The sequence below is a fragment of the Triticum dicoccoides genome, chromosome 1B (assembly GCF_002162155.2).
Source record: "Triticum dicoccoides isolate Atlit2015 ecotype Zavitan chromosome 1B, WEW_v2.0, whole genome shotgun sequence".
In the NCBI taxonomy this organism is placed as follows: domain Eukaryota; kingdom Viridiplantae; phylum Streptophyta; class Magnoliopsida; order Poales; family Poaceae; genus Triticum; species Triticum dicoccoides.
In genome coordinates, this window is record NC_041381.1 from 129,853,090 (window position 1) to 129,997,268 (window position 144,179).

The following is a 144,179-nucleotide window of genomic DNA, read 5'->3' on the forward strand; positions in this document are numbered from 1 at the left end:
GGCTGTGGCCGAGGCCGAAAAGAGGGCAGCCGCAGAGCGGGCTCTTCATGAGAAGCACGAGGCAAGGGTTATTGAAGCTGAGCAAGAGCTTCAAGAGGCCGTGAAGAAATGCGAGTACTTGGAGCAGAGTTTAATGGAGAAGGAATCCGACCTCACCAAGGCTCATCAGGCCGCACGCGATGCATGGGGGGAAACCCAAGGCGCCCTGCAGGAGATCCAAGAGGCGAGGAAGATCGCGGCGGGTAAGGCTTTTTCTATGTAAAGCAAGTATTTGAGGAGAAAATCACATTTCTAATTATGAGTTCGGATTTCCCCGGGGGTATTTGCAGAGCTGCCACGCAGCATATCTGATGCCGCCCAATTTTACCGAGACGAAGAAAGAAACACTGTGGATAAGCTCTTCTGGTTGCAGTATTTGGCGCTGAATTATCCGGTGCCATTTACCGATCAGCTGAAGCAGCTGATTCAAACGTCTCCAACGCATCTATAATTTTTGATTGTTCCATACTATTATATTACCCCCTTTGGATGTTTATGGGCTTTATTTTACACATTTATATCATTTTTGGGACTAACCTACTAACCGGAGGCCCAACCCGTATTGCTGTTTTTTTGCCTATTTCAGTATTTCGAAGAAAAGGAATATCAAACGGAGTCCAAACGGAATGAAACCTTCGGGAGCGTGATTTTTGGAACGAACATGATCTAGAGGACTTGGAGTGCAAGTCAAGAATAAATCGAGGCGGCCAGGAGATAGGAGGGTGCGCCCCCTGTCTCCTGGGCCCCTCGAGCGGCCACCGACATACTTCCTCCTCCTATATATACCTACGTACCCCAAAAACATCTAGAGAGCCACCAAAACACAATTTCCACCACCGTAACCTTTTGTATCCGTGAGATCCCATCTTGGAGCCTTCGCCGGCGCTCCGCCGGAGGGGGAATCGACCATGGAGGGCTTCTACATCAACACCATAACCGAGTTGTGAGTAGTTTACCACAGACCTTTGGGTCCATAGTTATTAGCTAGTTGGCTTCTTCTCTCTTTTTGGATCTCAATACAATGTTCTCCCCCTCTCTTGTGGAGATCTATTCGATGTAACCTCTTTTTGTGGTGTGTTTGTCGAGATCCGATGAATTGTGGGTTTATGATCAAGTTTATCTATGAGAAATATTTGAATCTTCTCTGAATTCTTTTATGTATGATTGAGTTATCTTTGCAAGTCTCTTCGAATTATCAGTTTGGTTTGGCCTACTAGGTTGATCTTTCTTGCCATGGGAGAAGTGCTTAGCTTTGGGTTCAATCTTGCGGTGTCCTTACCCAGTGACAAAAAGGGTTGCAAGGCACGTATTGTATTGTTGCCATCAAGGATAAAAAGATGGGGTTTATATCATATTGCTTGAGTTTATCCCTCTACATCATGTCATCTTTCTTAGTGTGTTACTCTATTCTTATGAACTTAATACTCTCGATGCATGCTGGATAGCAATCGATGTGTGGAGTTATAGTAGTAGATGTAGGCAGGAGTCGGTCTAGTTGTCACGGACGTGATGCTTATATACATGATCATGCCTAGATAATCTCATAATTATTCGCTTTTTTATCAATTGCTCGACAGTAATTTGTTCACCCACCGTAATACTTATGCTATTTTGAGAGAAGCCACTAGTGAAACCTATGCCCCCCGGGGTCTATATTTTATCATATAAGCTTTCAATCTACTTTTATTTGCATCTTTACTTTTTGCATCTATATTATAAAATACCAAAAAAATATTTATCTTATCATACTATCTCTATCAGATCTCACTTTCGCAAGTGGCCGTGAAGGGATTGACAACCCCTTTATTGCGTTGGTTGCGAGTTCTTTGTTTGTTTGTGTAGGTGCGTGGGACTTTCGAGGAGCCTCCTACTGGATTGATACCTTGGTTCTCAAAAACTGAGGGAAATACTTACGCTACTATTGCTGCATCACCCTTTCCTCTTCAAGGAAAACCAACGCAAGATCAAGACGTAGAAAGAAGGATTTCTGGCGCCGTTGCCGAGGAGGTCTTCGCTCAAGTCAAGACATACCAAGTACCCATCACAAACTCATCTCCCTCGCATTTACATTATTTGCCATTTGCCTCTCGTTTTCCTCTCCCCCACTTCACCCTTGCCGTTTTATTTGCCCTCTCTCTCTCTCTCTCTCTCTCTCTCTCTCTCTCTCTCTTTTGCTTGCTTTCTTCTTCCTCGCTTTTGTTTGCCGTTATGTCTGAAATTGGGGATATTATCGTCAATATGGACAATAATGATAACATGGAAAATTCTGAGGCTCCGACTGAAGAACCCCCTATCTTGCATACTAAAAAGTTTCGAATCCGTAGTGGTAAAATTATTGGAAAAGGTGTTATTCAAGATTTCTTTACTTGTGTCTGTGCTTTACCTTCCATGGGTGGTTCTATTCTTCATAGAACTAGTAGTCTTGCGGATGCTATCGCTATGCTTGTAGTTGAACTTGAAAGACAATTTATGCATATGCATCCTTGCATACAAAGAATTTTTCTAGAATATTCTAATATTGAGCATTCTTCTGTTAAGCGCGATGTTACTATCTTCTTGGCTCATGAGTTTAGATTTATAATAAGAGAGGCCAAAGAAATCTTTATGCACTATAGGGTGGACGTCGGTCGTCCTCCCATAGAGGCGGTCCTCTTTGATCAAGAGGAAATTAGGCGTTTCCAATCTTCGAACTATGTTGCTTTCAATGAAAACCTTAGAAAAAAGGTCCCTACCAATGTCTTGCTTGATAGAATTTCCGAAATTAATAATGACTTTGCTCTTCGAAATAATGAGCTAGGATACTCTCTTGAGTATAGGCTCACAAGATTTTGCCAAAAGAATTCTTTTAGTGATGAATTAGTTGTGCATTATGAAGGGCCAAAGGAGGAACCCGTTCCTCCTGAGATTGATCTTTGGGACTTTTGTCCCGCTAAATTTTGCCCTTTTGATTATTTTTGCTTGCCTCAAAGAAAACTTGCTGCCGAACATAGAGAATATGAGATGAGTTTTCAAGATCTATCTTATTACTATGGCACTACTTAGATCTATCTTCGCTTTTATGCCTAGCTAGGGGCATTAAATGATAGCGCTAGTTGGGAGGAAACCCAATTTTCTTTGTGTTTTTTGTTTTTGTTACTTTTTAGTAATAAATTTTGCATCTACTTTCGTTTTGATGTGTTTTCATGTTCTATTTAGTGTTTGTGCCATGTAGAACCTATATGATAACCTATGATGATAGTTGATCTGATTCTTCTGAAAAACAGAAACTTTGCGCTCACGAGAAAAAATTCAATAAATCGCAGAAACGTGATTTTGCATTGATTCTTTTTTTTGCTGATCAATAATTTTTTTTTCCATGACTTCCTATTTTTTAGGATTTTTAGAGTTCCAGAAGTTTGCATTAGTTACAGATTGCTACAGACTGTTCTGTTTTTGACAGATTCTGTTTTTCGTGTGTTGTTTGCTTATTTTGATGCATCTATGGCTAGTATGTAAGGGTATGAACCACAGAGAACTTGGAATACAGTGGGTTTAAAACCAAAATAAATAAAGAATGAGTTCATTACAGTACCTTATGTGGTGGTTTTGTTTTCTTCCACTAACGGAGCTTATGAGATTTCCTGTTGAGTTTTGTGTTGTGAAGTTTTCAAGTTTTGGGTAAAGCTTCGATGGACTATGGAATAAGGAGTGGCAAGAGACTAAGCTTGGGGATGCCCAAGGCACCCCAAGATATTCAAGAATATCCAAAAGCCTAAGCTTGGGGATGCCCCCGGAAGGCATCCCCTCTTTCGTCTTCGTTCATTGGTAACTTTACTTGGAGCTATATTTTTATTCGCCACATGATATGTGTTTTGCTTGGAGCATCGTGTATTATATTAGTCTTTGCTTTTTAGTTTACCACAATCATCCTTGCTGTACACACCTTTTGGGAGAAGCCTCCTTGATTAGAAATTATTAGAATATGCTATGTGCTTCACTTAAATCTTTTGAGCTAGATAGTTTTTGCTCTAGTGCTTCACTTATATCTTTTAGAGCACGGCGGTGGCTTAATTTTATATAAATTTCTAGTCTCCCATGCTTCACTTATATTATTTTGAGAGTCTCTTATAACAACATTGTATTTGCTATGGTTATGAATTTGGTCCTAGAAAGATGAGCATCCAAGTTGGGTATAATAAAAACTATCATAGGAAGTGCATTAAAACACTAGGATCAATTTGATGCTTGATAATTGTTTTGAGATATAAAGGTAGTAATGTTAGAGTCATGCTAGTGGGTAATTATGAAATTTAGAAATACTTTTGTTGAAGTTGGCAAGTCCCGTAGCATGCACGTATGGTAAAAGTTGTGTGACAAATTTGTTGCATGAGGTGCTCTTTTGAGTGTCTTCCTTATGAGTGGCAGTCAAGGACGAGTGATGGTATTTTCCTACCAATCTATCCCTCTAGGGGCATGTGTAGTAGTACTTTGCTTCGAGGGCTAAGTAAACTTTTGCAATAAGTATATGAGTTCTTTATGACTAATGTGAGTCCATGGATATACACATACTCATTCTTCCACTTAGCTAGCTTCTATTATACCGTGCAACTTTCGCCAGTAGCATGCACCCATTATTTACCTTCCTCAAAACAGCCACCATACCTACCTATTATGGCATTTCCATAGCCATTCCGAGATATATTGCCATGCAACTTTCCATCGTTCCTTCTATTATGACACGCTCCATCATTGTCATATTGCTCTTTGCATGATCATGTAGTTGACATCGTATTTGTGGCAAAGCCACCTTCATAATTTTCATACATGTCGCTCTTGATTCATTGCATATCCCGGTACACCGCCGGAGGCATTCATATAGAGTCATATCTTGTTCTAGCTTTGAGTTGTAATTCTTGAGTTGTAAATCAATAAAAGTGTGATGATTTTCATTATTAGAGCATTGTCCCAGTGAGGAAAGGATGATGAAGACTATGATTCCCCCACAAGTCGGGATGAGACTTCGGACTTTACAAAAGAAAAAAAAGAGAGAAAGGCCAAAAAGAAAAAAAAAGGCCAAAGAAAGAAAAAAAAAGAAAAGAAAAAAAAGAAAGAAGAAAGAAAAGAAAAAATAAAATGAGAGAAAAAGAGAGAAGGGACAACTGCTACTATCTATTATCCACACTTGTGCTTCAAAGTAGCACCATGATCTTCATGATAGAGAGTCTCCTATGTTGTCACTTTCATATACTAGTGGCAATATTTCATTATAGAACTTGGCTTGTATATTCCAATGATGGGCTTCCTCAAAATGCCCTAGGTGTTTGTGAGCAAGCAAGTTGGATGCACACCCACTTAGTTTCTTTTGTTGAGCTTTCATACATTTATAGCTCTAGTGCATCCGTTGCATGGCAATCCCTACTCACTCACATTGATATCTATTAATGGGCATATCCATAGCCCGTTGATACGCCTAGTTGATGTGAGACTATCTTCTCCCTTTTTGTCCTTACAACCACCACCATATACCACCATAGTGCTATGTCCATGGCTTGCACTCATGTATTGCGCAAGAGTTGAAAAAAGCTGAAGCGCATTAAAAAGTATGAACCAATTGCTCGGCTCGTCATCGGGGTTGTACATGATGGGAGTATTTTGTGTAATGAAAATTAAGCATAGCCTAACTATATGATTTTGTAGGGAGAAGCTTTCTTTGGCTATGCTATTTTGATAGGACATGATTATTTGTTGTATGCTTCGAAGTATTATTATTTTTATGTTTTATAAGCTTTTATCTTGAATCATTTGGATCTGAACAATCATGCCACAATAAAGAAAATTACATTGAGAATTATGCTAGGTAGCATTCCACATCAAAAATTATGTTTTTATCATTTATCTACTCGAGGACGAGCAGGAATTAAGCTTGGGGATGCTTGATACGTCTCCAACGTATCTATAATTTTTGATTGTTCCATGCTATTATATTACCCCTTTTGGATGTTTATGGGATTTATTTTACACATTTATATCATTTTTGAGACTAACCTACTAACCGGAGGCCCAGCCCATATTGCTGTTTTTTTGCCTATTTCAGTATTTCGAAGAAAAGGAATATCAAACAGAGTCCAAACGGAATGAAACCTTCGGGAGTGTGATTTTATGTATGATTGAGTTATCTTTGCAAGTCTCTTCGAATTATCAGTTTGGTTTGGCCTACTAGATTGATCTTTCTTGCCATGGGATAAGTGCTTAGCTTTGGGTTTAATCTTGCGGTGTCCTTACCCAGTGACATAAAGGGTTGCAAGGCACGTATTGTATTGTTGCCATCGAGGATAAAAAGATGGGGTTTATATCATATTCCTTGAGTTTATCCCTCTACATCATGTCATCTTTCTTAATGCGTTACTCTGTTCCTATGAACTTAATACTCTAGATGCATGCTGGATAGCGGTCGATGTGTGGAGTAATAGTAGTAGATGCAGGCAGGAGTCGGTCTACTTGTCATGGACGTGATGCCTATATACATGATCATGCCTAGATAATCTCATAATTATTCGCTTTTCTATCAATTGCTCGACAGTAATTTGTTCACCCACCTTAATACTTATGCTATTTTGAGAGAAGCCACTAGTGAAACCTATGGCCCCCGGGTCTATCTTTTATCATATAAGCTTTCAATCTACTTTTATTTGCATCTTTACTTTTTGCATCTATATTATAAAATACCAAAAAAACATTTATCTTATCATACAATCTCTATCAGATCTCACTTTCGCAAGTGGCTGTGAAGGGAATTCCAACCCCTTTATTGCGTTGGTTGTGAGTTCTTTGTTTGTTTGTGTAGGTGTGTGGGACTTTTGAGGAGCCTCCTATTGTATTGATATCTTGGTTCTCAAAAACTGAGGGAAATACTTACGCTACTATTGCTGCATCACCCTTTCCTCTTCAAGGAAAACCAACGCAAGCTCAAGACGTAGCACTGATCGAACTGCATAAGGCGGGCGAACTAGCCATGAAGGATTTGATTATCCGGCTATGGCCCGCCGAGCCGATTCCAAGCAGCTACTTCGGGCTCATGAAGCGGCTTGTGAGTGCCTGCCCTCGACTCGAAGTCATCAAGTGGTTGGTCTGTATGGAGGGTGCACGGATGGCCTTCGCCCATGCAAAGGTGCACTGGGGGAAGATGGATGCGGAAAAGTTGATGACCAAGGGACTGTCGTAGGGGAAGGAGCACCGCAAGCCCGAATTATATTATGATAGCATCCTGAAAGGAGCCAGCCTTGCGGCGGAGCGATGTGCTAAGGACATTATATTTCCATGAGTACAGTCATGATGTCCTTTGTAATGTTTGAACAAGGTCATTTCTATTATTTATTGCCTGTTATTTGAAAGTTTTTCCTCATGTGCGGTCGTTTTATATATTAATCCTGAGAGTTGGCTAGTCGTCGGCTTCAGCCCCCACGTAGGAAGTACGGGGGTGTTCGGAATAAACCTGAGCACTCTTTATCCCAGTTTTGGGTCCTTGAAGGAGGTGTTCAGCACAATGAACCAGGCAATAGGACTATAGGGCTTTATCACTCTCACTTAGCCATAGGAGTTTGACAAAAGGAAGGTAGGCGCATCCCCTGGTGTTCGAAAGACTGCACGAGGGACACAAAGCGTGTGATCGGAAGAAAAGCCAATCCATCGCATGCTACATTGGTTATGGTGAAAGTGCAATTATCCCTAGGTGGTTTTGGTAATTCCTAACAACATATACCTCATTGAGCTAACATCATTCCAAGATGAACATTTCAGGAAAAGCTCAATGAATGGCATGGCATGGATAAGGAAAAGTGGATCCCTCAAAATACTAAGGATAAAAGGATTGGCTCAAGCTCAAAAGCTCAAGACTCTACATTTAATATTTTAGTGATCCAAGATCACATTGAGTCTATAGGAAAAGCCAATACTATCAAGGAGGGATGAGGTGTTGCTTAATGAGTTTCTTGCTCCACAATGCTTAGTGATATGCTCCAAAAACCCTCAACTACTTTCTCATATCCACATATGAACCAAACCAAAAGTCAAACACGGCCCCACCGATTCTTTCTACCCGGAGCCACCGAGTTCAGATGTCATAGCCACTGCCACAAACCCTAGGCAAATCAGTCTCACCGGTAGGGATCTCGGTCTCACCGAGATGGGATTGTAATCTCTCTGTTTCCCTTCGCAACGTTTCGGTACCACCGAGATGAGCGATCGGTCCCACCAAGATTGCAATTTAAACTCCCTGTTTCCCTTTCGTAACATTTTGCTCTCACCGAAAGGAGCGAACCGGTCCCACCGAGTTTACCTGACCAACTCTCTGGTTAGTTTATTACCAAAATCGGTCTCACCGAGTTTGTGTAATCGGTCTCACCGAGATTACGTTATGCCCTAACCCTACCCATATCGGTCCTACCGAGTTGCATGTCGGTCCCACCGAAAATCCTAACGGTCACTAGGGTTATTAAATCGGTCTGACCGAGTTTGTTGATTCAGTCCCACCGAGATTGGTAAATTGTGTGTAACGGTTAGATTTTGTGTGGAGCCTATATATACCCCTCCACCTCCTCTTCATTCGTGGAGAGAGCCATCAGAACAAACCTACACTTCCAACTTACCATTTCTGAGAGAGATCCACCTACTCATGTGTTGAGGCCAAGATATTCCATTCCTACCATATGAATCTTGATCTCTAGCCTTCCCAAGTTGCTTTCCACTCAAATCTTCTTTCCACCAAATCCAAATCCCATGAGAGAGAGTTGAGTGTTGGGGAGACTATCATTTGAAGCACAAGAGCAAGGAGTTCATCATCAACACACCATTTGTTACTTCTTGGAGAGTGGTGTCTCCTAGATTGGCTAGGTGTCACTTGGGAGCCTCCGACAAGATTGTGGAGTTGAACCAAGGAGTTTGTAAGGGCAAGGAGATCGCCTACTTCGTGAAGATCTACCGCTAGTGAGGCAAGTCCTTCGTGGGTGATGGCCATGGTGGGATAGACAAGGTTGCTTCTTCGTGGACCCTTCTTGGGTGGAGCCCTCCGTGGACTCGCGCAGCCATTACCCTTTGTGGGTTGAAGTCCCCATCAACGTGGATGTACAATAGCACCACCTACGGGAACCACGACAAAAACATCCGTGTCTCCAATTGCGTTTGAATCCTCCAAACCCTTCCCCTTTACATTCTTGCAAGTTGCACTCTTTACTTTCCGCTGCTCATATACCCTTTGCATGCTTGCTTGAATTGTGTGAAGATTGCTTGACTTGTGCTAAGATAGCTAAAATCTGCCAAAGACTAAAATTGGGAAAAGGTTAAGTTTTTAATTGGTCAAGTAGTCTAATAACCCCCCCTCTAGACATCCTTCCGATCCAACAAGTGGTATCAGAGCTTTGGTCTCCATTTGCTTTGATTTCCATAGCTTTTGGTGGTCATAGCCTTGGTTTCACAACCTAGGAGAGTATGGCGTCTAGCGAGGGAAATTACCACCGTAGATGTCCTTACTTTGATGGTACGAATTTTGCTAGTTGGAAGCATAAGATGAAAATGCATAATCTCGGACATAACCCCGCCGTTTGGGCTATTGTGTGTATTGGCTTGCAAGGTGAATTCTTTGATGGGAGAGAACCGAACCGTGAAGCTAGCACAGATGAGTTGAAGATGTTGCAATACAACGCTCAAGCTTGTGATATCCTCTTCAACGGATTGTGCCTCGAAGAATTCAACAAAATCAGCCGTCTTAAGAATGCAAAGGAAATTTGGGATACTTTGATTGATTTGCGTGAAGGTACCGACTCTGTCAAATAATCCAAATTGGATGTGCTCCAAAGTCAACTTGACAAGTTCAAAATGAAGGATGGTGAAGGTGTTGCTGAAATGTACTCTAGGCTTGGTCTTATCACAAATGAGATTGCGGGCTTAGGAAGTGAAGAGATGACCGACAGATTCATCATAAAGAAGATCCTAAGAGCATTGGATGGAAAATATGATATCGTGTGCACATTGATCCAAATGATGCCCAATTACAAGAATCTCAAGCCAACGGAGGTCATTGGAAGAATTGTTGCTCATGAGATGTCACTCAAGGATAAGGAGGAACTTCACACAAGTCAAGTGGTTCTTACAAAGCCTCATGTGAAGCCCCTACATCATCAAGTGATAAACAAACCTTCAATGAAGAATTGAGCTTAATGGTGAAGAACTTCAACAAATTCTACAAGAGTAGAAGCAAAGAGAAAAGCTCTAAGTCAAGGTCCTACAATTACAAAAGATCTTCTAGTCGAGAGCGCAATTGCTACAATTGTGGGAGACCCGGACACTATTCCAATGTGTGTACGGCACCCTACAAAAGAAGAGAAGATTCTCCCAAGAGAAGAAGTAGAAGAGAAGAATCACCGCCAAGAGAGAGAAGGAGTAGAGATGATCGTTATGAACAAAGAACATCCCGGAGAAGCAAGGATTCAGAAAGGAAGGATAAGTCATCAAGGAGCTACACAAAACGAAGACATCAAGCTCATGTTGGTGAATGGGTATCCGGTTCCGACTCTGAACATCACTCCGAGATAAGCTATCACTCCGACTCCAAACATACTCAAGATGAAGGTGTTCCTGGTCTAGCACTTGTTTCAACCAATTCCTACGACGTATTTGATTCACCAAATGAAGGACTTGGAAGATGCTTCATGGCTACAGGCCCTTAGGTAACACACCCCGAGTATGTTGATTTCAATAGTGATGAAGATGACTTGCTAGGTGATGATGATTTACTTGTTGACAACTCTAGTGATGAATACTATGATGAAACATCAATTAATCATGCTAATCAAGGTAAAACGAATGACAATGATAAGGAGAAGTTTGAGCTTCTAACTAAAGAACTAAATACTCTTAAGTTATCCCATGAAACTATCTGAGAAGATCATCGAGAACTTTTAAGGGCTCATAAGAAGTTACGCTTTGAAAAGCTCAACCTTGAGCAAGAGCATGAGTTCTTAAAGGCAATCCATGATGATCTCCGTAAGAAAAGATCTTCTTACATTGTCAAGCGTTTACTCCTATCTACTTACATGCCTCAAGTCAAGTCCATTAACAAGAACAAGAAAGATTCTTCCGCTAGTAGTAACAATCATCATGTTAAATCCAATATTGTTGCTTCTAGTAGTTCTCTTGATTCCACTAATGATTCTCTTAGCCAAGTTACACTTGAGCAAGAAAATAGCTTATTGAAGGGAATTATAGAGAAGGGTGTTTACAAGAGCCTTGCCGGGAGTAAGCAATTTGAGGAAATTGTACGCAAGCAAGGAAGGCACTGGAAGAACCAAGGTGTTGGTTTTGAACGAAAGTTCAATGCCAATGGAGTTGAGTGGGAAGAAGATCAATATCCCAAGACGAAGTTTGTTCCACAACAAGAGAAGTATGATCCTACTTCCTTCAAGGGAACACAAGCTCAAGATGATCTTCCACCACAAGACCACAAGCAAAAAGGCAAGGACAAGCTTCAAGAGGAGATTGATGCATTTGAAGAAGCTCCTAAGGCCTTGGTCAAGTGGGTTCCCAATACAACGTCAAGTTCTACTTCATCAAGTACGACTACAACTCCAAGGATTCCCATCAAGATGATGTGGATCCCAAAGAAGAAGAACTAGAGAGTTCTTGAGGGTGACTCCGCCAACATACTTCACTCATATCATTTTGGCAACAACAAGTGCAATCAACTTCCACATCTTGCACTAGTTCAAGGAGTCACAAACCCTCTTGTTGGTAAGACAAGGGACAAGGTAACCTAATACTTTCATGGACATCATCTTAAGTGTGCATCACTCTATGTCTATGGATATCCTTGTTTGTTCCTTGTGGGGCTAACCCATGTAGGTATTGAAAGTGCAACTCACTCCAAAGGATTGCTCCAAATGATCTTCATCAACATTGAGCATCCACATCTTCAACACCTGCATGAAGTCATCATCGAAAAAACCCAAGGTTAGTTCATCCCTCTAAGGGGGGATCTCACATCTAGGGGGAGCTTAACTCTAAGAATTGAGTCAAAGCAACTCTAATGGTGTGAACACATCAATGCATTATGTAAAAGTGGTAACCCCACTTGAGCTTAAATGATGAGTATGACCTATGATCAAATGTTCTCATTTGACTCCTAAGTCAATATACTCATATATAGATGACCTAGTCATCGCCAATTGTTTGGTAGATGCTAGAATTGGTTGTGCATGCTTTGTCACATATTTCATTTGCCATTTTATTGTGTGAGCATGTTGGTTGCATATTTAACTCATTCGAGGACATCCACTTGTTGTTTGATTGATTGGTTTCTTTTTCTTTTGCCAAGTGGATGAACAAGAATGCCTAAGAACCTTCTCTAGCTAACTATGCTTTTCTTGTCTCAAACTCTATTCATGCTACATCACAAAATTTGATCAAGTCAGATTCGAACCACTCTGTGTGAGGAGCACTCGGAGTCCCCGATTCTTCATAGACTTAAACTTCCAAAACTTCTTTCTGCGTTTTGGTCTGACCGATTCTTCCATTTCGGTCATACCGAGATCACTAAGTCGATCTAGGTTTTCAATCTCGGTGCAACCGATTTGAACGTTTCGGTCTCACCGAGTTGTAGCAACTGTCAAGAGTTATGCATCTCGGTGCCACCGAGTTGTTCCACTCGGTCACACCGACAGGGTCGGGCTATATATACTTACGGGCAAAAATTTGGAAAACTTTCTCCAAACCCCTTCGCCCGCGCATAGCTCGCTCTGCCTCCAGGGTCTCGGGATCGTCGACTTCGTCGCCAGCCGCCTCCAGTCGATGGTTTCCGCCGCCGTCAACGGAATTCAACTCCGCCGTTGCCGCCGTAGCGAGTTCATCGCCAAGCTAGGGTATGGACTCGATCACAGTGCTATCCCCGTCTGATTCCTAGCACATTGTGTTCATCATGATTCTTGCCACGATTGAAACGATTCTATCGAGTCACAACAATGCTTAGATTAGAAGTGAACTGAAAATTTAGGGTTAGGTTTCCGCCGAAACCATCTCGGATCCACCGTGTTGTAGAACTCGGTTCTACCGATTTGGCTAAGGCCATTGCACAAGTGATTCTCGGTCTGACCGAGAATTGAAAATCGGTGTGACCGAGAATTGAAAATCGGTGTGACCGAGTTTAGGACTTTGTGAAACCCTAGTAGTCTCGGTTCCACCGGACTGTGACTCAGTCTGACCAAGTTCAATAGTTTATGTTCCAAAAGATGCTTCGGTATCACCGAGTTTGCAAATCGGTTGATTCGAAATGCTTTCTGTGGAAAACTAAAACTAAGTTTTTGAATCATTCTTTTGCAAAAACCTCTGCATTTTGTGATGCTCATCCACTCTATCTCATCTATATCTATTCACAGGGTCTGCAGTCAGAATTTTCAATATGTTTGATCAAAGTGACAGCCAGAACCAGTCAGAGGAGCAGATTCACATGAGTGAGGGTACTAGTCCCTCTAGCACCTCAGATGATGGCAGCAGGAGCACCCCAAGCAACTTGCCCAAAGCTGCCACCAGGGCCAGAAAGAAGAAAACCTCAGAATCTGAGGATCAAGACTATGTGGAAGTTGAGGATGAGGCCACTTCCAAGAAGAAAGTGCTCAGAAAGGAATATGGCACAGCTGCAACCACTAAGCCTGGTATGAAGATCAAAGTGCCTGCAAAGAGAACTCCCATGTCTAAAGCCAGAGCCTCTACTCAAGTACCAGAGATATCTGATCCCAAAGAGGCTGCTGCAGAAGGGAAGAAGAGGAAGGAAAGGGTCAAAAAGACTATGGCCTCAGTTGTTGGACAGCCTTCCATGATGGAAGAGGAAGAGGAAGAAGAGGTTGCTGCACCAGCACCCAAGGCTCAAAAGCTTATGGGTGATGCTATTAGGTCAGGGGCTGCATCATCAAATCCCAAAGAAGCACCCAAAGCTACCTCCAAGCCCAAGACTGCACCTAAGAGGAATACTAGAAGCATACCAGCTACTGAGAAGAACAAGGCCCTAGTGCCTAAAGTTGCTGCTGAAGAAGGAGATGAAGGACAAATTCTGAGAAAGCTAAAACCTAAGATTCTAGACCACAATGATGCTCATCCTGTGGCTGAGAACATGAAGCTGAGGAAGGATGCAGGACTTAGACAATGGAGATTTTCTGATCCGTATGCAATCAGGAGAAGGACTACTGTTGACTACAGGTTCCACACTAAGGAACAGCAGGATTTCTATGAGACTGTGCTGCTGCACAAGAAGCCAATTGTGTGTGACATGAGATGGGTGGACTGGAAATACATGAAGGAGAATGAGGAACACTATCCTGGTGTGTATGACAGCTTCAGTGCTTGTGGAGTTGCAGACTTTGTTGGACAGAAGTTCACAAAGTGGAATTATGAGCTCATAATGCAATTATACTCCACAGCACACTTCTATCCAGATGGCAGGATAGTATGGATGTCTGAAGGAACAAGATACTAGTCTACAATTGAAGAATGGGCAAATTTGATTAATGCCCCAAAGGAGAATGAAGATGACTTAGATGTCTATGCCAAGAAAAAGAAGGATCACAATTCTATGGCACACATGTACAAGGAGATCCCAGATAAAGCTCTTGAAACTCATAAGTTTGGGTCTGTACATTTCCTTCTGTCAGCATTGCCAAACATCAACTGGATCCTCAGGCACACACTCTTACCCAAGTCAGGTGACCACAACATGATCAGAGGCCATGCAATCAATCTGCTACACATATTTGATGTGCCTCAAAAGTTCAAGGTCATGAGCCTCATAGTAGATACTATCAAGAGGACAACAGCTGACCAGAAGAGAAGTTGTGGGTATGCCCCACAAATCCAGGAGCTGATTAACTTCAAGATGGGCACATGCACATACTTGTTGGATAAGGAACACTTTGTTATCTATCCAGATTTTGAGGACAACGAGGTGGTTATGGATGAAGATGAACCATCTTCTGTGCATGCTCAAGCAAAGAAGGAGAAGGCAAGGATAGAGAAGGCTACCAAGATGCCAACAATGGAAAAGGCATCTCAGTACTTTTTGAAGAGCAAACAAGATCAACTAGGCTACTTGATTGCATCCACTCTGAGGATTGAGAAAGGGCTGGCCACCTTCACTCAAAACCAGGAGAGCCTGGAGAGGATCATGGAGAAGAAGTTCTATGACTTGGACGTGAAGGTAACTGAGATCCAGTCTGTTGTTGAGCAGCTTCAGGATGATATGCGGGAGAGGAAGGGCAAGACAACCACAGATGCATTTGCCAGAGTGCCTAGAGCTCAGAGATCAGCTGCAGTGCCAGTGACAGACACCAGAGCCACTTCATCTGCACCAGCTATAGGTCCTACAGCTCCAGTGCAACCAGCTTCAGCACCTACACCTCCAGCTCCATCCACATCAACTGAAGTCTTCGTCCAAGGAGTCATCTCTACACCACCACATCAAGATCAAGCATGAGAGTCGATCTAGCACTATGCATTTTCTATGAACTTTTTGGTAACTTGTTGCCAAAGGGGGAGAAAAATGCATAGATCATAGGCTTCGAGAGAGAGTGTTGCTTTTTGTTCTATATTGCTTTGGTGGTTAAACTTTATTTGCTTTTGCTTGCTTGAGATATTACTTTATTGCCTGTGTGATACAATGATGATCATGTGTTTGATCATATACTACATTTATGCTTGTTAGATGACATTATCCCATTTATCTCTATGTGATCATTCACTTTGCTTGGTGATGAGTACATGTATTCAATCTTTATTATTTTGAGCGCTCCACCGAGATGTATGTGACATGGAAGAGTAACCCATGAGCCTAACTTTTGTGCATTTGCAGTCCAAAGCAAATCTTAAAACTATGCACAAATTTAGGGGGAGCTCTTGCTTACCACATACTTCTCAAAGCGACAATGTTTTTCAATCTTATTATCATTTGTCGAAGCTTTGATCTATATGTTGTCATCAATTACCAAAAAGGGGCAGATTGAAAGTGCAACTATCCCTAGGTGGTTTTGGTAATTCCTAACAACATATAGCTCATTGAGCTAACATCATTCCAAGATGAACATTTCAGGAAAAGCTCAATGAATGGCATGGCATGGATAAGGAAAAGTGGATCCCTCAAAATACTAAGGATAAAAGGATTGGATCAAGCTCAAAAGCTCAAGACTCTACATTTTATATTTTAGTGATCCAAGATCACATTGAGTCTATAGGAAAAGCCAATACTATCAAGGAGGGATGAGGTGTTGCTTAATGAGTTTCTTGCTCCACAGTGCTTAGTGATATGCTCCAAAAACCCTCAACTACTTTCTCATATCCACATATGACCCAAACCAAAAGTCAAACTCAGCCCCACCGATTCTTTCTACCCGGAGCCACCGGGTTTAGATGTCATAGCCACTGCCAAAAACCCTAGGCAAATCGGTCTCACGGGTAGGGATCTCGATCTCACTGAGATGGGATTGTAATATCTCTATTTCCCTTCGTAACGTTTTGGTACCACCGAGATGAGCGATCGGTCCCACCGAGATTGCAATGTAAACTCTCTGTTTCCCTTTTATAACATTTCGGTCTCACCGAAATGAGCAAACCGGTCCCACCGAGTTTACCTGACCAACTCTCTGGTTAGCTTATTACCAAAATCGGTCTCACCGAGTTTGTGTAATCGGCCTCACCGAGATTACGTTTTGCCCTAATCCTAACCATATAGGTCCTACCGAGTTGCATGTCGGTCCCACCAAAAATCCTAACGGTCACTAGGTTTACTAAATCGGTCTGACCAGGTTTGTTGATTCGGTCCCACCGAGATTGGTAAATTGTGTGTAATGGTTAGATTTTGTGTGGAGTCTATATATACCCCTCCACCTCCTCTTCATTCGTGGAGAGATCCATCAGAACAAACCTACACTTCCAACTTACCATTTCTGAGAGAGAACCGCGTACTCATGTGTCGAGGCCAAGATATTCCATTCCTACCATATGAATCTTGATCTCTAGCCTTCCCAAGTTGCTTTCCACTCAAATCTTCTTTAAATACAAATCCTGAGAGAGAGAGTTGAGTGTTGGGGAGACTATCATTTGAAGCACAAGAGCAAGGAGTTCATCATCAACACACCATTTGTTACCTCTTGGAGAGTGGTGTCTCCTAGATTGGCTAGGTGTCACTTGGGAGCCTCCGATAAGATTGTGGAGTTGAACCAAGGAGTTTGTAAGGGCAAGGAGATCGCCTACTTCGTGAAGATCTACCGCTAGTGAGGCAAGTCCTTCGTGGGTGATGGCCATGGTGGGATAGACAAGGTTGCTTCTTCGTGGACCCTTCTTGGGTGGAGCCCTCCATGGACTCACGCAACCATTACCCTTCATGGGTTGAAGTCTCCATCAACGTGGATGTACGATAGCACCACCTATCGGAACCACGACAAAAACATCTGTGTCTCCAGTTGTGTTTGAATTCTCCAAACCCTTCCCTTTACATTCTTGCAAGTTGCATGCTTTACTTTCCGCTGCTCATATACTCTTTGCATGCTTGCTTGAATTGTGTGAAGATTGCTTGACTTGTGCTAAGATAGCTAAAATCTGCCAAAGATTAAAATTGGGAAAAGGTTAAGTTTTTAATTGGTCAAGTAGTCTAATCACCCCCCCTCTAGACATACTTCCGACCCTACATATGGCATTATGCGGAAGAAATCCTTAAAGATTTTACAACCTCTTGAACAGCTGACCAGTTGTCGTCGTATCATGATAGTCAGTTTTTTGCTTTCTCTACTGAGGTGCTCCTTTGGAAGAACCGGGACACAATCGCAGTAGTTCTCCCTGTGCTGCTCTAGCCGATATAGCAGAACGTAAGGCAGCAAAACATAGGAGCTGGGCAAACCCAACTATTGACCCAAGACATGATCCGGGGTTGATGCATATAATGCTATAAATTCGGGGTGCCGAACGTCCACGAAGGTGTCCAGACTTTATTGCCGTATTGTGGGTACAGTGAAGCCCCTGGCATCACTACAAAAAAATACGCTTCCGTGATGATACGTGTTTGTCATAGTATGTCGCGTTTTTTGTCATGCATGTACATCCATGACGATTTTATGACAGAATCAAGATAGTCATACATGTGCTGTCGTAAAAGTGTTCCATGACATTACCAAAACTATCATCACGGAAGTGTCCACTTCCATGATGATAAATCACGTGTCACAGAAGTGCTTTCGTCAAGGGTGACCGACACGTGGCATCCACCGTAACGGAACGCCGTTAAGCATCGGGTTGGGTTTTGGATCCGATAACCCGTTAACAGCCCGGACCAATGGGAAATTTCCACGTGTAAAATTCTTATTGGCCGGACGAAACACGTGTCAGCTCGTCAGTGGGTCAGATAGGCGCCTATGATATGTCGACACAAGCCATGGCCCACCACTGGCCCATTTAGCTTACAAAGCCGGCCCCTTTGACTTGGTCAAAAGTTAACGGGCTGGCCCATGAAAAGCCTGTTAACGGTCTCTTTAAAAAAAGCCCATTTTACGGCCTGGTAACTCACGTCCCGTTAGGCCCTAAAGGAAATCGGCCCAACAACATCATGTGGGCAGTCGAATATAACACCAGCCATTTCACTTTCGGCCCATGTATGGCCCACGACGTCTTTTGGCCCATATGAGGCTTTCATATCTTTCGGCCCTTTACAAGCCCACGGGGACTCTAGCCCATAATGAACAGTAAATTTCTTTGTACCCATTAACGGCCCGTGATTTTCATGGGCTGTTTCCAGGCCGTGTTAGCTTTCGGCCTATTGACGGCCCATACGTTCTTGGGCTCCTTCTCGGCCCTCGATTACTTCCGGCCCTTTACTGGCATGTTCCCCTAGTGGGCCAAATTTGGCCCATGGCAAGAGTCAGCCTGTTACTGGCCTGTTCCCCTATTGGGGCAAATTCGGCCCATGGCAAGAGTCGGCCCGTTTCTGGCCTGTTAACCCGTTGCGCTGTTTCCAGCCCGTCCTATATTCTGGCCCATTAACGACCCGTTATGCATGTGATAGAATTAAGCCTTTGCTGTCCTACGACCTGTTAATGATCCGTTACCGTGCTGGGCCGATACCAATTACGCCCGTTTACAGCCCATGTAGACCAATTTATCCGATGGCCCGAGGCCCACCCATTCTACGGCCCGGTTGGAGGCCCATTTATCGACGGCCCGTAGGAGACCCATGGATCCTACGACCCGTATATGCCCCATGGTTGTTGCGGCCACTAGCAAACCAGGGAAAAAGAAGACTAGGAAATAAATAAGGCTGAAACTAACGCTATGCTATTAAGGCGATTGCACATATTACATCCACTCGGCATCAAAGATCGCCACCAGCGCAAATATAGGGACACCCTAGAATATACAAAAATAGCTTGTTGTTTTATTCAGCCGGTGGCTGCATGTTAAGAATAAATTTTGTATCGCACCAACACAAATTACAACTATATAGCAAAAGGAAGGTTGGCATAAAACTTAACAGTCTAGCAGATAAATGCACCACCAGAAGTTCAGAAGCTCAGTTCATTTGACCTGACTGTTACGTTTTCATGTTGTATTGTCCGATGGAGCACCATAACCCACGCCTCCATTTCCCCTAGGCTCCTGAACAACATAGCAAATGTCTGATAGTCTAGTCTCAAAACCATGCATATCTTGACGACATCGAACAATGTGTCTCCTTGTTTCACAAAGGGTCTCTGTTAGGGAATGGACTTGTGTCTGGAGCGTAGATACAACATTGCTTTGAGCTCGCATATCTTGATCATGAGGTAGTTTGGACGATATTGCCTTAACAACCAACCCAATATTACGTAGGAACATTCTTTTGGCACTGTTAGTGGACAGGTACTGACCCACTGCAGCAAGAGCTGACATTGCGGTTATAGTTGCCTCCCCACCTTCAGAAGGTGGCGGTTCCACCATTTTTCCCATAGCTCACTGAAAATTTGAGGTTTTACATTAGTAGTACCAGAACAGAAGATATTAAGGAGGCAGAAAAACAATAAAATAGCTTTGGTCTATATACAGAACTTATTCTGGTGACCCATGTAAAATATTAGTTGTATTTTATTGCAAAGTACATGATAAAACCAGGTTCTGAACATATGACCATGTACCATCGCTAATGTATTGTCTATTTCTTCAAATTGTATTGAGGGCTAAGGATAAAGAGACGAAGTTTATAATATGGTAAGTGTCGGTGTCAAAACCGGCGGATCTCGGGTAGGGGGTCCCGAACTATGCGTCTAGGTGCATGGTAACAGGAGACAAGGGACACGATGTTTTTACCCAGGTTCGGGCCCTCTCGATGGAGGTAAAACCCTACTCCTGCTTGATAAATATTGATGATATGGGTAGTACAAGAGTAGATCTACCACGAGATCAGAGAGGCTAAACCCTAGAAGCTAGCCTATGGTATGATTGTTGTTCGTCCTATGGACTAAAACCCTCCGGTTTATATAGACACCGGAGAGGGCTAGGGTTACACAGAGTCGGTTACAATGGGAGGAGATCTACATATCCGTATCGCCAAGCTTGCCTTCCACGCCAAGGAAAGTCCCATCCGGACACGGGACGAAGTCTTCAATCTTGTATCTTCACAGTCTAGGAGTCCGGCCAAAGGTCATATTCCGGTCATCCGGACACCCCCTAATCCGGGACTCCCTCAGTAGCCCCCGAACCAGGCTTCAATGACGATGAGTCCAGCACGCAGATTTGTCTTCGGCATTGCAAGGCGGGTTCTTCTCCAAACTCCATGTACCTGTGGAATAGTGTCCGGCTTCTGGTGAATTTTGGACTCCTTGGCTTCTGTGCCCAATAATGGCCATCTTCCACGTGTCAAACGAATGTAAAAAGCAAGGGTGTTTCTTTTTTCATTTACCCCCTAGCTGTGCAAATGAGCTGGCTATAAAAGAGACGGGGATTTAGATCTGAATCACACCATCTTTCCTTCGCGAGCTTTCATCAGAGCGCTTTCGACAGAGATCCATTCCATCATGGCCGGTCGACGCAGCTCCTCCTCTCGCCCCCTAGTCCTCAGCCTGGAGATTGGGAGAGATGCTCCATCTCGCACAATGAGCTGGTGGCGCTCCAAGCCAAGGGATTACTCCCCCCGGCCTACATGGTCCCGGTTCGATCCAGGCTCACCACTTATAATGGTGGAGAGCAAGCGGAGAGCGTTCCCAATCCCTCCAAAGGAGAGCGGGTATGCCTTGTCCCTTATTTGATAAGAGGGCTCGGATTTCCAATTCATCCGTTTCTCTGGGGGCTCCTGGAGTTTTGCGGCCTGCAGTTGCACAACCTTACGCCTGCCTCCATATTGCATATCGCGGGCTTCGTAGCCCTTTGCGAGCTATTTTTGGGTATCGAGGCTCATTTTGCACTATGGAAGAAGCTGTTCTGCCTCGTGCCCCATTCTCAGGAGGGGTCGATATATCAAGTGGGCGGAGCCAAACTATGGCGCATCGCCGGGACCAGATATCTATTCGGAACCACAAAGAAGGCGTCCGAGGACTGGCCTTTAGAATGGTTTTATATAGAAGACGTCCCCCTGCCGGACCCTGTACGAATCGGCCTCCCTGAGTTCGGTAATGCTCCTCTGAAGAAGCGCCTAAGCTGGTGTCCACAGAGCCCTCAGAAGGAAAATGACAGGGACGTCCTTTACCCGATGAGCCGAATAAGGTTGTTAGCTCATTCTGGACTAACCATGATCGAGGTCATGGCCACATGCATTACACGGGGGGTGCAGCCGCTTCAGTATACAGGCCACCCCATGTGGGATTTAAACGGGGAGGACGACGCCACCCGGTGCGGCCGTAAGGGGCCGGATTCATCTGCCGCTCTAATAAAGATCTTGTCCGCTTTGTACAAGGGATAAGAGGAGGAATTCCTCTGCGTCAACCCACGGGGCGGATTTTCTATGTACAATCCTCCAAGCAGGGTAAGCGAATACTTTCACTTGTCCATCCGTTTCATATTCCCACAGTTAAGTATTTAGTCTAGCCATTTCAACGCAGGAGCTACGCCAGGCTATAAAGGAGATAAAAAGCCCTCCCCCACAACCCGAGGACCCAGAACGGTCACTCGATCCGGACTCCCAAGAGGACCCGGACTTAGGCGTGGAGCTGATCGATGGGGTGTTTCATAAATTGAGCAAGGACAATGCCTTGGTGGCCATTACGGCCGATTATCCCGGACTACTCCCAGCCTCTCAAGTAACCGGGACCGAAGTCCCAGCATTTTTAAAATGATCCATCTGTGCTTATTTTGGGTCACCGTATACCAATGATGTTTTCGCAGGGGAAGTTCTTGAGGCGGAAGGCCGAGCCTGCGGTGGCTAGCCAACAAGGGGCATCAAGGCCTGGCAGGCTGAAAAGAAGTGCGGTCCGGATTGAGACGCCGGAGCAACGGTATGGTGTGCCTTTTTATTCCTGGGTTTTATTCCCTCGAGGCATACCAACGCTCGTGCTTTCTTTAGGAAAAAGAGTGCTCGCCGGACTATATCCGGAGAGGTTGCCAATCGCGCCTCCACCGGCCAGGCTGAAAGGCCGGGTCCGGAAGCAGAGGCGAGTACGAGGCGCACACCAGACGCTCCTCTGACAGAGGATGCGGACGGGCTGTCTGCAACCAATTCAGAGGTGGAGAGTGCCATGAACCACAGGCGTCGCCCGACAATTCTTCATGACGCTTGTTTCTCCCAAGAGGCATTAGATGCCTTCAATATGGGAGATGCGTATCTCCGTGCGGCTCAAAATGGTCTAGCCAGAGCCACAGAGCAATATGTAAAAGACATACGGGTGAGAAAATTTGATGGTTATATATGTCAGTAGCCCCCGAGACTTGAAACAGTTAGATTAACTGATTTAAGGATCAATTGTTGTGCAAGATCTTACAGAAAAGAATACCCAATTGTCCCAGGAGCTGGAAGAGTGCAAAGCCCAACTTGAGGCCGCACTAGCCGCGGTAGGGGAGGCCAAGGAGACCCCCTTTGGTACTTATATGCTTCGAAAGATAAGTATGTTGCAAAGTGTGGCATGTGTAAAAATCTGACAATAACATTGCAGATGGCGCCAGAGTGAATCCAGACCAACAACAACTCTTACGCCGGTTAAAGGCCGGTGAGAGCGTGCTTACAAGGGTGAGGCAAGAGAAAAATAAGCTCCAAGATGCCAACACCCAACTGGGCAAGGAACTGAAGGATGTTCGTGCTCAGCTGTCGGACTCCGTGAAGGAGAATCGGCGGCTTCGACGCGGCATTTTACAATTGCACGAACTTCGGAAAAAGAGTTCGGCGAGGAAATCGATTGACAGAGTTATGTCTATAGGTATGCTGACAGGTAGGCCTGCGGAGGAAATGCCCGGATCTACGGGTGACCTTCTTCCCGAGCTCTTACAATTGCACGAACGAGTTCGGCAGGTGATGCAAGGCGTCGCCCAGGCTTTGTGGCCATCCGTCTCCATGCCCGAAGGCCTTGGAGAGCTTGCGGAGAAGCTGAAGGGAGCGCGGCAGCGTTTCCGATTATGGAAGATATCGGCACGCCGTCAAGGCGCCAGGGAGGCCTGGGCCATGGTGAAGACACGTTACACGAGGGCTGACCCAAACCACATGGCCGAGGTCGGACCGGTAGGGCCCGATCGGAAGGAGATCCCTGTGAGCTTAGTGTACGACCAGGTAGAGCTGGCCGCCAAATATTCTCAACAGGACTGCCAGCTAGACAGCCTGTTGGATGGTATTGAAGAGGAATATACTCAGTCAAATTGACTATGTAATTTAAGATGACATGTAAAATGCCTTCTAGCCGGATTGTAGATCGTTTGTCATGGCGGACCTTTTCGCTTCAACCTCGGGACCCGATAGTCCGGAGTGTGTCCGAATACCCTCTCGGTTATGTAAGAACCGGGGCATGCGTGGAGACCAGGCGTAGGGGTCATTAGTGTTTGAACATACAAGTGCCCAACTAGTTATGTTATATTACATGGTTAGTAAGAAACATCTTCCAGGGAGAATAGTTCTGTTAGGGGTTCCTTTCCCTGGGAGGCATGCCCTAAAGTGCATGTTCGGACTGCGAAAAAAGCAGAGAAACATCTGGGGGCAGATAAATAAATGAGTGAGAAATCATCTTTTAGTTCACCGACCGAATATTCCCTTAAGAACGCTAGCTTTTGGCTTCACCCAGTCTGAGGTACACATCCGGTTGACCCGGCAGTAACAATCGCAGAGGTGCTCCCTTTACCGCCTAGCCGAATAATCGGGAACGTAGGGGTAAGCACAGGAGCCAGGCAACCTAGCTTGGCCAAAACTTAATTCATATCGATGCATATAATTGTGAATAAAAGGCACATGCGGAAGTGTGACACATGTGTTGGGCATGAGGCCCGTACAAACAAGCTTCTGTTAAAGAAGCCCCAGGTATAATGAGCGCGAATGGCGCGTCAATTGTTTGCGAACAAAACGCGAACGAGCCCTCAAAGGCTACGAGAGAGAAGGAGGGAGAAGGAGTGAAATATAAGACAACTAATATGTAAAAAAAAGACAGAGGAAGGAGACGAACACAGAGTCCGGCGCTTGGCGTAGAATCTTCATAGACGGGCTGCGTTCCGTGGGTTCGGTTCAAGTCGGTTATCCGATGCATCTCGCAGACGGTACACTCCACCAGTCAGGACTTGGTCAATTATGAAGGGACCTTCCCATTTGGGTTTGAGTTTGTCCTTTTTCTGTCCGGCAGGCGTAGAACTAATTCGCCAACATTGTAAGTTTTGGCCCGTACTTCTCTGCTTTGATATCTTCGAGCGTGTTGTTGATAGAATGCGGAACGGGCCTTTGCTACATCGCGCTCCTCCTCCAAGGCGTCCAAACTGTCCTGCCGATCGAGTTCGGCCTTTCTTTCTTCGTACATGCGCACGCGAGGTGAGTCATGAATTATGTCGCAGGGCAAAATTGCCTCGGCGCCGTATACCATAAAGAATGGTGTGAATCCGGTAGTGCGATTCGGCGTGGTCCGCAGCCCCCAGAGTACGGAGTCGAGCTCCTCTACCCAGTGCATATTAGATTCCTTGAGGGATTGCACTAACCTGGGTTTGATGCCGCTCATGATTAGACCATTTGCTCGCTCGACTTGACCGTTAGTTTGTGGGTGGTAGACTGAAGCTTAGTCGAGCTTGATGCCCATGTTTTTGCACCAGAGTTTGACCTCGTCGGCCATAAAGTTCGTGCCGTTATCAGTGATGATGCTGTGGGGGATGCCATAAGAGTGTACGACCCCTGATATGAAGTCTATCACCGGTCCGGATTCGGCCATCTTAACAGGCTTGGCCTCTATACATTTGGTGAATTTGTCCACCATGACCAGTAAGTATTTTTGCTTGTGGGTTCCCCTTTAAGGGGTCCAACCATGTCAAGCCCCCAGACCGCAAAGGGCTAGGTGATGGGTATAGTTTGGAGGGCGGTGGGTGGCATGTGGCTTTGGTTAGCAAAGAGTTGGCAACCGACGCATCATTGGACTAAATCGTGAGCATATGCCCGGGCCATCGGCAAATAAAATCATGTACGAAAGGCCTTGCTTACCAGGGCCCGGGCTGCGGTGTGGTGCCCACCGAGTACGGCATGAATTTCAGCCAGGATATTTCGCCCTTCCTCTTTGGAGATACACCTTTGAAGGACTCCGGTGGTGCTTTTCTTATAAAGCTCTCCCTCATGGACTTTGTAGGGTTTAGATTGCCGCACTATGCAGCGTGCCTTGTTTTGGTCCTGTGGAAGTTCCTGCATGGTCAGGTAGGCTAGGAATGGTTTTGTCCATGGGGCAATGGCTGCCATTATCTCGTGGGCTGAGGATGTTACTTCGTTGGCCAAGCCTTCCGCTGTGTTAGAATGTTCAGTGTCGGGCAGTGCGGTTGGATCCGGGCTGTTATTTCTGGATTCCCCTTCCCATGATACAGATGGCTTGAATAGCCTTTCCAAGAAAATGTTGGGGGGGGGGGACTACATCGCGCTTTGCGCCGATGCATGCCAAGACGTCTGCTGCCTGATTGTTTTCCCGGGCTATATGGTGAAATTCGAGCCCTTCGAACCGAGCTGACATTTTTAGGACGGCGTTGCGATAAGCTGCCATTTTCGGATCCTTGGCATCAAAGTCTCCATTTATTTGGGATATCACGAGGTTCGAATCCCCACGCACCTCTAGGCGTTGAATGCCCATGGAGACTGCCATCCGGAGGCCGTTTAGAAGGGCCTCGTATTCGGCTGCGTTATTGGAGTCTGTATACATTATCTGGAGTACGAATTGAACTTTATCTCCTGTTTGGAACGTCAGAACGATGCCAGCCCCCAGACCTGCTAACATTTTGGAGCCATCGAAGTGCATGATCCAATTGGAATATGTTCCATACTCTTTAGGGAGTTCGGCTTCCGTCCATTCGGCGATGAAGTCGGCCAAGACTTGCGACTTGATAGCTCGCCGTGGCTTGTAGGTTATGTCAAACGGGAGGAGCTCAATGGCCCATTTAACAATCCAGCCCATTGCGTCGCGGTTGTTTATAATGTCATTAAGAGGTACTTTAGAGGCTACTGTTATTGAACACTCTTGAAAGTAGTGTCGCAGCTTCCGGGATGCCATAAACACTGCATACGCTATCTTTTGATAATACGGGTACCATGACTTGCATGGAGTGAGGACAGCGGACACGTAGTAAACTAGTTTTTGAAGGGGAAATTTGTGTCCGTCCGTTTCTCGTTCGACGATGAGCACTGCGCTTACAACTTGATGAGTTACCGCAATTATAATAACATTGGTTTGCCGGTGTTAGGCGTGGACAGGACCGGGTTTGTTGCCAATATGGATTTTATTTCCTCGAGTCCGGCCGTGGCGGCATCCGTCCACTCGAAGTGTTCGGTGCACCGGAGGAGGCGATAAAGGGATAATGCCTTTTCTCCCAAACGGGAGATAAAGCGGCTTAGAGCCGCCACGCATCCCGTCAATTTTTGTATTTGTTTGAGGTCTCTTGGAATATCCAATTGTGACAGAGCTCGGATCTTGGCTGGGTTTGCTTCAATTCCTCTACTGGATATAGTGAAGCCCAAGAGCTTCGCGGCTGGTACGCTGAAAACGCATTTTTCCGGGTTAAGCTTGATGTCATATGTCCGGAGGTTATCGAATGTGAGCCTCAAATCGTCTACTAAAGTTTCGACATGCTTGGTTTTGACGACCACGTCATCTACGTATGCCTCCACTGTTTTGCCAATCTGGTTTGCCAGGCATGTCTGAATCATGCGCTGATATGTTGCGCCGGCGTTTTTGAGCCCGAAGGGCATTGTGTTGAAGCAGAATGGGCCGTATGGGGTGATGAAAGCCGTTGCGGCTTGGTCTGGCTCTGCCATCTTAATTTGATGGTAGCTGGAGTATGCGTCGAGGAAAGACAATGAATCGTGTCCTGCGGTAGCATCGATAATTTGATCGATGCGGGGGAGGGGGAAGGGATCCTTTGGGCAAGCCTTGTTGAGGTCCTTGAAATTGACGCATAGGCGCCAGGATTTGTCCTTCTTTGGTACCATCACTAGGTTCGCTAGCCAGTCTGGATGTTTTATGTCTCTGATGAATCTGGCCTCCAGTAGTTTGGCTAGCTCTTCTCCCATGGCTTGTCTCTTTGGTTCGGAGAATCGCCGAAGAGCCTGTTTAACAGGCTTGAATCCTTTTAGGATGTTCAGGCTGTGTTCGGCCAGCTTGCGTGGGATTCTTGGCATGTCTGAAGGGTGCCAGGCAAAAATGTCCCAATTTTCGCGTAGGAATTCTCGTAGTGCGGCGTCTAAATCGGGGTTTAATTGCGCCCTGATTGAGGCCGTTTTTGTAGGGTCCATTGGGTGGACCTGGAATTTAACTATTTCGTCCGCCGGTTTAAAGGAGGTGGACTTGGATCTTTTATCAAGTATCACATCGTCCATGTTCACCGTGGAGCACAGTGCAGTTAGTTCTTCGGCCGCTAGGGCTTCGGAAAGTGCCTCAAGGGCCAGTGCGGCTGTTTTGTTTTCGGTGCAGAGTGCTATGTCCGGGTCACTAGCAAGAGTGATGATCCCGTTGGGTCCGGGCATTTTGAGCTTCATGTACCCGTAATGGGGTATAGCTTGAAAAATTGTGAAAGCCTCTCGCCCTAATAGAGCATGGTATCCGCTGCTAAATGGGGCCACTTGAAACGTGACCTCCTCGGATCTGTAATTATCCGGCGTGCCAAACACCACGTCCAGTGTGATTTTTCCTGTACAACACGCTTCCCGACTGGGGATGATTCCTCTAAAGGTTGTGCTGCTTTGCTCAATGTGGCTCTAGTCTATTTCCATTTTTCGAAGTGTTTCCTCATAAATGAGGTTCAATCCGCTGCCACCGTCCATGAGTACCTTGGTAAGTCGAAAGCCATCCACTATTGGACTAAGGACCAATGCGGCTGGTGCTCGGGCTGTTCGGAATTTAGGTTCGTCACTGGCATTAAAGGTAATAGCCGTGTCACTCCATGGGTTTATTGTTGCTACTTGGTAGACTTCGGCAAGGTTGCGGAGTGTCCATTTCCGCATATTGTTTGATGCGAAGGTCTCGAAGACCATTAATACCGTACTGGTATCCCTGGGGTGGTGCTTTGTGAATTCTGGAGTTAAAAGCTCCTCACCACTTCTGGCCACCTGCCGGAGTATCCAACATGCTCTAAGGCTATGAGTTGGTGTGACGCCCTCTGTAATATGAATTTTACAGGGTCCATTGAGCCATCCCTCCAGTACGGTTCCATGCCCTGTAAAGGGTTTTTGCTTCTTGGTGTTTAACCCAGGTGCCTGGCGATGACGCATCGTTTTATTTCGGACTGGGGTTGTATTCAGGGCCGGATTGTCCCAAAATTTTCTTTCGGTTTTCCATGCACTTTCCATCGCACAGTACTTTCATACTATGGATGCCAAGTCGGCGAAGCGTGTAATTTCTCGGCGACTTATGGCGTTGAGGATCCCGTTGTCTGTGCAATTATTGCAGAAGGATGAAATTGCATCCTCCTCGCGGCAGTCCTCTATTCTGTTCATGACCAGGAGGAATCTGGCCCAGTAATGGTGTACTGTTTCTACGGGCTCTTGCTGAATTTGGGATAAATCCCTTATATTTGGGTGGGTGGGTGGAATTAAATCCGAAACCTTGCCCCATCTGAGGCTCAAGGGCCAAGGAGTTTCCGGACTCAGAAGCTTGTATTCTTGGATATCGTCCAATGAATCTAGCCCGCTGCCTAACTTTAGGTTCGGGGCTTGAATGAAGTCCTGCCCTTCGCGGGTATCCGGCTTGGAGGGATTGGGAATCCAGACATAACTAGTCTTCAAGATAGATGAAGGCTTGCCGCATTGTTCCTCCACCACTGCAACGTGGTGGGTGACCTAGGGAGAGTTAATCTCTCTCAGATCGGGTTTAAGCCCAATCTGATCGTGGTCTGTAGCGACCCCCAGGGCGGCGATGCGATCCAAGAGCTTGTTTAAGGAGGAGAGCTCCATCGGATCTAGCTGCTCGGCGAGTTCCAAGTTGATGTGAAGATTGTTTTCGATGACCCGAGAAGTCATCGTCGGCGCGGAGGCCGAACAGGCGGTCATAAGGAATCCGCCTAGCCGGAGAGTTTGGCCGATAGCCAAAGCTCCTTTAACAACAGTGCCGTCTTTAAAGAAGGGATGAGGCATCCTTCCTAATGGCGACGACACAGCAGAACTCTCAATGAAAGCACCAATGTCGGTGTCAAAACCGGCGGATCTCGGGTAGGGGGTCCCGAACTGTGCGTCTAGGCAGATGGTAACAGGAGACAAGGGACACGATGTTTTTACCCAGGTTTGGGCCCTCTCGATGGAGGTAAAACCCTACTCCTGCTTGATTAATATTGATGATATGGGTAGTACAAGAGTAGATCTACCACGAGATCAGAGAGGCTAAACCCTAGAAGCTAGCCTATGGTATGATTGTTGTTCGTCCTATGGACTAAAACCCTCCGGTTTATATAGACACCGGAGAGGGCTAGGGTTACACAGAGTCGGTTACAATGGGAGGAGATCTACATATCCGTATCGCCAAGCTTGCCTTCCACGCCAAGGAAAGTCCCATCCGGACACGGGACGAAGTCGTCAATCCTGTATCTTCATAGTCCAGGAGTCTGGCCAAAGGTCATAGTCCGGTCATCCGGACACCCCCTAATCCGGGACTCACTCAGTAAGCATAGTATGACATCATTCATATCACAAAACAACTGAGAACAGACAAAAAGGCAATTGTAACATTGTGTGGGCAAGTCCAGCACGGAACTAGATTATGGGTCAAGATCAAAGGAACATCACTCCTCTCTTTTAAACCTTGTAAGGCATAATGATACGCTAAGACAATTGTGTATAAAATTGAAAAGAGTAATAGACATTGGCTGCAAACCATGCAGTTCAAGGCACAAGTTAGAGTAAGTAGTAGTTAAAAGGCATGAAGATTAAGGTCTTACAATAGCGGCTTTGACTGGTGTAGTCATGCCCTTCTTCTTGCTGGCGTGACAGTCCTTGAAGTTTTCCACAACATTTGGTTCAGGTACTTTTTGGTCCTTGTGGGCTTTCCTCTGCATTGCGAACAAGTCAATATAGATCTGATAATATGGTACACCAAAAATAGTGAAACAACAACTAGTTACAAGAGCCTCGCAGTGTGCAATATAGCTACGAGATCCTGTCGTCTATTGGAATTTTACTTTCGTAAGGTTGGCCTTGATCTTTGAACAGTTCACCTACAAGAAGATAGATTTGTGTGGCACATGCGTAAATAGGACTTCAACATGTGATCTGATCACATATATATAATGTACCTGATACTTCGGATCAGACCAGTGTTTAACAAGGCCCCTCCAATCTTCATCCGATATATTTTACACTGGAGATGTTTGGGAAAGTTCACTGTTAGCCTTGCCTTCAAAGTGAGTTTTCCTCAAGTTATACCGATACTGCCGCAGAGCAGACTTGAAAACATGGGTGCAAGCTTGTCTGGTTGCATCATCTTGGCTATCCAACTTGAACCTCATATGTTGAAAATTATGGGAGTCTCATTATCAGCAACCTAGAAAGTATGGGACAGAGCAAGACGATATTACTAGTTTCCATACATAACCATACTTACAGATAAATGGTCGAGGAAGTTGTTGAACTGGGTTTCGTCTTTTTCATTCCTGTACTGAATCCATGTTGGGAGGATACGTACATGACACCTAACGGCAACCGATGCATCTGGTACTAACTTGGCTGACTCTGTAGCATCACGTGGCCTTTTTAAACCTGCCTCAAAACGGATCTCCATTCTTCCTCCGCTAGATTCAGTTAACCTATCGAGCATTATCCCTGATGTTTGTTTCCTCTTGCGCCTAGGTGCTAGTCCAACAACGAACATAGGAAGTGTTAGTGTACATCAAACTATGAGACTACATATAAAGAAGCATGCAGCTGTAACTTGACTCCAGCAACTACCTTCTTGCTATTGAAGCTCACAAGGTTCATCTGATATTGCCAACTCGTCTTGTGTCAAGAGTGCTTGGGAAGTAGTGTCAGGTGGCAAGGGAGCTTGGGAACGTGTTGCTAGCTCAGTTGACGCACGAGTAACTCGTGCAGCTGGTAGTATTGTGGTAGGTGTTGCAAGAACTAGGGATGTCTCTGCTTGTTTGGTGGCAGCTATTTGTTTCTGCTTGGCTTTTTTTGCAGCTCATGTAGCACGGGATGCCGTTTTTGTAGAATTTTCCGCTGGACTTTGACCTTCTATTGCACCATCAATACCAGCAGAATCTGCAGGATTCATCCGCTTCTCATTCCCTGCCATTCTGTGTTTCTTCCTCTTTCTCTGTGCCATGTTAAGTCAAGCCGACAAGAAAAATGAATAACAATTTAGTTCTTCAGAACAGATTGATGCGTGATGCAGACGAACTAAACTTTGATGTTAGACAACCACATGATAGGAGGATGTAATATGTATGAAAAACAGGACGGAAGAGATAACCAGAACTATGATGTGGAAACTAAGAAGAAGACATTTCACAAAATTAGAGGTAATGCAATGGGAGGTATACATCATATGAAAGATGCTACAAATATCGCTCTGCCAAGTTAACAGTGTCTCATCATAAATGGTGTTTAAACAAATGTGAAGCAGTATAAGAAACAAATCATATGCAAGATGCGAACAACATCACACTACCATGTTAGAGGTCTCTCGTCATTAGTGCCATTGCATATTCACATCATTGCATATTCACAGCTTATGATGTGTAAACTGAGGAGAAGGAATTTCAACAAATTAGAAGCAATGAAAGCTAGACACCATATGAAAGATGCAATGAATATCACTCTACCAAGTTAAAACTGTCTCGTCATAAGTGTCATTTCAACAAATTAGTAGTACAAGCTAGAAAAGAATGCGAGATGTAACCTATATCACACTCCAAAGTCAAACATGTCTTATGATAAGTGATTGTTGCAGGTTACACAACAGTAGTAATTTGATGTAAGAATATGGTGTGACAGACAGATATTGTATATTCTAGAAACAGGAACACGTTTCTTATTCAAGTATAATGTGTAAAGTAAGCAGATGGAATTCAACAAAATTAAAAGCAATACAAGCTAGACATCACACATAACATGCAACCACATATAACAGTGCCAAATTAGAGGGAGCACCGGTGATGGTGCACTAGGGGAGACGTGCTCATCATAAACATAGCTTTGTTGAGTGTCTATGCATGTGTTGTCTTGGAAATCATCTTGGGGTGTGGAGGAGTAGAAACTGTAGAGGCCCTCTGTTCGGAAGGAGCACCTTTATCCGCTGCCTTGCTAACTTCCTTTCGCTTTATTGATTTTGAATTGTCAAGTAAAACCGACAAGAAAAAGTAATAAAATTCTCTCTTAAGAACTCATTCATGCATGATACTGACAATCACTACTTTGATGTAAGGCAAACACATGATACCAGGATGGAATATGTACGAAAAGCAGGACGACATGGCATGTTCACAACTGTTTGTGTAAACTAAGCAGAAACCACTCCAATAAATAAGAAGCAATGCAAGCTAGACACCACATGAAAGATGCAACCAATATGACTCTGCCAAGTTAAAAGCGTCCCATCATAAATGGAATTTCAACAAATTAGAAGCAGCGCATGCTATAAATCATATGAAAGATGCAACTAATGTCGCACTGCATATACTAAAGGTGTCTCATCATATTGATTGATGCGGGATAAAAAACAATAGTTTTATGTAAGGACATGCTTAATAGACAGATGTACTATGTACTAAATACAGGAAGGCATGTCACATTAATAGGTATAATGTATAAGCTAAGCAGACTAGCACATGTAGTTTAACCAGATTGGAAGAATTACAATCTAGACACCATATGCAACATGCAACCACATATCACGCTGCCAAGTTAGAGCAAGCACCTGCGATGCTAGTGTAGGGGAAATGCTGTAATCAACTACAGAGCTACGTTCACTATCTTCATCTAGCATTTCTGTTTCTTGAGAATCATGTCGAGAGGCTGACGCTGCATTCTTTAAATGAGGAGTAGTCCCCTTGCCTGCCTGCCTCATCATAAGTGATTGATGAGGGATACACAAGAACATTAGTTTGATGTAAGAACATGGTTAATACACAGATGTACTAGTATGTACCAAAAACAGAAAGGCATGTCATATTCAAAGGTACAATGTGTAAGCTAAGCAGATGCAATTTAACCAAATTGGAAGCAATACAAGATAGACATCCGGCTGGAGTGGTGAGCATGATCATCTAGGACCTGAGAGCCTGGTGGGAGGCGGGCTGCTTCGCCACCATCGCAGCTTTTTAGTTGGCTTCCAGGTGATGCCTATCTTTGCTGGGCTTGTCACTGGCTCGGCTAGTGCCCTGACTAGCTATTTGTCTTCTGGTGCTCACGGGATGGTGGTTCATGTAAAAAAATATCTTTCCTTATTGGCTGTTTGGTTTGTGACTAACTTTGCCATATGTTGCCACACCTTTAAAGCTAGGCAAGTTCGACTAACTTAGGTGAGTGTTTAGTTCAAGCCATACCTTAGGCAAGCCACACTTGGACCCCACATGGCATACACACACAAAATGTGGCAAGATTCCCTTAGGCTTGCCAACTTGTGGCTTTCATTTTGATGAACTAACCTTAGGCAAGCTTGGCAAAAATATGTGGCAAAGTGTGGCAATGCTAGGCCTAGAACCAAACAACCCCTTTGACTGAATTCGGCCTTTCGAATACAAGCTAGACACCATATGGAACATGCAACCACATATGACACCGCGAAGTTAAAGCAAGCACCTGGGATGGTGGTTCATTGCGAGCGAGGTCATCAACTCCAGAGCTATGTTTACCGTCTCCATCTGCTGATACTGCACCCTTTATAGCGCTGTAACGTGTTGTGCCTAACCGCGAAGAAAGCTGGGTCAACTTCTCTCTTATCTTTTTTGCTTCTCTTGAGGCAGACTCTGAAATACCCTTGCATAAAAACACAATAGTGAGAGTATGGGTGAAGTGTGTGCAGAACTAGTGCACTATAAAAGTAGCAGATAGCAGGTGGCTGAAAAATAAATGACAGGAGACATATGATAGCTCTACAACATTGCATGTCAAACAAAATTAGATTCTACTCCGTATGATTTTGTAATATATGCGCACAGGAAAAGCAGGTACTCCTCCAGCACACCACCACATGTGGTCATATCTAAGATAACAGTCGGCTGAAAATAAATAGGTCAGTCGATTTTTTTAATGAACCGTCCGATCTATAAGGAATGGGCAGATGGCCTTCATCTACCTCACACCGGTCACTGTTTACGATCTTTCTCGAACCGCCAGTGACCACCGACCCAGACCCCTGCCTCTGTCGCCCCACCCTCCCCTCAACCTCACACCACCGCCGTGCTTGGTAGGGCCCCCAGGCCATCCCTTTAATCCCGGCCGACCTCCAAATCAGGCGCCAGTAGCTCTAGGCCACACACGCCCCTAAGATAAACACCAAGGCACTACTTCCCTGGCGTAATAGGCGTACTAGCACCTGTTACGCCAGGGAATGCTTCCGTTATTCAGGAATCAACTTGCCAGAAATTGAAATTCAGGGGGGCGATGGACCTCTAGCTAAGGTGAAATAGTATATGAGGAGAAACCTTGTGCATCATGAGTTACTAGTAACATCTAGTATGAAGAAGAAGCGGTCAACTTGTCGGGGGGATGAACCCCGGGCAGGCAACGGAACCCGGATCTATTTCAAAAACAGCGGAGCCCGCATCACCCCGCAAACCGAAGTGCACCAGACCGGGTCGCTCAACTCGGCAATCCGTCCAAGACCCTCGACTCGGCAAGGTACGTCGACCCGGCCGCAGCGGCTGGCGCAAGGCAACTCAGCCCGGCGCAACCTAGGCTTCCCCAGCAAGCCAACTCACCCGTGGCATCCACGGCAACCCAGCCATGGGTCAGCTCCCGTCCCATTCAGGCCGTACGATGGGACGAGACCTCAATCACCAATGACCAAGGCTACAGTGCGCCCGCCCATGCCCGTGGTCAGCCGGAGCGTGGCAACAGTGCCCCTTACCTACCCGCTGACGACGGCTGGCACGGCAACAGTGTTCCCGCCCTCACCGCTGACGACAGCAAGCGGCGTCCTGACGGAGAACACTGTGTGTGGCTCGACTCGGCCACACCATGACGATCGACAAGACGGCGCACAGTCCCCCTAGTCATGCGGGGCCCGCACCTAGGGGAACCCGGCGAACCACAAGCCCCCCAGCGGGACCCAGCCCGGTACCCCGGACACCGACAATACGGACCCACCGACTCGACATATTACCATTGTAACCCTGGGTGGGTTGATCTATAAAACTCCCCAGGAGTCCACGCCTACAAGGGCATGACATGTAAGATCCCCGGCATGCAAAGCCACACGAGATAGAGCAAGAAAGCGAGATAGGACTAGCCACTACATATCAACACCAGAGAGAAGGAGCAACCCGAGCCTTGGCCAGCCTCCTTCCTCCTCCATATAGCTCCAGGAGTAAAATTGTACTATCGACCATCCAACTAAACTCGGCAGGACTAGGGGTGTTATCTCTCCGGAGAGCCCCGAACCTGGGTATGTCCGGCGTCCCGCGCCCGCGCATATCAACCTCGCCTCCGAAGCCCACCAGCGCCCTCGAGCCTCCTCCTCTCTTTAGCCATCCCTTGGCATCTACCGTGCACCCACCACGACAGTTGGCGCCCACCGTGGGGCAGCTCGAGGAGCTGGCCAGAAGCATGCTTCAGACAGGGCCCGTCTCCTACTCCGATGAGTCCGTCGCTCTGGCGGACGACGTCATCGGTGTGCTCGCCTCCTCCTTCACCGTGCTGCGCATCTCCGACATGCTCATGGCCAATGAGTACCCCAGCGAGGTGCTCAGATACTCCGACTCCCCGCTCTCTCTCAGCGGCGGATTCACTGCCGGGGCGATGGACGCCCACGTGGAGGTCTTCGTCACCGGCGATGGCGCCTCTTCCTCGTCGAGCAAGGTGAGAAGAGCCGCCGAAGCCGCGGGCGCCACGGCACGGACGGAGCCGTCTGACCCGCTGCGTGCCGCGGTGCAGAGCCTCCGCATCCCCATTGGCACCGACGTCAATGCCACCAATGTCGCTGAAGCCCGAACCCTGCTCGAGGACAGGCGCCAGCAAATGCTGGACCTGCCCGAGATGCTGGCCGTCACCAGGCGCCGCCTGGAAGCTGCTCAGATGGAGCATGACACCGCCCATGGATTCTCGCCCGCCACGGCCGAGCCAAGTCGGGTCACCGATACTCGCGCCCGGGAGGAGCGATCGGCCTAGCCTTCGGCGTCGTCCGAACCATTTATGAGACCCTAGTCAAGAACATGCGCGCTGCGGAGGCAGCCGCAGTCGGCCTCGACCAACTCGCGGGTGAGGAGCTCAAGGAGTGCATCGGGCGGATGCGCGAGCTCCTCCACGCCGCCAACACCCAGCAGGATCGCCTCAACCAGCTCGCCAAGCCGGCGGGGTCTGGCTTCGCCCGCCTTGGAGGACCCGGCGAACTACTGCACACGGCCTCTTCGCCGCCCGGTGAAGAGCACTCCGGCCAAGCCCGGACCCGGCGCAACCCGTCCGGCACCGCCGCCGATGCTCTGGGCAGCGAGCCCGCCCCAAAGACCCAACGCGGACCCGGCCAGCCTTGCCGGCATCCGACTCCGGCCGACCCGGCCCCTCGGGGCTGGCCGCGAGTCGACTCGGCCCGCACGTCATTAACGACGCCGACGCGCGCCACCGCCTCGATCAGCTCGCTCGCTCCCTGGAGGTGGAGGAGAGCGGCACTATCGGGCCGGCGTGTTTCGGCCCTCGCATCCGGGAGGAGCCCTTCCCCAAGGGGTTCGTGCTTCCCCGCGACACCCCCAAGTACAATGGGACTGTCAAGCCAGAAGACTGGCTCACCGACTACACCACGGCCATTGGCATCACCAGTGCCAATCGTCATCTCGCCGTGCGCTACGCACCGCTCATGCTCCAAGGATCGGCTCGCACATGGTTGAACAGACTGCCGATGGGCAGCATCAACGCATGGGTTGACTTCGAGGAAGCGTTTGTCTGCAACTTCACGGGGACATACAAGAGGCCCGGTCGCCCCAACCAGCTCGCCATGTGCGTGCAGGGGCCGACGGAGACCGTCCGTGGATACCTCGCACGCTAGACCGAGCTCCGGAACAGCTGTGAGGGCGTCCATGAAGTCCAGGTGATCCAATACTTCGTCAGCAGGTGCCGAGACGGCACCCTCCTCAAGCACAAGCTTCTACGCCCCGAGCCGGCCACCATGGCCGCGCTCATGGTGACAGCAGACAAGTACGCCAACACCGACTCCGCCATGAAAATCTAGGTGGCACTGAATGAGGCCGGCAAGGCGAAGCCGGTCCCTCCACAGAAGCCGGCCGGCGAAAGCAGCCGGCAGCAGCACCACCAGAACAACAAGCGCAAGGCCGAGCAGTCGGTGCAACGTCACGACAACCGGCTCGTCGCGGCAGCCGAGCCCGCGACGGACCCGACGGCGAAGCGCCTACGGACCGGCAAGATTTAGGTATGATTTACAAATGTCATGATATCAAATTCAAATAATTGAATGGACTTCATGTTGAATTCAATTTTTTTAAACCACTTTAAGTTGAATTCAAACGTATGCTAGTTCAAAGGTAGCTATTTATAATGTTCATTGTGTAAGTTTCGTATGTATAATGTGCTTTACACACACAACATGAACTATACTCACATTTATATTCGATTGCTAAAGCGATGCATTGTCTGGAGTTCAAAATACTAACTATGTGGATCAATTGTGTCGAATAATAACATAGACATGCTCAAATTCGATAGAATCTAGATGTCTGATGGATCAATGACCGCTCCTTACGCGAATTGCAAATATCAGGATCCCATCCTAATATTTGGATACAATTTATATCTTTAATCAATGTGTACGTCAGTCTTTTACGTGTAGTTTCACTCTCCATCTGTGGTATCTCACACATGCTCACACACTCTCCCGAGGTGTCTTTCTCGCACACATGCTCTAGATATAACCCTCCCTCCCTCTCGTAACCATTTACAATTGTTTTCACTAACCTTTATCGCAAGCACTCTTCCTCTCGCAAGCATACACACGCACAATCCCCATCGACCCTTTCTATATACATGGACCTGCCTACGTGTCTCATGTATGCACATTATCTTTAGGCCTGTCTCTCATGCATTGTCTCACACCTCTCTTCCTATTCGACGAGTATGATTCTAGCAGAGCATTATGTAGGATGCCCCTTAAAGTTAGGTTGGATGAATAGTAATATCAGAGATAAAGGGGTTACCTTAGTCTGAGAACCTAGGGCTACAAATCATAGCTGGCTTTGTCAGTGGACACAGAGTCCTTCACAATTCTTCTATCCTTGTCTTGTACGACTAGTCATCCATGGGTCTCCCTAAATGCGTCACGGGCCGACCAATGTGGCGCAGGACGGAACCGAATGAAGGGCCTCACCTCGACCCACCGGACCTCACGCGGTGACACACCCTCTGCCCCCACGTCTCATTATCTTCTCACACCCACACATACCAACACAAACACCACACACACACAAAAGTTTCTCCGGGTGCCTCTATTCCCTCCCCCCTTGCATATACACACTCAAGGGAATGGAATCTCTCATCGTGACGTCATATTCGTCTCTCTCTCTCTAGACAACTCTCATTTCTCGTGCTATCTCTCCCACGCCCCCCCGTCGGCCCCTCTATCCATGCCTCTCTCGAATACGTAATACAAACACATACCTCTCTAGGCCCCGCCAAATGCATCAACTACACATTCACACATGTTACATCACATACCCCATTGATCTAAAAAGCCCTCCCTTCACGTTTATTTTGCATACAACATTCCTTTTGAATAAAGTGTGGCCAAAAAAATATTTTAGAGTTTCTACATATATACAACATTACAAAGTTATATGGAGGAGTACGAACGCTAATTTGCATTGCATGGTGCCCACAATGATATTTATTCCGCACTATGAATTTGTATATTTTTATACTATATACATAGTTAGTCATAATAAAGAGAAACGAAGAGCATGTCTCTCTCCATCGCATACCCCCCTGTACGCCCCTTTCACGTATGCACACAAAACTATCTCCAGGTCCTCTAAAAGTAAGCTCCCAGGAAAATTCACACATGTTTCATCTTTCTATCGCGATATATGCAATGACGATCATTGTATTTGAAGCGAAATCACGATACGTACATTGGACTTCAGAATCCACTCATTACGGTCACCATTTACATTTAGTGGTTATTATACAGTCACGAGCTCACCTTAGAACTCTGTATTTGCTCATGACATGACTAGTTGACCAGTTAAACGCTCCAGGTGGCACCTCTAGTGTTGCATCACATTATCTCACTACCATGATGCCCACCTGTCGGCTTGTATCTACTCTACATCTACACTCTTATAAAATAAATAAAATATACTCTTATAAAAAACAGATTTGGTGATGATGGTGTGCCTGCCATCCTGCAATATAGGCCGTCCGATTTATATCTGGTGGATAGGAAAGAAACTATGCCAATTTTGCAAAAAGGTACCCACACACCTCTCCACATTTGCAAATAAGGCCTTCCCTCGTTCATCCTTTTCTCTCACAAGATAAACTAGTCATACAAATGCATCTTGATGTTAGGTGCAACGCACGGGCATCTTGCTGTCTCAAGAATGAAAACAAACGACAAAAAAATATTTGGACGGTGGTTCGAAGTCATTACCGCGGGCACAACGGACGAGGTGGCCTTGTATTGGTATGCTGAGCCGTCTGTTTTAACACACATCAGCTGGTGTGGTGATTATACACACACGCATGCATGCACACGAACTACATGCACGCAACACTCACACAAACACATGCACCCACGCACGCACGCAACACTCACACGTACACACGCAGCCACGCATGCATGCAATACTCACACGCACACATGCACGCATGCATGCACACACCAGTACACTACATGACCAACACACACTCTCATGCTCAAGTGCTCAACCTACACGTGCATGCACATACATCAGGACCTGACAGACACATACACAACCAGGTGATTCCCGCGCACGGGTTGGAGTCTTGTCGTGCATGCGTAAATTTGTGTTTATCTGACCTTTTCCCTATGCAAACTGACAGGTGGGACCCACAAGGAACGTGGTCAATTTAACTAGTCAACATGGCGCCATGCAGACTATTTGGCCGGTCAACAGAGTGCAATCCGATGCTGAACCGTGAGCAAGTGACCGTATAATCACCGCAAAACGTATATAGTGACCGTAATCAGCTTATTCTGAAGTTCGGTGATCGTATTACGCTTTTCTCTCAGTAGGCCCTCCAAAACTACATCTCTACACATTCTCACATGTTACATCTAACAACTATTCATTACAGCACTACTACTACACTCTAACACAATAAATCATATGTGTTTTTAGTTTTACTAGATATCATATTGTTACTTAGACCTCTCCCAATGCATTGGTGCTAAAGTGAGGTGCTAAGTGCATTAAAATGCTTAGCAACTAATCTCCCCAATGCATCGGTGCTTAGGTTTTGTAGCTAGGCCTTCTCTATTTAATTTTTTAGTAATAAAACTCCTTCATGTATTGGTTGGTAGTCTTTTTGTCTAGGTTCACGTGCTTAGCATTGGTTCTTGTTGGGGTCACCATAATCCTCTCTCTCCTCTTTAATTGCTTTGCCACATCATTTTTGTGCCTATGTGGCATCCTTAGCACCTGTACACCGTGTAGCACTGGGAAAGGCCTTAATTATTCACTTTGCATACATTAAAATTGCCTTTGAAATCTATGGCCAGTATCATCTACCGCGCGGGAAAAATCCTGCCCTTTCCTGTTTAATCGGGTTTGTATCGATGGATTGTGCGAAACAGCAAAACTATAGTACTATACAGTACAAGTGACAGTTCCACTGGGCCATCGTGTCGTGTACTCCTCCATCGTAAGAGTGGAGCGCTCGCTTTCACAATCTTCTAGTCCCTTTTGCCGACATGTGGGACATCAAGCTACCGGGTCCACGTGCCATACCGGAATACAGTGCAGAGCAGCCGGGGTGAAACACCCCAGTCATGGCGCTGGCGTAGTAATGAGCAATGAGGCGTCAAATCACAAATCTGCACCTTTCCCACAGTTAAGTTGGAGGGACGAAGTAATAATGCTAAAAAAGAAGTTGGAGGGACGAAGCAACCATCATTTCACACGTTGCTGAATCCGCTTCTCTCTCATCTTCTTCAACTTAACCACGTGTTGCTTCTGCCGTTGTTCTGCCTCATGTGGGACACGGATCATCTTGGTAAAGCACTGACACGTGGGACTGCATGTTAGCAAACCGCCAGGGCAATGTCCTCTGAAAATAAGAAACCTCCCCCGCCATCCGCGCGGCAAAATCACCTCCTTTTTACTAATCTTGATTCTATAATTTTTTAGATCAATATAATTGAGATTTGTATAGATAGCACACAGGAGCAAAGCCAAGTGGTATGGTTAAGGGCATCCACAATGTGTAGCCAAATGTGAAAATAGCTTTTGGCGTCGTGGAAACCATTGTGGACGGTGTTGCCAAAGCCAAAAAGATGGAACCAAAGCTCCCTGATTGATTGATTGAAGGAATAGAAAAATGCAACATCTCTCCTCTTTCTCCCATGCTTGGACGCATGTAGTACAGTATAGAGCACAGAGTCTACTCCCCTGTCCCTTCTATCACAAATCACAAAGCAGTGAGGCATCAAATCACAAAGGCACGGACGAAGCAACCATCATTTCACTCTTCGCTGACTCCGCTTCTCCATCGTCTTCTTCGAGAAACCATCTCACCGCACTAAGCTGGACGGACGACGCTATTGTGTACTCCTAGTAGTACTAGTCCTTTGGTTCAACGGACTTCCTGGATGCAAATAAGGCGGTTGTCTCGGCTTGTAGGCGGCACTTGCGAACGACTTACCATGGTCTCCCTCAATGGTGTTCTCCGTCGAACGCACTTTGCCAAACCACAAAAAAAGATATCGTCCACGTCACTGCAATGGGGAAGGAAGTCAAATATAGTTACTACCTCGATTTTTTGTACACAAGGCCAGTATTATCAAAATTACAATTTGCAAAAGGCCACTAAAACTAATCAAGGCAAAATTGATGGGGTTTGCCTCGTACTAGCAACCAAGGACATTAATATCCCCTGCATGCATGCAGAAGTGAGAAGGTTGGTTTGCATGGCGCTGCATTAATCAAGCGATGAGGAGTGAGATGGTTAGCTCTTTGGTCTTTGGAGAAAAAAATACGCATTAATTGACACATGAAACGAGGATTTGTATCGATTAAATCCCGTGAAGGAAAACCCCGCCTTTCTTTTTTAACACTAGTACTCCTAGTATGTACGTACTTATCCTATTTGGGTCTAGGCCTTGCATTGCCAAACTTCGCCACACATTTTTGCCAACCTTGCCTAAAGTTTTCAAAATTGGAAGGAGGTACACTTGTGCACGGCTGTCGCGGTCACACCGCACCCTCACACTGTCGCTCCTGCACGCCGCGGTCGCACCGCACCCTCACACAATCGCTCCTACACGCTGCAAACCCAACCAAGGGAACGCACCCTCACTGACACGTGTTGTCACATGTGAAAAAACCAAACTCTGCCATCCTATCGCTGACACATAATTTTTGTTCATAGAGTATTTTTATCCAACCGCATGTTGGGGAGTATCCGTACGGCCCGTGTGGTGGTCTGTTGGGGAAGAAGAAGAGGTGAGAAAGAAGGAAAGAAGGGTTAGGAGACGTATGATATTCATCCAACTACCTGAAATGGTAGACTGATCCAAGTCAGGCGACTTGCATAACAAATATATGTTTTTACACAACAAAAGATCCATAAAAACAAAAACATAAAGAAAAACTATCACTGCTCGCGAAAACAGACGGCCTCGTCGTCTTTGGCTGCCGGGGCGAAACAGCCGTAGCTGCCGACGTATGTCTCCGCACCGTGGTTGTCCTCGGCCTCCAGCTACTCGTTCACGCGGAGCATGCAGGTGCTCTGCACGGACGAGAGCACAACCCGGTTCAAGTCGAGGACATCCAGTTCCGCCTGCAGGAGGGCTTTGATGGCAGCGGCATCTGCGCGCTCCGCGCCGAGTCGAGCCTCCGCTGCCCGGTTCAAGTCCAAGACATCCGGTTCTGCCTTCAGGAGGGCATCGATGAGAGCAGCATTTGCGCGCTCTGCGTCAAGTCGAGCCTTTGCTGCCCAGTTCAAGTCTAGGACGTCCGGTTCCGCCTGCAGGAGGGCCTCGATGGCAGCAACATCTGCGCACTCCGCCTCAAGTTGAGCCTCCACCGCCCGATTCACATCCACGACATCTGGTTCCGCCTGCAGGAGAGCCTCGATGGCAGCAGCATGCGCGCGCTCCGCGTCGAGTTGAGCCTTTGCCTCTCGGTGCTCCTTTAGTATCGCCATGTTGAACCGATGGTCCGCCTGCACCATGGGTGACTCGGACGCTGGCACGAAGTCGACATCCATTGTCTCATACCCATCGGGAGCCTTCTATGCCGCGACCTCTGCCACGAACATTGGATCGGCTTCCTCCTCCTCGTAGCTTGGCTCCAGAGAACTCGGGGATTGGCCCGCCGCAAAGCGAGCTTGGGAATGGAGGTCTGTGGCGCCGACCGCTGCCGCGATTTCTGCACGGCGCTCCGGCATCAGCATCTTGTAGTAAGTGATCTTGCGGGGCACCATGGCTTTCCGGTGAACTAGGCTACGCTTGATGCGGGCTAGGGGATTGAAAGGTGGGGGAATGGGCTGGAGATTAGGTGTGGTTTTAGGGCAGTGGCTGGTGTAGGCCGAGCAGCGAAGGTTCTGGTGTGAATAGTGGTTCCGGTGACAACCGGTCAATCGGTTTTGACTGTACATCGCTCTTATCGCGTTAGCGTTGCAGCCCGGCATGCTGGACCCTCCACGTCGCTCACCGAATGGAACGCGCTTCGTCTTGCATTTTCGCTCGTTTGTGGGACCGCAGTTGAGAGCAAACCGGTGTCCCTCCCCCTCCCCCGCCCGCATCATTTATTATACTACCACTCTCTCTATTTTATGCGGAGTAAATAAAAACAGAGGGAGTATACTACGAATGAGGATCCCCGGACGTGGCCGAACCCATTGAGTAACTGACATGCGGGGCCTAGCAAGCATGGGGTCCGCCAGTAAGTGACCGAAAGGGAGGGTAAGGCAGGGATGCCTAGTCAGAGGATCCACTTCCACTACTACTCCCTCCTTCCATTTACTATACAGGGCCTAATGCATTTTTTGAGGCTAACTTTGACCAAATGTTAGAGTAATAATATATGACATGCAACTTACACAAAGCATACAGTCAAATTCGTATGTGAAAGGAGTTTCCAATGATATAATTTTCACATTATACATCTCATGTACTATTAATCTTGTCAATAGTCAAATGCGGTTTTCAAAACGCATTAGAGCATAGATAATAATATAGCCATTCGATGGCTATGAGGTACTGCCATGTCATCTATAGGCATCATCTATTATATGCACTGATATGGTAGTGTGGGCTATAAGGTTGGCTATGTCCCGCAAAAAAAATATAAGGTTGGCTATTGTATTAGTACTTTTTACCATCTCCTCTCTATCTCTTTCTTCATATTTATTGTAGTACTATTTAACTAGGAATCTGTATATAGCTAAGGCTCTTGCATGAGATCTCACTCCCCTTACTTTTTCACATCTCTCTCCTCCACATAGGCCCTATGTAAATGGAAGGAGGGAGTACAGATGTTGTCAATACTCCACATGTACTATTGGACAGGGAGCTTAAAAAGTTACTATTGGACTGACTATACGTGGCGAAATCCTAGTAGGAAGAGCATGCGCGAGAACAAGCAAATTCACGTGGTTGAAAACAAATTGGAAACCATCTCGAGTACAAATCTAGGAGTATGCACGAATCTAACAATATTGATTGGGCGTTGTTGAATGTTGATACCTTTTTGATCAAAGCAGAGATACTTTGACTACACATAAAACTTATATGTAAACTAGAAAGGATAGGAGGGAGTATATTGTACGTTCAAAAACGAAACGAACATTGAATACCCTTTATATATGATTTGTGGATGCTATGATCACCGGTTCAAAATTTTGAATCCGCCTTAGGTATCACATGCCCCCACTCATTCTCTCTCGATTTCATCTCGGGGTCCGGAGATCGATTGAAATAGGACTAGGGTGGGTACATGCGAATGATACTCGGCGGAATGTTCAAATGAGGCATGCGGGAGGATGGACTCGACCGGAGGGCGACATGATCGATGGAGAAGAGGGTTGGAGAGGAATGAGAAATGAGCAAACGCCACATGATTATACTTGAACGGCTCAAATAAACAATAAGTAGCCTTGCTTGGCCTAAATAGTGAAATACCTAATGCGCAACATGGAGCACTAACGCTCGAATATGGCCGGGAAAACAGGGAAACCGACATGTGGGGCACACCCGTCGGGATGACGTAGCGCAGACTAGTCCAATGGATGAGCTATAAGTGCATCTAGTGCCCCTTAGTGATTTTGGTGTATTGAAGACTTATAGGTTAAGGGACTAATGCGTCTGTGAGTGTACACAGGTCTATAAGTCTATGAGGAGTTTGATATTTACAGGGAAAGTCGACCCCTAAAAAGGAATATCTTCGACTGAAGATTTTTGTATTTCTGAAGACTTTCATGAAGACTTTGAAAGTGAAGAAATTTGTGTATCTGTGAAGACTTGATATTCATGCGAGGAATATGAAGCTTGAAGACTTTCATTTTCATAGTTTTGTTTTTCTCTTTCTTGAGTCATAGGAAACACCGTACTGTTAAAGGGGGTCGAGGAAATACTAAGGAAAAATTTCCAAGTGATGCTCAACTCAAAATCCTACACCTACCAAACCCTTCGAGTGAAGCCTTTGGAAATCTCATACAGTTAAGTCAATTTCTTCAGTGGCAGAGATGAAGTTCTTCTGGTCGCTGAGGAATTTGTTTTGACTGAGGAGTTAGGAAGTCGCCAGTGCGGATTGCCTACACAGTGAGGATCATGATAGCCTTGAGGAATTTGATAGTCAAATTTCCAACCGTTGCTGTGCTACGCGCCAGCTGTCCCAAAATATCTTATCCACCTAACGGTCATATCAGACAAGGGCATTTATGTCTTATCATGTTGGGCTACTCCCTTGGCTATAAATAGCCGCCCCCTACAACCACTAGCTGGTTGGCTGCTCCGAGAGAAACTGACACTTGTCATTTGAGAGCAACCCATCCTCCGGGGACTTTGAGCGAAAATCATCGGGTGAGGAAAATCCCAAACCCAAACACCTACAAACCCCAAAGTGATTGAGCATCACTGAAGAGATTGATCCTGCGTGGATCCGACGCTTGTTACCTTTGAAGACTGTGCTTCTTCCAGACGGTTAGGCGTCATGGTCTAGTGCATCCGAGAGGAATTGTGGATTGCCGAGTGACCGAGTCTGTGAAGGTTTGGAAGTTGCCTGAAGACTTACCACGAGTGATTGGACGAGATCTGTGTGATATTAGTTCAAGGATAATATGGTGAGGACTTGGTGTCCTGAGCTACGTGCTCAGCGACTGGGTGTCCGGGACTGCGTGTCCTCAAGTTTAAATACTCAGCCGCTCCAACCAGACGTACAACTGAGACAGCAGTTGGAACTGGTTGAACAAATCATTATCTTCACCAACCTTACTGGTTCTATTTCCTCAACTCTTTCATTTCCTCATTACTATGTTGAGTGATTGTTCATATCTGTGTTTGAAGACTTTGACTGAAGACTTTCTCAATTTCCTCAGTTCAATTTCTTCAGTCTGTTTGTCTTCATCTTGTGTTATCCTGTGTTTACGCTTTCTATACTCTGTGCTTGTCTTCATTTCATCATGATGACTATGTCTGTATCCTGTTATGCTTACTTCTGATTACTTATTCCGCTGCTAGTAGGTCTTCGCTAAGGAATTTCCTCACCGGCAAATTCCTCAGTGAAGAATTCATAAAAATCGCCTATTCACCCCCCCTCTAGTCGATATAACGCACTTTCAATTGGTATCAGAGCGAGGTACTCCCTTATTCTGTGTGATTTTGGTTTAACCACTTGGAGTTTTAGTTATGTCGACTGCAGGATTGAGGAACGTTTCCTGCCCCATCTTTGACGGTCATGTGTATCCTCGGTGGAAGGCCATGATGAAGAAGCGACTCATGGCTATGGACAACGAACTATGGATCGTCACCGAGATCGGCCTTACCGATCTATGCAAGATGGCTGAAGCTGATGACATTCGCAAGTACACTCTCCTCAACTTCACAGCAAAGGATGTCATCTGCACAAGTCTGTCCCAAAATCAATTCAGGAACGTCATGCATCTCAATCACGCGAAGCTAATCAGGGACCGTCTCTCTGAGGTCTATGATGGACATCTAAATCGTAATGATCCCTGGCTTGATGATTACAAGGAATCTCTCAAAGAGATTACATTCGAACCAGAATCATCATCGTCCAACCCCTGCCTCATGGCAAAAAGTGCTAAGGTAAACGAATGCTACCTATCCGAGTCCAGTGATGATGAATCTGGCGATGAATTTGGACCTAGCTATGATAAACTTGCTTCCCTTGCCACTAAACAACAAAGAGCTTTGGAAAAAGTTCATTACATGCTAAATAAGAGCAATGATATGTTGGGTGAAGAAATGGATCAGTCAAAAGCCTTGGCTGAAAGTCTTCAGGGACTCCATTCCAAGTTTGACGATCTTCAAGGTCATCATAACGCTCTCTTATCTGATCACAAGAAACTTTCTCTTGAACTCCTTCGAAGAAAGCAAGATCTTGAGAAGCTAAGAGTGAGTCATGAAGATCTTCTGAAGGATCGCGATTCATTACTTGCTCAACAAATCAGCGCTACTCAAGAAGAATTTGTTCCTCCATGCTTAAAGTGCATTGAACGTGAATCTGCTAATTCTTCACCTGAATGTTCCAATGCTTCAACTGTTACCAATTCTTCACCTGCCTCTGCTATCACTAATTCCTCATCTCAGGACATTGCTAGTATCACTAACGATGCAGGGCTGAAGGAATTGTACACGACAGGCATGTACAAAAGCCTCAAAGGGCATCAGATTCTTTGTGATGTGCTCAAAAAGCAGATCCTCAACAAAAACACTAGGAAAGAGGGTATTTCCTTTGAGAGGAAACTCAATGCTGATGGAACATACTAGAAGCCCGAGCAGTACCCCAAAACCTCATGGGTTGCTGCAAAGGGGCCTCCAGTTGATCATTTAACTTATCTGGCTTTACATGTGAATCTTCTCATTCTTCTGATGAGTCATTTGACTCCCACTATAAACTGTTCAAAAATCAAAATGGTGAAGAATTTGCTAGATATGTTGGCACTAACTGCAGGAACGGTTCCCTTATGAAGAAAATCTGGGTTCCCAAAAGTTATGTTGAAAGTCTTCAGGTGAATGTCCTCATGACACCACCTGTGAAGAACAGGAACCCCAGATCCAATTCTTCATATGGACCAAATTCTTCACATGGATCAAATTCCTCAAATGGATCAAAGTCCTCATATGATCATCATCGTGCTAACCCCTCTGTTTCGCAGGGTAGAGCTAAGGGCTATGAATATGCGCATTATTCTTCAAATCATTATGTTCATAAGTCCTCGAAGAACTTCTCTGCTTATTCATATGCTTACCCTAACCCCTCTTATGTGAAACAAAATGGATTGGCCTCAATGCCACCTTTCTCATATGGTGCTCGCAAAGTGATGAACTCTTTGCCACCCCTTCAGATGTGGGTGGTGAATAAAAAGAACTAATCTCTTATGCAGGGTCAGGTCTCCAGACGTGTTTTAAACGTCTGAAGAATTTGTTGGAGGCCTGACAAAAATGCCTGAAAGGACGCAGGTGAATCATGATGAAATGAACTTTGATTTCACACATCCTCATACTGAAATATCTGTTTTTCTGATTGATGAAATTCATCTGATGAACTTGATATCATATTCTTCATTGATGAAGTATATGAGATCGTAAGTTGCACAAATTCATCTGCAGGATGATCAGCCCAAAGCCAACGAGTGGGTTCTAGATAGTGGATGTACAAATCACATGACAGGTGACAAGAGTCTATTGATGGATGCTCCTTTATCACCGTCACATCTGAAGCACATCATCTTCGCTGACAAAAGCAAAAGTCAGGTATTGGGTCTAGGTAAGGTTGCAATCTCAAAGGATCGACACATGGACAAAGTCATGCTTGTCGAGTCCTTAGGATACAACCCATGTCTGTCTCAATGCTTTGTGATCTTGATATGGTTGTTTTCTTTAGAAGATATCGATGTGTTGTGATCATGGAAGCTGGCTATTCCAAAGTCTTCGAAGGCTTTAGGAGAGGAGATCTGTATATTGTTGATTTCTCTACAGGACCACAACCAGCAATGTGCTTTCTTGCAAAAGCTTTAGAAGGCTGGCTATGGCATCGACGACTTGGTCATACTGGCATGAGGAATCTGAACACGCTTGCAAAGAAGAAGCATGTTATTGGCATTGAGAACGTTAAATTCCTCAAGGATCACTTATGCGGAGCTTGTGAAGCTGGAAAGATGACAAAGGCCGAGCATCCAACGAAGACTATCATGACCACTACTCGTCCATTTGAATTGCTTCACATGGATCTTTTTGGTCCTAATCATTATTTTGCTGTTTCAAATGATGCATCTCTATATGGCTTTGTTATTGTTGATGACTATTCTCGTTACACATGGGTACACATTGTCACTTACAAACATGAAGTGCAGGAAATCTTTAAACGATTTTCATCGAGGGCTTCAACCAACTTTGGTGTGAAGATCAAGCACATCAGAACTGACAATGGAACCGAGTTCAAGAATTCTGGTCTTGATGGCTATCTTGATGAACTTGGTATTACTCATGAGTTATCTGCTCCTTATACTCCTCAACAGAATGGCGTCGTGGAGCGCAAGAACAGAACCCTCGCTGAAATGGCTCGCACTATGCTTGATGAATACAAAACGCCTCGTCGTTTTTGGATTGATGCAATTGATACTGCGTGCCACATCATCAATCGGGTATATCTTCACAAATTCTTCAAGAAGACTGCCTATGAACTCCTCACTGACAAGAAACCCAATGTGAGTTATTTCAAAGTCTTCGGTGCTAAATGTTGGATTAGAGATCCTCATCACAATGCTAAATTTGCACCGAAAGCACATGAGGGTTTTATGCTTGGTTACGGAAAGGACTCGCACACCTACAGAGTCTTCAACAATGTTCTTCACAAGGTTGTTGAAACTGTAGATGTGCGGTTCGATGAAACTAATGGCTCGCAAAGAGAGCACCTACCTTCTGTGATAGATGAACCAGAACCTGAGGATTCTATCAAGTTCAAGGTTACTGAGGATGTTATTCCTACCGAAGAATCTGCTGAAGAATTCATTCCGGAACATGAAGAAAACCGAGCTGGTGCACCTGATGAAAATGCTGAAGAAAATGCTGACCAAATTCCTCAACAAAAACCAGCTCATCCTCGCATTGCAAAAGAAGTGCAAGTGGAAAAGATGATCGATGACATTCGAGCACCAGGTCCTCTCACACGCTCAAAAGCTTCACATTTATCTAACTTTTGTGGGCACTATGCTTTTGTCTTTATTACAGAGCCCACTAAGGTAGATGAAGCATTTCTGGAGCCTGAGTGGATTCAAGCCATGCAAGAAGAATTACATCAGTTCGAGCTCAACAATGTCTATGAACTGGTCAAACATCCAGATCCTCGCAAGCATAATATCATCAGCACAAAGTGGATCTACCGCAACAAGCAAGATGAAAATCGCCTTGTGGTGAGGAATAAGGCCCGACTTGTAGCTCAAGGCTACACACAGGTTGAAGGAATTGATTTCGATGAAACTTTTGCACATGTTGCTAGACTTGAGGCTATTTGCATATTGCTTGCTTATGCTAACCATCATAATATTGTCTTACAACAAATGGACGTGAAAAGTGCATTCCTCAATGGTAAGCTTGAGGAAGAAGTATATGTTGCTCAACCCCCAGGTTTTGAAGATCCAAAGAATCCTGACAAAGTCTTCAGACTCAACAAGGCTCTGTATGGCCTCAAACAAGCCCCTCGGGCATGGTATGACACTTTGAAGGAATTCTTCATGAAGAATGGGTTCACACCCGGTTCACTCGACCCTACTCTCTTTACTAAATCTTATGATGGTGAACTGTTTGTGTGCCAAATATACGTTGATGATATTATCTTTGGCTGTACTGACCAATGTTATAGAAATGAATTTGCCTATATGATGAGTGAAGAATATCAAATGCCTATGATGGGAGAGTTGAAATTCTTTTTAGGTCTTCAAATTCGTCAACAACACAATGGCATATTCATATCTCAGGAGAAATACCTCAAGGAAGTTCTGAGGAAATTCGGCATGCAAGACTGCAAAGGCGTCAAAATTCCTATGCCCACGAATGGCCATCTATGCATTGATGAAAATGGTATTGACTTTGATCACAAGGTATACCGCTCCATGATTGGTTCGTTATTATACTTATGTGCATCTAGGCCAAATATAATGCTTAGTGTTTGCATGTGTGCCCGATTTCAAGCTGCACCGAAGGAATCACACCATAAGGTTGTGAAGCATATTCTTCGATATCTAGCTCACACACCAACACTAGGATTATGGTACCCCAAGGGCTCTACTTTTGATCTCATTGGATATTCTGACTCTGACTATGCTGGTGATCATGTGGACCGCAAGTCAACATCTGGTACTTGTCATTTCCTGGACGATCTTTGGTCTGTTGGTCCTCGAAGAAACAGAACTACGTATCACTATCTACTGCAGAGGCTGAGTACATTGCTGCTGGTTCATGCTGTGCTCAACTACTATGGATGAAGCAAACCCTTAAGGACTACGGCATCAACATGAAGAATGTGCATCTCCTCTATGACAATGAGGGTGCAATCAAGATTGCTCACAACCCAGTTCAGCACTCAAAGACAAAGCACATTCAGATTCGTCATCATTTTCTTTGAGATCATGTGTTGAAGGGCGACATCTCCATCGAGCACGTGAAGACTGAAGAACAGCTAGCCGATATCTTCACAAAGCCCTTGGATGAGAAGAGATTTAGCAAGTTGCGGTGTGAGCTAAATATCTTAGAATCTTCAAATGTTCTCTGAAAAGGACACACATCCTCACACTTATGCAAAATTGATGACTTAGATGTGCAACACATGAAGAAATGTTTTTCTTCAATCAATGAAGAATAACACTCTAAGTGGGAAGAAATTAATGAAGAATTTGATTCTCAGAACCCTACGACAATTGTACGCGGTGTCTGAAATCATCATTCTTATACGGTGGGACACGCCACCACCAAAGTTGAAAATCTTCATTTTTGAAATTCTTCAGTTTTTTCAAATTCTTCAACTTTGCAAAATCTTCAATGTTTCTGTTGTTTTTCTTCATTGGCGATATATATATATATATATATATATATATATATATATATATATGAGTTTAAGTCCTATACAGCATTCACTTATGGCTAATTCTTCAAGTTGCATTTTTCTGCTAAGTGAATGTTTTCGAACCCTTCCCCCTCTATGCTATACTCAACCAAGTCTATTCACAAATTCTTCATGTGCATTCTATTTGACACTCGTTGAAAATCTTCACTGTGTCTTTGACAACTGAAGAATTTGTCAACGGAACTTTAAAACTAATCTTATCCAAATTTTCGGTTTTTACCGCTCAAACCGTTCCGAATCCCATGATAGACTTATCTATTCACCCACGATCTAACACAGTCTCCACTACTCAGTACGTGGGTGACACATGTCAAGCGAAGGATAAGGGTCAGGGGAAGGTTCGTCCTAAATCTTTGGGCGAACAGTTTTTCACTGCGACTATAAATACCCCCTCATCCCTTCCTCACTTCCTTTACTCCGCTCGACCGCTCTCTCGCTCGCTCCAGCACCTCAAACCCTAGCGCCTCCGCTACTCCATTGTCGCCGGTGAGGAAGAGCTTCACTGCCTCGACCTCGTCGCTGTCATACTCGTGCCGACCGCGGAAATCTTCACTCCGCCGCCGCCGTAGCTGTCTTCCTCCACCAAGTTATGGCGTGGAAGATCTACACTGACGAGCTTCACTGTTCTGCCTCTTAGTTCGTCGTGTTCTTCATCCAGGGTAAATTAAAAGTTACTTTTACTACCCTTTTGATTCGAAATTTCACAACAAAATCTTCAAAGGTGTTTTATTCTTCAAATCCTCACACAAAAAACACCTCACTAGTCATCTGTTCTTGACTCGTTTCTCTAAGCATCATTTTTCTTCAAAATTCCTCAATTGTGTGGATCCTCGATCTATACAACTCTGGAACCTAAGACAAAGAACGCTTAGTGAAATTCTTCAAGGCTAATCTGGTCAAATTCCTCAAACTTGTTCATTTTGAAAAAAACCTTCTGAGAATGCATATGACCTCTCCAAATTCCTCGCAACTATACTCTGTTCACAGGTACTCATGTCCGCTGTTGAATCACTAGGTTCTCATCAACTTAACTCATTTGCAGCGTTCCTCGAAGAAAAGTTGCATACTTCTTCAGAAAATTCGATTTTTCAAATTCCTCATCTGAAGAATATGACTGATGGTAAGAAGTCACAGAAGGGAGGAAAGAAACCTGAGGTCATGACTGCATTTGAAATACCTAAGGAAATTTATGTTGATTACTGCACACCTGATGAGGCTAAGTTCGGAAAAGAAAATAAAAATCAGCGCAAGGTGTGCATTCAAAAAATTGAACGGAGATGGGCTACAGAATGGAGGGAGTACAGATATGTAACTCCAAAGTATATGAAGAAATTCGCACTTAATCCTCCATGCCCAAGAGCTCCATTGGCACCTGGCCAAGTGGCTGACCCCACCAGCATCAAGCGTGGTGAGGACTTTCCTGAAGAATGGGCCAAGCGCCAAGCTAAGTTGGCAAGACAAGCCAAAGAAGCAGTGAGGAAATTCAATGAAGACTCTGCTGCTGCTACTGCCACTCAGGCCTCTGTCAAGCCAAGAAAATCAATGGCAAAGAAGCCTGCTCACAAGCCAAGTGCTTCACCAACTATGCCCTCACGGTCAAGTTCCTCAGCAATGCCCTCACGGCCAGAATCTTCAAAGCCCTCACGGCAAGTACCAACTACTGCTCCTCCTCCAAAGTCCTCAGCTGCTCCGGCAAAGTCCTCAACACATGTACATCTGGCCACATGCCAAAGGACAACAGGCATCTCTATTGCCTTTGGTGCCTCAGCAAGTTCCTCAGCTACACCAAAATCTTCATCAGGCCCCACTCTGTTGAAGACTAAGGCAACGGCTGGTCGAGGTCCTTGGCCAAGTCCGAAGAAGAAACAGGTTGCCTTCCACGTGCCATCTGACGATGAAGCTGATGATGATGAACTTGCAGAAATCATCAGAGACCGACAAGAAAGGGCCGCTAGAGCCAAAGGCACAATGTTCCACTGGTTTTGGATCCAAGGGTGATCCTTGATTACATTGATCTCTGTCACAAGGATCCAAATACTCCAATGCCTGATTTCAAGTTGACTCCTGGTCAAAGTCACATGCTAACCCATTTCATCACTGAAGAGAAATGGAAGTTTGAGAAGGCCAGGCAGGTCAAGAAAACTCAGTTCAGAAAAGCAAAATTCCTGAAGAACAACATTGTCAATATGACACCTGATGAACTCCTCAAGATTCAAGCTGAAATCAAATCCCTCGGTGATGATTTCAATGCTTACTATGCTGATTGGCAAGGAGCCAAAGTCAGGTTTGTGAAACTGACTAAGAAATTCACAAATGTTGCCGCCCCATTGCAACAAGAAATTCCTCAAGCTGCAGCGTCTGCTCAGCCGACTGAAGAACATGCCAGCACCGCTGATGACATTCAGGCTGCTGAAGAAAATGCTAGTTCCAGGGCTGATGACTCCATTCCAGCCGCTGAAGAAATTGCCAGGGCATCCACTAGTGGTGCGCCTGAAGAAACTAAAGGAGTCAGGGAAACTGCATCAGTTGCGCCTGAGGAAATTCAACCAGAAACCTCAGTTCCATCTGCGCCTACCCCAATTCCAATTCTTCCATGTGCATTCGATGTGAAGAAGACCAAGGCTGCAGAGTGAGCTGCAGTGAAGAAAAGGAAAGCATCCAGTGCTTCAGAATCTTCCGCTCCAAAGAAGATGAAGCCTCTGACAAGCTCTATTGAAAATCCAATTGATGTTGTTCCAATTTCCACCCTGTCATCAAAGGACCTTGTTCCTTTTGGTGAGGAATATGTGATCCCAAGCGGATCCAATGAAGAACCTCAATCTGCTGCTTCGTCAGAGCAGGTTGATGAAGAAATTGAAGTGGATGCCATCCCTTCAACACCTGTTGCTTCCTCGCCAATGCCTCAGTTCACAGCTGAAGAGGCTGGCGTTGAAGAAATTGAAGATGAAGACGTCGACATTGGCTGCACAACGCCAGTGATGAATGATGACTTTTGGGAAAGTCAGCACCCCAATACTCCACTCTTTACCCCACTTCAACAGATACCTCAGTCCCCTGCACCAACAGTTCAGATGGGATCTGAAAAAACTCATCCCACCTCGTCTATGCATGAAGACATTCCAGCCGCTAGTGCTGGAGAAGCTGTTGTTGTTGAACCCTTGAACATGCAGCCTGCTACTGAAGAAGAACCAGAAATTCCTCAGCCTAAAGAACCTGAGATTGCGATTCCTGAGGTTGTGATGCAACTCACTGACACTCCTGTGCCCAAGCCAACGGATCCATTCTCAAAGAAGCAAAAGTTCAAGGATGAAGATTTCTTCAGCGAGCATGTGTTCTTCACTAACTATAACCCCTATGACTCTGCTCGCATAAGGAAGAGACGCTTCTGGATTGCTAGTCAAGCTAACTTCTATTCCCCAGTACTGTTCAACAAAGATAAAGTCTTCGATCATGAGCATATTCCTCATGTAGACATGGAGTCTCTGTCGTGCTTCGAGCCAGTCCTCAGTGTTCTTCACGATGCTGGACTATTAAATTTCTACACTGACATCTGTGACTGGAATGAAGAACTTATTCTTCAATTCTATGCAACGCTGCACATCACAGGAAACTCTGAAGATGTGAATTCATGGGTGCTGGACTGGATGTCTGAAAATACTCACTACAAGGCACCAGCAACTGAATTGCTTCGTGCCCTTCCACTCAGTCCTCCCCTTGACGGTGCTCGTTGTGTCTACAATGAACCTGAACTTTCAAATCATTTCATGCAAGTGCTGATGAAGCCTTTGAAGCCAGGGCAGGCTCCTCGAACCAAATTCCTCGTCAAGGAATTACTATATGTGCCCCGGACTATATATCGCATTCTGTCGAAGACCATGAGTCCTATCAAAGGCCATGACTCAAATGATGAAGAGGTCGTTGGCATCATGAAGAACATGCTTTTCAATATCATTCATGGCGTTCCCGTCAACTTCCATGATTTCTTCATGAGGACTCTGGTGAATATTGCTATGTCACCATTTGAGCTGAAGCCTTATGCACCATGGATTATGAGGTTCATCAGGACAAGGGCTTCACTAAATTACAAAGTGACACTTTGAACCATGGCAGCTACTTGCCCCCGATTGAAGTCCTCAAACGGACATATTCCTCAGTTGATGACAAAGGCAAGGCAACTGCTGTGATAGATGAAGGCATTCGTCCATTGGATGGTCAATTTCGCAAGGCTGCATCCTACTCCACCAATGATGACTCTGCCACACATGACTCTGCCGTCAAGCAAAATCCTCATGCCACAGCTCCCAGGGTGATGACTGATCGTGAGTTACTCCTCAGTCTTCATCAGAAGGTTGATCGCAATCATAAATGGGTCAAGCGTCAGTTTGGTTCAATTCTTCACAACATGACCTCAACACACAATGCAGTGAAGAAAAACCAATACTACCTCCATGAAAAACCGTACCTGGGCTGTTCTATCTCATGTCTACAGCGCTGTAGATCTGAAGAATATGGGTCTCAAGGAAGAATTTGACTGATCTGCACCTCCACCGAAGAAATTCAAGAAGGTCAAAGTTCCTTCCTTGGTGGCCAGCTCCTATTCTTCATCACGCGAGACTAATGAAAATGAAGACTTGGACGACACTACGGCAGGCCCTACTACAATAACCGACCCCAACAACGCTGGCGCTCCTCCATCAACTTGATATTCTTCAGGGGCGTTAGTCCTCAGTTTCGATCCTTTTGGTCATTCGATGACAAAGGGGGAGAAATTTGAGTTAGTCTTCAAGCGGGTCTATTATATGGGCATTTTTTTGCTAAGTTACAACTCTCGTTCTTCTGAAACTTTATTGGATTGATTTGTAATCTTAAACCCGATGGTGCCCTGATACTTTTGATGCACTGTGCTTTGATACTCTCGATATGTTATTCTGCATGCTTGTTCCTCATTAATATTATTGCACGCATGCTGAATCTCATCAGGCACCATACTTCATCATGCATTTTAAATTCTTCATATTATATGTCAAATGCGTGTATGAATTACAAGATATAGGGGGAGATCTCCATGATTCAACTCTTCAAGTGTGCATTGCTTCAAAAGCAAATTCCTCACTATGCACATCTTCAGGGGGAGTTCTTCTATATCTTGCAATCAAATTCCACAATATCAGTACTTACACTTCACATGTTTATCCCCGTTGAAAACTTAACCTATATTGTCATCAATCACCCAAAAGGGCGAGATTGTAAGTGCATCTAGTGCCCCTTAGTGATTTTGGTGTATTGAAGACTTATAGTTAAGGGACTAAAGCGTTTGTGAGTGTACACAGGTCTATAAGTCTATGAGGAGTTTGATATTTACAGGGAAAGTCGACCCCTAAAAATGAATATCTTCGACTGAAGATTTTGGTATTTCTGAAGACTTTCATGAAGACTTTGAAAGTGAAGAAATTGGTGTATCCGTGAAGACTTGATATTCATGCGAGGAATATGAAGCTTGAAGACTTTCGTTTTCATAGTTTTGTTTTTCTCTTTCTTGAGTCATAGGAAACACCGTACTGTTAAAGGGGGTCGAGGAAATACTAAGGAAAAATTTCCAAGTGATGCTCAACTCAAAATCCTACACCTACCAAACCCTTCGAGTGAAGCCTTTGGAAATTCATACAGTTCAGTCAATTTCTTCAGTGACAGAGACGAAGTTCTTATGGTCGCTGAGGAATTTGTTCTGACTGAGGAGTTAGGAATTCGCCAGTGCAGATTGCCTACACGGTGAGGATCATGATAGCCCTGAGGAATTTGATAGTCAAATTTCCGACCGTTGCTGTGCTACGCGCCAGCTGTCCCAAAATATCTTATCCACCTAACGGTCATATCAAACAAGGGCATTTATGTCTTATCATGTTGGGCTTCTCCCTTGGCTATAAATAGCCGCCCCCTACAACCACTAGCTGGTTGGCTGCTCCGAGAGAAACTGGCACTTGTCATTTGAGAGCAACCCATCCTCCGGGGACTTTGAGCGAAAATCATCGAGTGAGGAAAATCCCAAACCCAAACACCTACAAACCCCAAAGTGATTGAGCATCACTGAAGAGATTGATCCTGCGTGGATCCGATGCTCATTACCTTTGAAGACTGTGCTTCTTCCAGACGGTTAGGCGTCATGGTCTAGTGCATCCAAGAGGAATTGTGGATTGCCGAGTGACCGAGTGTGTGAAGGTTTGGAAGTCGCCTGAAGACTTACCACGAGTGATTGGACGAGATCTGTGTGATATTAGTTCAAGGATAATACGGTGAGGACTTGGTGTCCTGAGCTGCGTGCTCAGCGACTGGGTGTCCGGGACTGTGTGTCCTCAAGTTTAAATACTCAGCCGCTCCAACCAGACGTACAACTGAGACAGCAGTTGGAACTGGTTGAACAAATCATTATCTTCACCAACCTTACTGGTTCTATTTCCTCAACTCTTTCATTTCCTCATTACTATGTTGAGTGATTGTTCATATCTGTGTTTGAAGACTTTGACTGAAGACTTTCTCAATTTCCTCAGTTCAATTTCTTCAGTCTGTTTGTCTTCATCTTGTGTTATCCTGTGTTTACGCTTTCTATACTCTGTGCTTGTCTTCATTTCATCATGATGACTATGTCTGTATCCTGTTATGCTTACTTCTGATTACTTATTCCGCTGCTAGTAGTTCTTCGCTAAGGAATTTCCTCACCGGCAAATTCCACAGTGAAGAATTCATAAAAATCGCCTATTCACCCCCCCTCTAGTCGATATAACGCACTTTCAATTGGTACCAGAGCGAGGTACTCCCTTTTTCTGTGTGATTTTGGTTTAACCACTTGGAGTTTTAGTTATGTCGACTGCAGGATTGAGGAACGTTTCCTGCCCCATCTTTGACGGTCATGTGTATCCTCGGTGGAAGGCCATGATGAAGAAGCGACTCATGGCTATGGACAACGAACTATGGATCGTCACCGAGATCGGCCTTACCGATCTATGCAAGATGGCTGAAGCTGATGACATTCGCAAGTACACTCTCCTCAACTTCACAGCAAAGGATGTCATCTGCACAAGTCTGTCCCGAAATCAATTCAGGAACGTCATGCATCTCAATCATGCGAAGCTAATCAGGGACCGTCTCTCTGAGGTCTATGATGGACATCTAAATCGTAATGATCCCTGGCTTGATGATTACAAGGAATCTCTCAAAGAGATGACATTCGAACCAGAATCATCATTGTCCAACCCCTGCCTCATGGCAAAAAGTGCTAAGGTAAACGAATGCTACCTATCCGAGTCCAGTGATGATGAATCTGGCGATGAATTTGGACCTAGCTATGATAAACTTGCTTCCCTTGCCACTAAACAACAAAGAGCTTTGGAAAAAGTTCATTACATGCTAAATAAGAGCAATGATATGTTGGGTGAAGAAATGGATAAGTCAAAAGCCTTGGCTGAAAGTCTTCAGGGACTCCATTCCAAGTTTGACGATCTTCAAGGTCATCATAACGCTCTCTTATCTGATCACAAGAAACTTTCTCTTGAACTCCTTCAAAGAAAGCAAGATCTTGAGAAGCTAAGAGTGAGTCATGAAGATCTTCTGAAGGATCACGATTCATTACTTGCTCAACAAATCAGCGCTACTCAAGAAGAATTTGTTCCTCCATGCTTAAAGTGCATTGAACGTGAATCTGCTAATTCTTCACCTGAATGTTCCAATGCTTCAACTGTTACCAATTCTTCACCTGCCTCTGCTATCACTAATTCCTCATCTGAGGACATTGCTAGTATCACTAACGATGCAGGGCTGAAGGAATTGTACACGACAGGCATGTACAAAAGCCTCAAAGGGCATCAGATTCTTTGTGATGTGCTCAAAAAGCAGATCCTCAACAAAAACCCTAGGAAAGAGGGTATTGCCTTTGAGAGGAAACTCAATGCTGATGGAACATACTAGAAGCCCGAGCAGTACCCCAAAACCTCATGGGTTGCTGCAAAGGGGCTCCAGTTGATCATTTAACTTATCTGGCTTTACATGTGAATCTTCTCATTCTTCTGATGAGTCATTTGACTCCCACTATAAACTGTTCAAAAATCAGAATGGTGAAGAATTTGCTAGATATGTTGGCACTAACTGCAGGAATGGTTCCCTTATGAAGAAAATCTGGGTTCCCAAAAGTTATGTTGAAAGTCTTCAGGTGAATGTCCTCATGACACCACCTGTGAAGAACAGGAACCCCAGATCCAATTCTTCATATGGACCAAATTCTTCACATGGATCAAATTCCTCAAATGGATCAAAGTCCTCATATGATCATCATCGTGCCAAAGCCGCCCTCCCTGCCACACTGATACGTCAGTGCTGCGGTTCGTCGAGGGGACGCACGGCGATCCTCTCGCTCCCACAGTACGCTCTCATAGACTGCCGTCCTCTAGCCATGCCGCCACCGCTGGCTATGTTCTTGTGGAGGTGCACGCGGTCAGCGCCGCCACTGCTGGCAGTGTTCGTGTGGAGATGCACGGCGGTCAGCTTCTCCCACGGTAAGCGCATTCTAGACTGAGGCCCCGTTCATGTCGGTGTAGCACTGAATGTTAGCTGATAGACGTTGTTAATCTCACTGTTTGCCGAAGTAGTTTACAGTCAATATGATCTGCTTAAGAAGCTTCCTTGCCCTGTTCTGCACTCAATCTGCTTAGCTGAGATGGCATGCCAAGGCTGATTAGTTGCTAAAATATCCTGCCATATATTTATTGTGACGTAGATTGCCATGGTCTAGTAGCCAATCTGTTAGGTGAAATAGCTCTACACCGTTTTATACTCGATCTTTGTTGCTGCGATGACCTTCGATAGTTCAATTGCTGTGTGCTCGGCCTCATTGACTGCTGAAACAGCCTGCCATAATTTAGCACTCAAATATGTTTGTTGAATTAGCTTTACATATATTTCATTACTTAGATCTGCTCGTCCAAATATCTTGCCATAGCTTTAGACATCGACCTAGCTATTTTTTTCTGGACTTCATAAAAAAGCATATAAGTTTTTCCTGTAATATCTAGTAGAAGAACTAATTTGTATGTCTAACAGATTGATAGGACTTGGATAACTTCTGCTCGAAGAGTCTCCACTGCATATGCCGAGGGGGTTGAAAACTTCATGAACTTTATCAGAGCTGAGTATGGTGGTCCGAAATCAGATGTGCTCTTCCCGTGTAGCAGTTGTATGAATTCAGTTACAAGACCCCAGTCAACTGTGCAAAATCATCTACACTTGTATGGGATGTCGGTCACATATTCTAGGTGGGTTCATCATGGTGAAACTGTGAACGCCAATGTTATTGACTATGTGGAAGAAGCAGATCACCATCTTGATCTGCCTGATGCTCAGGTGGAAGAGGAGGAGGATGTGGTGGTGGCGGAGCCAGTGAGTTTGACCAACATTGAAACAATGCTACGAAATGCTTGTGCATTCCGTGAACTTTCACCTACAGAAGAAAAACGATGGGCCCGCATGTTGGAACAATGCAACATGGCTATCACCCCAGGAAATAAGTTGTCAGTATTCTCATCTATTGTCACCTTTCTTCAGGTGAATACATCTGAGTGGATGACCAACAAATCATTCGATGCGATGTTGGCTGCTTTCCGCAAATCTTTCCCAGATGCGTCTGAGCTGCCACACACCTACAGTAAAATGAAGAATTTCCTTCGTGCAGTTCGAATTGGATATGATATGATCCATGTTTGTAAGAATAATTGTGTTCTGTTCCAGAAGGATTATGCCAACTTAAGTGAATGCCTGAAATGCAAATCATCAAGATGGAAAGATGGCAATGCTGTGAAGAGGATTCCTCATAATGTTCTGAGACATTTTCCAATTACACCAAGATTGCAGAGGTTGTTTCATGATGCTGATACAAGAGAAGATGTATTGTGGCATTCTAGGAACTAGGAGTCCAGAGATCAGAATGTAATGAGCCATCCATCTCATGGTAGTGAGTGGAAAAGCTTCAATGATAAACCCAAAAAGTTTGTTGCTGACCCGAGAAACATTAGACTTGGCTTAGCTTCAGATGGATTTAACCCATTTGGCCACCAGAGCACCACATATAGCATGTGGATAGTGCTTGTTATCCCTTACAACATGCCTCCAAATGTCTGCACCAAAGAATCAAACTACATGATGGCCTTGCTCATCCCAGGTCCAAAAAGTCCTGGAAAGGATTTTGATTTGTTCATGGAGCCTCTTGTGGAGGAACTTCAACAGCTATGGAGGGGTGTTCTCACTCGAGACCTATATAACATCCCACCAGCTGATTTCTTTCTGCGTGTTGTTATAATTTGGTGCATCCATGATTATCCGGCTTTGGGCACTCTGTCAGGGCGAACGACACATGGTTACAATGCATGTGTTCGCTGTGACAGGAATCCGCTGTCATACGCAATACTTAGCAAGATCTGTTACATTGGACACCGTCGTTTCCTTGCCAAGGACAAGTCGCATCCTAGAAAATACCGAAGACATGTGTTAATGCAAAGCATGAAAACCATGATGCGCCAAAGAGGCTCACCGCCGATGAGTTGCAAGTGGAACTAGAGAAGGTCAGGCATATTACACCAGGAAACCATCCTGGTAATGGTAGTGGGAAAAGGAAGAATGGTAGGGCAGAAGAGAGATTATTGTTTACTCGCAGGTCCACTTTGTGGGACTTGGAGTATTGGAAAGATTTGGATCTGCAGCATAATCTTGATGTGATGCACATCGAGAAAAATATATGTGACAGCATTATCGGCACACTTCTTAATATTGAAGGCAAGATGAAAGATACCTTAAAATCTAGGATTGATTTGACACACCTGGGTATCAGAAAGGATTTGCAGGTGCAAGATGAAGGTAAACCACGGGATATGGCACCAGCTGTGTATGTCTTGGACAAGGCAAAAAGAAAAGAATTCTACGAGGTCCTGTCACGTGTGAGATTCCCACATGGATTTGCTTCCAACCCTGAAAGGAGAGTCAGTGTAGATGGAAACAAGGTACAAGGGTTGAAAACTCATGACTGCCACGTCCTACTTCAAAGGGTTTTACCAGTTATTCTTAGAGGATTGGGCCGCCCTGACTTATACAGAGCAGTTGCAGAGTTAGGACAATTCTTCAGGGAACTCTGCAGTAGAAATATCAGGATAGATGCTTTGGAGCATCTTAGAGACAAGATACCAACTATCCTATGCGACCTTGAGAAGATATATCCTCCAGCCTTCTTTGATGTGATTGTGCATTTGGCTGTTCATCTACCTGATGAGGCACTACTTAGAGGTCCAGTACAGTATGGCTAGATGTACCCTATTGAAAGGTGGCTAGGCACTTTCAAGGGCTATGTTAGGAACAGAGCTAGACCTGAGGGTTCCATTGCAGAGGCCCACATTGCTACACAAGCATTGACATTCTGCTCAAAATACATTGAAACAGCTGATCATCTTAGCAAAGAGGTGGGTGAAGACAATCCCGGGATCAATGTTTTCGATTATTCTGTTCGATTTACAGGGAAGATTCGAAAAGAGGACAAACCTAAAGATTTGGACAAAATGGTTTGGTATGTGTTGAATAACTGTCCTAAGATACTACCTTATATGAAGTAAGTGAAGTACTGCAGCTTATACATCGTAATCTACTAAACTTGCAGCACATTCTTATATATTTAGATGTTTGACGCGATCACTATGTTGTGCAGCATCTACAAAAAGGTGTTACTGCCACAAAATCCAAGAAACATTGACAAACTGGTTATGGCAGGATTTGCGAAATGGTTCAAGAGCCATGTAAGCTTTTGAATTGCACTGTCAGTTTTTTTAATATGTTGAGTACATAAGATGATCAGCATGTCTATTTTCTAACCATAGGTTAAGAAGATGCGGGAGGATGGGCAGGCAGTTGATGATGCCCTTTACTCACTAGCAAAGGGTCTTGATACTCAGGTAAGACATTATGAATCTTGCGTTGTTGGAGATGTGCGCTACAACACCCTTGCATGAGACGAAGGCAGGAAGACACAAAACAGTGCCATCATGAGCATGGATACGTATAACAAAGAGACAACCGAAATGTATGCTAACATAACAGACATTGTTCAGTTGCACTATATCTCCAGTTTCGAGGATCATCAGTCTGTGGTTCTGTTGTGTCGTCGTTGGTATAACCTGTTTTCCAGGATCGCAAAACCCAGAGCTGATGATTATTTCAAATCCATCAATGTCAAGGCGGCGTACCAGATCAACGAGCCTTTTATTTTGGCAAATCAAGCAACATAGATATTTTTCTTGAAGACACATTTGCATGTAGCGATGACTGGAGAGTATTGCAAAGGTTTGAGCAGAGGAATTCGTTTAATGAAGTTGCACAACAAGATGATGCTTACACTGCTCCTGATGTACAAGATAACACAGATGTTCCTAATATCTTTGAGAACCATCACGTCAATGAAGCTGGCAAAAAGATTGCCTGTCGTGTTATGGACATACAAGAGTTGATCAAGAAGAAGCAAACGTTCGAGGACGTTGAGGACGAAGAAGAACATGACACCGTGGGGAATTACAATTCCGACTGATACACATGGCGAAGATGTTGACGATGCTGCTGCAGATGATGATTACATTGCTTTTGTCGTATTTGCCTGTGAGAAGATGTTTTTTATCTACTATGTGAAATTGTGTTTGCTTTGACAACTGAAACCTGATGACTATGTTGTTTAGTATTTTGCTGTGAGAACGTCACTTGTTATGTATGCTGATTTGTGTTTGGTGATTGTATGACAACTAAAACATGATGACATTGTTGTTTAGTTGTTCTCATATTTGGCTGTCAAACTTGAATTTGATGACATAGTTTGTTGTTGGACTGCAATTTGCTCGACGTCTTCGAATGAGAACAAAGCTGACCCGATAGGGCCTCTTCTATTTATTTATTTATGAGCAAAAGGGGATACCCCCTGATTTCCGTTAATAGAAATCATTAGATGTTCACAACACTATGTCTAGCCTGCTACATAGGTTTCATTCATTACTAGTTTCCGCAAAGTGCTCATGTCATAGCCAGTGAATACATCACGAGTGCTACATACACTGCAAATAAAGAGACAATCATCCTACAGAGCACATCGATTTTGCCCATTATCTTCACAAGCTCTTTCATCTCCTCATTGTTGTCAAGGCCGTTCAGCAGCTGTTACTTGGCCATGATCAGAGGAACTGCATCTTTAACCTTCTGCTCTGCATCTTCCTCTTCTGTCGTTCCTTCAGTTACTTGTCCAACACCCCAACCTGCTGGTATTGGGATTCCTCGGCTAACCAAATAATCAGCGTAATTGCATTACCCCACATCAGCAACTTCCCAAAAATACAAATCAAACGAATCTTCCCTTTTCTGCACGAATCAAATTGGAAGATCATCAACCAAACTATTAAAAAATCAGCAACTGAAAGCAGCAGAACAACACTTAAACATATTATTACCCCATGATTCAGGCATTTGTAGAAGACTCGGCCAGGGTTGAGGATTGTGGTTGAGACGCGACGGATGACTCTGCATGATTTGCAGCAGTGGCACCACAGCAACGGTAGCGGGTTGCGATGAGCAATTGGCTATGGTGCACGTGCCGACGAGGGTGTGATCAGACCCACAGGAAATTGTACGGGTGGTGACTTGGCGCATATCTGATTGTTGCCTGCTGAAGAGCAGGTGGATGAGCAGCCAGCAGACATGGTTGCTGCGGCTAGATCTTCTGATGCTAGGCAGAGTAAGTAGAGAAGAGGAGACGCGAATGTTGGATATGTCAGTTTCATTACTTGCAAAGTAGCATAGCGGTCTAGGTTTGGATTCAAACCAGCTACTGGAGCACGTCTCTCTTTTTTCAAAAACTCGGCAACGTTTCTTTACTGGTACATTAGCTTGTTCTGTACGCCTTCCCAAGTCTTTGATTTTCTTTCCCTTTTTTGCGAGGAAGGAAGGAGGACAAAATTGAGAGTTCCTGGGACTCGAACCCAAGACCTCTCGGTTGAAAACCAAGGGTGCTAGTCACTTATGTGGCGAACGTTCCTTGTGAGGAGGACGGTAGACGAACGCATTTTCCTCGCAGTTTTAGTTGCAACACAAGATCGAACGGTCGCAGTTTTGGGAATGTTATCAGGCTAACGAGCCCAGTTTTTCTTTTCTTCCTATATATAGAAAAGTATGCTACTTGGTGTCCGCTTAGTCAACAAACGATTGTGCCAACCTTGACCGTTGGATTGACATTCAACGTTTGTCGTGTTTCTTCAATCTCTTCTTCCTCAAGCCGCCAAAGCCATACCAGCGCCGGCGGGACTGCCTGCTCCCGCCTCCCACGGCTGGCTGTGCTGCCGCGCACGCATCGTGGCCACATCGCACCCTAAAACTCTGGGCATCTTCCTCGGCTCCTGTTCGTTCCCGTCTGAGGCCTCACCATCGTCCTCTGCCTTGCTTCGCTTGCCGCGGCTCCGCCCTCCGGTGTTGTCAACATGGTCAACAACCGAGAGGAATAAGGAGATGACTATACATGGTGAGGATGACAATAGGGACCCAGCAGCGCCCGCAGTAATTTTGTTTTTTCGGGACGGAGAAGGGTATCAACTGGGTTGTGCGGGACCTGTGGCACGTCTAGCCCGGGCTTTTATTTCATATGTTTAGCACATGACCAGCCCAGTTTATTTTTTTCCTTTCTGAAAATGGCTAGCCAGCTATTTTGTTTTTTGCAGAATAACCAACATAGGCCTACTTGCTTTTCTATGCCCTGCTGGGCCAGAAATCTTTCAAGACAAGGAGGGGTGCATTTTCCCCAGAAAATGGGCTATAAGCAATAAGAAATGGGCTATAAGTAATAATAAATGGGCTGTAAAATGAAAAAATATAGCAAACAGGCAATTAGTTCCAAAATACTATTTTCTTTCGGATTTTGATATTTGAAATTTCATTGTTTTTGTGCGGGTAAAATTTCATTGAATTTAAATTAAGGTATATTTAGATTTAAAATTAATTTGAATGTGGCTAGAAATTTCGGGCTGTATGCTGTTTGGGATAGATTTGGAGGCTGACTTGTGGGTCTACTAGGTTGACGTGTACTTTGGCTTTGTCAACTTAGTCCACAAACGATTCTAGCAGCAGTGACTATTGGATGTTAATCCAACAGCCATGCTGCTTCTTCAATATCTGATCTTCTTGCTCCAGCCGCCCAAACCAGCTCCGGTGGGACTGCCTGCTCCCGCCTCCCATGGCCGGCTGTGCTGCCGCACAGGCCGCACCGCCCCACCCTACTTCATTGCTGGCCAAGCCATTCCTCTACTCACCCACACCTCCTGTTATTTGCCGGCGATGGCAGCCGAACCAGTAAACCCTCGTACTCCCCATCGTGTGGGCAACCATTCCCGAGTCTTCCCCAGCTCCGTGTTGTTCCCTTCCTAGGCCTCGTCGTTGTCCACCGCCATGGTGCTCTCGGTGCGGCCTGGTCAACATGGTCAGCGAATGACATCCATCCGACGTGGACTATACGTGGAGAGGCTGACAACTGGGTCCACGGCCGCACACAAGGAAATGCCTCCTTATTACACGCAAAATAATGATTCCTCCACCTGATAGCTGGGACCCACTGGAAGGGCCTCTGTATTTTGTGAAAAATACGTTCCCCCGCTGACATGTCGGACCCACTAGCTATATCTTCGCACGTAGGGAAGTGCCTCCTTATTACGCACAAAAAAATGAATACCCCCTGCTAGCTGGGACCCACCATAGTAGGAGGATGACTTGTGGGCCAACTAAGTTGATAGGGATGGAGGGCTTTGTCAACTTAGTCAATATGAACGATTCTAGCTCCAGTGACCGTACGATGTCCATCCAACGGTCGTAGTGCATCTTCAACCTCTGGTCTTCTTGCTCCAGCCGACCAAACCAGCGCCGGTCGTGCCGCATGCTCCTGCCTCCCGTGGTCGGCTGTGATGCCACGGAGGACTCACCACCCCCTACTACTCCCACCGCTGGCTAGACCATCCCTCTACTCACCCACACCCCCTGTTATTCTGCGGCGATGGCAGCCTCACACCACAACCGAACCAGTGAACCCTCGTACTCCTCTCTACGTGGCCTTCCACTGCCGCGTCTTCGCCAGCTTCGCGTCGTCCCCTTCCTAGGCCTCACCGTCGTCCACTGCCATGGTGCTCTTGGCGCGGCGTGGTCAACATGGTCAAGGAATGACTTACATCGGAAGAGTACTGTACGTGGATAGACTGACAGCTGGGTCCATGGCGGTTGCAAGGAAGTGCCTCCTTATTACGCGCAAAATAATTACCCTCCACCTGATAGCAGGGACCCACCGAACGGGCTACCGCATTTCTCAGAAAAAATGTTTCCCCCCTGACTGCTGGGACCCACCAGCTACATCTTTGCACGCAAGGAAGTGCGTCCGGGCAAAAAAACAATTCGCCCCCCTGACTGTTGGGACCCACCAGCTACATCTTCGCATGCAAGGAAGTGCGTCCAAAAAAAAACGATTCGCCCCCTGACTGTTGGGACCCACCAGCGACATCTTCGCATGCAAGGAAGTGCCTGATAGTCAGGACCCACCTGGTCGAAGTGTACGTAGCGTTGTCATTCTGGTCGCGAATGTGTACGTACATATATACTGGTCGTTGTAGAGGCGCGCACGTGTCGTAGTAGAGGCGCGCACGTAGCATGTCCATGTACGTATAGCTGCCAGTGTGCAAGAAATAAAATACGGCCATGTATGTGTACATATGGGCGGGGTCTCAAACGCCTACTCGCGCATACGTACGGCCAGGGCTCGTGTACATGGCTGGGTCGGAACGGAGAAAGAGCGTCGTCGTCGTGTTCATGGGGAGCCAACCGGCTGGGTCGGAACGGGATGCATCGTCGTGTTCATCGGGAGAGCTTGGACAAAATAGGCGATGCAAACGAGGCCTGGCGTACCGCAGAATAGAGGAAACGACCTTGTGTTCGACCGGCCACGTCCGAAACGGGATCCTGTTCATTGGGAGGGGTCTGGCGTACCGCAAAACGGAGGAAACGGACCTCCTACAGTTGAAATAGGGGTCATGTTGATCGGGAGGGGTGTGGCGTACCGCAAAACGGACGAAGCGGACTTGTGTTGGAGCGCTACGGTTGAAATAGGGGTCCTGTTCATCGGGAGGGGTGTGGCGTACCACAAAACAGGACTGCACGGGATACTGTTCATCTCCACCGTCGACCTCCTCCAGCCTCCATGGGCTACCGTCGACCTCCTCCAGCCTCCACGGGCTCCTTTTCATCCATCCTCCACCGCGCGCTACTACACCAGCTACTGTTCAACCACCACTCCACAGGAACCCCTCCACCGTCTACTGTTCATCCAGCCCTACACGGGGTCCTGTTCATCTAGCCCCAACTGGCTCGATCAATCAGGGTCCTGTTCATCCAGAGGCAACGCCACGGGGTCCTGTTCATCCACCCCCACCGCTCACTGTTCATCCAACCCCCCACCCCACCCCCGCAACACTCACTGTTCATCCAGAGGCGGCGTCGATCGGCTTCAGTTAGCAGCAGCAGCGAAGGAATTGCTCGATCGGGTTCAGTTAACAGCCATCGATCGATCGCTCAAGTTTAGTAACGCATAGCCTGCAGTGCAATCGCTCGGGTTCAGTTAGAGCCCAACGCCTCGCTCGGATTCAGTTAGAGACAACTCCTCGCACACACGCGCATACGTGTATGAGAGAAACGTGCATCGCTCGGCCCCCGACCTCCCACCGTAACTGGGAACTCGCCGAAATTTTCCTCGCCCTCGCTTCTACCACGGTTTTTTCCATCATGGACGATCCAAAGAATGTCATGCAGCCGCGTCTCCGGCCCGCCTAGGACGAAAAGCCCATTTTCTGTCATGATTTTTGTCATAGAAGTAGGAGCCCACCACATCTATGATGATACCGGGTTTTGTCACAATTATCGTCATAGAAGTGTCATAAGTATGACAGGAAAAAAATTGTTCGGCCCAAAATGTCACGGATGTGACTTTTTTTGTAGTGCATATTAAGGCATATCACGATGTACGGATGTTGTTTTGACGAAGGGTGTCATTAAGAAACAATAGCAGATAAGCGTCATATAAATCTACATGTTGTATTTGAGTAATATGTCGATGCATATGGGTACAGATAATGTGGTAAAAAGAAATATGACTGCGGAACCTGCTGGGTCCGGGCGGGAAGAGGTTGTGTGCAGATCCGGAGTGTATTCGGATGGTCGTCAGGGGCCATCTCTAAGGATTCCCTTACGTGTTCGAGCTACTTTCATGCTGCCAGTCCTAGCCTACACAAAAGTGAGTCTGCAAAAATAGTGTAAAAAAGATATATATGTGCTACGTGCGGTTAAGCCGCACTGTGTGGCTTATCCTAGCTATGCCTCCGTTTACTGCCGGAGTGGTTTAATTGAGCTCCGGACGAGCCGGGCTATCCTGCCACAGAGTAGTTCGGACTCCCTTGACGGTGTCCGGGAGCTTGGCTATCGACCCGAGGTTCGATTGAAAGACGGCTTTTGTTGCTTCTACTGTCAAGGCGGCTGTACACTCTTTGGCGCAGAGATGGAGTTCGGCCTTGCCATTAACCGTTATGACTCCACGCAGACCGGGCATCTTGAGCTTACGGTAGGCGTAGTGTGGCACCGCGTTGAATCAAGCAAATGTCGTTCGTCCAAGCAGTGCACGATAATTACTGCGGAAGGGGATGATGTCGAAGGCTAACTCTTCGGTACGGTAATTGTTCGGTGATCCAAAGACTACCTCCAGAGTGATGGAGCCTGTACAACGGGCTTCCACACCTGGTATAATACCTTTAAAGGTAGTTTTAGTGGGCTTGCTCATCGAATGATCGATACCCATCTTGCGCACTGTGTCCTGATACAGCAGGTTTAGACTACTGCCTCCATCCATAAAGACTCGTGTGAGGTGGAATCCGTCAATTATTGCGTCCAGGACGAGTGTGGCTGAATTTCTCTGATTGGTATTGGCCGGTCGATCCATATGATCGAAAGTGATCGGCCATAGCTTATATTGTGGGGCGACTAGCTTCGTTAAGTCGACATCCCTAAGAGTGCACATCTGTTACCATTTGGGGATGTGGATGGCGTTTATCATATTCACCGTTTTGATTTGCGGGGGAAATCTCTTTTGCCCTCCTTTGTTCGGTGATCAGGGCTCTTCGTCATCGTCATTGCTTTGAGACCCCTTCTCCTTGTTTTTGGCACCTGACCTGCTGGCTTGTTTGAAGACCCAACATTCTCTGTTGGTATGATTAGCTGGTGTTCCTACGGTGCCATGAATTTTGCATTGACGATCGAGGATGTGGTCCAGACTGGACGGGCCTGAATTGTTCTTTTGGAATGGCTTCTCCGCTGACCGGACTTAGAGCCACTAAATTCGGCGTTGACTGTCGTGTCTTCGGCGTTGTCGCCATTGTTGCGACGCTTGTGTTTGTTGTGTTGGGGCTTGCCGTTGCTATCCCTGGCCTCTAATGCGCCAGGATTGCTTGCTGTGTTGTTGCTACGAGCCAACCAACTATCCTCGCCCGCGCAGAAGTGGGTCATGAGTGTCGTGAGGGCTGCCATGGACTTCGGTTTTTCTTGGCCGATATGTCGGGCAAGCTACTCGCACGGATATTGTGCTTAAAGGCCGCTAGGGCTTCGGCATCCGGACAGTTGACAATTTGGTTCTTTTTAGATAGGAATCGAGTCCAGAATTTCCTAGCGGACTCTCTCGGCTGTTGGGTTATGTGACTTAAATCATCAGCATCCTGTGGTCGCACATAAGTGCCCTGGAAATTATCCAGGAATGTGTCCGCCAGGTTCTCCCAACTTCCGATGGAGTTTGCCGCCAAGCTATTCAGCCAATGCCGAGCCGGTCCCTTGAGTTTTAGTGGGAGGTACTTGATGGCGTGTAAATCATCCCCGCGGGCCATGTGAATATGGAGGAAGAAATCTTCTATGCATACCGCGGGGTCTGTAGTACCATCATATGATTCAATGTTCACGGGTTTAAACCCTTCTGGGAATTCATGATCCATTACTTCATCAGTGAAGCATAGGGGGTCTGCGGCGCCTCTATGCCGGACTACATCACAACGCAGTTCAGATGAGTCTGGTCTGTTGTATTCGGCCCGGCCGGATTTGTTTTTAGTATATCTGGCGTGACGGTCATCGTCACGTGTTGGGGCGCATCCCCGTGATCCATAGATCGATCTTGACTGTCCTGCTTTGTTTTTCAATTTGTCTTGCAGGTCATTCACGGAGCCCCGGGCCTTCGTGTTTTTGCTTTTTTGGCGGCAGGGTGCGGGCTGGACTTCGGGTTGATACGCCGCTTTGTCTCAGCCACTAGGTGGCCTGTCAGCCACATCATGCGCTGGCAGTGTAGGCTTTGATGCCTCCTCCTCGAGTTGAGGTAGCAACCTGCGCTTTGGGTAACTTTTGGTTGTGCGCTCGAGTCCGTATTCCTCGGCGGCCAGGACCTATGTCCATCTGTATTAGCAGGTCTTGATCAGCTTGAAGCTGCTGCTGCTGCTTCTTTAGGCTTTTTGTAGTGGCTATAAGCCGGCGCTTGAAGCGCTCCTGCTCGACGGGATCCTCAGGCACGATGAATTCTTTGTCGCCAAGGCTCACTTCGTCTTTGGAGAGGGGCATGTAATTGTCATCCTCTGATTCTCCATGTGTTGCCTGTTCCTTAGGGCTAGCTTGCCCATCTTCCCGCTCGGCATGTTCGAAGCCTGGCTGGGCGGGAATTTTTTCGTCTTCGGCACCATCCGGATTAATATCATCTCTTGTGCCAGTATCGCTATTTTTGCTATGGCGGGGATTAGAGGGGCGCTGATGATGTTGGTGCTTAGATTGCTTTTCACGGGGATGATCCTCCATTGCCTCATCGTCATTGCTTTCTTTGGGGTGTCCACCATATATATATCATATGATGAGGTGGTTGTCCAGCGCCCTGTGGGTGGTGGTTCCTGTTCTTCTCCTGCATCGTCGTCCATACCGTCGATGTCTTCGGAGTCAAAGTCAAGCACGTTGGTTAAGTCATCGACAGTGCCTATTAGGTGGGTGGTGGGTGGGGAACGAATTTCTTCATCGTCCGCTTCCCACTCAAGCCGGACATAGTTCGGCCAAGAGTCTCCTGATAGAGAGAGAGACCTCAATGAATTTAGCACATCGTCCAAGGGTGAGTGCTGAAAGATATTCATGAAGGTAAACTCCATGATCGGTGCCCAATCAGATTCGATAGGCACGGATGCACGCGGTTCGGAACCTATGGCCGGAGATGAGTCCGAGGGTCCGATGACACAGATCTCTTTGGAGGTGAAGTCTGTGTTTGGCTCCTGTAGGACCTTGAAGTATGTCTAGAGGGGGGGTGATTAGACTACTTGACCAATTAAAAACTTTACCTTTTCCCAATTTTAGACTTTGGCAGATTTTAGCTATCTTTGCACAAGTCAAGCAATCTTCACACAATTCAAGCAAGCATGCAAAGAGTATATGAGCAGCGGAAATTAAAGCATGCAACTTGCAAGAATGTAAAGGGAAGGGTTTGGAGGATTCAAACGCAATTGGAGACACGGATGTTTCTGTCGTGGTTCCGATAGGTGATGCTATCGTATATTCACGTTGATGGAGACTTCAACCCACGTAGGGTAACGGTTGCGCGAGTCCACGGAGGGCTCCACCCACGAAGGGTCCACGAAGAAGCAACCTTGTCTATCCCACCATGGCCGTCGCCCATGAAGGACTTGCCTCACTAGCGGTAGATCTTCACGAAGTAGGCGATCTCCTTGCCCTTACAAACTCCTTGGTTCAACTCCACAATCTTGTCGGAGGCTCCCAAGTGACACCTAGCCAATCTAGGAGACACCACTCTCCAAGAAGTAACAAATGATGTGTTGATGATGAACTCCTTGCTCTTGTGCTTCAAATGATAGTCTCCCCAACACTCAACTCTCTACCATAGGATTTGGATCTGGTAGAAAGAAGATTTGAGTGGAAAGCAACTTGCGGAAGTCTAGAGATCAAGATTCATATGGTAGGAATGGAATATCTTGGCCTCAACACATGAGTAGGTGGTTCTCTCTCAAAACTGGTAAGTTGGAAGTGTAGGTTTGTTCTGATGGCTCTCTCCACGAATGAAGAGGAGGTGGAGAGGTATATATAGCCTCCACACAAAATCTAACCGTTACATACAATTTACCAAACTCGGTGGGACCGAAGCAACAAACTCGGTCGGACCAATTCAGTAAACCTAGTGAACATTAGTGATTTCGGTGGGACCGACATGCAACTCGGTAGGACCGATATGGTTAGGGTTAGGGCATAACGTAATCTTGGTGAGACCGATTACACAAACTCGGTGAGACCGATTTTGGTAATTAGCTAACCAGAGAGTTGGTCAGGTAAACTTGGTGGGACCGATCCGCTCTTTTTGGTGAGACCGAAATGTTACGAAAGGGAAACAGAGAGTTTACATTTGCCTAGGGTTTGTGGCAGTGGCTATGGCATTTGAACTCGGTGGCGTCGGATAGAAAGAATCGCTAGGACCGATTTTGACTTTGGGTTTAGGTCATATGTGGATGTGAGAAAGTAGTTGAGGGTTTTTGGAGCATATCACTAAGCACTTGAAGCAAGAGGCTCATTAAGCAACACCTGATCCCTCCATCATAGTATTGGCTTTTCCTATAGACTCAATGTGATCTTGGATCACTAAAATGTAAAATGTAGAGTCTTGAGCTTTTGAGCTTGAGCCAATCCTTTGTCCTTAATATTTTGAGGGATCCACTTTCATCATCCATGCCATGCCATTCATTGAGCTTTCCTGAAATATTTGTCTTGGAATAGCATTAGCTCAATGAGCTATATGTTGTTATGAATTACCAAAACCAACTAGGGATAGTTGCACTTTCAATCTCCCCCTTTTTGGTAATTTATGACAACATATAGATCAAAGCTTCGACAAATGATAATAAGATCAAGTAACCAAGCTGGTCCTGCTTGTTCTTCAAAAAGTACTCAGATGCCTCCTCTTGAGTTGGCATCTTGACAACCTTCTCTTTCTTTGCTTTCTCCTTCTTCTCTTGAGCTTGTACTGATGATGGTTCATTCTCATTCATCACAACTTGATTGTCCTCAAAGTCTGGATAGAGTACAAGGTGTTCCTTATCCAACAGATATTTTCCTGTGCCCATCTTTGAGTTAATCAACTCCTGAATTTGTGGGGCATATCCACAACTTCTCTTTTGGTCTGCTGCTGTCCTCTTGATAGTCTCAACCATGAGGCTCATGACCTTGAATTTCTGTGGCACATCAAATATGTGTAGCAAGTTAATTGCATGCCCTCTGATCATGTTGTGGTCACCTGACTTGGGCAAAAGAGTGTGCCTTAGGATCCAGTTGATCGTTGGCAGCCCTGACAGAAGAAAATGGACTGACCCAAACTTGAAAGTCTCAAGAGCATTGTCTGGGATCTCCTTGTACATATGCGACATAGAACTGTGATCCATCTTTTTCTTGGCATAAACGTCCAAGTCATCTTCACTCTCCTTTGGGGCATTGATCAGATTGGCCCATTCCTCAATAGTTGATTGGTATCTTGTACCTTTAGACATCCAAACTATCCTGCCATATGGATAGAAATGTGATGTGGAGTAGAATGGCATAATGAGCTCATCATTCCAGTTTGTGAGCTTCTGCCCAACAAAGTCTGCAACTCCACACGCACTGAAGCTGTCATACACTCCGGGATAATGTTCTTCATTGTCCTTTATGTAGGTCCAGTCGACCCACCTCATATCACACACTATAGGCTTCTTGCCCAACAAGATTGTCTCATAGAAATCATGTTGTTCCTTTGTGTGGAACATGTAATCAACAGCAGTCCTTCTCCTGGTGGCATATGGATCTAACTCTCTCCATAGCCTCAACCCTGAGTCTCTCCTGATATTCATGTTCTCAGCCACAGGAAGAGCATCATTGTGGTCTGGAATCTTGGGTTTGAGCTTCCTCAGGACTTGTCCTTCATCATCTTCCTCAGCAGCAACTTCAGGCACTGGGGCCTTGTTCTTCTCAGCAGCTGGTACACTCCTGGTATTCCTCTTAGGTGCACTCTTGGGCTTGGAGGCAGCTTTGGGTGCTTCTTTGGGCTTTGATGTTGCAGCCTCTGACTTTATAGCATCACCCATCAGCTTTTGTGCCTTGGGTGCTGGTGCAGCAACCTCTTCTTCCTCCTCCTCTTCCATCATGGAAGGTTGTCCAACAACTCTGGCCATGGTCTTTCTGACCCTTTCCTTCCTCTTCTTTCCTTCTGCAGCTGGCTCTATGGGATCATGTTTTTCAGGTACTTGTGTTGATCCTCTGACCTTCAGCATAGGTGTCCTCTTGGCAGGGACCTTCCTATTAAGTCCAGGCTTTGTGGTCTTTGCTGAGCCATACTCCTTTTTGAGCACTACCTTCTTGGAAGTAGCCTCATCTTCAGATGCCACATAGTCCTCATCCTCACAGTCTGAGGTTCTCTTCCTTCTGGTTCTTGTGGCTGCTTTAGGCAAATTGCTAGGAGTGCTTCTGCTGCCATCATATGAAGTGCTAGAGGGACTAGTGCCCTCACTCATGTGAATCTGCTCTTCTTCCCTGTTCTGGCTGTCACTTTGGTCTGACATGTTGAATACACTGACTGCTGACCCTGTGAATAGTAATAGATGAGATAGAATGGATGAGCATCGCAAAATGCAGAGATTTTTGCAAAAGAATGATTCAAAAACTTAGTTTCAGTTTTCCACATAAAGCATCTCGGATCAACCGATTTTCAAACTCAGTGATACCGAAGCAGTTTTGGAACCTAAACTAGTGAACTCGTTCAGACCGAGTCACATCTCGGTGGCACCAAGACTGCTAGGGTTTCACAAGGTTCTAAAATTGGTCACACCGATCAGCAATTCTTGGTCAGACCGAGAGTTACTAGTGCAATGGCGTTAGCCGAATCGGTGGGACCGAGTTTTTCAACTCGGTGGGTTCGAGATGGTTTTGGCGGAAACCTAACCCTAAATTTTCAAATCGCATCTATTCTAAGGATTGTTTTGACTGGATAGAGGTGTTTCAATCGTGGCAAGAATCATAATGAACACAATGTGCTGAGAATTAGACGAGGATAGCACTATGATCGAGCTCATACCCTAGTTCGGTGATGAACTCGCTACGGCGGCAACGGCGGAGATGAAATCCGTTGACGGCGGCGGAGACCAGCGACAAGAGGCGGCTGGCGACGAAGTCGACGATCCGGAGACCTAGAAGGCAGAGCGAGCTATGCGCGGGCGAAGAGATTTGGAGAAAGTTTTCCAAACTTTTGCCCGTCTGAATATATAGCCCGACACTATCGGTGTGACCGAGTGGAACGACTCGGTGGCACCGAGATGCATTACTGTTGACAGTTACAGCAACTCGGTGTGACCGAAAAGTTCAAATCAATTGCACCGAGATTGAAAACCTAGATTGACTTAGTGATCTCGGTATGACCGAAATGGAAGAATCGGTCAGACCGAAAAGCACAAAGAAGTTTTGGAAGTTTAAGTCTATGACGAATCGGGGACTCTGAGTGCTCCTCACACAGAGTGGTTCGAATCTGACTTGATCAAATTTTGTGATGTAGCATGAATAGAGTTTGAGACGAGAAAAGCATAGATAGCTAGAGAAGGTTCTTAGGCATTCTTGTCCATCCACTTGGCCAAAGAAAAATAAACCAATCAATCAAATCAACAAGTGGATGTCCTCGAATGAGTAAAATATGCAACCAACATGCTCACACAATAAAATGGCAAATGAAATATGTGGCAAAGCATGCACAACCAATTCTAGCATCTATCAAACAATTGGCGATGACTAGGTCATCTATATATGAGTATATTGACTTAGGAGTCAAATGAGAACATTTGATCATAGGTCATACTCATCGTTTAAGCTCAAGTGGGGTTACCACTTTTACATAATGCATTGATGTGTTCACATCATTAGAGTTGCTTTGACTAAATTCTTAGAGTTAAGCTCCCCCTATATGTGAGATCCCCCCTTTAGATGGATGAACTAACCTTGGGTTTTGTCGATGATGACTTCATGTAGGTGTTGAAGATGTGGATGCTCAATGTTGATGTAGATCATTTGGAGCAATCCTTTGGAGTGAGTTGCACTTTCAATACCTACATGGGTTAGTCCCACAAAGAACAAACAAGAATATCCATAGACATAGAGTGATGCACACACAAGATGATGTCCATGAAAACATTAGGTTACCTTGTCCCTTGCCTTACCAACATGAGGGTTTGTGACTCCTTGAACTAGTGCAAGATATGGAAGTTGATTGCACTTGTCCATGCCATAATGATATCAGTGAAGAATGTTGGCGGAGTCACCCTCAAGAACACTCAAGTTCTTCTTCTTCGGGATCCACATCATCTTGATGGGAATCCTTGGAGTTGTAGTTGTACTTGATGAAGTAGAACTTGACGTAGTCTTGGGAACCCATTTGACCAAGGCCTTAGGTGCTTCTTCAAATGCATCAATCTCCTCTTGAAGCTTGTCCTTGCCTTTGTTCTTGTGGTCTTGTGGTGGAAGATCATCTTGTGCTTGTGTTCCCTTGACAGAAGTAGGATCATACTTCTCTTGTTGAGGAACAAACTTCGTGTTGGGGTATTGATCTTCTTCCCACTCAACTCCATTGGCATTGAACTCTCATTCAAAACCAACACCTTGATTCTTCCGGTGCCTTCCTTGCTTGCGTACAATTTCCTCGGATTTCTTACTCCCAGCAAGGCTCTTGTATACACCTTTCTCTATAATCCCTTCAATAAGCTATTTTCTTGCTCAAGTGTAACTTGGCTAAGAGAATCATTAGTGGAATCAAGAGAACTACTAGAAGCAACAATATTGGATTTAGCATTATTATTGTCACTACTAGAGGAAGAATCTTTCTTGTTCTTGTTACTAGACTTGACTTGAGGCATGTAAGTAGATAAGAGTAAACGCTTGGCAATGTAAGAAGAACTTTTCTTACGGAGATCATCATTGATTGCCTTTAAGAACTCATGCTCCTGCTCAAGATTGAGCTTTTCAAAGCGTAACTTCTCATGAGCCCTTAAAAGTTCTCGATGATCTTCGAAGATAGTTTCATGAGCTAACTTAAGAGTGTTTAGTTCTTTAGTTAGAAGCTCAATCTTCTCCTTATCATTGTCATTCGTTTTATCTTGATTAGCATGATTAATTGACATTTCATCATAGTATTCATTACTAGAGTTGTCAATAAGTAAATCATCATCACCTAACAAGTCATCTTCATCACTATTAAAATCAACATACTCGGGGTGTGTTACCTTAGGACCTTTAGCCATGAATCATCTTCCAATTCCTTCATTTGGTGCATCAAATATGTCGTAGGAGTTGGTTGACACAAGTGCTAGACCGGCAACACCTTCATCTTGAGTATATTCGGAGTCGGAGTGATAGCTTCTCTCAGAGTGATTGTCGGAGTCAGAGCCGGATACCCATTCACCAACATGAGCTTGATGTCTTCGTTTTGTGTAGCTCTTTGAAGACTAGTCCTTCCTTTCCGAATCCTTGCTTCTCCGTGAGGGTCTTCGTTCATAATGATCATCTCTACTCCTTCTCTCTCTTGGTGGTGATGAAGGAAATATGCCCTAGAGGCAATAATAAAGTTATTATTTATTTCCTTATTTCATGATAAATGTTTATTATTCATGCTAGAATTGTATTAACCGGAAACATAATACATGTGTGAATACATAGACAAACATAGTGTCACTAGTATGCCTCTACTTGACTAGCTCGTGAATCAAAGATGGTTAAGTTTCCTAGCCATGGACAAAAGAGTTGTCATTTGATTAACGGGATCACATCATTAGGAGAATGATGTGATTGACTTGACCCATTCCGTTAGCATAGCACCCGATCGTTTAGTATATTGCTATTGCTTTCTTCATGACTTATACATGTTCCTATGACTATGAGATTATGCAACTCCCTTTTACCGGAGGAACACTTTGTGTGCTACCAAACATCACAACGTAACTGGGTGATTATAAAGAAGCTCTACAGGTGTCTCCGAAGGTACATGTTGGGTTGGCGTATTTCGAGATTAGGATTTGTCACTCCGATTGTCGGAGAGGTATCTCTGGGCCCTCTCGGTAATACACATCACTTAAGCCTTGCAAGCATTGCAACTAATGAGTGAGTTGCGGGATGATGTATTATGGAACGAGTAAAGAGACTTGCCAGTAACGAGATTGAACTAGGTATTGAGATACCGACGATCGAATCTCGGGCAAGTAACATACCGATGACAAAGGGAACAATGTAATATTGTTATGCGGTTTGACCGATAAAGATCTTCGTAGAATATGTGGGAGCCAATATGAGCATCCAGGTTCCGCTATTGGTTATTGACCGGAAACGTGTTTCGGTCATGTCTACATTGTTCTTGAACCCATAGGGTCCGCACGCTTAAGGTTTTGATGACAGTTATATTATGATTTTATGAGTTTTGATGTACCGAAGGAGTTAGGAGTCCCGGATGAGATCGGGGACATGACGAGGAGTCTCGAAATGGTCGAGACGTAAAGATCGATATATTGGACGATTATATTCGGAGTTCGGAAAGGTTCCGAGTGATTCGGATATTTTTCGGAGTACCAGAGAGTTACGGGAATTCGCCGGGGAGTATATGGGCCTTCTTGGTCTTTAGGGGAAAGAGAGAGGAGAGGCTGGGCGCCCCCCCAAGGCCTAGTCCGAATTGGACTTGGGGGAGGGGCTGCGCCCCCTCCTTCCTTCTCTTCTCTTCCCCCTTTCCTTGACTCCTACTCCTATTACTTGGAAGGGGGGGAATCCTACTCCCGGTGGGAGTAGGACTCCTCCTTGGCGCGCCCTCCTTGGTCGTCCGCCCCCTCCCCCTTGGCTCCTTTATATACGGGGGCAGGGGGCACCTCTAGTCACACAAGTTGATCTTCGTGATCGTTCCTTAGCCGTGTGCGGTGCCCCCCTCCACTATATTCCACCTCGGTCATATCGTAGCGGTGCTTAGGCGAAGCCCTGCGTCGGTAGAACATCATCATCGTCACTACACCGTCGTGCTGACGAGACTCATCCCCGACACCCTGCTGGATCGGAGTCCGGGGATCATCATCGAGCTGAACATGTGCTGAACTCGGAGGTGTCGTACGTTCGGTACTTGGATCGGTCGGATCATGAATATTTATGACTACATCAGCCGCGTTGTCATAACGCTTCCGCTTTCGGTCTACGAGGGTACGTGGACACACTCTCCCCTCTCGTTGCTATGCATCACCATGATCTTGCGTGTGCGGAGGAATTTTTTTTGAAATTACTACGTTCCCCAACAGTGGCATCCGAGCCTGGTTTTATGCGTAGATGTTATATGCACGAGTAGAACACAAGTGAGTTGTGGGCGATACAAGTCATACTGCTTACCAGCATGTCATACTTTGGTTCGGGCGCATTGTTGGATGAAGCGGCCCGGACCGACATTACGCGTACGCTTATGCGAGACTGGTTCTACCGACGTGCTTTGCACACAGGTGGCTGGCGGGTGTCTGTTTCTCCAACTTTAGTTGAACCGAGTGTGGCTATGCCCGGTCCTTGCGAAGGTTAAAACAACACTAACTTGACGAACTATCGTTGTGGTTTTGATGTATAGGTAAGAACGGTTCTTGCTCAGCCCGTAGCAGCCACGTAAAATTTGCAACAACAAAGTAGAGGACGTCTAACTTGTTTTTGCAGGGCATGTTGTGATATGATATGGTCAAGACGTGATGCTATATTTTATTGTATGAGATGATCATGTTTTGTAACCGAAGTTATCGGCAACTGGCAGGAGCCATATGGTTGTCGCTTTATTGTATGAAATGCAAACGCCCTGTAATTGCTTTACTTTATCACTAAGCGGTAGCGATAGTCATAGAAGCAATAGATGGCGTAACGACAATGATGCTACGATGGAGATCAAGGTGTCGCGCCGGTGACGATGGTGATCACGACGGTGCTTCGGAGATGGAGATCACAAGCACAAGATGATGATGGCCATATCATATCACTTATATTGATTGCATGTGATGTTTATCCTTTATGCATCTTATCTTGCTTTGATTGACGGTAGCATTTTAGGATGATCTCTCACTAATTATCAAGAAGTGTTCTCCCTGAGTATGCACCGTTGCGGAAGTTCTTCGTGCTGAGACACCATGTGATGATCGGGTGTGATAGGCTCTATGTTCAAATACAGCGGGTGCAAAACAGTTGCACACACGGAATACTCAGGTTAAACTTGACGAGCCTAGCATATACAGATATGGCCTCGGAACACGGAGACCGAAAGGTCGAGCGTGAATCGTATAGTAGATATGATCAACATAGTGATGTTCACCATTGAAAACTACTCCATCTCACGTGATGATCGGACATGGTTTAATTGATTTGGATCACGTGATCACTTAGATGACTAGAGAGATGTCTGTCTAAGTGGGAGTTCTTAAGTAATATGATTAATTGAACTTAAATTTATCATGAACTTAGTCCTGGTAGTATTTTGCGAATTATGTTGTAGATCAACAGCTTGCGTTGTTGTTTTCATATGTTTATTTTGATATGTTCCTAGAGAAAATTGTGTTGAAAGATGTTAGTAGCAATGATGCGGATTGGATCCGTGATCTGAGGTTTATCCTCATTACTGCACAGAAGAATTATGTCCTTAATGCACCGCTAGGTGACAGACCTATTACGGGAGCAGATGCAGACGTTATGAACGTTTGGCTAGATCAATATGATGACTACTTGATAGTTTAGTGCACCATGTTTAACGGATTAGAATCGGGACTTCAAAGACGTTTTGAACGTCATGGACCATATGAGATGTTCCAGGAGTTGAAGTTAATATTTCAAGCAAATACCCGAGTTGAGATATATGAAGTCTCCAACAAGTTCTATGGCTAAAAGATGGAGGAGAATCGCTCAACTAGTGAGCATGTGCTTAGATTGTCTGGGTACTACAATCGCTTGAATCAAGTGGGAGTTAATCTTCCAGATAAGATAGTGATTGACAGAATTCTCTAGTCACCATCACCAAGTTAGTAGAACTTTGTGATGAACTATAGTATGCAAGGGATGACAGAAACGATTCCCAAGCTCTTCGTGATGTTGAAATCGACGAAGGTAAAAATAAAGAAAGAGCATCAAGTGTTGATGGTTGACAAGATCACTAGTTTCAAGAAAAGGGCAAAGGGAAAGAAAGGGAACTTCAACTAGAATGACAAGCAAGTTGTCACTCCCACGAAGAAGCCCAAAGCTGAACCAAAGCCTGAAACTGAGTGCTTACACTGCAAAGGAAATGGTCACTGGAAACGGAAATACCCTGAATATTTGGTGGATAAGAAGGATGGCAAACTGAACAAGGGTATATTTGATATACAGGTTATTGATGTGTACCTTACTAGTGTTTATAGTAACCCCTGAGTATTTGATACTTGTTCGGTTGCTAAGATTAGTAACTCGAAACAGGAGTTACAGAATAAACAGAAACTAGTTGAGGATGAAGAGACGATGTGTGTTGGAAGTGGTTCCAAGATTGATATGATCATCATCGCACACTCCCTATACTTTCGGGATTAGTGTTGAACCTAAATAAATGTTATTTGGCGTTTGCATTGAGCATGAAAATGATTTGATCATGTTTATTGCAATACGGTTATTCATTTAAAATCAGAGAATAATTGTTGTTCTGTTTAAATGAATAAAACCTTTGATGGTCATACACCCAATGAAAATAGTTTGTTGGATCTCGATCATAGTGATACACATATTCATAATATTGATGCCAAAAGATGCAAAGTTGATAATGATAGTGCAACTTATTTGTGGCACTGCGGTTTGGGTCATAACGGTGTAAAGCGCATGACGAAACTCCATAAAGATGAATTTTCGGAATCACTTGGTTATGAATCATTTGATGCTTGCGAACCATGCCTTTTGGGCAAGATGACTAAAACTCCGTTCTCCGGAAGAATGGAACGAGCTAGTGACTTATTGGAAACAATACATGCCGATGTATGCGGTCCAATGAGTGTTGATGCTCGTGGCGGGTATCGTTATTTTCTGACCTTCACAACATGAATTGAGCAGATATGAGTATATCTACTTAATGAAGCACAAGTCTGAAACATTTGAAAAGTTTAAAGAATTTCAGAGTGAAGTGGAGAATCATCGTAACAAGAAAATAAAGTTTCTGCAATTTGATCGCGGAGACAAATATTTGAGTTACGAGTTTGGTCTTCAAATAAAACAATGTGGAATAGTTTCACAAACTCATGCCACCTGGAACACCACAGCTTGATGGTGTGTCCGAACGTCATAACAGTACTTTATTGGATATAGTGCAATCTATGATGTCTCTTACCGATTTACCACTATCATTTTGGGGTTATGCATTAGAGACAGCTGCATTCATTTTAAATAGGGCACCATCAAAATCCGTCAAGACGACGCCTTATGAACTGTGGTTTGGCAAGAAACCAAAGTTGTTGTTTCTTAAATTTTGGGGCTGCGATGCTTATGTGAAAAAGTTTCAACCTGATAAGCTCGAACCCAAATTAGAGAAGTGCGTCTTCATAGAATACCCAAAGGTAACTATTGGGTACATCTTCTATCACAGATCCGAAGGCAAGTTATTCGTTGCTAAGATGGATCCTTTCTAGAGAAGAAGTTTCTCTCGAAAGAAGTGAGTGGGAGGAAAGTAGAACTTGATGAGGTAATTGTACCTTCTCCCTTATTGGAAAGTAGTTCATCACAGAAATCAGTTCCAGTGATTCCTACACCAATTAGTGAGGAAGTTAATGATGATGATCATGAAACTTCAGATCAAGTTGCTACCAAACCTCATAGGTCTTCCAGAGTAAGATCCGCACCAGAGTGGTACGGTAATCATGTTCTGGAAGTCATGTTACTAGACCATGATGAACCTACGAACTATGAGGAAGCGATGATGAGCCCAGATTCCGCGAAATGGCTTGAGGCCATGAAATCTGAGATGGGATCCATGTATGAGAACAAAGTGTGGACTTTGGTGGAGTTGCCCGATGATCGGCAAGCCATATTGTATAAATGGATCTTCAAGAGGAAGACAGATGCTGATAGTAGTGTTACTATCTACAAAGCTTGACTTGTCGCAAAAAGGTTTTCGACAAGTTCAAGGTGTTGACTACAATGAGATTTTCTCAAATGTAGCGATGCTTAAGTCTGTCCGAATCATGTTAGCTATTGCCACATTTTATGAAATCTGGCAAATGGATGTCAAAACTGAATTCCTTAATGGATTTATTAAAGAAGAGTTGTATATGATGCAACCAGAAGCTTTTGTCAATCCTAAAGGTGCTAACAAAATGTGCAAGCTCCAGCGATCCATTTATGGACTGGTGCAAGCATCTCGGAGTTGGAATAAACGCTTTGATAGTGTGATCAAAGCATATGGTTTTATATAGACTTTTTGAGAAGCCTGTATTTACAAGAAAGTGAGTGGGAGCTCTATAGCATTTCTAATATTATATGTGGATGACATATTGTTGATTGGAAATGATATAGAAATTCTGGATAGCATGAAAGGATACTTGAATAAGAATTTTTCAAAGCAAGACCTCGTTGAAGCTGCTTACACATTGAGCATCAAAATCTATATAGATATATCAAGACACTTGATAAGATTTTTCAATGAGACATACCTTGATAAAAAAATTCAAAATAGTTCAAAATGGAACAGTCAAAGAAGGAGTTCTTGCCTGTGTTGCAAGGTGTGAAGTTGAGTAAGACTCAAGACCCGACCATGGCAGAAAATAGAAAGAGAATGAAAAGTCGTTCCCTATGCCTCAGTCATAGGTTCTATAAAGTATGCTATGTTGTGAACCAGACCTATTGTATACCTTGCTCTGTGTTTGGCAAAGGAATACAATTTTGATCTAATAGTAGATCACTGGACAGCGGTCAAGAATATCCTTACTGAGGACTAAGGAGATGTTTCTCGATTATGGAGGTGATAAAAGAGTTCATCGTAAAGAGTTAGATCGATGCAAACTTTTACACTAATCCAGATGACTCTAAGTCTCAATATGGATACATATTGAAAGTGGGAGTAATAAGCTAGAGTAGCTCCGTGCAGAGCATTGTAGACATAGAATATTTGAAAAATACATATGGCACTGAATGTGACAGACCCGTTGACTAAACTTCTCTCACGAGTAAAAACATGATCATACCTTAGTACTCTTTGGGTGTTAATCACATAGCGATGTGAACTAGATTATTGACTCTAGTAAACCCTTTGGGTGTTGATCACATGACGATGTGAACTATGGGTGTTAATCACATGCAGATGTGAATATTAGTGTTAAATCACATGGTGATGTGAACTAGATTATTGACTCTAGTGCAAGTGGGAGACTGAAGGAAATATTCCCTAGAGGCAATAATAAAGTTATTATTTATTTCCTTATTTCACGATAAATGTTTATTGTTCATGCTAGAATTGTATTAACCGGAAACATAATACATGTGTGAATACATAGACAAACATAGTGTCACTAGTATGCCTCTACTTGACTAGCTCGTGAATCAAAGATGGTTAAGTTTCCTCGCCATGGACAAAAGAGTTGTCATTTGATTAACGGGATCACATCATTAGGAGAATGATGTGATTGACTTCACCCATTCCGTTAGCATAGCACCCGATCGTTTAGTATATTTCTATTGCTTTCTTCATGACTTATACATGTTCCTATGACTATGATATTATGCAACCCCCGTTTACCGGAGGAACACTTTGTGTGCTACCAACATCACAATGTAACTCGGTGATTATAAAGGAGCTCTACAGGTGTCTCCGAAGGTAAATGTTGGGTTGGCGTATTTCCAGATTAGGATTTGTCACTCCGATTGTCGAAGAGGTATCTTTGGGCCCTCTCAGTAATACACATCACTTAAGCCTTGCAAGCATTGCAACTAATGAGTTAGTTGCGGGATGATGTATTATGGAACGAGTAAAGAGACTTGCCGGTAACGAAATTGAACTAGATATTGAGATACCGACGATCGAATCTTAGGCAAGTAACATACCGATGACAAAGGGAACAATGTATGTTGTTATGCGGTTTGACCGATAAAGATCTTCGTAGAATAGGTGGGAGCCAATATGAGCATCCAGGTTCCGCTATTGGTTATTGACCGGAAACGTGTTTCGGTCATGTCTACATTGTTCTCGAACCCGTAGGGTCCGCACGCTTAAGGTTTTGATGACAGTTATATTATGAGTTTATGATTTTTGATGTACCGAAGGAGTTCGGAGTCCCGGATGAGATCAGGGACATGACTAGGAGTCTCGAAATGGTCGAGACGTAAAGATCGATATATTGGACGACTATATTCGGAGTTTGGAAAGGTTTCGAGTGATTTGGGTATTTTTTGGAGTACCACAGAGTTACGGGAATTCGCCGGGGAGTATATGGGCCCTATTGGGTTTTAGGGGAAAGATAGAGGAGAGGCTGGGCGCCCCCCAAGGCCTAGTCCGAATTGGACTAGGGGGAGGGGCTGCGCCCCCTCCTTCCTTCTCTTCTCTTCCCCCTTTCCTTGACTCCTACTCCTATTACTTGGAAGGGGGGAATCCTACTCCCGATGGGAGTAGGACTCCTCCTTGGCGCGCCCTCCATGCCCGGCCGGCCCCTCCCCCTTGGCTCCTTTATATACGGGGGCAGGGGGGCACCTCTAGACACACAAGTTGATCTTCGTGATCGTTTCTTAGCCGTGTGCGGTGCCCCCCTCCACCATATTCCACCTCGGTCATATCGTAGTGGTGCTTAGGCGAAGCCCTGCGTTGGTAGAACATCATCATCTTCACCAGCCATCGTACTGACAAAACTCATCCCCGACACCCTGCTGGATCGAAGTCCGGGGATCGTCATCGAGCTGAACGTGTGCTGAACTCGGAGGTGCCGTACGTTCGGTACTTGGATCGATCGGATCGTGAAGACGTACGACTACATCAACCGCGTTGTCATAACGCTTCCGCTTTCGGTCTACGAGAGTTCGTGGACACACTCTCCCCTCTCGTTGCTATGCATCACCATGATATTGCGTGTGCGTAGGAATTTTTTTGAAATTACTACGTTCGCCAACAGGCGATTCTTCTCTTCTACTTCTTCTTTTTGGAGAATCTTCTCTTCTTTTGTAGGGTGTCGTACACTCATTGGAATAGTGTCTGGGTCTCACACAATTGTAGTAATTGCGCTCTCGACTAGGAGATCTTTTGTCATTGTAGGACCTTGACTTAGAGCTTCTTTCTTTGCTTCTACCCTTGTAGAATTTGTTGAAGTTCTTCACCATTAAGCTCAATTCTTCATTGAAGGTTTGTTTCTCACTTGATGATGTGGGGGCTTCACATGAGGCTTTGTAAGCACCACTTGACTTGTTGTGAAGTTCCTCCTTATCCTTGAGTGACATCTCATGAGCAACAATTCTTCCAATGACTTCCGTTGGCTTGAGATCTTTGTAATTTGGCATCATTTGGATCAATGTGCACCAGTATCATATTTTCCATCCAATGCTCTTAGGATCTTCTTGATGATGAATCTGTCGGTCATCTCTTCACTTCCTAAGCCGGCAATCTCATTTGTGATAAGAGCAAGCCTAGAGTACATTTCAGAGACACCTTCACCATCCTTCATTTTGAACTTGTCAAGCTGACTTTGGAGCACATCCAACTTGGATTCCTTGACGGAGTCGGTACCTTCATGCATATCAATCAAAGTATCCCAAATTTCCTTTGCATTCTCAAGATGGCTGATTTTTTGTTGAATTCTTCGGGGCACAAGCCATTGAAGAGGATATCACAAGCTTGAGCATTGTATTGCAGCATCTTCAATTCATCTGCACTAGCTTCACGGTTCAGCTCTCTCCCATCAAAGAATTCACCTTGCAAGCCAATACACACAATAGCCCAAATGGCGGGGTTATGTCCGAGAATATACATTTTCATCTTATGCTTCCAACTAGCAAAATTAGTGCCATCAAAATAAGGACCTCTACGGTGATAATTTCCCTCGCTAGACGCCATACTCTCCTAGGTTGTGAAACCATGGCTATGACCACCAAAAGCTATGGAAATCAAAGCAAATGGAGACCAAAGCTCTGATACCACTTGTAGGACCTTGAAGTATGTCTAGAGGGGGGGTGATTAGACTACTTGACCAATTAAAAACTTAAGCTTTTCCCAATTTTAGACTTTGGCAGATTTTAGCTATCTTTGAACAAGTCAAGCAATCTTCACACAATTCAAGCAAGCATGCAAAGAGTATATGAGCAGCGGAAATTAAAGCATGCAACTTGCAAGAATGTAAAGGGAAGAGTTTGGAGGATTCAAACGCAATTGGAGACACGGATGTTTTTGTCGTGGTTCCAATAGGTGGTGCTATCGTACATCCACGTTGATGGAGACTTCAACCCACAAAGGGTAACGGTTGCGCGAGTCCACGGAGGGCTCCACCCACGATGGGTCCATGAATAAGCAACCTTGTCTATCCCACCATGGCCGTCGCCCACGAAGGACTTGCCTCACTAGCGGTAGATCTTCACAAAGTAGGCGATCTCCTTGCCCTTACAAACTCCTTGGTTCAACTCCACAATCTTGTCGGAGGCTCCCAAGTGACACCTAGCCAATCTAGGAGACACCACTCTCCAAGAAGTAACAAATGATGTGTTGATGATGAACTCCTTGCTCTTGTGCTTCAAATGATAGTCTCCCCAACACTCAACTCTCTCCCATAGGATTTGGATCTGGTGGAAAGAAGATTTGAGTGGAAAGCAACTTGGGGAAGGCTAGAGATCAAGATTCATATGGTAGGAATGGAATATCTTGGCCTCAACACATGAGTAGGTGATTCTCTCTCAGCACTGGTAAGTTGGAAGTGTAGGTTTGTTCTGATGGCTCTCTCCACGAATGAATAGGAGGTGGAGGGGTATATATAGCCTCCACACAAAATCTAAGTGTTACACACAATTTACCAAACTCGGTGGTACCGAATCAACAAACTCGGTCGGACCAACTCAGTAAACCTAGTGACCGTTAGTGATTTTGGTGGGACCGACATGCAACTCGGTTTGACCGATATGGTTAGGGTTAGGGCATAACGTAATCTCGGTGAGACCGAGTACACAAACTCGGTGAGACCGATTTTGGTAATTAGCTAACCAGAGAGTTGGTCAGGTAAACTCGATGGGACCGATTCGCTCTTTTGGGTGAGACCGAAATGTTACGAAAGGGAAACACAGAGTTTACATTGCAATCTCGGTGGGACCGATCACTCACTTCGGTTAGACCAAAACGTTACGAAGGGAAAGAGAGAGATTACAATCCCATCTCGGTGAGACCGAGATCCCTATCGGTGAGACCGATTTGCCTAGGGTTTGTGGCAGTGGCTATGACATTTGAACTCGGTGGCGCCGGATAGAAAGAATCGTAGGACCGATTTTGACTTTGGGTTTAGGTCATATGTGGATGTGAGAAAGTAGTTGAGGGTTTTTGGAGCATATCACTAAGCACTTGAAGCAAGAGGCTCATTAAGCAACACCTCATCCCTCCTTGATAGTATTGGCTTTTCCTATAGACTCAATGTGATCTTGGATCACTAAAATGTAAAATGTAGAGTCTTGAGCTTTTGAGCTTGAGCCAATCCTTTGTCCTTAATATTTTGAGGGGTCCACTTTCATCATCCATGCCATGCCATTCATTGAGCTTTCCTGAAATATTTGGCTTGGAATAGCATTAGCTCAATGAGCTATATGTTGTTACGAATTACCAAAACCACCTAGGGATAGTTGCACTTTCAGCTCCAGCGCCGATGAATGTGCGGCCTCCGTGGCGGGGTCTGTCCTCCCGCCTTCGAATAGCGTGATCTGCTCCAAATTAAGGGTCGGGGCAGCCGCAGGTGCGATCTCCCGAACATCGTCCGATGGCAGATCTAAGTCATGCCCGTCGTGACTGATCGGCGCTCCTGACATTGGATTGAATCCGTCGAAGATCAAGTCTCCTGGATGTCGGCAGTGTAGTTCAAGTTTCCAAACCAGACCTGATGGCCAAGGGCGTAGCTGTCGATCTGCTCCAGATGGCCAAGCGAGTTGGCCCACAATACGAAGCCACCGAATATGAAGATCTGTCCGGGGAGGAAAACCTCACCCTGGACCACATTGTTGCAGATGATTGAAGGATCCATCAAGCCTTATCATGACGACATAGTGGGACTCTCAATGAAAGCACCAATGTCGGTGTCATAACTGGCGGATCTCGGGTAGGGGGTCCTGATTTGTTCGTCTAAGGCTACTGGTAACAGGAGGCAGGGGACACAATGTTTACCCAGGTTCGGGCCCTCTCGATGGAGGTAATACCCTACTTTCTGCTTGATTGATCTTGATGATATGAGTATTACAGGAGTTTATCTACCACGAGATCGTAGAGACTAAACCCTAGAAGCTAGCCTATGATTATGATTGTTCTTGTCCTATGGAGTAAACCCTCCGGTTTATATAGACACCGGAGGGGGCTAGGGTTAAATAGAGTCGGTTACAGAGAAGGAAATCTACATATCCAAATTGCCAATCTTGCCTTCCATGCAAAGGAGAGTCCCACCCGCACACGGGACAAAGTCTTGAATCTTGTATCTTCATAGTCCAATAGTACGGCCAAAGTATATAGTCTGGCTGTCCGAGGACCCCTTAATTCAGGACTCCCTCAACGGACCTAGTCCGCATCATTGCTACTATCATCTTTCAACTTAGTTTTCTCAGGAACACATATAAAAACATAGGTAAGCAACAACGCGAGCTATTGATCTACAACATTATTTGCAAAATACTATCAGGACTAAGTTCATGATAAATTAAAGTTCAATTAATCATATTACTTAAGAACTCCCACTTAGATAGACATCCCTCTAATCATCTAAGTGATCACATGATCCAAATCAACTAAACCATGTCCGATCATCATGTGAGATGGAGTAGTTTTCAATGGTGAACGTCACTATGTTGATCATATCTACTATATGATTCATGTTCGGCCTTTCGGTCTCAGTGTTTCGAGGCCATATCTGCATATGCTAGGCTCGCCAAGTTTAACCTGAGTATTCCGTGTGTGCAAAACTGGCTTGCACCCGTTGTATGTGAACGTAGAGCTTATCACACCCGATCATCACGTGGTGTCTTGGCACGAAGAACTTTAGCAATGGTGCATACTCAGGGAGAACACTTATACTTTGAAATTTAGTAAGGGATCATCTTATAATGCTACCGCCGTACTAAGCAAATGCATACAAGATAAACATCACATGCAATCAAAATATGTGACATGATATGGCCATCATCATCTTGTGCTCATGATCTCCATCACCAAATCATCGTCATGATCTCCATCGTCACTGGAGCGACACCTTGATCTCCACGTAGCATCATTGTCGTGTTGCCAACTATTGTTACTACGACTATCGCTACCGCTTAGTGATAAAGTAAAACAATTACATGGTGATTGCATTGCATACAATAAAGCGACAACCATATGGCTCCTGCCAGTTGCCGATAACTTTGTTACAAAACATGATCATATCATACAACAATTTATATCATATCATGTCTTGACCATATCACATCATAGCAAGCCCTGCAAAAACAAGTTAGACGTCCTCTACTTTGTTGTTGCAAGTTTTACGTGGCTGCTACGGGCTTCTACAAGAACCATTCTTACCTACGCATCGAAACCACAACGATTTTTCGTCAAGTGTGTTGTTTTAACCTTCAACAAGGATCGGGCGTAGCCACACTTGATTCAACTAAAGTTGGAGAAACAGACACACACCAGCCACCTATGTGTGAAGCACGTCGGTAGAACCAGTCTCGCGTAAGCGTATGCGTAATGTCGGTCTGAGCCGCTTCATCCAACAATACCGCCAAATCAAAGTATGACATGCTGGTAAGCAGTATGACTATTATCGCCCACAACTCTTTGTGTTCTACTTGTGCATACAACATCTACGCATAAACCTGGCTCCGATGCCACTGTTGGGGAACGTGGTAATTTCAAAAATTTCCTACGATCACGCAAGATCTATCTAGGTGATGCATAGCAATGAGAGGGGAGAGTGTGTCCACGTACCCTCGTAGACTGAAAGCGGAAGCATTATGACGACGCGGTTGATGAAGTCGTACGTCTTCATGATCCGACCGATCAAGTACCGAATGCACGGCACCTCCATGATCTGCACACGTTCAGCTCGGTGATGTCCCGCAAACTCTAGATCCAGCTGAGGCCGAGGGATAGTTCCCTCATCACGACGCCATGGTGACGGTGATGATGAAGTTACCGGCGCAGGGCTTCGCCTAAGCACTACGACGATATGACCGAGGTGTAAAACTGTGAAGGGGGGACCGCTCACGGCTAAGAGATTGTCTGTTGTGTCTTTGGGGTGCCCCCCTGCCCCTGTATATAAAGAAGGGGAGAAGGAGGCCGGCCAACAAGGGGCGTGCCAGGAAGAGGGGAGTCCTACTAGGACTCCAGTCCTAGTAGGATTCGGCCCCACCCTTTTTTTTCCTTCTACCGGAGGGGGGAAAGGGGAAGGAGAGGGAATAGGAAAAGGAAAGGGGGTGGTGAAGGAAATATGCCCTAGAGGCAATAATAAAGTTATTATTTATTTCCTTATTTCATGATAAATGTTTATTATTCATGCTACAATTGTATTTACCGGAAACTTAGTACATGTGTGAATACATAGACAAACAAAGTGTCACTAGTATGCATCTACTTGACTAGCTCTTTGAATCAAAGATGGTTAAGTTTCCTAGCCATAGACATGAGTTGTTATTTGATTAATGGTATCACATCATTAGAGAATGATGTGATTGACTTGACCCATTACGTTAGCTTAGCACTTGATCGTTTAGTATGTTGCTATTGCTTTCTTCATGACTTATACATGTTCCTATGACTGTGAGATTATGCAACTCCCGAATACCGGAGGAACACTTTGTGTTCTTCCAAATGTCACAACGTAACTGGGTGATTCTAAAGGTGCTCTACAGGTGTCTCCGATGGTACTTGTTGAGTTGGCATAGATCAAGATTAGGATTTGTCACTCTGATTGTCGGAGAGGTATCTCTGGGCCCTCTCGGTAATGCACATCACTATAAGCCTTGCAAGCAATGTGACTAATGAGTTAATTGCGGGATGATGTATTACTGAACGACTAAAGAGACTTGCCGTGTCGGATTTCGGGTTCCGGCAGACCCTTGAGGTTCGAACTCTGGGGTGCGCGTGAAGATCTCCCCTCTACCAACCCACGTCCCAATGACTCGCTCGGAATCTAGGATAGCAAGATGAACAACACAAGGGACACAGAGTTTATACTGGTTCAGGCCACCATTGGGGTGTAATACCCTACTCCAGTGTGTGGTGTGTGGATTGCCTCATGGGATGATGATGAACAATACAAAGGAAGAACAGCCTCGCGAGGGGTGTTCTTGTGGTGGTGTGTTTGGAGAGGAATTGCTTCGCCTCTATTGGCTCTGGGTGAGATCTAGATCAGCACCTCCTCCCTACTGCGGTGGCTAGTCCTATATATAGAGGCCTTGGTCCTCTTCCCAAATATTGAGCGGGAAGGGCACCAACAACGGCCATTTTGAAGGGGAACATCTAGTACACTTATCTTGACTAAAGTTGGTCTTTGACTGCCAAAGGCCCTGACGATGACGCCATCTTGGGCTCCACGATGACCTCCATCATGCTGCTCCGCTGGTCTTGGTCTTGTTGCACTGAAATGGCAACCTTTGCCTGATGCCTCGATACTCCGCGTCTGCGCTTGCCCCCTTTGCACCAAAGGGGAAACAAGGACACTCCCTAGGCCGACGCCCGCGTGGCGCCCGCCTAGTCTTGATCGTCATGGCTTGCGTCATGAGCACCTCGAGGTACCCTGCCTCGAGCTCTCCTCCTCCTCGTGAGCCTGCCTGGTGAGGCCGCCTCTGAGGAAGCTTCTTGTCATCCGCACCGTGAGGCTTGGCCCCTCGCGAGGGTCTTGATCTTGAGTTGATGAAGATGGGCCGTACTAGGCCACTGCCCGAGCCACGCCGTAGGATGCAGGCAGGCAAGTCTGGGGACCCCCATTCCCAGAACGCCGACAGTAGCCCCCGGGCCCAAGGCGCGCCCGGACTTGGCTTAGCAGAGAAGCGAAGGGGCAAGTGTGAAGCGCCGCAGGCCCCATCAGCCTGCGGCCTTGGGCGCCGCGTGGCGATTGATTGGACGTGGGCGTCTCCATTTCCCTACGCCCCTCATTACGCGCCCGGCTAGGCGGCCCCGTGGTTGCACACAGTTATCCCTCTTTCGCCGTTCGCGCGCTCCCTGTCCTTTCGTCTTCCTCAAGCTCCAGTCTCCGCCTCCAATTCCAACTCGAGCTTTCCCCCTCTTCCCATCGCCATGGCGCCAACGAAGAAGGGAAAGGGGAAGAAGCCCGCGCCCTCGCCTCGCTCACCTTCGGCAGTTGCTCCCGCCGTCGATCAGTCGATCATACTCAACATCGAAGCCGTGGACAAGGTCCGCTCCACCCTCACTACTATCTTTAATGACTACGGGAGGACGACGGTTTGGCCCGCGTCCCACGCCTCCTTTGATAGGGTCGTCATAGAGGTCCGATTTTTCGCCGATGCCTTGTGGGCGGGTCTGGTTCCCCCTCTTTTCTGCTTTCTTCAATGTGGTGCTCTCCCATTACCAGATCCACATGATGCACCTTGGTCCCGAGTCCATTACTCTCCTTGATGTCTTCGCCTTTGTTTGCGAGGCCATGGTGGGCATTCCTCCCTTTGTTGCCCTTCTGCGTCACTTCTTCTCCTTGCGCTTGAGTGACCCAACTCAATGCTCGGGGTGCGTGAGCTTCCTTGCCGTGCCAGAGACAACTGCCTCAGGGATCGACTTCGGCCTTCCTCCTCCCACGAGCGGGTTCCGAGAGCGGTGGATGTACGTGGATGTCGGGGTGCCCAGCCCCTTGTTGTCGCGCCCAACACTACATGCTATTCCCAACTCAGGTTGGGATCATGAGAAGCTCACGAGCCCCCGTCTTGCCTTCGTCTGGTGCCGCTTCAAGAGCTTGAGGGCGCTCGGTGTAATGGCACCTCAGATGGTGAGGGAGTTCCTTGAATGCCGCATTGCCCCTCTCTAGCGCCACTCCCGTCCGATGTGGACCTTTGCGGGGCACAGAGACCGTACGAGGCTCCAGGAAGAGGATCTGGAGGGCCTTGACTGGCGACCCTTCTCCAGGCAGCATCCGACATGGGGCCGCCCTCTTGTATCTTTGCTCGGGCAGGGCTGACTTTGTGAGGCAGATGCCCAGCATCGATGAATGGGGGCTGCGCCCGGTCGGCCTCATGGGGTCCCGCGAGAACCCAGTTGCTGTGGTCGCTCTTTTGGTTGCTCACGGCAGTCCTGTCTCAGGTGATGGAGCAGGGAGGCGAGAACCGCCGGGAGCCGAGGGGCCTGATGTTGATATTTCAACGCCGCGAGGGGCTCCTGAGGCATCAGCTTTCTAAGTGCATCCTTGAGTGGTGGCGGGCGAGGAGTTGCGACCTGAGGCTCCCGAGGCCAGGGCTCCCGAGCCCCGGACTGATCTTCAAGAGGAGGTGCCACAGTCTGGCGCCCTCGACGCAAATCATCCTGATGTTTCTTCTATGCCACGTGCTGGCCCTCGCGTCGGGGGCTTAGGCCGGTTCCGCATAGACCTCGAGGCCCTCCGCAAGAGGAAGGAGGCCTCAGGAGGCAATGGCCGCCCCTGTCGCCCATTTAAGTGCAGGAAGTATTTTGCCATCGAGGAGTAAGTCCTTTTCTCTCTCAGTTCCTTGTTTTACCATTCCTTCAGCTGATTATGACCTTTCAGGGCCCTTCCTACCAAGTTTGCGGAGACGGCCGAGGAGCCATCCCCCCAAGCCTCATCTTCATCGCTGATCTTGAGCGCCCCGAGCTCGAGCACCACCCTCACTGCGGGGCCGTCCGGAGAGGCGAGTCACCCCGCTGGGTACCTTGAGCCTGCGCGTCTGCTGCCCCTCCTTCGCGAGCTCTCCTGGGGCACAGCCAGCTTGCCCCACACTCCTCCCCTGATCGTGGATGGCGACTGGCTGAGGTCGATCCTGAGCTCCACTTCAGGAGATGGACCGGCGCCGGGCCGGGTCCCTGGCAGGGCCCGTCTAGTGATCGCTGGGGCGCCAGCCCCCAGCCCCCTGCCGAGAGGGGGTGTGCTACCTCGGGGCCCTCCGCCTGCGCCGATGGCAGAGGATGACGTGGAAGACGTGCTCAGGCGCACTCGAGAGCGCAGCGCCCGCTGCCAAGAGTTTCTTCAGAAGGCGGCTGACACAGTGAGCCAGCTCGGTGTGGAGCTTGCTAGTGAGGACGCGCGCCTTGAGGTCGAAGGCCTGCGCCTTGCTGAGGAGAGGTGCAAGCTGATGGTAGCTGTCAGCCTTGCGCGCCATCAGCGCGATCTTGAAAATGCCAAGGCCGAGGCATCGCTGGCGGCCTCGCGGAAGGCCTGCTCCCAAGCCATCGAGGAGGCTCAGGAGGCAGACCGACGACGTGAGGCCGCGAAGGAGTGCGCGTGGGAGCTCCAAGTCTGGAGCAACTCTTTGGAACAACAAGTGGAGCTGCGTAAGGCTGCCCTTGCTTCGCTGAAGGGGGCACCCGTCGAGGAGGCAGAACTCCTGAGGCGCGAGGAGGTGCTGACGCTGGAGGCTGCCAAGCGCAACCTTGACCTAGAGCGGTTGAAGATGAGGGAGCGCCTGGTGACCCAGGCAGAAGATGATGTTGGCGCGCGGGAGGCCTGAGTCCAAGGAGAGATCGACCGCTGCGTGGCGGAAGCTCGCTTGGGTCTTGAGCGCGAGTATGAAGGGAGGTTGGAGTTGGTCAAGGCCGAAGCTGAGGGCAGGACCTCCACCCTCAGGGCCAAGCTGACTGAAGCGACACAGCGTACGGATTCCTCTGCAGCCGCCCTTGGCGTAGCGCAGGCTGAGCTGGTCTCCTCCCGCGCCAAGCTGCTTCTTCTCCGAGAGAGGGTTGATGACACCGAGGCCGTCGCACGGCGAAACGAGGATGAGATCCGTTAGAGGCAGACTCTGGAGCATGTGCATGGACCCATCCTCCGGACGCTCAAGGAAAGGGCCAACGCGGCCCTGGGCAACATCTGCGAGGCGGCCGTTGCGGAGCCTCGTGTAATCAACTATGCTGGAAATCTCCGGTTCTTCACAGATGTGGTGACGCAGCTGGAGAGTCGCTCTGACAGGGCCCGCTGGCTTGTTGAGGAGAGGAGCCGAGTCCTGCTTGGGCGTGCCTTCTCCCGTGTCTTCAGCCATCTTCAGGACAGAGATCCCCACTTTGATTTCGATGCTGCCATCGCACCGGTGCCCATACCCATCCAGGGTGATCTGGCGTAGTGGGTGGAGGACAACGTGGACGCCCTCGTTAGGGCCTTCTCCTCTGACAACGACGGCGTGGTCATGGATGCTGATGAAGGAGGAGTCGTGAATGAGCAGGGTGCTGATGACGACGACTGCGATGATGGCGATGATGGCAGTGACGCCAGCGATGCCTCCGGAGGCGTCCCAGAGGACGTGGTGAGCGATATGTCCGACCGATTGTACGCCACCTCCGTTGCTTACCCTGCGCGAAAAAGTTCGGGCGTGGCCTTGAAGGTTGTGAGAGCATTTTGGGAGGGGGAGCCCCTCATGTAAAGGATTGTAATTGGTATGCTTGTAGACATAACGCCGTATGTGTGCTCGTGCCGGGTTGCCGACCTCGCGATGGGTCAACCAACCTGTTTTACCTTCAACCTGGCTGGCCCCAAGCGAGCTTGCGGGGTCCGCAGTGCTTTAAATGCCTTATGGGTGAATCCTTCGGTCTCGCGATGAGAGCCTCCTGAGAGTGAGCGGCGACAGCGGTCCTGAGTGTTTGCGTGCTTGGCCCGGCCTGGCTCGCTAGAGGCTCGCGAGGGCGAGGCAACAGATGCCAACTTTGGGCACAAAGCCGAAATCAGAACACGAGAAATTGCTCGAACGAGACTAAACGCCCCTCCCCCAAACACACGCAACTCTCAAGCTCAAATCCAACTTAAATTCAAATCAAAGAAACTCGACAACAAAGAAAGAGGCAAAAGGCAAAGGCCGCGTCCGGCACCTCGTCTAGTCTTCGACGTCTTCTCACCAGCGTGGAGCTAAGTGCTGCCACTGGGCGTGGGCGGGAGCCCCCGAGGCCCGATCGAGGGCGGCTCTCCGGAGACTCTGGGGCGTGTACAGCCCCAACTCATTATTACGTGAGAGTGTCACGGGCGGCGAGCTTCACAGGCACTGGGCCTTCTTCACAGGTACCGGCCTTGATTCATATCGCTAGACGAGGGCCCCGCCTTGCACCACACTCTACCACCACCGACGGCGATCGGAAACCAAGGACGACGCCAATGGGGTAGAGCGGTCGCCAGCGGTTCCGCCGACGACCACGGGTCCTCTGCCAGGGGCAGGCCCTGGGGCACCTCCCTGGCAGAGGGCCTACCTCCTGAAAACGCCTTGCTCCGCATGTCGTGGGGAGGAGCCTAGCTCCCGGCCCCTCTCCTGCTGCCTCCACTGCCCTCCTCCCGAGGGGAGGGGGTTGCCGCACTGGGGCAGCCATCCGCTGTCGTGACCTGAACCTCCTGTGACCCATGGTTAGCATAAGCTTGCTCCTGAGGAATTAGCGGTACCCGGTAGTTGCCGCCGCCGGCCCGGCTGTCGAGGCTTCCGTGAGGCTCTGAAAGAGCTCGGCTTCTGGCACCTCTTCGTCCCAGCCTGGCCCGAGGAACGAGCCATGATCTTCTTCCAGCTTGTACCCTTGATCCACCATGCGGGGCACATAGGCCTCCGGGGCCGCCACCCCGAAGGCCTCGGCGTAGTGCTCCGCGCGCCATGCAGTTCAACTTGGGGCTCCATCTTGGGGACGGTAGGGCAGCGGTCCGCTAGGACCATAGACAGCGATGCGCATGCCCTTGCTTACCAGGGGCGGTGCCGGCGCAGCTTGCTGCCCGACGCTGCTGGCCAGGCCGGTGTTGATGAAGCCATGAGGTGCGCCCGGGGGCGCGTGGGCACGGATTGGTCCGCCTCGGGATCCACCCGGAGCCTGGAGTGAAAGCTGGACGCAGAACGGGGGGCCCTGATGCGGCGGCATCCAGGAGCTCGGCGATGCGCTCTAGCAGCACGTCGTGGCCGCTTTCTTGCAGTCTGCACCGCAGTAGTTCTCGCGCCACCGTGAGTGCGGCCTTCATGTTTGCCTTCTCCCGTCGGGTGTGCGGTGCTGTGGCCGCAACATGGTTCGAGGCCCTTGCTGCCGATCGTACCTGCCGCGGAGTGAGGGCAGGCGACGACTGACCGTGTTGCCCGTGCCCCGTACCACTCTGCGAGGCGCGGGCTGCCTGTGGTGCAGGGTTGAGGTCACCTTGGGCAGGCGGCACAGTATGAGCGGGCCATGCCGCACAGCGCTCGGAGTTGGTCGTCGGGTCACCAGACATGGAGGCGGCGAAGCGATGGAGCGCGAGGTGGAAGAAGGAAGATTTTGGCGCACCCCTACCTAGCGCACCAAATGTCGGATTTTGGGTTCCGGCAGACCCTTGAGGTTCGAACTCTGGGGTGCGCACAAAGATCTCTCCTCTACCAACCCACGTCCCAACGCCTCGCTCGGAATCTAGGCTAGCAAGATCAACAACACAAGGGACACAGAGTTTATACTGGTTTAGGCCATCATTGTGGTGTAATACCCTACTCTAGTGTGTGGTGTGTGGATTGCCTCAGGGGCTGATGATGAACAATACAAAGGAAGAATAGCCTCGCGGGGGTGTTCTTGTGGTGGTGTGTTTGGAGAGGAATTGCTCCATCTCTGTTGGCTCTGGGTGAGATCTAGATCAGCTCCTCCTCCCTACTGCGGTGGCTAGTCCTATATATAGAGGCCCCGGTCCTCTTCCCAAATATTGAGCGGGAAGGGCGCCAACAACGGCCATTTTGAAGGGGAACATCTAGTACACTTATCCTGACTAAAGTTGGTCTTCGACTGCCAAAGTCCCTGACGATGACACCGTCTTGGGATCCACGATGACCTCCATCCTACCGCTTTGCTGGTCTTGGTCATGTTGCACCGAAATGGCAACCTTTGCCTGATGCCTCAGTACTCCACGTCTGCGCTTGCCCCCTTTGCACCAAAGGGGAAACAAGGACACTGCCCAGGCCAGCACCCGCCTGGCGCCCGCGTGGTCTCGATCATCATGGCTTGCGTCATGAGCACCTCGCGAGGTACCCTGCCTCGAGCTCTCCGCCTCCTCGCGAGCCTGCCTGGTGAGGCCGCCTCTGAGGAAGCTTCCTATCGTCCACCCCGTGAGGCTTGGCCCCTCGCGAGGGTCTTGAGCTTGAGTTGATGAAGATGGGCCATACTGGGCTACTGCCCATGCCACGCCGCAAGCCGCAGGCAGGCAAGTCTGGGGACCATCGTTCCTAGAACACCGACATGCCGGTAACGAGATTGAGCTAGATATTGAGATTCTGACGATCGAATCTCGGGCCAGTAACATACCGATGACAAAGGAAACAACGTATGTTGTTATGCGGTTTGACCGATAAAGATATTCATAGAATATGTGGGAGCCAATATGAGCATCCAGGTTCCGCTATTGGTTATTGACCGGAGACGTGTCTCGGTCATGTCTACATAATTCTCCAACCCATAGGGTCCGCACGCTTAATGTTCGGTGACGATTTATATTATGAGTTATGTGTTTTGATGTACCGAAGGTAGTTGAGAGTCCCGGATGAGATCGGGGACATGACTAAGAGTCTCGAAATGGTCGAGACGTAAAGATCGATATATTGGATGACTATATTCGGACATCGGAAAGGTTCCGAGTGATTCGGGTATTTTTCGGAGTTCCGGAGAGTTACGGGAATTCATATTGGGCTTAATGGGCCATACGGGAAAGGAGAGAAAGGCCTCAAAGGGTGGCCGCACCCCTCCCCATGGACTGGTCCGAATTGGACTAGGGAGGGAGGGCGCCCCCTTTCTTCCTTCTCCTTCTCCCTTCCCTTTTTCCTATTCCATGTGGGAGGTGGAATACTACTAGGACTAGGGAGTCCTAGTAGGACTCCACACTTGGGCGCGCCCTATGAGGGCCGGCCTCCTCGTCCCTCCATCCTTTATATACGTGGTCAGGGGGCACCCCATAGACACATAAGTTGATCATTGATCTTTAACCATGTGCGGTGCCCCCCTCCACCATAATCCACCTCGGTCATATCGTTGCGGTGATTAGGCGAAGCCCTGCGTCAGTAGCTTCATCAACACCGTCATCACGCCATCGTGCCGACGGGACTCTCCCTCGAAGCTCTACTGAATCTTGAGTTCGTGGGACGTCACCGAGCTGAACTTGTGCAGGTCATCGAGGTGCCGTACGTTCGGTACTTGGATCGGTCGATCGTGAAGACGTACGACTACATCAACCGCGTTGTCATAATGCTTCCGCTTACGGTCTACGAGGGTACGTGGATGACACTCTCCCCTCTCGTTGCTATGCATCACCTTGATCTTGCATGTGCGTAGGATTTTTTTTGAAATTACTACGTTCCCCAACAGTGGTATCAAAGCCAGGTTTATACGTAGATGTTATATGCACGAGTAGAACACAAGTGAGTTGTGAGCGATAATAGTCATACTGCTTACCAGCATGTCATACTTTGATTCGGCTATTGTTGGATGAAGCGGCCCGGACCGACATTACATGTACGCGTACGTGAGACTGGTTCTACCGACGTGCTTCGCACACAGGTGACTGGCGGGTGTCAGTTTCTCCAACTTTTGTTGAATCGAGTGTGGCTACACCCGGTCCTTGTTGAAGGTTAAAATAACACATACTTGATGAAAAATCGTTGTGTTTTTGATGTGTAGGTAAGAACGGTTCTTGCTAAGCCCGTAGCAGCCACGTAAAACTTGCAACAACAAATTAGTGGACGTCTAACTTGTTTTTGCATGGCATGTTGTGATGTGATATGGTCAAGACGTGATGAGATATAAGTTATTGTATGAGATGATCATGTTTTGTTGAAGTTATCGGTAACTAATAGAAGCCTTATGGTTTTCTATTTATTGCATAAGATGCAAGCGCCAAATAATTGCTTTACTTTATTGCCATGCGATAGCAATAGTTGCAAGAGCAATAGTTGGCGAGACGACCATGTGATGACACATTGATATAGATCAAGTTGATGGAGATCATGGTGTCATGCTGGTGACGATGAAGATCATGACGATGCTTTGGAGATGGAGATCAAAGGCACAATATGATGATGGCCATATCATATCACATATTTTGATTGCATGTGATGTTTTCTTTTATGCATCTTATTCTGCTTTGATTGACGGTAGCATTATAAGATGATCTCTCACTAAATTTCAAGGTATAAGTGTTCTCCCTGAGTATGCACTGTTGCGAAAGTTCTTCGTGCCGAGACACCACGTGATGATCGGGTGTGATAAGCTCTATGTTCAAATACAACGGGTGTAAAACAGTTTTACACACGCAGAATACTCAGGTTAAACTTGACGAGCCTAGCATATGCAGATATGGCCTCGGAACACTGTGACCGAAAGGTCGAGCGTGAATCATATAGTAGATATGATTAACATAGTGATGTTCAACATTGAAAACTACTCCATCTCACGTGATGATCGGACATGGTTTAGTTTATTTGGATCACGTGATCACTTAGATGATTAGAGAGATGTCTATCTAAGTGGGAGTTCTTAAGTAATATGATTAATTGAACTTTAATTTATCATGAACTTAGTCCTGATAGTATTTTGCAAATAATGTTGTAGATCAATAGCTCAAGTTGTTGATTCCCTATGTTTTATATGTGTTCCTAGAGAGAACTAAGTTGAAAGATGTTAGTAGCAATGATGCGGACTGAGTCCGTGATCTTAGGTTTATCCTCATTGCTGCACAGAAGAATTATGTCCTTGATGCACCGCTAGGTGACAGACCTATTGCAGGAGCATATGCCGACATTATGAACGTTTGGCTAGCTCAATATGATGACTAGTTGATAGTTTAGTGCATTATGCTTAACGACTTAGAATAGGGACTTCAAAGACGTTTTGAATGTCATGGACCATATGAGATGTTCTAGGAGTTGAAGTTAATATTTCAAGAAAATACCCGAGTTGAGAGATATGAAGTCTCCAACAAGTTCTATAGCTAAAATATGGAGGAGAATAGGTCAAGCAGTGAGCATGTGCCCAGATTGTCTGGGTACTACAATCACTTGAATCAAGTGGGAGTTAATCTTCCAGATAAGATAGTGATTGACATAGTTCTGTAGTCACCATCACCAAGTTACTGGAACTTCGTGATGAACTATAGTATGTAAGGGATGACAAAAATGACTCCCGAGCTCTTCGTGATGTTGAAATCAATGAAGGTAGAAATCAAGAAAGAGCATCAAAGTGTTGATGGTCAACAAGACCACTAGTTTCAAGAAAAGGGCAAAGGGAAATAAAGGGAACTTCAAGTAGAATGACAAGCAAGTTGTCACTCATGTGAAGAATCCCAAAGCTGGACCAAAGCCTGAAACTAAGTGCTTCTACTGCAAAGGAAATGTTCAAGCGAAAATGCCCTGAATATTTGGTGGATAAGAAGGATGGCAAAGTGAACAAGGGTATACTTGATATACACGTTATTAATGTGTACCTTAATAGTGTTTATAGTAGCCCCTGGGTATTTGATACTTGTTCGATTGCTAATATTAGTAACTCGAAACAGGGGTTACAGAATAAACAGAGACTAGTTGAGGGTGTAGTGACGATGTGTGTTGGAAGTGGTTCCAAGATTGATATGATCATCATCGCACACTCCCTATACTTTCGGGATTAGTGTTGAACCTAAATAAATTTTATTTGGCATTTGCATTGAGCATGAATATGATTTGATCATGTTTATTGCAATATGGTTATTCATTTAAAGTCAAAGAATAATTGTTGTTCTGTTTACATGAATAAAACCTTCGATGGTCATACACCCAATGAAAATAGTTTGTTGGATCTCGATCGTGGTGATACACATATTCATAATATTGGTACCAAAAGATGAAAAGTTGATAATGATAGTGCAACTTATTTGTGGCACTTCCGTTTGGGTCATATCGGTGTAAAGCGCATGAAGAAACTCCATAAAGACAGAATTTTTGAATCACTTGATTATGAATCATTTGATGCTTGCGAACCGTGCCTTATGGGCAAGATGACTAAAACTCCGTTCTCCGGAACAATGGAACAAGCTAGTGACTTATTGGAAATAATACATACCGATGTATGTGATCCAATGAGTGTTGATGCTCGTGGCGAGTATCGTTATTTTCTGACCTTCACAAATAATTTGAGCAGATATGGGTATATCTACTTAATGAAACACAAGTATGAAACATTTGAAAAGTTCAAAGAATTTCGGAGTGAAGTGGAGAATCATCGTAACAGATAAAGTTTCTACGATCTGATCATGGAGGAGAATATTTGAGTTACGAGTTTGGCCTTCATTTAAAACAATGTGGAAATAGTTTCACAGCTCATGCCACATGGAACACCACAGCATAATGGTGTGTCCAAACATCGTAACCGCACTTTATTGGATATGGTGCGATCTATGATGTATCTTACTAATTTACCACTATTGTTTTGGGTTTATGCATTAGAGACAACTGCATTCACTTTAAATAGGGCACCATCAAATTCCGTTGAGACGACACCTTATGAACTCTGGTTTGGCAAGAAATGAAAGTTGTCGTTTCTTAAAGTTTGGGGCTGCGATGCTTATGTGAAAAAGTTTCAACCTGATAAGCTCGAACCCAAATCGGAGAAGTGCATCTTCATAGGATAGCCAAAGGAAACTGTTGGGTACACCTTCTATCACAGATCCGAAAGCAATATATTCATTTCTAAGAATGATCCTTTCTAGAGAAGGAGTTTCTCTCGAAAGAAGTGAGTGGGAGGAAAGTAGAACTTGATGAGGTAATTGTACCTTCTCCTGAATTGGAAAGTAGTTCATCACAGAAATAAGTTCCAGTGATACCTACACCAATTAGTGAGGAAGCTAATGATGATGATCATGAAACTTTAGATCAATTTACTACCGAACCTCGTAGGTCTTCTAGAGTAAGATCCGCACCATAGTGGTACGGTAATCCTGTTCTGGAAGCCATGTTACTAGACCATGATGAACCTACGAACTATGAGGAAGCGATGATGAGCCCAGATTCCGCGAAATGGCTTGAGACCATGAAATATGAGATGGGATCCATGTATGAGAACAAAGTGTGGACTTTGGTTGACTTGCCTGATGATCGGCAAGCCATAGAATATAAATGGATCTTCAAGAGGAAGACAGGAGCTGATAGTAGTGTTGCTATCTACAAAGCTCGAATTGTTGCAAAAAAGTTTTCGACAAGTTCAAGGTGTTGAATATGATGAGATCTTCTCACTCATATCGATGCTTAAGTCTGTCCGAATCATGTTAGCAATTACCACATTTTATGAAATCTGGCAAATGGATGTCAAAACTGCATTCCTTAATGGATTTATTAAAGAAGAGTTGTATATGATGTGACCAGAAGGTTTTCTCAATCCTAAAGGTGCTAACAAAGTGTGCAAGCCCCAATTATCCATCTATGGACTGGTGCAAGCATCTCGGAGTTGGAATATACGCTTTGATGAGTTGATCAAAGCATATAGTTCTATACAGACTTGCGGTGAAGCCTGTATTTACAAGTGAGTGAGAGCTCTGTAGCATTTCTAATACTATATGTAGATGACATATTGTTGATTGGAAATGATATAAAAAATCTGGATAGTATAAAAGGATACTTGAATAAGAGTTTTTCAAAGAAAGACCTCGGTGAAGCTACTTACACATTGAGCATCAAGATCTATAGAGATAGATCAAGACGCTTGATAAGATTTTTCAATAAGTACATACCTTGACAAGATTTTGAAGTAGTTCAAAATGGAACATTCAAAGAAGAAGTTATTGCCTGTGTTGCAAGGTGTGAAGTTGAGTAACACTCAAAAACCCGACCATGGCAGAAAATAGAAAGATAATGAAAAGTCATTCCCTATGCCTCAGTCACAGGTTCTATAAAGTATGCTATGCTGTGTACCAGACCTCTTGTATACCTTGCTCTGAGTTTGGCAAGGGAGTACCATTTTTTGATCTAGAAGTAGATCATTGGACAGCGGTCAAGAATATCCTTAGTAAGGACCAAGGAAATATTTCTCGGTTATAGAGGTGATAAAGAGTTCGTCGTAAAGAGTTACGTCGATGCAAGCTTTTACACCGATCCAGATGACTCTAAGTCTCAATCTGGATACATATTGAAAGTGGGAGCAATTAGCTAGAGTAGCTCCGTGCAGAGCATTGTAGACATAGAATATTTGCAAAATACATACGGCTCTGATTGTGACAGACCCGTTGACTAAACTTCTCTCACGAGCAAAACATGATCATACCTTAGTACTCTTCGGGTGTTAATCACACAGCGATGTGAACTAGATTATTGACTCTAGTAAACCCATTGAGCTCTGGTCACATGATGATGTGAACTATGGGTGTTAATCATATACATATATGAATATTGGTGTTAAATCACATGATGATGTGAACTAGATTATTGACTCGAGTGCAAGTGGGAGACTGAAGGAAATATGCCCTAGAGGCAATAATAAAGTTATTATTTATTTCCTTATTTCATGATAAATGTTTATTATTCATGCTAGAATTGTATTAATCAGAAACTTAGTACATGTGTGAATACATAGACAAACAACGTGTCACTAGTATGCCTCTACTTGACTAGCTCGTTGAATCAAAGATGGTTAAGTTTCCTAGCCATAGACATGAGTTGTCATTTGATTAACGGGATCACATCATTAGAAAATGATGTGATTGACTTGACCAATTCCGTTAGCTTAGCACTTGATTGTTTAGTATGTTGCTATTGCTTTCTTCATGACTTATACATGTTCCTATGACTATGAGATTATGCAACTCCCGAATATCGGAGGAACAAGTTGTGTGCTACCAAACATCACAACGTAACTGGGTGATTATAAAGGTCCTCTACAGGTATCTTCGATGGTACTTGTTGAGTTGGCATAGATCAAGATTAGGATTTGTCACTCCGATTGTCGGAGAGGTATCTCTGGGCCCTCTCGGTAATGCACATCACTATAAGCCTTGCAAGCAATGTGACTAATGAGTTAGTTGCGGGATGATGAATTACAGAACGAGTAAAGAGACTTGCCGGGAACGAGATTGAGCTAGGTATTGAGATACCGACGGTCGAATCTTGGGCAAGTAACATACCGGTGACAAAGGAAACAACGTATGTTGTTATGCGGTTTGACCGATAAAGATCTTCATAGAATATGTGGGAGTCAATATGAGCATCTAGGTTCTGCTATTGGTTATTGACCAGAGACGTGTCTCATCCATGTCTACATAGTTCTCGAACCCGTAGGGTCCGCACGCTTAACGTTCGGTGACGATTTATATTATGAGTTATGTGTTTTGATGTACCGAAGGTAGTTCGGAGTCCCGGATGAGATCGGGGACATGACGAGGAGTCTCGAAATGGTCGAGACGTAAAGATCGATATATTGGATGACTATACAGGAAAGGAGAGAAAGGCCTCAAAGGATGGCCGCACCCCTCCCCATGGACTGGTCCGAATTGGACTAGGGAGGGAGGGCGCCCCCTTCCTTCCTTCTCCTTCTCCCTTCCCTTTTTCCTATTCCATGTGGGAGGTGGAATCCTACTAGGACTAGGGAGTCCTAGTAGGACTCCACACTTGGGCGCGCCCTATGAGGGCCGGCCTCCTCCTCCCTCCATCCTTTATATACGTGGCCAGGGGGCACCCCATAGACATACAAGTTGATCATTGATCTTTAACTGTGTGCGGTGGCCCCCTCCACCATAATCCACCTCGGTCATATCGTTGCGGTGCTTAGGCGAAGCCCTGCGTCGGTAGCTTCATCAACACCATCATCACGCCGTCGTGCTGACGGAAATTTCCCTCGAAACTCTACTCGATCGTGAGTTTGTGGGACGTCACCAAGCTGAACGTGTGCAGATCATCGAGGTGTCGTACGTTCGGTACTTGGATCGGTCGATCGTGAAGACGTACGACTACATCAACCGCGTTGTCATAACGCTTTCGCTTACGGTCTACGAGGGTACGTGGATGACACTCTCCCCTCTCGTTGCTATGCATCACCATGATCTTGCGTGTGCGTAGGAAATTTTTTGAAATTACTACGTTCCCCAACAGGTGGCACCCACTTCCCAAGTCCAATTCGGCCTCCTGCCCAAAGGGGGGCGCACCAGCCCCTTGTGGGCTGGTGTGCTTCCCTCTTATGGCCCATAAGGCCCATAACTTCTCCCGGGGGGTTTCAGTAACCTCCTGGTACTCCGGAAAAATGTCCGAACCACTCGGAACCATTCCGATGTCCAAATGCAACCTTCCAATATATGAATCTTTATGTCTTGATCATTTTGAGACTCATCGTCACGTCCGTGATCTGATCTGGGACTCCAAACAAACTTCGATACATCATATCACATAAACTCATACAATCATCATCGAACGTTAAGCTTGCGGACCCTACGGGTTCAAGAACTATGTAGACATGACCGAGACACGTCTCTGGTCAGTAACCAATAGCAGAACCTGGATGCTCATATTGGTTCCTACATATTCTACGAAGATCTTTATCGGTCAAACCGCATAACAGCATACGTTGTTCACTTTGTCATCGGTATGTTACTTGCCCGAGATTCGATTGTCGGTATCATTATACCTAGTTCAATCTCGTTACCGGCAAGTCTTTTTACTCGTTCCGTAATACTTCATCCCAAAACTAACTCATTAGTTACAATGCTTGCAAGGCTTATAGTGATGAGTATTTCCGAGAGGGCCCAGAGACATCTCTTTGAAACACAGAGTGGCAAACCCTAATCTCGATATATGCCAACCCAACAAACACCTTCGGAGACACCTGTAGAGCACCTTTATAATCACCCTTTTATGTTGTGACGTTTGGTAGCAAACAAAGTGTTCCTCGGGTATTCGGGAGTTGCATAATCTCATAGTATGAGGAACTTGTATAAGTCATGAAGAAAGCAGTAGCAATGAAACTGACACGATCATAATGCTAAGCTAACGGATGGGTCATGTCCATCACATCATTCTCCTAATGATGTGATCCCGTTCATCAAATGACAACACATGTCTATGGTTAGGAAACATAACCATCTTTGATTAACGAGCTAGTCAAGTAGAGGCATACTAGGGACTATAAATTTTGTCTATGTATTCACACATGTACTAAGTTTCCGGTTAATACAATTCTAGCATTAATAATAAATATTTATCATGAATTAAGGAAATAAATAATAACTTTATTATTGCCTCTAGGGCATATTTCCTTCAAATTCTTTCACTTCCAGCACATACGATCTATACTACCAAGCATGCCCGGAAAGCCCCTCTTGGCATTGATCGCCAACAACCTCTTTGTATCAGCGGTAGTTGTCTCTCTCAGGTACTTAGAGCCGAACACTAGCACCACGGCCTTGCAGAAACTATACATTGAGAGGAGACATGTGGACTCACTTATACTCACGTACTCATCCACAAGATCACTGAGAATTCCATATGCAAGCATGTGAATAGCCGCAGTGCATTTCTGGTAAGAAGAGAAGTCAAGCTTGCCAAGGGCATCCTCTTTGCACTCAAATGGGTCATATCCTACCACTCCCTCCCGAATACGATTGAACACATGCCTCCTCATTCGAAAGCGGTGACGAAATTGATGTGGTTTGAAGAGTGTGGTATTCTCAAAGTAATCGATATAGAGTAGGGTGTGGCGTCTCTCCCTATTGCGGTTCAAGGCCGGAGCATATGCCCCGGGATTGATCCCCTGAACCGAGGCCGCTACCTACTAATGTGGTCAAGGACGACCAATGTAGCCACCACAAGCTCTCCGTCATCCGAGGATGAATCATCTGATGAACAAATGAAGTTTTGGAAGAAATACTCATCCCCGCTATCCATGGTACCTTGTGAGCAAAGCGTCGAACACCTTGCAGTCGTATTGGAGACACGACCGGAAAGAGCACGTCAAGCTCCCCCCACAGGCAGCAAACCAAGGTAGGTGTTGGCGGGTGCGCGCCCTGCGTCTAGCAACACCTGAAGGAAGTTGTTGGTATCGTTGGGCGCCGGCGGCGGCCGTAGCTTCTCTCCCACCAGCAACAAAGAACCACGAATGCTGGTAAAAATCTCCTCCGAAACATGGGGGTGGGCCGGCTATGGCATGACGTGGTCGTGGTTCAGACGGCCTTGGAGGGGCCGGGAAAATGAGGGTGCAGACGGCGTGGCGGCGGTGATGGCGGAGGGCGGGCAGGGGAAGAGGAAAATTGGTTGTCTCCCTGACGGGTGGGATGGGGGACAAGGGCGCGCATTGACGAGGACATGTACCTAGGGTAGTGTCTTAGGCCTGACCTAGATGCTACCTCTTGATCTTGCATTGGTTTTCCCTCGAAGAGGAAAGGGTGATGCAGGAAAGTAGCTTAAGTTTTTCCCTCAGTTTTGAGAACCAAGGTATCAATCCACTAGGAGACGATGCACAAGTCACCGAATACCTGCACAAACAATCAACAACTTCCACCCAACGCGATAAAGGGGTTGTCAATCCCTTCACAGTCACTTGCAAAAGTGAGATCTGAGAGAGATAGATAAACGGTAAAGTAAATATTTTTGGTATTTTTGGTTTATAGATTCGAAAAGTAAAAGATTGCAAAATAGTAGATCGGAAACTAATAAGATGTAAAAGAGATTCAATATAATGGAAAAGATACCTGGGGGCCATAGGTTTCACAAGTGGCTTCTATCAAGATAGCAAATATTACGATGGGTGAACAAATTACTGCCGAGCAATTGATACAAAAACGCATAGTTATCACGATATCTAAGGCAATGATCATGAACATAGGCATCACATCCGTGTCAAGTAGACCGAAATGATTCTGCATCTACTACTATTACTCCACACATCAACCGCTATCCAGCATGCATCTAGAGTATTAAGTTCATAAAGAATGGAGTAACGCATTAAGTAAGATAACATGATATAGAGGAATTAACTCAAGCAATATGATGAAAATCCCATCTTTTTATCCTCGATGGCAACAATACAATACGTGCCTTGCTGCCCCTACTGTCACTAGGACAGGACACCGCAAGATTGAACCCAAAGCTAAGCACTTCTCCCATAGCAAGAAAGATCAATCTAGTAGGCCAATCTAAACCGATAATTCAAAGAGACTTGCAAAGATATCAAATCATGCATATAAGAGTTCAGAGAAGAACCAAATAATATTCATAGATAATTTGATCATAAATCCACAATTCATTGAATCTCGGCAAACACACCGCAAAAGAATATTACAATGAATAGATCTCCAAGAACATCGAGGATAACATGGTATTGAGAATCAAAGAGAGAGAAGAAGCCATCTAGCTAATAACTATGGACCCCATGTCTGTGGTTAACTACTCACGCTTCATTGGACAGGTAATGGTGTTGATGTAGAAGCCCTCTGTGATCGAATCCCCCTCCGGCAGGACGCCAAAAAAGGTCCCTAGATGGGATCTCATGGGTACAGAAGGTTGCGGCGGTGGAAAAGTGGTTTCGTGGCTCTCCTGGATGTTTTCAAGGTATAAGAGTATATATAGGTGAAGGAACTAGACCAGGGGAGCTACAAGGGGCCCACGAGGTAGGGGGCACGCCCTACCCCCCTGGCGCACCCTTCTGCCTAAAGGCCTCCTCGTTGTGTCTCCGACTTCATCTCCAAGTCTTCTGGTTTGCATTCAGTCCAAGAAAGATCATCACGAAGGTTTCATTAGGTTTGGACTCTGTTTGGTATTCCTTTTCTGCGAAACTCGAGAATAGGCAAAAAACAAAAATTGGCACTAGGCCCTCGGTTAATAGGTTAGTCCCAAAAATAACATAAAATAGCATATAAATGCCTATTAAACATACAAAACAGATAATATAATAGCATGGAACAATCAAAAATTATAGATACGTTGGAGACGTATCAAGCACCCCCAAGGTTAATTCCTTCTCGTCCCCGAGTAGGTAAATGATAAAAACGAATTTTTTGATGTGGAATGCTACCTAACATATTTATCAATGTAATTTTCTTTATTGTTGCATGAATGTTTAGATCTGAAAGATTCATTACAAAAGTTTAATATTGACATAAAAGTAATAATACTTCAAGCATACTAACAAAGCAATTATGTCTTCTCAAAATAACATGGCCAAAGAAAGCTCATCCCTACAAAATCATATAGTTTGGCTATGCACCATCTTCGAAACACAAAATATTCAAATCATGCACAACCCCGGTTTCAGCCAAGCAATTGTTTCATACTTTAGTATTCTCAAACTTTTTCAACTTTCACGCAATACATGAGCGTGAGCCATGGACATAGCACTATAGGTGGAATAGAATAGTGGTTGTGGAGAAGACAAAAAAAGAGGAGATATATAGGTGAAGGAACTAGGTTAGGGGAGTTATGAGGGGCCCACGAGGTAGGGGGTGCTCCCTACCCCCCTGGGCGCACCCTTCTGCCTCGTGGCCTCCTCGTTGTGCCTCCGACTTTAGCTCCAAGTCTTCTGGTTTGCTTTCGGTCCAAGAAAGATCATCACGAAGGGTTCGTTCGTTTGGACTTCGTTTGGTATTCCTTTTCTGTGAAACTCGAGAATAGGAAAAAACAGAAACTGGCACTAGGCCCTCAGTTAATAGGTTAGTCCCAAAAATAATATAAAATAGCATATAAATGCCTATTAAACATCCAAAGAAGATAATATAATAGCATCGAACAATCAAAAATTATAGATACGTTGGAGACGTAACAAGCATCCCCAAGGTTAATTCCGGCTCGTCCTCGAGTAGGTAAATGATAAAAACAGATTTTTTTTGATGTGGAATGCTACCTAACATATTTATCAATGTAATTTTCTTTATTGTGGCATGAATGTTCAGACCCGAAAGATTCAAAACAAAAGTTTAATATTGACATAAAAGTAATAATACTTCAAGCATACTAACAAAGCAATTATGTCTTCTCAAAATAACATGGCCAAAGAAAGCTCATCCCTACAAAATCATATAGTTTGGCTATGCACCATCTTCGTCACACAAAATATTCAAAACATGCACAACCCCGGTTTCAGCCAAGCAATTGTTTCACACTAGTATTCTCAAACTTTTTCAACTTTCACGCAATACATGAGCGTGAGCCATGGACATAGCACTATAGGTGGAATAGAATGGTGGTCGTGGAGAAGACAAAAAAAGAGGAGATATATAGGTGAAGGAACTAGGTCAGGGGAGCTACGAGGGGCCCACAAGGTAGGGGCGTGCCCTACCCCCCTGGGCGCACCCTTCTGCCTCGTGTCCTCCTCGTTGTGTCTCCGACTTCAGCTCCAAGTCTTCTGGTTTGCCTTCGGTCCAAGAAAGATCATCGCGAAGGTTTCATTCCGTTTGGACTCTGTTTGGTATTCCTTTTCTGTGAAACTCGAGAATAGGCAAAAAACAGAAACTGGCACTAGGCCCTCGGTTAATAGGTTAGTCCCAAAAATAATATAAAATAGCATATAAATGCCTATTAAACATCCGAAACAGATAATATAATAGCATGGAACAATAAAAAATTATAGATACGTAGGAGACGTATCAAGCATCCCCAAGGTTAATTCCTGCTCGTCCTCGAGTAGGTAAATGATAAAAACAAATTTTTTTGATGTGGAATGCTACCTAACATATTTATCAATGTAATTTTCTTTATTGTGGCATGAATGTTCAGATCTGAAAGATTCAAAACAAAAGTTTAATATTGACATAAAAGTAATAGTACTTCAAGCATACTAACAAAGCAATTATGCCTTCTCAAAATAACATGGACAAAGAAAGCTCATCCCTACAAAATCATATAGTTTGGCTATGCACCATCTTCGTCACACAAAATATTCAAATCATGCACAACCCCGGATTCAGCCAAGCAATTGTTTCATACTTTAGTATTCTGAAACTTTTTCAACTTTCACGCAATACATGAGCGTGAGCCATGGACATAGCACTATAGGTGGAATAGAATGGTGGTTGTGGATAAGACAAAAAAAGAGGAGATAGTCTCACTTCAACTAGGCGTATCAACGGGCTATGGAGATGCCCATCAATAGATATCAATGTGAATGAGTAGGGATTGACATGCAACGGATGCACTAGAGCTATAAGTGTATGAAAGCTCAAAAAAAAGGAAACTAAGTGGGTGTGCGTCCAACTTGCTTGCTCATGAAGACCTAGGGCATTTTTAGGAAGCCCATCGTTGGAATATACAAAGCAGTTCTACAATGAAAAAATCCCACTAGTATATGAAAGTGACAAAATAAGAGACTCTCTAACATGAAGATCATGGTGCTACTTCAAAGCACAAGTGTGGAAAAAGGATAGTAAAATTGCCCCTTCTCTATTTTTCTCTCTTTTTTGATTGGCTTCTTTGGCCTCTTTTTTTATTGGCTTCTTTGGCCTCTTTTCATTTATTTATTTCCTCACATGGGACAATGCTCTAATGATGATGATCATCACACTTTTATTTACTTACAACTCAACAGATACAACTTGATACTTGGAACAAAATATGACTCTATATGAATGCCTCCGACGGTGTACCGGGATGTGCAATGAATCAAGAGTGACATGTATGAAATAATTATGAATGGTGGCTTTGCCACAAATACGATGTCAACTACATGATCTGCAAAGCAATATGACAATGATGAAGCGTGTCATAATAAATGGAACGGTGGAAAGTTGCATGGCAATATATCTCAGAATGGCTATGGAAATGCCATAATAGGTAGGTATGGTGGCTGTTTTGAGGAAGGTAAATGGTGGGTGTATGGTACCGGTGAAAGTTGCACGGCACAAGAGAGGCTAGCAATGGTGGAAGGGTGAGAGTGCGTATAATCCATGAACTCAACATTAGTCATAAAGAACTCACATACTTATTGCAAAAATCTACAAGTCATCAAAACCAAGCACTACGCGCATGCTCCTAGGGGAATGGTTGGTAGGAGTTAGCCACCGCACGATCCCGACCTCCACACAAAGGATGACAATCAAAGATATACCTCATGCTTCAAATTTGTTACACAACTGTTACCATACGTGCATGCTACGGGACTCACAAACTTTAACACAAGTATTTATCAAATTCACAATTACTCCACTAGCATGACTCTAATATCACCATATTCATATCTCAAAACAATCATAAAGAATCAAACTTCTCATAGTATTCAATGCACTTTATACGAAAATTTGTATTATATCCATCTTGGATGCCTATCATATTAGGACTAGTTTTATAACCCAAGAAAATTACCATTCTGTGCTAAAAGACTCTCAAATAATATAAGTGAAGGATGAGAGTTCAACAATTTCTATAAAATAAATCCACCGCCGTGCTCTAAATAGATATAAGTGAAGCACTAGAGCAATATTGCGTAGCTCGAACGATATAAGTGAAGCACATAGAGTATTCTAATAAATCCTGATTCATGCGTGTCTCTCCCAAAAGGTGTGTACAGCAAGGATGATTGTGGTAAACTAAAAATCAAATACTCAAATCATACAAGACGCTCCAAGCAAAACACATATCATGCGGTGAATAAAAATATAGCCTCAAGTAAAGTTACCGATAAACGAAGACGAAAGAGCGGATGCCTTCCAGGGCATACCCAAGCTTAGGCTTTCGGTTGTCCTTGAATATTACCTTGGGGTGCCTTGGGCATCCCCAAGCTTAGGCTCTTGCCACTCCTTATTCCATAGTCCATCAAATCCTCACCCAAAACTTGAAAACTTCACAACACAAAACTTGATAGAAAATCTCATGAGCTCCGTTAGTATAAGAAAATAAATCACCACTTTAAGATATTGCTGCAAACTCATTCTTTATTTGTATTGGTATAATATATACTGCATTACAACTTCTCCATGGTTCATACCCCCCTATACTACCCATAGATTCATCAACATAAGCAAACAACACGCGAAAAACAGAATCTGTCAAAAAAAAACTGTTTGTAGTAATATGCAACTCTCGAATACTTCTGTAACTCCAACAATTCTGAAATAAATTGGTAGACGTGAGGAATTTGTCTATTAATATTCTGAAAAAAATCAACTCAAAATCACTCTTCTGTTAAAAATGAAAAATAATCTTGTGAGTGCAAAAGTTTCTGTTTTTCAGCAAGATCAAATCAACTTTCACCCAAGTCTTCCCAAAGGTTCTACTTGGCACAAACACTAATTAAAACATAAAACCACATCTAACATAGGCTAGATGAATTATTTATTACTAAAAAGGAGCAAAAAGTAAATAACAAAAATAAAATTGGGTTGCCTCCCAACAAGCGCTATCGTTTAACGTCCCTAGCTAGGCATAAAAACACGAATAGATCTAGGTATTGTCATCTTTGGTATGCAATCCATAAGTGGCTCTCATAATATATTCATAAGGAAATTTAATTTTATTCCTAGGAAAGTGTTCCATGCCTTTCCTTAATGGAAATTGGAATCTAATGTTTCCTTCTTTCATATCAATAATTGTACCAATTGTCCTAAGTAAAGGTCTACCAAGAATAATAGGACATGTAGGATTGCAATCTATATCAAGAACAATGAAATCTACGGGTACATAAATACTACTTGCAACAATAAGAACATCATTAATCCTTCCCATAGGTTTTTTAATAGTGGAATCCGGAAGAAGCAAATTTAAAGAACAATCATCAAATTCACGTAAACCTAACACATCACACAAAGTTTTTGGAATCATGGAAACACTAGCACCCAAATCTCACAAAGCATAGCATTCATAATCTTTAATCTTAATCTTAATAGTAGGTTCCCACTCATCATAAAGTTTTCTAGGGATAGAAACTTCTATTTCAAGCTTTTCTTCAAAAGATTTCATCATAGCATCAATGATATGTTTAGTAAAAGTTTTGTTTTGATTATAAGCATGAGGAGAATTTAACACGGATTGCAACAAGGAAATACAATCTATTAAAGAACAATTATCATAATTAAATTCCTTGAAATCCAAAAGAGTGGGTTCATTGCTACTTAAAGACTTGACCTCTCCAATCCCACTTTTATCATTTTTTCTTCTAGATCTAAAAACGCCAAATCATTGGGATGCCTTTTAAATAAAGTTGACTCATATCCAGTCCCATCTTTATCAAGATTCATATTGGAAAACGAAAATTTAATAGGAGTTGCATCAATCACTTTTATATCTTCACCATTATTATCACGAAAACTAGAAGAACACGCTTTTACAAACCAATCTTTTTTAGCATGCATCTTAGCGGTTCTTTCTTTGCACTCATCAAAGGAAATTCTCATGGATTTGGGAGACTCATTGATATCATGCTTAGGTGGGATAGATCTAAGTTTCAAAGAATCAACATCAAGAGAAATTATATCTACGTTCCTAGCCAAATCATCGATCTTGAGAAAATTTTCTTCAATCAAAGCATAGAAATTCTTTTGCGAACGCATAAACTTTTTAACACTATTCTCAAAACCAGAGGGCATCTTATTAAAATTTCATAAGAGTTGTTGTAGGAATTTCCATAATTATTAGAGGAATTACTAGGAAACGGCCTAGGATTAAAATTACCTCTATACACGTTGTTACCAAAAAAATTCCTACTAACAAAATTCACATCCATAGATTCATTATTATTCTCAATCAAAGTGGACAAAGGCATATCATTAGGATCAGAAGAAACACTTTTATTAGCAAATAATTTCATAAGGTCATCCATCTTTCCACTCAAAACATTAATCTCTTCAATCACATGAACTTTTTTACTAGTGGATCTTTTGGTGTGCCATGGAGAACAATTAACCATAATATTATCTAGGAGCTTAGTAGACTCTCCTAAAGTGATTTCCATAAAATTGCCTCCTGCAGCCGAATTTAAAAGATTTCTAGAAGCAAAATTCAATTTGGCATAATTTTTTTGTATAATCATCCACAAATGCAAACCATGTGTAGGGCAATTACATATCATCAATTTCATCCTCTCCCAAGATTGTGCAACATGCTCATGATCAAGTTGCTTAAAATTCATAATATCATTCCTAAGGGAGATGATCTTAGCGGGAGGAAAGTATTTAGAGATGAAAGCATCTTTACACTTATTCCACGAATCAATACTATTTTTGGGCAAAGATGAAAACCAAGTTTTAGCACGATCTCTAAGCGAAAACGGAAATAGCTTCAATTTAGCAATATCATTATCCACATCTTTTTTCTTTTGCATATCGCACAAATCAACGAAATTTTTTAGATGGGATGCGGCATCTTCACTAGGAAGGCCAGAAATTTGATCTTTCATAACAAGATTCAACAAAGCGTCATTAATTTCACAAGATTCAGCATTAGTAGTAGGAGCAATTGAAGTGCTAATAAAATCATTGTTGTTGGTATTGGAAAAGCCACACAATTTAGTATTATCTTGAGCCATCGTGACAAAGCAATCAATCCAACACACAAGAACATAAGGAGCAAGCGAAAAGAGAAGAATAGAAGAGGGGCAAAGAAAAGGCAAAGGTTTTCTAAAATCGCTTTAGAAGTGGGGGGAGGAAAACAAGAAGCGATTGGCGAATAATGTAATGCAAGGGAAAGGAGTTTATGATGGGTACTTGGTATGGCTTGACTTGACATAGATCTCCCTGGCAACGGCGCCAGAAATCCTTCTTGCTACCTCTTGAGCTTGCGTTGGTTTTTCCTTGAAGAGGAAAGGGTGATGTGGCAAAGTAGCGTAAGTATTTCCCTCAGTTTTGAGAACCAAGGTATCAACCCAGTAGGAGACAATGCACAAGTCACCGAATACCTGCACAAACAATCAACAACTTGCACCCAATGTGATAAAGGGGTTGTCAATCCCTTCACGGTCACCTACAAAAGTGAGATCTGATAGAGATAGATAAACGATAAAGTAAATATTTTTGGTATTTTTGGTTTATGGATTCGGAAAGTAAAAGATTGCAAAATAGTAGATCGGAACCTAATAAGAGATTCAATAAATGGAAAAGAGACCCGGGGGCCATAGGTTTCACTAGCGGCTTCTCTCAAGATAGCAAATATTACGGTGGGTGAACAAATTACTGCCGAGCAATTGATAGAAAAGCGCATAGTTATGACGGTATCTAAGGCAATGAAATGAACATAGGCATCACGTCCGTGTCAAGTAGACTGAAACGATTCTGCATCTACTACTATTACTCCACACATCGACCGATGTCCAGCATGCATCTAGAGTATTAATTTCATAGAGAATGGAGTAACGCATTAAGTAAGATGACATGATGTAGAGGAATTAACTCAAGCAATATTAACCCATCTTTTTATCCTCGATGGCAACAATACAATACGTGCCTTGTTGTCCCTACTGTCATTACGAAAGGACACCGCAAGATTGAACCCAAAGCTAAGCACTTATCCCATTGCAAGAAAGATCAATCTAGTAGGCCAAACTAAACTGATAGTTCGAAGAGACTAGCAAAGATATCAAATCATGCATATAAGAATTCAGAGAAGAACCAAATAATATTCATAGATAATCTGATCATAAATCCACAATTCATCGGATCTCGGCAAACACACCACAAAAGAATATTACAACGAATAGATCTCCAAGAACATCGAGGAGAACATGGTATTGAGAATCGAACATAGAGAGAAGAAGCCATCTAGCTAATAACTATGGACCCCATGGTCTATGGTAAACTACTCACGCTTCATCGGAGAGGTAATGGTGTTGATGTAGAAGCCCTTTGTGATTGAATCCCCCTCCAGCATGACGCCGGAAAAGGTCCCTAGATGGGATCTTACGGGTATAGAAGGTTGCGGCAGTGGAAAAGTGGTTTCGTGGCTCTCTTGGATGTTTTCAAGCTATAAGAGTATATATAGGCGAAGGAACTAGGTCAGGGGAGCTATGAGGGGCCCATGAGGTAGGGGGTGTGCCCTACCCCGTGGGCGCGCCCTCGTGCCTCGTGGTTGCCTTGTTGCATCTCCGACTTCATCTCCAAGTCGTTTGGTTTGCTTTTGGTCCAAGAAAGATCGTCGCGCAGGTTTCATTCCGTTTGGACTCCGTTTGGTATTCCTTTTCTGTGAAACTCTAAAATACGCAAAAAAAAACAGAAACTTGCACTGGGCCCTTTGTTAATAGGTTAGTCCCAAAAATAATATAAAATAGCATATAAATTCCTATTAAACATCCAAAACAGATAATATAATAGCATGGAACAATCAAAAATTATAGATATGTTGGAGACGTATCATTAGACACCCCAACCAAGGACACTGACCTACACCCAAAGACATTCAAGGACCAACAGAAAGTACCGACTGGAATCACCCTGAAGTGCAATCCACTCGACAGAAGACTCCACTAGGATACCCCATTTCCACTCGACCCTAGCATAGTCACTCGACCATATGGAGAACCACTCGGAGTATAGAAGATCTAAAGTCACCTAAGGATGGCAACGGTCAGGCATTCACTTTGTAGTCTTAAAGATCATTTATGGCTGGCGTTACCAGTAATGCCCCATCTTAACTCACATTGAACCCTGTGTAACGGAGGTCTAAGAGGGTCCTGCCACTCTATATAAGCCACCCTCCTCCTCTGGCACAATGGTTCGCACCCCTTGTAACATTCACGCATAATCTAGTCGACACGACCTCAGGGCACCGAGACGTAGGGCTTTTACCTCCTCCGAGAGGGGCCTGAACTTGTAAACTTGCGTGTACAACCTCACCGTAGCTAGGACCTTGCCTCCTCCTACGTACCTCCTATTCTTATTGTCAGACTTACTCCCACGATAGTTGTCGCCCACCATGGGGAAGGCGTCTAAGCGACTTCCGGTGAGGTTGCGAATTTCATTCTCCAACAACATGGTTTCTGGCGGTGGTTTGGCGTTGGGACGCGAGATTCATCTCGGTGCGCTCGTTTTCGTCGCCGACAACAATGTCTGGCTTCAAGAAGCTCCCCTCGACATTGAGGCCCTTCCCATCCATGGGGCAACGCACTTCCGTGCGAGTGCTTGTGGCGTTCTTCTTCGACACCCGCCGACCCAGTATCGGTCGGCTCTGGTAGCATCTTCGCTCCCCACTGTTCTCCGTCACAAGCGGTCCGGTCGTTCGCGGCTCCAGCAGTGGGCGAAGCAAGCAGTGGCTCACCAATCTACCACCCACCAAGTCGTGGCGATTGAGCCCGATGAATCTTTTTATGGTTTGTTCGATCTGCCGACTGGTCACTCGGATTGTCTCTCCGATTGTGAGAGTAATGATCCAGCGGCAGAAGTTCTCATGGTCACTTCCCAGCACGGCCCGCCGGATTTCTCGCAACAGTGGCGGCGATGGGGTGCTGGCCCGTCACAAGGGCATGATGAGTATGTCCCCGAGGCCCTCACTACGGAGCAGAGGGATGAGCTGCATCGTCGGAACGTCCAGGCACTCCAGACCCCCATCATTGGGGAGACTTCCGAGGCTCGGGCTTTGGAGGCTACGCGCTTGGCCACCTTGGCTGAGTGTACGCGTTTGGAGAATCTGCAGAAGGCATTCGACGAGCGCGCTCATCAGTGGATCCCCAAATCCATACGACGCGCACGACGGCTGTTTCCGACTGAAACTCAGGTATATCACACTCCGATCCAAAATGTTGCAGCAGCAACATGCATAGCAGAGTCAATTCAGCCATCACGTTCAGAAGCTGGTAGAGGTTTAGAGCAGGTCCGTGCATTGCTTAAAGCTGCCGGGGAACAGAATTATGTCATTTCCCAGTCGCGCAACAGAATTCATAGTAGATCAGTGGTTGCAGACATAGTTCAGTTGGCACATAGTCCGAGGTCACCCCGGTGTCTGGAAGATCGTGGTCCCTGCCAGGACTAGTACGTGGAGCGGGGCCACAGGCAATTTGATCGTCAGTTTTCCCGTGATGACCACTGTCCACTGCTTACGCCCCCTCCAAGGGGTGGGTCATACATGCCCCGGCGTTATGATGATAGGCACTCGCATGGTGACGAGCGGAGAGCCTCGGTCGACCTAAGAGAGCCAGGATTCGATGCAATATCACTCCTTGTGCAAGGTTTGGTCGAGAGAGGCCAAGCGAACAGAGAAGGGCAAGGCAGAGATCGTATGACTGGGAATAGAGCATTCATTTTTGGGCCTAAATGTTTCAGTATGGCCATTCAATCAGCTGAGATCCCTCCCAACTTCAGGTTGGCAGCAGGCGTGAGTAAGTTCACCGGAGAATCAAAGCCAGATACCTGGTTGGAAGACTACCGAGTAGTTGTGCAGATCGGTCGTGGCAATGATGATGTAGCTATGAGGCTCCCCCTGATGCTTGAGGGTTAGGCCAAAGCTTGGTTGGCTCAGTTAGCCCCTGGGAGTATTTTCTGCTGGGATGACTTGTCCCGAGTGTTTATCAAAACATTCGAGGGCACTTGCAAGCAACCTGCTGGGCTGATTGAATTGCAACATTGTGTTCAGAAGCCGAATAAAACTTTGAGAGACTTCATCCAGAGATGGACCATCCTTCATCATACAGTGGAAAATGTGTCAGATCACCACGCAGTTTGTGCCTTCAAAGAAGGCGTCAGGTACAGAGAGCTTACCCTGAAATTTGGTCGATCCGGAGATATGACTCTGACCCGAATGATGGAGATAGCCGCTCGATACGCCAATGGTGAAGAGGAAGGCCGAATCCACAACAGCAAGGGGAAAACAGTCGTCCAGGACTCCTGAGCTGGGAATTCCAGTTGGAAGCAGGAGGAGGAAAGTTCAAAGGAAAACCCAAACCACAGTGGAAACCCAAGAAGGTGAAAGATCAGTTAGGACAGGACGTCCAGGATTTGTCGTGTTACATACACATGAAGAAAGATGAAGAGGGTAACTTGATTCAACCCAAGCATACCACTCGGCAGTGTCGACTTCTGATTCATAGCTTCCGAGAGAATCAGTCCAGTGAGAAAGAATCTGGTAAGGAAGATGAGAAAGAGGAAGATGATGGTTACCCTAAGGTCAATGCTACCTTGATGATTTTTGCTGATGTAGAAAGCAAAATTCGATTGAAAGTCATTAACAAAGAAGTGAATATGGTTGCTCCAGCAACTACGACATACTTGAAGTGGTCGAAGACTCCCATTACATTCGACAAATCAAATCACATGGCGCACAGATGTCTGCTAGAACTACGTCAGTATTTCCCCAAAGAGGAAGGGATGATGTAGTATAGCGACGGTAGGTATTTCCCAAAGACGAAGGGATGATGTAGTATAGCGACGGTAGGTATTTCCCTTAGTGGTGAGACCAAGGTTATCGAACCAGTAGGAGAACCTCCTCACACCACATAAACAACAACTGCACACCAATAACAAATACTCGCAACCCGACGTGTTAAAGGGGTTGTCGATCCCTTCCGGGTACGGTGCCTTAAGATAGGCAAATAACGTGAGGTAAAATTGGTAGATAGTATAAATAGATCGTGGAACAAATAAATTGCAGCAAGGTATTTTTGTATTTTTGGTTTAATAGATCTAAAAATAAATGCAAGGGCAAATAGATCGCAAAGGCAAATATGATGAAAAGAGACCCGGGGCCGTAGATTTCACTAGTGGCTTCTCTGGAGAAAAATAGCAAACAGTGGGAAAACAATTACTGTTGGGCAATTTATAGAACTTCAAATAATCATGACGATATCAAGGAAATGATCATTATATAGGCATCACGTCCAAGATTAGTAGACCGACTCCTGCCTGCATCTACTACTATTACTCCACACATCGACCGCTATCCAGCATGCATCTAGTGTATTAAGTTCATGGGAAACACCCTGGTGGGTGCTGCTCCCTCGGGCCACCCCCCAGGTGCTTTGGTGGCCCACTAGATGTCTTCTGGCCCAAAAAAATTCCTCGAGGAGTTTCGCTGCGTTTGGACTCCGTTTGATATTGATTTCCTGCAATGTAAAAAACATGCAGAAAACAGCAACTGGCACTGGGCACTATGTCAATACGTTAGTACCAAAAAATGATATAAAATGACTATAAAATGATTGTAAAACATCCAAGAATGATAATATAATAGCACGGAACAATAAAAAATTATAGATACGTTGGAGACGTATCAGCGTCCCCAAGCTTAATTCCTGCTCGTCCTCGAGTAGGTAAATGATACAAACAGAATTTTTGATGTGGAATGCTGCCTAACATGTTCATCACATTTATTTTCTTTATAGCATGTACATATGGACTTTTATATGATTCAAAGCAATAGTATAATTTTGACATGAAGACTTTAATATTCAAGCATACCAACAAGCAACCATGTCTTTCAAAATATCAACACTAAAGCAAGTTATCCCTAGCCCATCATGCTCAGTCATTGATCCATTCATGAATCACACTCGAATATTAGCTACACCCAATGCTCAAATACGATCATAGTGCCCCTTAGTTGGTGCTTTATAAGAGAAGATGGAGACTCAAGTTCAAAATAAAAATTGCATAAGTAAAGAAAGGCCCTTCACGGAGGGAAGTAGTGATTTGTAGAGGTGCCAGAGCTCAGAGCTTAAATTGAGAGATAAAAAATTATTTTTGAGAGGCATACTTTTCCCACCAATGAAAACGACTTGGAGCATCCCAACACTTTCCACGCTAGATACATCATAGGCGGTTCCCAAACAGAAAATAAAGTTTATTCCTTTTTCCACCATTAATTTCACTTTCCATGGCTAACCGTATCCACGGGTGCCCTCCATACCAACACCTTCCAAGGAATTTAGTATTTGATAACATAAAGTAAATTCATTATTCATTTCGGGACTGGGCATCCCTAGTACCTTTTCCGTACTCTCGTGCAATGACAAGTGAATAAACACTCATCGTGAGAATAACACATCTAGCATGGAATATATTGGCTACCCTTTACCGCTTCACGAGCGGTAGAGCACACAAAAGAGAAATTTATTTTGTACATTAGAGATGGTACATGCAAATTTGCTTAGAACGGCATAGAAATACCGCATATATGTAGGTATGGTGGCCTCATATGGCAAAACTGGTTTAAAGGGTTTTGGATGCACAAGTAGTGATCATACTTAGTGCAAAATGAAGGCTAGCAAAAAGATTGAGAAGCGACCAACCAAAAAGCGAAAAACCTCGTACCCAAGCATTAAGAATAAGTAACACCGAATAATGCAGTATAAGTAGGATATAAATTTCATTGCATAACTATTGACTTTCGTGCTTGCATAGGGAATCACAAACCTTAACATCAATATTCTTACTAAAGCACAATTACTCATCAACATGACTCACATATCATATCGTCATATCTCAAAACCATTACTAAGAATCAAGTTTATTTTGTTCAATGATCTTCATGAAAGTTATTATTATATCCTCCTTGGATATCTATAACTTTGGGACTATTTTCATATGTTGCTTTTGATAAGCTCAAACAAATATAAGTGAAGATCATCAGCATAATTTTTTCTTTCTCTCAAAATAATCTAAGTGAAGCAAGAGAGAATTTCTGAAAATTTTACTAACTCCCAAACAAATCTAAGTGAAGCACGAGAGCATTTCTTCCAAATTAACAAAGCACACCGTGCTCAAAAAGATATAAGTGAAGTACTAGAGCAAATCCATGGCTCTAAAAATTTAAGTGAAGCATAGGAGCAAGCATAGCATAATTTTTGGCTCTCTAAAAAAGGTGTGTCCAGCAAGGATTCAACACTTAAAACACAAAGCAAAACAAGCAAAGACTCATATCATACAAGAGCTCCAAGCAAAACTCATATTATGTGACGAATAAAAATATAGTTTCAAGTAAAATACCGATGGTTGTTAGAAGAAAGCGGGGATGCCACTCAGGGGCATCCCCAAGCTTAGTTGCTTGCTACTTCTTTGAATATTATCTTGGGGTGCCTTGGGAATCCCCAATCTTAGCCTTTTGCTTATCCTTATTCCTTCATCCATCGTAAGATAACCCAAAACTTGAAAACTTCAATCACACAAAACTCAAACAAAACCTTTGTGAGGTCCGTTAGTATAAGTAACCAAACCACTACTATAAGTACTGTAGCAAACCTATTCTTATTTTGTTTTTGCATTATATCTACTGTATTCCAACTTTTCTATGGCAAAAACTCATCAAAGAAAACCATAGAATCATCAAAACAAGCACACAACGCAAAGAAAACAGAATCTGTCAAAAACAGAACAGTCTGTAGCAATCTGAATATTTTGAATACTTCTATAACTCCAAAAATTCTGAAATAAATTGGTTAACGTGAGAAATTTGTCTATTAATATTATGAAAAAAGAATCAACTCAAAATATCTCTTCTAATAGAATTAGAAATAATCTTGTGAGTGCAAAAGTTTCTGTTTTTTCAGCAAGATCAAATAAACTTTCACCCAAATCTTCCCAAAGGCCTTGCTTGGCACAAACACTAATTAAAACATAAAAAACACAATCATAACAGTACCATAATTGTGCTTACACTCAAGAGCAGGAAGCAAAAAGAAAAAATAAATTTTATTCATTGGGTTGCCTCCCAATGAGCGTTATCATTTTACGCCCCTAGCTAGGCATAACGCGTAGGATCTAAGTGTTGTCATCTTTGGTTCTAGATCCATAAGATGCCCTCATGATTGATTCATATGGTGGCCTAATTATTGTTCTAGGTAAGTGTTCCATTCCCTTCCTTATTGGAAATTAAAATTTAATATTGCCTTCTTTCATATCAATCACGGCACCAATAGTACGCAAACACGGTCTACCAAGAATAATTGGACAAGATGGATTGCAATCAATATCAAGAACAATAAAATCTATGGGCACATAATTTCTATTTGCAAGAATAAGAACATCATTAATTCTTCCCATAGACTTTTTAATAGTAGAATCCGCTAAGTGCAAATTTAAAGAGCATTCTTCTATATTGGTAAGACCAAGCACATCACATAAAGATTTCAGAATTGTAGAAACACTAGCACCCAAGTAACATAAAGCAAAACACTCATAATTTTTGATCTTGACTTTGATAGTATGTTCCCATTCATCATGCAATTTTCTAGGAATTGAAACTTCTAATTCCAACTTTTCTTCAAAAGCTTTCATCATGGCATCAACAATATGTTTAGTAAAAGCTTTATTTTGTTCATAAGCATGGGGTGAATTTATCATGGATTGCAACAAAGAAATACAATCAATCAAAGATAAACTATATAATTAAAGTCTTTGTAATCCAAAATAGTGAGCACATCACAAGTTAAAGTCTTGACCTCTTCAAACCCATTTTTATCAATTTTTTCAACAAGATTTTCTCCCTCTGAATCATAGGGACGCCTTCTAACTAAAGTTGACTCTTCTCCAGTCCCTTTTTCATCAATATTAAATTTACTAAACAAAGAATCAATGGAAGAAACACCAATCAATTTAAGATCTTCATCACTTTTATGATAGTAATCACTAGAAAACGCTCGTTCTAAAAATTCTGTTTTATCTCTAAGCTTAGCGGTTCTTTTCTTACTTTCATCCATACAAACATAAGGAGCTTTAATTGATTCTTCAACCTTAGGTGCAAAAAAATTCATCTTGAGAGTTTCTACATCATGAGAAATTCTATCAACACTTCTAGACAAATCATCAATTTTATTCAACTTTTCTTCTATCGAAGTGTTGAAAGCTTTTTGCATATTGATAAATCCTTTAATATTGCTCTCAAGATCAGAGGTGTTTATATTATTATTATAGGTGGGATTACCATAGGAATTACCATAATTATTATAGGAATTACTAGGAAAAGGCCTAGGATTAAAATTACCTCTATAAGCATTGTTATTGAAATTGTTTCGTGAGAAAAAATTCACATCTATGGCATCACTATTTTTCTCAATCAAAGTAGACAAAGGCACGTCATTAAAATCAATAGGAGCACTTTTATTAGCAGCCAACTTCATAAGAGCATCAACTTTTTCACTCAAAGAATTTATTTCTTCTACCGAATTGACTTTTTTACTAGTAGGAGCTCTTTCGGTATGCCATTGCGAGTAATTTGCCATAATATTGTCTAGCAATTTAGTAGCTTCACCCAAAGTAATTTCCATAAAATTACCCCCTGCGGCGGAATCTAAAAGATTACAAGAAACAAAATTCAATCCCGCATAAAAATTTGTATGATCATCCAAAGATTTTACCCATGAGTTGGGCAATTCCTTAGCATCAATTTCATCCTTTCCCAAGATTGTGCAATATGCTCATGTTCAAGTTGCTTGAAATTCATGATCTGGGTTCTAAGGGAAATAATTTTTGCGGGCGGAAAATACTTAGTGATAAGAGCATCTTTGCACTTGTTCCAAGAATCAATACTATTGCGAGGCAAAGAGGAGAACCAAATTTTTGCATGATCTCAGAAAGAAAACGGAAATAATTTCAACTTCACAACATCATTGTCCACATCTTTTTTCTTTTGCATATTGCATAATTCCAAGAATGTGAAGATGAGACGCAGCATCCTCATTAGGAGTACCGGCAAATTGATCTTTCATGACAAGATTCAGCAAAGCTGTATTAATATCACAAGACTCCGCACTAGTGGCGGGAGGAGCAATTGGAGTGCTAATAAAACCATTATTGTTGGTATTTCAGAAATCCTACAACTTGGTGTTCACTTGAGTCATGATGACTACGCAACAAGATTGCACTCAAAAACAGATCTGACGAGAAAATGATGAACGAAAAAGAGGGCGAATAAAACGGCAAATTTTTGTGAGGTGGGGGAGAGGAAAATGAGAGGCAAATGGCAAATAATATAAATTGCGAGGAGATGATATTTGTGATTAGGAACCTGGTTTATGTTGAGGATCCTTCCCAGCAACGGTGCCAGAAATTCCTTTTGATGTCTGCTAGAACTACGTCGGTATTTCCCCAAAGAGGAAGGTATGATGCATTATAGCGACGGTAGGTATTTCCCTCAGTGATGAGACCAAGGTTATCGAACCAGTAGGAGAACCTCCTCACACCACGTAAACAGCACCTGCACACAAATAACAAATACTCGCAACCCGACGTGTTAAAGGGGTTCTCAATCCCTTCCGGGTACGGCGCCTCAAGATAGGCAAATAACATGAGGTAAAAGTGCTAGATAGGATAAATAGATCGTGGAACAAATAAATTGCAGCAAGGAATTTTTGTATTTTTGGATTAATAGATCTGAAAAATAAATGCAAGGGCAAATGATCGCGAAGGAAAATATGATGAAAAGAGACCCAGGGGTCGTAGGTTTCAATAGTGGCTTCTCTCGAGAAAAATAGCAAACTGTGGGAAAACAATTACTGTTGGGCAATTGATAGAACTTCAAATAATCATGACGATATCTAGGCAATGATCATTATATAGGCATCATGTCCAACATTAGTAGACCGACTCCTGCCTGCATCTACTACTATTACTCCACACATCGACCGCTATCCAGCATGCATCTAGTGTATTAAGTTCATGGGAAAACGGAGTAATGCAATAAGAATGATGACATGATGTAGACGAGATCTGTTTATCTATTGCGGAGATATAGATCTCATCTTGTTATCCTTAGTAGCAATGATACATACGTGTCGGTTCCCCTTCTGTCACTGGGATCGAGCACCATAAGATCGAACCCACTACAAAGCACCTCTTCCCATTGCAAGATAAATAGATCAAGTTGGCCAAACAAAACCCAAATATCGGAGAAGAAATACGAGGCTATAAGCAATCATGCATATAAGAGATCAAAGAAGACTCAAATAACTTTCATGGATAAAAACATAGATCTGATCATAAACTCAAAGTTCATCGGATCCCAACAAACACACCACAAAAGGACTTACATCATATGACCAAGAGACCATTGTATTGATAATCAAGAGAGAGAGAGAGAGGAAGCCATCTAGCTACTAACTATGGAACCGGAGGTCTACAAAGAACTACTCATGCATCATAAGAGATGCACCAATGGAAGTGGTGAACCCCTCCATGACGGTGTCTAGATTGGATCTGGTGGTTCTGGACTCTGCGGTGGATGGAATTGATTTTCGTCGACTCCCCTAGGGTTTCTGGAATATTGGGGTATTTATAGAGCAAAGAGGCGGTTCAGGGGGGCACCCGAGGTGGGCACAACCCACCAGGGCCCGTCTGGGCCTCCTAGCGCGCCCTGGTGGGTGCTGCTCCCCTCGAGCCACCCCCCAGGTGCTTTTTTGGCCCACTGGATGTCTTCTCGCCCAAAAAAATCCTCCATGAGTTTCGCTGCATTTGGACTCCATTTGATATTGATTTCCTGTGATGTAAAAAACATGCAGAAAACAGCAACTAACACTGGGCACTATGTCAATAGGTTAGTACCAAAAATTGATATAAAATGACTATAAAATGATTGTAAAACATCCAAGAATGATAATATAACAGCATGGAACAATCAAAAATTATAGATACATTGGAGACGTATCACGCACGTTGCTACTCCTGGGCGGTAAGCGCTGGTGGTCGACCCAATCGTTGGGGGCACCCGACTGACCAAGGTCCTTGTGGATGGCGGAAGTGGGCTGAACATTCTGTACGCTGAGACCCTAGAAGGGATGGGCATTCTGATGTCTAAACTAAGTGAGAGCAACATGCAGTTCCATGGTGTCATTCCTGGGAAAAAGGAAAAGTCACTCGAGCAGATTACTCTTGATGTGGTTTTCGGTGATTCCAGGAATTACCACAAGGAAAAGTTGACATTTGAGGTGGTGGATTTCCATAGTGCTTATCATGCCATTCTGGGCAGACCCGCGTATGCTTATTTCATTTTTCGACCATGTTACGTATATCACAAGTTGAAGACCCCGGTCCCAGAGGTGTAATCACAGTCACAGGAAATAGACAGAGAGCGGAAGTGTGCCTTCAGAAGGGCTGCAAGATTGCAGCTGAACAGATGGCAGCCGTAGAGATGCAGGAATACCAAAAAACTGCAGATCTGAGTGATTTGCTGTGGTCCAAGAATCCTGCTTCAGAATCTGCATTTTAGTCGGCGGGAGAAACCAAGCTTGTTCATATCCACCCGGAAGACGCTAATGTAGCTCTGACTCACATATCAATGACACTCGACAGCAAATAGGAAGCCACGCTCATCCAGTTCCTCCATGAGAACTGGGACATCTTTGCATGGAAACCTTCTAACATGTCGGGTGTACCCAGGGGGCTAGCTGAGCACCATTTGCGTGTCGACCCAAAAGCAAAACCAGTCAAAGAGCATCTTCGACGGTCCGCCGTTGAGAAGAGAAAGGCGATTGGCGAGGAGGTGGCTCGGCTCTTGGCCAATGAGTTCATCCGCGAGATTTACCACTCTGAATGGCTCGCCAATGTCGTCATGGTCCCTAAGACAGATGACTCGCTTCATATGTGTATTGACTTCACGCATGTCAATCGGGCCTGCCCGAAAGATCATTTTCCTCTCCCCCGCATCGATCAGATAGTTGACTCGACAGCGGGGTGTGAGCGTTTATCCTTCTTGGATGCGTATTTCGGGTACCCTCAGATCCGTCTATATGGACCTGATGAAATAAAAACAGCCTTCATCACCCCATTCAGGTGTTTTTGCTATGTTACCATGCCTTTTGGTCTGAAGAATGTTGGAGCCATGCAAGAGTTTCGACCTGCTGACTGGCCTCGCTGAAACCTTTGCCAACCTAAGAAGATATGACATCAAGCTTAATCCATCCAAGTGCACATTCGGGGTCCCAGGAGGAAAGTTGCTCGGTTTTCTTGTTTCCGAACGGACACAAACCCAGAGAAGATTGGAGCAATCGTCTGAATGAAACTCCATGTGCGCGTGCATGATGTTCAGAAGCTTACGGGTTGTTTGGCTGCACTCAGCCGATTCATTTCTCGCCTCGGTGAAAAGGCATTCCCTCTTTACCGACTGATGAAAAAGTCTGATACATTCGAGTGGACTCCTGAAGCTGAAGCAGTGTTTGCAGAGCACAAAGCCCTGCTTTCCACCCAGCCGGTGCTTGCTACTCCAGTCAGCAAAGAGCCTTTGTTCTTATATATTGCAGCCACTGGACAGGTTGTCAGCACAGTGCTCACAGTCGAGCGGGAGGAAGAAGGCAAAGCCTATAAAGTTCAACGCCCCATGTATTACATTTCTAAAGTTTTGACTCCGTCCAAGCAAAGGTATCCGCATTAGCAGAAGCTTGTCTATGGAATCTATCTAACCACGAAGAAAGTTGCATATACTTCATAGATCACTCGGTTTCAGTCGTCAGTGATGCTCCATTGTCAGAGATTTTGAATAATCGAGACGCGACTGGTCAAGTGGCCAAGTGGGCGATTGAACTCCTTCCTCTTGATATCAAGTTCGAAGCAAAGAAGGCAATTAAGTCTTAGGCAATTGCAGATTTCGTGACCGAGTGGATTGAGCAACAACAACCGACTCCAGTTCACTCGGAGCATTGGACCATGTTCTTTGACGGTTCTAAGATGTTGAATGGTTCCGGAGCTGGAGTGGTCCTAGTGGCCCCGAGAGGCGATAAACTCAATTACGTTCTCCAGATTCACTTTGATTCCTCTAATAACGAAGCTGAATATGAAGCGATTTTATACGGGTTGCGTATGACCATTTCACTCAGCATCCGTCGCCTAATAGTCTACGGCGACTCAGATCTGGTAGTGAATCAAGTGATGAAAGAATGGGATATCAGGAGCCTGATACGTCTCCATTGTATCTATAATTTTTGATTGTTCCATGCCAATATTCTCCAACTTTTATATACTTTTGGCAAATTTTTATACTATTTTTTGGGACTAACATATTGATCCAGTGCCCAGTGCCAGTTCTTGTCTGTTGCATGTTTTTTGTTTCACAGAAAACCAATATCAAACGGAGTCCAAATGGGATAAAAACGGACGGAGATTTTTTTCGAATATTTATGATTTTTGGGAAGTGGAATCAACGCGAAACGGTGTCCGAGGTAGTCACAAGGTAGGGGGGCGCGCCCTACCCCCCAGGCGCGCCCCTGACCCTTGTGGTCCACCTGTAAGGCGGTTGACGCTCTTATTTTGGCGCAAGAAAGCTAATTTTATGAGAAAGATCTGGGCGAAAGATTCACCCCAATCGGAGTTACGGATCTCCAGATATAAAGGAAACGGTGAAGGGGTAGAATCAGAGAACGCAGAAACAGAGAGATAGATCCAGTCTCGGAGGGGCCCTCGCCCCTCCCACGCCATGGAGGCCAAGGACCAAAGGGTAAACCCTTCTCCCATCTAGAAGAGCAGAGCTGGTGTCATATGTGGCCTTGCTGGTATCATACACCACCTCCATTCGGTCCATCATTAGACCTGCTTGAATCATGGCCTCCTTGGCAGCTCCTACTTGATCCTGTGGGACAGGATAAGCAGCAAACATGTGAGATGACAGAGCAAGTGACTGGACCGGTGGAGTAGGAGCATGAACTTGTGCAATGGGCTCTGAAGCCTAAGCAGTCGATGCTGAAGGTTGGTCAGTCGACAGAGGATTAGCAAAGGAGACTGAAGCCCGTGTTGGATCGTTGAGTGGCTGGACTACAGGCTCAGACGACGAGCGAGGAGTTCTGGATCCAGGCACCATCCTGCTCAAAGTTTGACCCCTCCTCCTAGTATTCTTCGGAGGCACATCCTCATCATCATCATCAGGGAGTTGAATAATATTCGTTGGTGTTGCAAACACTCGACGGTGAAATTTCAGTCGATCCCAAAATTCATTAACAGAACACAGAGGCAGTCATGAAGCCACACCTGCTTGAGAGGTGGCCGCATCTGCAGTTTCCGGATCGCCACGTTCCTCGTCAATATCCATGGATGTCGCAGACGCAGTAGCAGCACTGAAAATTCCAGATTTCACTCGGTCAAACAAGCCAATGGGTTTACGATAACACAGAAGAACGTAGGAAAGAAATGCTTACGTTCAAGTCACGGGCATAGCCACCTTGATCTTTGGCAAGGCCTTCCGAGGTTTGGGCGGGACAACTTTGGCTTGCTTCGCAGACTTTTCTGTGGGCTCGGGAGTTGACATTCGAGTGCGCTTCGGGACCTTGGCACTTAATGCAGCAACCTTGCCACGTCCCCCTGCAGGGTCTTGCAACTGTTTGGATGGATGCTCGGAACAAGGCGATGAGTCGACTTCCTTGTTGCTGCTGCTCGAGTCCTCGCTCTCATCTTCACTGTCTTCGGCATATTGGTCGTCACTGCCTTCACTGTCGCTGTCGATCCCTTCCTAGCACTGCTCTCCGTTCGGCATCGAGTGCAGCTTGGTGAAAACCTACAAGACACAAGTTGTGTATATGAGTCGGATTCAAGAACAACCACTCAACAAAGAGAAAAGGAAAAACAGCATTGTTGGCATCGAATGGCAGAATCCTTCTGGCCCCCCTTGGGTTGTCATTGTTGCTAGTAACGTTTCGGAGCCACTGGGCCACCGTCTCCTCGTCAACCTCCTCCGAATGGGTATGATTGGTGTCCTCTGGGCCCGAGTACATCCACATGGGTTGTTCACGGGCTTGCAGGGGCTGGATCCGTCGATTGAGATACACATCCAACAGATCCATCCCCGTCACTCCTCCCTACACATCCAACAGATCCATCCCCGTCACTCCTCCCTTTCCCAATTCAACAACGGCCGCAACCAGCATCGGCACTTCCTCCCTCTCCTCCAGAGCTACCACTAGTGAGCGAGGGGTGTGGAGTCTCTCCATAGTGAAAGGAAGGAGGCCAGTCGACTGACCAGGAGTCGGAATGTCCTTGCAGTAAAACCAGGTCGACTGCCACCCTCTAACTGATTCGGGAAAAGTCACAGGGGGAAAGAAGCTCCTACCCCCCATTTGGATCCCTAACCCCCCACACATCTGGATCACATGCGTTTTTTGGTCGTCTAGGTTAGCTTTCTTCACCGTCCGAGAAGGACAAGTGAATATATGCTTGAAGAGATCCCAGTGCAGGTGACATCCCAAGAAGTTTTCGCACATGGAAATGAATGCAGCAAGGTACAAGATTGTGTTGGGAGGGAAGTGGTGAATCTAGGCTCCGAAGAAGTTCAGGAATCCTTGAAAGAATGGGTGTGGAGGCAAAGAAAAACCGCGCTCGACATGGGTGGTGAGGAGAACACACTCACCATCGCGCGGTTGAGGCTCAAATTAATCCCGAGGCAGTCTTCACGACCCAGGAATAATCAAGCCATCATGAGCGAGATTCTCCAAGTCCTCCTTCACGATCGTGGAACGAATCCAATCCCCTTGGATCCAACCGGGCGGCAGACCAGACTGCGACGATGATCCCCTCGTCGTCTTCTTCCCCTTCGCCGCCGCTGACGCCTTCTTCGCGCGCTCTAGAGCCGTGGTCTTCTCCTTCACCATTGCATGGAGCTTGGGAGGCCCGAGGAGAGGCATGGGGAGCAGAGAGAAAGGAGGCGGAGAAGAAGAGAGAATGGGGATCGATTGAAGGCACTGTACCTCGCATCGGCTCCGACGCCTTTTATGAGGCTGGCTCCGAGTGGCTGAAAGGTGGCCCCCAGCGATCAAATCATATCTAGTCGCAAGCACAGGCTCGATACGTGGCGAAAAAGGCGGCATGGAAACTGAGGAGTCCCAACATGATTCGTTCCGTTTACTGCGCCGTGCCCCGTCCGGCGCGCTTCTCCGAAATTTTGAATCCCGCAAAATCTGGAAACTGCAGGGCAGTCAACCGCGTCTAAGATTTCGTGTCCTAATTCACTCGAAGGCTTATCACATTTATTCACTCGGTGACTTCAAGCTACCAGAATTGTTCGAGCTAACTGAAGCAAGATTGAAAGTACCAGTGTGCTTCCCAGACTTCTATGAGATGCCTCCGGAGCATTGAATTGAGTTGGAATTAACTTCAACCTTTCTTCACTCGGACCTCAGTCCATTCGGGGGCTAATGACGAGGACATGTACCTAGGGTAGGGTCTTAGGCCTGACCTAGACACCCCACCCAAGGGCATTGACCTACAGTCAAAGACATTCAAGGACCAACAGAAAGTACCGACTGGAATCACCCTGAAGTGCAATCCACTCAACAGAAGAATCCACTCCGATACCACAATTCCACTCGACCACAACATAGTCACTCGACCATATGGAGAACCACTCGGAGTACAGAAGAACAAAAGTCACCCAGGATGGAAACGGTCAGGCGTTCACTCTGTAGTCTTAAAGATCATTTATGGCTGGTGACGGTGTCCTGGACTAGGGGGTACTCAACATGTCGTCTCCCGGTCAGTTGGATTGGGCCGAGGACCCCCATGGCCGTATACTCATGGGCCAGTCCGGACAGCTGCCGCATACAAGAAAGAATCCACAAGACTTGGCGATCAAGACAAGGACTCCTCCCCCACCGGCGTATTCGGCTAGGACTCTTGTTATCCTAGGCCTCTGGTGCATTATATAAACCGGGGCCAGGCTAGTCGATAGATATACAACAACAATCATACCATAGGCTAGCTTCTAGGGTTTAGCCTCTCTGATCTCGTGGTAGATCAACTCTTGTACTACCCATATCATCAATATTAATCAAGCAGGAGTAGGGTTTTACCTCCATCGAGAGGGCCCGAACCTGGGTAAACATTGTGTTCCTTGCCTCCTGTTACCATTGATCCTAAGACGCACTGCTTGCGACCCCCTACCCGAGATCCGCCGGTTTTGACACCGACATTGGTGCTTTCATTGAGAGTTCCGCTGTATGATCGACGAAAGGATCAATGGCTCGACTGCAAGTCAACTGTGACATCGGCTTCTTCGTCACCAGCTCGACTGGTCACCTTGGTTTGACCAAGGACTGCGCCCTACCTCCGATCATCATGTTTGGATGAAGGCCTTCATCAACACCAACTCCGATCTCTATCAAGATCATGGAGGAGTCATCCATGGAGCTCGGGGGCTCAACGTCAACATTGCCCTCAGGCGACCGTGCTGTTTTTTTGAACAGCAAACTTGTATCCGCCGCCACCGCCTCCTCGAGTGTCGCTTAAGTGATTACTTCAGTGGAATTATGCGGAATTAAGTCTACAACAACCCTGCAAAAATTTCGTCGAGTTCCGATGGAGGAATCTCCAGCAATCTCCGATATACCGGAGCCCTGTTGAATCTGGACGAGAATCCGGACGAGTTTAGGGCGTGGTATCCAGCATCTAGCTCGGATGTCCTTTAGAGGATCCAATCGTTGATTTGCTGTGGAATTCCCATATCTACCACCTGCCAAAAAATCAGCTCGATCAGACCGTCCAAACTCCGGGAAACTTCCGATTAGTGCATCACTTTTTGGATCTGTTTTCTGCGCGAGAACGAATCCGACCCGAATTCATCTTCTTTATGAACGGGATCTCGGACATCCCTTTTGAAGGAAGTTTTCGTATGGGGTGTTGTGTTTTATTCTCAAACACATCCCAGTAGTATTAAAAGTATTCTTGCAATACAAACTTCACCGTCGCGCCGGTGTCAAACCAGCCCGACAACATCACTCCACGGCGGTCGACCTGCATTAGACACGTCGTCGCTTTGTTGAGTCGAGCTTAATTTCTTCGGATCATCATCTCGGCCAGCCGAACAATAGTACGACATCACGAAGGATAAATCGTCACCAACATCGCCGCGCCCCATGGATTACACGAAGCGGGCACACCTGCATCACCACACGGTCACTTTATCAAGCCGGCATCGACCACGTCACGACCTGCATCGCTGGACCGGGGGCTTCATCATCTTTTCATCAACCTACTCCGGAGACTTCGGCGTCGCTGGCCGACCAGCTCCGTCATGTTAGCTGGACCGAGGGCTTTGCCTCGGCGAGCCAACCTTTGCCAGCATCGCCATGCCGTTGCTTTATCGACCATCAAGCGATAGGTGTGCAGATCGAGTCCCAATTTTGGGAATCATCTTTCTTCGGATTGCTACAACAAATAAGCCAGGTGCTATTAATCCTAGTATTTTTTGCTTGTTAGGGTTCATTTTTTCCAATGAATTATTACTCTAGTTTGTCCGTCATATGTACGCAGGTCTATCAAATGGTGGCCGCATTAACGACGGTCGCATGGTGGTTCGGTCAGTTTCTGTACATAGTCCGGCAAATGCCGCATCCGGAACTCGAACCGACCTGTGAATTCAGGCCTTGCCATGCCTTTACCGCATCACGTCGCCGCCCTGCATCGACATTGACTTCGGCGCCAGGCCATATTTCTTTTATTACTCACTTTGCATAAATTATTTGTTATGCAACAATTTTTTATTATTATTATTATTACTATTATATCCGGTTTGCACTATTCTTTGTGCACAGGAAAATGATCCAGTCGGACTATACCTTTGGCGTCACCTCGGCTGGACGGGGGGCTTCGTCAACACTTCATTACCCCATGCCGGGGACTTTGGCATCACCCTGTCGTCCTGCATTGACCGTGCTATGTCACCACTTCGGAGTGCCGAGCTCCTTGCTCCCCACCTCGGGACCGGCTCGGGGATGGAACATTGTCCCGCATCAAGCTCAGACCGCGTCATCAATACCGAACACATTAACCAGCTAAGTTGTCTTCATGCTCAAAGTTTTAAATTTTTAATTTGTGTTCGGCTCGGCCAAGCATTATAAAAAGTTGCTTGTAAAAATTTCCTTGTCCAAACTTTGTTTGTAACGCGCAAATTCAAATACCCCGTTTACCTGGGGGCTTCCTTCATGAAGCTTTTTCCTCTTGCATATGGTTATACCTGTACGGCTTCATTCCTTGTTCGTGTATTACGCCACAATATGCACCATATTGACTTAAGCGATTTGTAAGCTGGGTTGCCTGGCTCCTGTGCTTACCCCTACGTTCCCGATTGTTCGGCTAGGGAGTAAAGGGAGCACCTCTGCGATTATCACGATCGGGGCACCTGAGCCGGACCTCAGACTGAGTGAAGCCGAAAGCTAGCACTCTTATTGTTTTCAATTATGGTCGGCACACAACGGAACTCATGAGTACAAAATATCTATTGCACAAGTCTCATAATAACAATGAGCATCGAAGAAAGGTATCGGTGGGGGTACTATTTTCTTCGAAGATGCTTCTTACTCTTCGCAGTAATATAGCATAAGTTCCCTGAGCGCGCTTTGTCTGTTACAGCCTTATGACCTGATTGCCTGGTTATTGGAAACACCATCGATATTCTCGACAGATGGAGTACATAACACTTTTCGGTCCTTGACCAAAGAGGGAGAAGCCGACGGTCGGTTAAGACGTGTTTAAAGTTCGGTTGAACATAGATATGATATAAGTACTTCGGTACATGCAATCATTCTTTTACCCAAGTCACTTGGGGGCTCTTAAATTTATATGAGTCATTTTATGATAAGTGTTTTTCTTCTTAGTCGTTGCAAATTTTTTATTATTTATCACTCCTTTTTTCGACACAAGTGTACGGTCACTAGCCGGGGAGCCTAATTTCTCTCTCAAAGCCACTAGAGTTTAGTTTGCTAAACTGGCCTAGTAAGAAATACTCCACCTTCGGGATAGGAGGTTGAAGCCGTAGGCTGACCCGCTTGAAGTTTTGAGATAGGATGTGTCATGTTAAAGCACGACAGAAGCACCTTTTTTTCTAAAGTCCAATTTTCGGATTGGCACCGAGCACTTGATCTAGTTCGGACATTAACCTTTTGAATAAGTTTTTTGGCTTTTCGAGCCCATGGCACTTTTAAACTATTTGTGTGTTTCAGCACAAGTCTCGCAGTGCAACACCGGACACCTTTAGAGATTCGACAAAAACATTCTTGGATATTGTAATATATGCATCGGCTTCGAATTGTGTCTTGAGTCAATAGTTGGGTTGCCCGGCTCCTGCGCTTGCCTCCTATGTTCCGCTTTGTTCGGCTAGGTGTGCAAAGGGAGAACTACTGCGATTGTGCTTCCAGCTCACATGGTTAAGCACCTCAGTGGAGAAAGCCGAAAACTGACTGTCACAATAAGCTTAAACTGGTCGGCGATCTGATGACGGCGTTAAACGACGGGCCATTCATAACAATGGCCAAAGTGTTTACGGCTTGACCTCGACTGTCGCCGAACACTACCGGGGGCTATTAACTGGCCTCCCAAACTAAATCCTCGATATTTTGCTCTTACATTGGAGCTGAGATTTCATGATCATGCTTAGCATTACAACCCAAAGAAAGGAACCGATAGCGGGATTATTTTCTTTGAAAGACATTTCTTCTATTAAACAGTAATATAACATGTCTCTCCGCGTACCTTTGTTTATAAAACCGTATGGCCAGATTGCCTTGTTTGTTGTAAATCTTTGCCCTCATAAAGGCTTTATAAAGTAGGACAAACACTCCTCGGCTATTGGCCGTGGAGGTGGAAGCCGATGGTCGGTCAACAAAGTTTTGTACAATGCGGATCCGAGCATTAAGGACGTAAAGTACTTGGATACATAGAGTCATTACACATAATTTGTGATTTTACTATGGATATCGATCCTTAATTCGGCCTCCCGTGCCCGCATTAAGGCTCGGGGGCTACTGGGCTTCGGGCTTATTATTTACAAATATTAAAGGGGCACATCAATCACCTGATCTGGTGTTGCCACCCGACCAGTGTCTCGGGGGCTACTGCATTGCCTGTTCTATGCAGAAAATTTTAAGTGCAATACAGTTTCCGAGGAGATTTTGATCCTCAGGTTGGTCGGCCGCACCCAACCTGAGTCTCGAGGACTGAGCATGCCGCTTTTTGTGTCCCGAAGTATTCTGCCGAGCTAGGACTTGATCCTCAGACCGATTTTGTAAATCAACCTGAGTCTCAGCGGCTACGGGGATCAGCAGTCTTATGTCATCCTTCATGTGCATCTCGGGTTTTAGACCGATACCCACCTTGAGGGCTACTGGCTATGTATCTCGGCAGAGAATAAATTGCACCAATCAAGAATATTGACAAAAATCGGCCCACATTCAGGGTGGTGCACCACCTCGGAAGCAGTTCGGCATAAAGCTCGGGCGCTAGTGGCTAGCTCCATAGAGGGCATTTCTGGCATTAAGCTCGACTAAACTCCCTCAAACTTATTTGAACCAAGGTGATTTACGACACCTTGGATACAGTCCGGCGTTGGAGCTCGGATACATAGTCCGGCGTTGGAGCTCGGATACATTCCGGCGTTAGAGCTGGAAAGCGGTCCGGCGTTGGTGCTCGGCTGCAAAAGATACCTCGAATGCAGTCTGGCGTTGGAGCTCGGACGCAAGAGGACGCTGCCGCCCGGGAACAACTTCAAACCCGAGGTGTGGCATAAAAATAACAAGGCATTGATAAAGGCCGGAAACTTAAAGGGGCTCCTCGAATACCCGACGTGTAAACTCG